The sequence below is a fragment of the Phodopus roborovskii genome, unplaced genomic scaffold (assembly GCF_943737965.1).
Source record: "Phodopus roborovskii unplaced genomic scaffold, PHOROB, whole genome shotgun sequence".
Lineage (NCBI taxonomy): Eukaryota > Metazoa > Chordata > Mammalia > Rodentia > Cricetidae > Phodopus > Phodopus roborovskii.
In genome coordinates, this window is record NW_026125277.1 from 7618 (window position 1) to 151796 (window position 144179).

Below are 144179 nucleotides of genomic sequence, written 5' to 3' on the forward strand. Positions count from 1 at the left end.
GGCATGGTGGTGTACCCTTTAATCTGATGGCAGCACTTGGGAGGCAGACACAGGCAGATCTGTGCTTTGAGGCTAGTCTGGTTGCTGTGAATTTCATGACAGCCAGAGCTACACTTTAGAGAGACTTTATACAAAACAAAAAATGAAAACAAATCCCCCTGGGACTACAAACATATTTTCTCATTTGGAGTCTGAGGAGGAAGACAAACTAAAATGGGAGAGACAATGGAGCATGGATGAAAATGGTACTGTGAAGGCTGGAGAGACGGCTTAGCAGTTAAGAGCACTTGATGCTCCTACAAGGACCTAGGTTTAGATCTCCAATACCCACATGGTTGCTCACCGGATTACATTCTCCAGTTCTAGGGAATCTGACATCCCCTTCTCTGACCTCTGGGTACAGGCAAAACACTCATACACATAAAAATTAAATGTTAAAATTTAAGAGGGTCTTGGGGGGGTGTAAAATCATTGTACAAATACATGTATATTTGTTACAGTAAACCCTCCATCTTTGTTAATTATAAACAGTTGTATTACCCAGCTTTATGTCAGACTACATTCTAGCAAATGGTAGAGAAAAGGAAAACAGAAATATTAAAAGTAACAGGATAATTATAACATGAAGTGTAATTCATGGCACATAGAACTGTATCATAGAACAAAGCTAAAAAAAAAAAAAAATCAGTGTTGCTTCTGGCCTAGTTATACACGCCTGTAATCTCAACACTTAGAGGAAGAGGCAGGTGGATCTCTGTGAGTTCCAGGATAGGCTCCAAGCAATACAGAGAAACCCTGTCTTGGAAAAAAAAAAAAAAAAAAAAAAAAAAGGACTAGGCAGCACACTGACTAAAACAAACACATCTCAGATTACCATGTGATCAGTGGAAAAGTGCCTGCCTCTCACACTTGAGGACCAGAGTTCGCTCCCATTGTCCTTCCAGAAGCTGAGTAGTGGTGTTCGTCTGTAAGTCTGGACGGGTGGGTGGGTGGGAAGGAGATGGGTCCGGGAGGTTACTGACTTGCCAGTATGAGCCCTAGGTGAGCTCTGGGTTCATTGAGAGACCCTACCTCAAGAGAAGATGTAAGGGGGACCAGTTGGGAAAACCCATCACCAACTCTGGTTCCAGCATGCATCACATGTGTGTGCAGACACCTACATTTGTGTAAATAATGTACTAGTCACATGCATAGAGTTCTAGGGTCCTAAGACAACAGAGCAGTGTCTTAAAAAATCTGAGGGCAGTGCTTGGTGGTGTTTGCCTTTTGGGGGTTTTACTCATTTTATTTTTAATTTTTTTCTTGTTAATCTTTTTAGTTTGTGAAATTAAATATAATTACTTTGTTTTTACCCTCTGGTCCTTCCCATGTTCTACCTGTCTTCTCAAATTTATGGCCTCAATTTGTTTTTTAGTCTCTCTTTCTCTCTGTGTTACATATTCCCAAATATATCAGTACAACCTGCTCAGTCATCTGTATAGTTACCTTATCATATGATTTTAGGGTTTACCTCTTTGTAGTTAGTGCCCAGCCTCCACTGCTAGAACACAACTCTTGTGCCTAAGGCTCAGGATCATAGTGGAAGAGAGCAAAAATTATTGTAAAGCCAGAGGAACAGGGAATTTGGTGTTGAATTTCATTTCCTAGCAATGTCACAGTAGCTGCACCTATGAAGTCTCTTAGCATGGCTGCCCTAAAGATCTCAACGAGAATGATACCAGTAGATGAAAGAGGGAAATCTTCGGGGCCTTAGCCTTAAATGTAGAACTACAGGCAGCTCATAGAGTCTTAGGACATCCCTGAAACTGACCAGAGTCAAATGGTCTGTGTCTATCCCTTTCCCTCAAGGATACAAACAGTAAGAACAGCTGAGAACAGACTATCCTGCTGTTCTCTGCAAGCAGTGCAATGATCTCAAGGGTTCCTCTTTTTTGGTGATGAAGCTGCCTTTGAGTTGTCCCTACCCCTGCCTCCTCATCCTTATTCCTGTAAGTAATCCTAATGAACTCACTGGTTCACCCCGTTGGATTTCGGTGATATTTGATTCTGTGGTGAGTTCCTGATTGAGGTGAATAGAAGTTTGTTTCGTCTCAGGAAAAGTCTCACATGACAATAGTTTACTCCTCCTTGATCATTCACTCTAAGCAGTGTTTTTCAGCCTTCCTAATGCTGTAGCCCTTTAGTACAGTTCCTTATGTTGTAATGACCCCAATCATTGCTACTTTGTAACTAATCACTATTGTTAATTGTAAATGTGGATATATGTGTTTTCTGATGGTTTTATGTGATCCCTGTGAAAGGGTTGTTCAGCTGCTGAGGGGTTGTGATCCACAGGTTGAGAACCATTGACCTAAGTATGATTCAGTGGCCTTTAGCATGTTTGGAAATACATGCAACTATTGTGCCAATTTAAAAAAAGTTCTTTTTACCTCATTGAGACACCACTCTAATCTTTGGGTGTTGCTGCTTGTCTCCTGCTCCTATCCCCTCTCCCTCAACAGTCTGCTTTCTATGGATTGTTTGTTCTGGACAGTTCATGTTGTTTGTTTACTCTTCCCCCTCTTTACCACCAGCACCCAAATAAATACATATGGAGCCCATTCATGCCTGGCCTTAGCTTGGCTTGTTTCTTTCAGCTTCCTTAGTTTAAATTACTCTACTACTTGGGGCCTTTTTTTTTTTAAATTTCTGTTGTATCTTACTTTCCACTATTACTCCATGGCTGGGTGGTTGGCTGGCCCCTGATGTCCTCCCTTCTTCTATCTTTTTCTCCCAGATTTTCCTATTTATTCTCTCTGTCTACCATTCCCAAACTCCATCCTTTTTTCCTGCCTCAATATTAGCTATTCAGCTCTTTATTAGGCCATTGTTGTCTAAAGCAAAGACATTGATCGAATCACAGTTAAACAAATGGCAGCATAAATACCACACCCATTAAAATAATAATCTGGAGCAGTTTCATGCAAATGGAGTCATACTATGCAGTTCTTGATTCAACTGTTTCATTATACTATACTGATTTTAGGATAATTCATGTTCTAGAACGTATTTGTGTTTCATTCTTTTAATGGATGTGAATTAATTTTCCACTTTTAATCAAGAATTAATTATTCTGGTCAGTGGTGGTGGATGCCTTTAGTTCCAGCACTTGGGAGGCAGAGGCAGGTGGATCTGTGTGTGTGTGTGTGTGTGTGTGTGTGTGTGTGTAGGCCATTCAAGCAGAGGAGTTTTTTTTTTTTATTAGGAAAAGGGATCATAAAAAGGGAAAAGGGAAAAGGGAGGGGAGGGAGACAAGCATCAGCAGGAGAGAGGAAAGGGGGGAAAGGGGGGGTGAGAGACACAGAGAGAGGGGAGGGAGGATGGGAGGGGAGGGACAGGGGCCCCTTCAAAGGGGAACATATTGAATAGGCACAGATCCTGTCAGAACCTCAAGGACGGGCCAGTACAGACACCTGAATACTAACACCTATACTTAAAATAAAAAACATTTAAAACTTCATTGTGTTGGTAGGACTTTTAACTCAGTAAAATAGTTGGAAAAAACTCTTGTTCAGAAGGGGAGCCCATCCTTTTATATACAAAGTTGTATTTCTTCTTTTTTCCTTTTTTAATTATTTTTCTTTTTATTTTTTGGTTTCTTGCTAACATAGGGTTTCTTTGTGTAGCCTTGACTGTCCTGGTACTGCAGTTTAGGTTGGTCTTGAACTCACTCTTGTCTCTGCGGATTTTTTTTTTCTTTTGAGGTGCTGAGATCTCATTATATAACTGGCCTTCAATTTGGGATCCACCTCGCCTCCAACTTCCAGAGTGCTGGCATTACAAATAAGCCCCACCAAGCTTTACATAATTCTTTGCCTTTTGGACTTTTGTTGAATAATCAAAAGAAAATTGAAGTAGCTATCTTAATTTTAGATAAAGCAGAGTTGATGAAGATACTAGGAAGAAAGACAGTCCTTGCACTAACAAAATATAGCCATTTCTTCAAAAAGACATTACAGTCATTGTCAAAAAAGACACTACACTCATCGGGCAAAGCAAGCTAGTGAACCCACATATGACCCTGCCTTAGCACAGAGCTAACCAACAAGCAAAACCTGGAACTTGAGTGTGAAAGCGGATCCACTCTAGGAATTGTAGAGTTCAGTCCCCTTTCAGTGTGCCCATCACTGAGCAGTTAGCACTGGGTTAACTTGATGAGTGCAGAACATACTGTTCTGAGCTTGTGGGGGTAAACCCAAGACCAGACCACCTGAAATGGTCTTTAACTTGTGCTGTCAGGCCACAATAGAGTTAAGTTAGAAACCATGCCCGTCAGAAAGGAAGGGTGAAGTCGCTGGTTTTAGGGGCTTCTAGCTCAGAGAATGAGAATGGAGGGAAAGCTCCAGTGAAGCCTAGAGCAGGTGAAAGAAAAGGGTTAGGCACATTGTGAATTTGAGTTACAAAGATGTAAAAGATCAGAACTAAAAGCCATTTTAGAATTTTATTTATTTATTTTTGAGACAGCGTTTCATGTTGCTGAGGTTGGAATCTTGGGCTTGAACTCAGGTCCTCAGGTTTGTGTGGTGGGCAGGCCTGGAGCAACTGTCAGATGACGCCTGGAGGGCAGGGCTTGAGCAACTCTGTGCACGTGAGCCAGTACAGGAAGATGCTTCTAGTTCCTGTCCACCTTTATTTCTCTGTCCTGCTGCCCACATGTGTGGTGTCTTCACAGCAAAGTCTGTGGTTTAGGGATCTCTGGAGCTTCTCCGACCATATGTTAAGTTTTCTGATTTTAGGTATTATTCTGTGTGTCCAGAATGCAAATTAATGTCATTTGCACACTTAAACTTGTAGATTTTTCTTTGTAGATGGAGTCAATAGTGTAAAGTCACTATCTTGTCTTCATTAGGTTTCTATACTTGGCTTTAGATTTTTGTTTGTTTCTTTTTTCAAGACTGGCTTTCTCTGTGTAGCCCTGGCTGTTCTGGATCTCACTCTGTGGACCAGGCTGGCCTCAAACTGGGATTAAAGGTGTGTGCCACCACCGCCTGGCTGGCTTATAGTATTCTTGATTCCTCTAAGTGAACGTTTGGCAGCAGTTGTTTGGAGGTGAGGGTGAGATATCTGGAAGGAAGCAAGCTGAATAAATTATCTGCCCCATACTTCTTTGCTTTGGGTTCCATTCTTTATCCTGCTTGTTTTTCTTGTGGTCTTTCTCCTCAGTATCTGTGGCCAGATAGCCCTCTTCTGTAATACCTATTTCAGAAGGAAAGAAATTCTAGTAGGGAGGGGGTACTGAAAGCTAAGCAAAAGTAAGAGGTAGATTCCTGCCCCATCAGTACTTGAAACTGAGTCTGTATTAGGATGCTTCACTGCTATGTTGAATGGCTTAATATGGCTTAGAATTTCTTTTCCATATTACCCTTTCCCTGCACAGAGTTTTAATACTAGGTTGAAGTATAGGTTGTGGGGAGAGACTACCATTTCATAGCTTTGGACAATCTGTAATAAAGAGTACTATCTACTGTCATTAAGTCAAGCATGGTTTTGTGCATGCATTTGTGTTTTAGTATCTGTGAATGAATTAATGGAATTAATAGACTTTAAGGTGGTTGATATTATATTAATTCAGAAGATGGTTTACAGTGCTTTTGCTTTTCCCTGTCATATAAGATGAGGTTTTCTCAAAGATCAGACAAGTACTGCTTGGCTTGTAATCTTTATGGCTACCTATGTCACAATCAAGACTTTAAAAAAAATTACTGTGTATGTGTATTTCACACATAGTCATGTGTGGAGGACAAAAGGACAACTGTGGGAGTTTGTTCTGCTCACTTTCACCTTTTATGTGAATTCTGAAGCTCAAACTCAGGTGCTAGGCTTACATGGCAAGTGCATTGTGTTTACTTGCTGAGCTATTTTTGCCAGCCCAGAAGCTCTTCGTAAGAAGCGTTGTAGCAGGCTGTGGTGCCACACACCTTTAATCCCAGCATTTGGGGAGTCGGAGGCAGGCTGATGTCTGTCAGCTTGAGGGTAGCCTGGTATACAAAGCAGTTACTGTTCTTGTGGAGAACCCGAGTTTGGTTCCCAGTACTTGCATGGCAGCTCACAGCCATGGATGGGAAGTCCAGTTTCAGGGGAGCTGACACATTCTTGGCTTCTGTGGGTATCAGGGGTGTATATGTGGTGTATATACACATATGCAGGTAAACACATGAAAATGAAATGAATGGATCCTTAAAAAGAAAGGAGAAAGGTAAAGAAAGGAAGTTTCAAAGTCTGGGTGGTAGAATAATGGTAGCAAAAACAGGTTTAACCCTTACCACCTCAATGAGTTTTTGAGTAAAATTTTGTAGAATCACTGAGTTTCTGGCAATGATTGTAATACAACTAAAATACACTTTTTATTCTGTTGTTAGGTGGCTACAGACAAGGTTGCAGAAAAGCTGAGTTCTACTCTCTCATGGATGAAGAGCACAGTCTCGCATACAGTCAGTCAGATGGCCAGTCAGGTGGCAAGCCCCGTCTGCTTCCCTACAACACTACATCCTCATCTACCACACTGTCAACACCGGCACTGTCACCTTCTTCCCCATCAAAGTTGAGTCCAGACGACTTAGAACTCCTGGCTAAGCTGGAGGAACAAATCGGTGAGTGAAATTGCTGGACTTTTCTCTTGTTGGTTATCATATAAATCAAACCACCATCAATTTTAAATATTCATTTCTACTGAGCATATTTGACTCCTTGTTTATCAGAATTACTGAACAGACACTTTCCAACATTTCTTTGAGGAGGTTAGTCTAAGACTAAGATTTACCTTTAGCTAATAACACTCTTAGTATGGCAGTCTCTACGTCCTTGAATTTTATGAATTATTAAGGGCAAACTAGCATTTTTTATTTATTGGGGGATTCAACCCTCAGGCCTTGCTAAGTTAGACACTCCCCCAGTGACCTATGCTCCCATCCCTACTTTTTTATTTCAGACTTTCTAAGTACTTACCTTTGGTTAAAATATAAAAGAATTCAGTCTAGTATGAATGTCCGATTTGTATTTTTAGAGTGGGAAATCCTGTAGAAAGCAAGGTATCCAATTCTCATTAGGAGTATGAGATACAGTAATTGTTTCTTCTTCTAGGACTCTGGATCTTTTTGTGCCTGTTTACTCTGTTGTTAAACTTTGAACTCTCTGGACCTAGGTGTGGGTACATGGTTGTAATTCCAGCACTCAAGAAGGCAGAGACAGAGGTCTCTCAGTGTGAGGCCAGCTTGGTCTACAGAATGAACTCTAGGACTCTTTGAACCATCATCCACAAAAGGATGTAAGGGACAATAGTCTTTAGTGCCTGGCAAAGCAGGTAAATACTACAGCTTTAAGGGTGACAAGGATAATTTTGAATAGCTTTGTTTTGATGTGTAACTCATGTGATACACATATATTTAAAATGTACAGTTTAATGGTTTTTTTTTTTTTTTTTTTTTTTTTTTTTTTTTTTTTTTTTTTGAGACAGGGTTTCCTTTGTGTAGCTCTGTGGCTGTTAAGGAACTCCCTATGTGGATCAAGGTGGCCTCCAAGTCCCAGAACCCCCCTGCCTGTCTCCCCCAGTGCTGAGACTAAATCCTAGATCCTTTCTTTGCCTGATCATAATTACCCAGATACTTTAGTTAAATATTAGTTGTTTATAGATGTTTGAGTCTGTATCTGCACTCAATTTCATTCTGTTCATATGTTACTTTTTGGTCTTAAGATTATACTGTATTGCCTTATTTATTACAGCTTTGTAATAGGTTTGGAAACCAGATATTAGTCTCCTGTGATAGTTTGAACAAGAATGTCCTACAGGCTCTTATATTTCAATGCTTGATCCCTAATTGGTGGAATGGTCTTGGAAAAGATTAGATGTGCACTGAGGGTGGTTTTTGAGTTATCAAAGCCCATGCCAGGCCCAGCAAAAGATATATTTAATTTTTTAAAAACAACAACAGCCGAAATAAAATGTCATACCTGAAGGTTTAGCTTTCTTCCTCCGATTTTGCCTTTCTACCCTATCTATCATTTGTCTGATCTGGTAAGGAAGTGTATTTTACAAGTCTAAAAGTAGAAGGTACTTGACAGAATTGCTGCCTGTGATATACCACAGTAGATATTCTTATTTAGCTTGTATGATTCCTTCCCCACATGGAGATGCTACTCTGTGTCTTTAACTGATTTATGAGATGGAAAATAGGGACAGTGTTTTTGGAAAATGAAAATGTAAGGAGCATGACAATAGAAAATTATTTTCCTTTATATGGTTTTATTACAACTATTTCTTTAAAAAAAGCAAGTGTACATGGCAATCCCTCCAAAATGTGAAGAAATGGCTCAGTGTAATATCAAAGATTTGTTTGAAGAAAGTTAATAATTGATAGGCTTAAGTTAAAATAGGACAGCTTTTTTAGTTTGTGTTAAAATGTTTTTCTTTTTCATAATAAAAATACAAAGACATTGCAGAGATGAATTTAAGGAGGTAAGTTTCAAGTGTGATGATGCATTTTAGTTCAAAGGGGAAATATTACTGTTTTAAAGTTTGAACTATCTATTTGTAATGTTTAAAATTTTGGTATAGCAACCATGTTTATTTCCTTTTACTTGGTTTACTTTTTTAGTATTTCCTTCAAGGAACAATATTACAGTGATAAAACAGAAGCATTTTTATACTAAATATAGTTTATGTTTTTAAAATAAAATTACTGTGAATCTTTGATACCTTAGTTTAAGTGTCTACACTTGATCTGTACTATTGAATGTTTTAGCCACTAACCCCATGGCTACTGGGCACTTGAGATATGCCTTAGTCATGCTGGTAAGTGTAAACTATACCAGGTTTTTGAAAAAAGTAATGTGACATTAATTTTAAGATAATGACTATATGTTAAAATGACATTTTTTCTTTTGAAATGACTTTCTTTATATTGGATAAAGTAGTTCTGTGTGGTAGTTCATGCTTGTAAACCTAGCACTTGGAAGGCAGAAGGATTACTACAAGTACCAGGCCAATTAAGGCTATAGAGTGGGACCCTATCTCAAAATAAAAAAAGAAACCCAAATAAATAAAATAATAAATTATAAAAATTAGTAACTTTTTAAATTTTCAAAACATAGCTACTGCCTGGAACATTTTAAAGTTGTATAAGTGGCTTCATTATATTTCCGTTGGTTGTACAGTCTGGTCTAGATGGTCTAATGTTCATTAAATACTTAAGAAAATGTGTAAAAACAGCATTACCTCAGTTTCCCCAAGGATATCCTCTATAAAATATCCAGCAAAATTCACTAACAAATGAAAAGCTTTCAAGCAAAATAGATACTTTCAAGTCTATGTCAAAAATTTATCTTTAAAAAAAAGGTTTCTTTTATGTGTGAGTGCCTGACTAATGTGTGTGCAATCGGTGTGGAGGTTAAAAGGGTGTTGGAATTCCTGGACTGGAGTTAATTGTGGCTGTAAGCCAACATGTGTGCTGGACCTGAACCTGTCCTCTGTAAGAGCAGCAAGTGCTTTTAACCACTTGAGCCGTGTGTGTGTGTGTGTGTGTGTGTGTGTGTGTGTGTGTGTTTGTGTGTACACACATATACACCTATATAAATTACAAACAATGCGCGCACACACACACACACACACACACACATATATATATATTATAGGGAAATGGCATTTCATTTGAATTGGTTTTGTTTTTTCTGAGTTTTTCTACTTTTCTTTTTCTTTCTGTGAAAGCAGTATTTAGAGTCTCACACTGTAGCTCAGAATTTCCTAGAACATGCTGCATAGTCTAGGCTGGTTTCAAACTCATGGTAATAATTTATGCCTCAGCCTCCCCAGTGCTGGGTTACAGATGTCAGTCCTCCTGTCTGACTAAGGGGGTGGTTACTTTATTTTCAGTTCTTTGTATAAAGGAATCTTGAACTTGAGATGTCGTTCTAAAGAAACAAAGCAAAGAAAGAAATGGGTTTTCAGAGCTGTCATTTTGACACGTCATGTTTTCTATGCTAAACTCTTGTGCTTTCTGTTTTTTTTTTTTTTACTGATCAGAGAGAAATTTGTATGTGTTGACAGGAAAGCATGAGTCAGGCATATTGTCTGAATGTTTGTGACTACAGAATTCCTTTGTTGGACTCTATAATCTGAAATATAATACGTCGAGCCTTTGGGAAGCTCTGTTCTCATGGATGGAATTAATATCTTTTATAAAAGAGACTTTAGGAAGCCTTTGGCAGTGTCTGTCACATGTGACATGGTTATATAAGGCACTGTTAGTGGGAAACAGCCCTTGTCAGACTTGAATTTTAGTGTGTGGACTTCCCAACTTCAGAATTGTGAAGAATAAATATCTGTTGTTTATAAAATACCTAATGCAATTATTTTGTTATAGCAGGCCCAGAGAGACTTAAAGAACCAGATCTTACTGATTTGCTAACCGTTTAATTGACAAATTATTTTCTTTCTCCAAACATGTTTCATATCCTGTTTTAGTGTGATATTATTAGAGACCTTGGAATCTTATGCTGGAAACACTGTTCACTTTGCGATAAGACTCTCTGCTTTTAAGTGCCAGAATAGTTAGTTTCCCATCTGTTTTCCTAGCACAGCATTTTTCTGCCTTAGTTCTTTGCAAACTATCTTAGCAATTTGCAGATTACTAGTTTGTATGCTGACTGGTTGCTGCTGTGTTTTGCTCTGATAACCACGGGAAAACAGTTAGCCAAATCTCATCTGGTATTCATAGTGTTTAATGTCATCTGTTCATAGTTGCCAAATTTCTGTATTCTTTACCTTTTTTCCCCTCTGAACTTTAGGCTGTGTTTCAAACTGTTGGTACTGCCCACAAGGATGTTTGAAAGTAACTGAGTAAGTTTTAGAGGAACTTCTCAGTGCCCACAGACTGTATCAGTGATGTTGCATCCTATTTTTCCCAGTTCCCAGACTCTGGTCTGGAAATTGTTGACTTTCAAGCATTAAGTTTGTCTTCTACCATTATTGTAATTTCTTAATTATGTTGAAATTAACATGGTCATCTGTTTTGGGGTCTTCCCAAGTTATGTAACCACATTCAAAGATACTTTATTTTAATTATATATTTTTTTATAAGTCTACTTATTAAGGCATTTGTAAATGCTTTTCTTGAATGCCATGTCTATTTAATGACATAGATCTAGGAGAGGCACTGTTAAATGGTTTTCTAAAATGTGAGCATTAGAGTGTGCTTGCCAGTTAGAAGCAACTTACCCGTTGCTTCTTGGCTCTAAACCTGTATATTGTATAAATAATGTAGTCAGTTATAAGACAGTGGTATTTGTGTATCTAAACAAAAAAGGCATATAGAACAATAGTATGCTTGTGTATGACATTTACCACAATAGATCCTGTAAACTTTTGTATTACAATGAGAGCTAAATGAGTTTGCAGGCCCAGGATACTACACTGCTGTAGGCTTTACGGTGTGTGTGTGTGTGTGTGTGTGTGTGTGTGTGTGTATTTTCTGTATATTTAAAGTATATGATTTAGTTAGGGGTTTTTTGTTTTGTGTGTGTTTTTGTTTTTTGGAAACAGTCTCACACATAGACCTGACTGTGCAGCTTACTATACAGCCCAGGCTGGCTGTGAACGTCTAGTGATCTTTCTGTTCCTGCCTCCGATGTTTTAGCATTACAAATATATACCACATTAGATCTATAATTTTTTTCTTCACACTTTCTTTGTGGAAGGGCATTGAGACAGTCTAATTACATAGTTCAAGCTGGGTCTTGATCTTGTCATCCTCCCATGTTAGCTTTCCAAGTGCTGGAATTATAGGTGTGTTTTGCAAAACTGGAATCTTGATATATTTGTGACTCTTATGCATGTAAAAATAACTGGTTTAAAACAATGTGGGGGTGTACAAAATACTTTTTTATTTATAAATTTTATTTAAAATTAAACTTACTTGAAAAACTTTGGTTAAAAAGATACTTGTGCATGTATACATGCATTTGTATGTCTGTTAGTAAGTGAGGATTATTGTTGTTTCTTTTAGTTGTCCTTCCTGTCCCACTGGAAGGTCTGTAGAGGCAGTTAAAGCATGTGGAGCTGTCCTCCCTACACTCTCACACACCAAACAAAAACAAAAAACAAAAACCCCAAACCAAGCAATGCTTTTCTTTTGGAGGCTGTCCTAAGGCTGTTAGATCAATGCTAACAAGCTTCCTGCCCAAACCTTTTATTGGTCACATTAAGAGAAAACAAATTATTTAACTATGAAACAGTATGTTGGATCTATTTAATTATATGGTTAAATTATGGACTAATTTACAGCTGTTCAGAGTATCCAATAAATATGTAAGCTGTCTAATCAGGTACTTAATGAACGTGCATCAAATTATGCTTCATGAGTAAAGATTCATTTTAAAGAATCTGTTGTCTAGAGAACATCTACATGGCTGAAGACTGGTTTCAGACAAACACAGTTGACATGTTTCAAATATTGTTTTACTAGAGTATGGATGAGGGAAAATACACACACACACACACACACACACACACGCTGTATACACACACAATTTGAAATTGGATTAACATCCTGTAAAAAGTGCATTATGTAAATGACTTGCTGTATGATGGTGTTTTCTAAGTTTGGTTAAAGGTACTCTTTAACTCAGTAATAGTAATGTTTTTTTGTTTTATATGTGTACCAAAGAGTTTCACAAGGTTTTGGTATAATACAGCTTAGTTTCATAAAGAAAGTTTCTTATTTAAGTTTTATTCCTGGGAGGTTGTATATTATTTCATAGCCCTTTAAGTTTATTTCTCTATCATATTTAATAACCTCCCCCCCTCTTTTTTTGGAGACAGGGTATATCTCTGTGTCCTGGGATACACTCTGTAGACCACCAGGCTGGCCTTGAACTCAAAGAGATATACTTGTTTCTGTCTTCAGAGTGCTGTGATTAAAGGTGTGTGCTACAATGCCTGGCTAAAATTGCTTTTAAAGGTATCTTTTAAACTATAAACTGAAATCCTTTCATATTTGAAAAATGTGACAAATTTAAATGAATAAGGCTGAGTGAAAAATCTACTAATTTCAGCCAAACAAGGTTCTTCAAGCAATAAAACCTGTTCACACAAAAATAATGGCTGGAACAGTTGGTTTATTACACAGATTAATCATTATTGAATGTACAAGCCCCAGAGGAATCATTGGGTCTTTTATACATGTTATTTTTCATCAAATGGAGTTTTTACTCTTATATCCAAATGGGTTAAACAGTTAACATAAGAAAAATAAGAGCTATTAGTGAAGTATGTGCTGAGAAATCACAAATAAACTAAAGAATGTGGAGAGAAAGGCGGTTGAAGAGTCAGGGAGGTATAAAGGATTTGGGAACAAAGCCAGTCACACTTTATGGACTAATAGCATCAATCTATTTTTCTTAACCAGTTAGACCTTAAAGTACAGGTGGGTTGGGTTTAATCTGGTTGGCTCTAATGCTCATCTAAGTTCTAGGTGTTATGGAATAAAATGAGTACAGACACTTTCATGGTCACCCTAACTTTTCATAACTTTAAAAATTTAAATGGCTTCCACTTAAAAGCAATCTCACAAACTCCAGCAGATTTGTGGGGCTTTCTCCCTTCTAAGCAGTGTAGGGGCACCCACCACCCCCTTCACACTGGTTACATTTAAGTCAGTTAGGAAAACTTTTAATCTCACATCTTGGTTATGCCTCGAGAGCACTCCTGTGCTAGGACAGTACAGTATTTCTGGTGCGGACAACTTGCAGCTGTACCGGATCAGGTGAACAAAGGTGCGCCAGGAAGGGATGAAACGGGTGCGGTGTGGGCTCACAGCAGTCAGATGGGAGTCAGAAGGACTTTCAGAGTTCCCCTAGCTTTATTTGTAGAGGATAGCCAATAATCTCTTTGGTCACATGGCATACTTCTGCGTCCATTCCCGAGCTGTTCTGTTGTACTTGTCCCTGTCTGTTTTGTAGATCTGAGCGATCTCAGGCACTAGGGGGTCATCTGGATTGGGGTCACACAGCAGAGAACTGATGGACAGAAGCACTTTGGAGATGGTTAGTGCTGGAGACCACTGTGAGCGAAGAATATCAAGACAAATGCTGCCGTTACTGTTAACATTTGGATGATAAATTCTTGTTGTAAATTCAACCTTGGGCGGTTTGAAGGGATACTCTGTTGGGAAGTCAATTGTCAAGAAAAAGGCCCCGCCCTGGTAGGGACTGTCATTGGGCCCCATGATTGTAGCTTGCCAGTGGAACATGTCTTCCCCGACGGGGCCCGCTGAACACTGGGCTGGGGGGATCCTGCGCCAGGTCGTTCAGTTCCTTGTGGATTCTCTTAAGAGCCATGCTGGGAGGCTGTCGTGGTAGGCCCTGGCGGACGAGGCAGGGGCTGAGGCAGCCTCGTTGGTTGTGGATCAGCTGCAGAAGAGGAGGTGGGCGCCTCTGGCCTGGCCCTGGCAGGATGCACAGGGGGCCGAGGCCCACTCAGCTCCCTCCCCGGGCCAGCCACCGTGGACACAGTGTCCGTCTTCACATCGGTTGGCACATCACCCTGCAGCCGCCCTTCTTGTGCTGCCGCAGAAGCGCCTCTCTTCCTCCGCAGATCCCTCCGCCGGACCCCGTGCCCGGGCTCGTGGGCTCGTGCCACGGTCTGTGCCTGCTACTACAGACCCACGCGGAAGGGACAGCCAGGGAAGGTGACAGTGCATCAGGGACGATATGATTGTTTGTTTTGTAACATACCATCATCACAGATTCGTAATATGTTGTACTATGCTGTCATGATGCAGCTGTCACCAGGATACCACGTAATACCTCTGGTTCACTTTGAACAACTACTGATGACTGAAAAGACAAATGTTTCAAATCTCAGATAGAAGGACTTCTTTCACTTTTTAATTTTTGATTTTAGAGTTTTAAAGATTATTCCAAAAATTTCTAGAATATACCAGAAACTTGAGAAAGCAGATAAATGCTTACATCTCTTCTCTTTATAAAGGGTACCAAAATAATCTTTCACTAAGTAGTTCACATTTTAAACACATTTTGGAAAGCTTACAGTGACAAAAGACAGGTCTCTATTTACATTCCGAATGTTTTCCCTCTTAGTTTAAGGAACAAAAAGGCAAGTAAAAAGAAGAAACAAACCAGAATAAATAACAGCAAAAACTAAAAAGCACAAGAAACACAGATACAGAAATAAAACCTACAATAACACAAAATTGGAAACCATAATACCCAAGTAAAAGACCAGTTTAAAAACAAAAATCCGTAAAAACACCATAAGTTAGTTCTGAATTGGCTGTCTACTGCTGATTGTGGGCCCTGCCCTTAAGTGTGGTTTATGTACCCAGTGACTCCATCGTAGAAAACTCATTTTTCCTTTGCAAGTGGTTGTCAGTTGGAGATAGCTTCTATGTTAGGGATTGTAGATGTGTTCACCCTGCCCTCTCAGCACTGGGACCTTATCTGACTTGGACAATTGTAGACTCTGTGCTGCCACGGTCTCTGAGTTGACATGTGCACCACACCTTTTGAGTCTAGAAGACCTTGTTTCCTCGGTGTCTTCCTCCCCTGTGTTCTTACAGTCTTTCTGCCTCCTCTTCCTCAGTCTCTGAGCCCTGAGCAGAGGGGTTCGATGCAGATGTCCCATTTAGGACTGAGTGTTCCAGTGTCTCTCAGTCTTTGCACACTGTCCAGTTGTAGGACTCTGTATTAGTTCCCACCTACTGCAAGAGAAAGAAAGCCTCTCTAATAATGGCTGAGTGTGGCACTGACCACGCCCATTGGGGGTGGGGACAGGGACAGTCGTGACCCTAAGGGAACTAGGTCTAGGGAAGGGGCCTGTAGTGCTCTCTTGCTTGTAGGACGGGCAGAGAGCATCTGGAGGCATCCCTGGGACCAGAACCTGTTGGTGTTCATCTGTCTCTGTTGTAAGTTATTTCTCCCTGAATAAACATCTATTCAGCCTGTTTTTCCTAATTCTTATTAAACCACGATATGAGTGAGACACTTATCTGTGTGTATAGCAGAATGTTGTTAGGAATCATTTTGCTATGCTACTTTAGCAGAACAATAGTGTTTGGCTTTCCTATAGGCTCATGGCTTATCTAGTAATAGGTTCTTGGCCACCCAAACAGTGTCGGGCATGGGTTCCATCTCAGGGAGTGGGTCTTTAATCCAATCCAATAGTGGTTATGTCCACAATGTTTGTGCTACTACTGCACTAGCATTTTATGCAGGCAGGCCACTAGTCTCATGGAGTAGTGACTCAACTAAATGTAACCCGTTCCTGGCACTGGTAGTTTGATTTGGTGTCAGAGGATATTTAGTTGGGACACTTCATTTAGATTTCCATACTAACCAATAAATAAATAGATAAGTAAATTTCTTTTGAGTAGCATCTAAAGGTTTCTATATGACTCTTCAAATGGCCCTTAATGTTAGTGTCCTTCCTTAACATTTCCTCCTTTATTCCACTAATTGATCCACATGTAATTCTTTGTTTACATTCCCCCTCAACTGTCTCTCTATAACTATATATCCTGGTTCTATTTGGAGTAGATTTTTGTGTAGGTAACTAACTATACAGCCATCTAGTTTGACCAGCACCATTTGATGAAGATGCTATGTCTTCAGTGTGAATTTCTTGCTTCTTTGTCAAGAATTGGGTGTCCATAGGTGTGCGGACTTATGTCTGGGTCTTCAGTTTGATTCTGTTGATCAGTTGTGAAAATTGTGTTTTCAATTTCTGTGAAGAATTGTGTTGGGGTTTTGATGGGGATTGCATTCAATCTGTAGATTGTTTTTGGGAGGGTGGCCATTTTCACTATATTAATTTTGCTGGTCAATGAATGTTGGAGATCTGGCCATCATATGATATCTTCTTTGACTTCTCTAATGTCTTAAATGTTTTCATTATAAAAGGCTTCCACATGCATAGTTAGAGTTATTGCAAGGATATTTATGTATTTATTTTTTGAGGTTGTTGTGAGGGTACTGTTTTCCTGATTTCTTTCTTAGTCTGTTATTTGTATATGGGAATGCTTCTGATTTTTTGTGTGTTCATTTTGTATTCTGCTAGTTTGCTGAAACTGGTAGTTTTTAGGATCACTTGCATATCAAATCATATCATTGTCCAATAAAGATGCTTTGACTTTTTCTTTTCCTATTTATGCTCTTCAGTTGACTAATTGCTCTAGCTAAGACTTCCAAGTACTTTCTTGCAGAGGCATGGAGAGAACGGACAGCCTTATCTTGTTCCTGATTTTAGTGCAAATACTTTGAGTTTCTCTTCATTTAAGTTGATTGCCTTTATTGTGTTATGTCATTTGTATCCACACTCTTTCCAGGGCTTTTGCCATGAAGGAATGTTGGATTTTTGTCGGAGGCCTTTTAGTCCGTTTATGTGGTGGATTTCATTTACTGATTTATATGTATTTAGTCATCTCTGCATGTCTGTGATGAAGCCTACTTGATAATCGTAAATGATCTTTTAAATATATATGTTCTTAGATTTAGTTTGCCAGTACTTTATTGAGAATTTTGCATCTATGTTCTTAAGGGAAATTGATCTGTAATTTTCTTTATGTGATTTAGGTATCATAAAAGAATTGGGCAACATTTCTTCTGTTTCCCTTTATGCAATAATTTGAGGAATATTGGGGTTAATTCTTCTTTGAAAGTTTGGTAAAATTCTGCACTGAAACCATCTGGGCTTTTTTTTTTTGGTTGATAGAATTTAAATGACTGCTTCTATCTCACTAGGGGTTATAAATTTGTTTAAATTGGATATCTGTTCTTGATTTAATGTTGGTAGGTTGTCTATATGGAGAAAATTATCCATTTCTTGTAGATTTTGCAATTTGGTGGAGTTCAGAGTTTTAAAGTCAGTTTATTTGTTTTTAATTGGACGATTTCAGCTCTGAGTTTGACTATTCTTTGCTGTCTATTCTTTGGGTGTTATTTCTTCTTTCTGTTGTAGAGTTTTCTAAGTTGCTACTAGATTGCTAATGTTAGATCTTTCCTTTTTTTTTTTTTTTTTTTTTTTTTTTTTAAGGAAGGCAGTTCGTGTTATGAAGCTTGTCTCTTAGGACTGTCTTGATTACATCCCTACATAGTATTGTGTATGTTGTGTTTTCATTTTTATTCAGTTTTTGAACATTTTAAATTTCGTTTTTGATCTCTGCCTTGATCCATTTTTCAGTAGTGAGTAGGGCAGTTTCCATGAGTTTGTATACTTTTTTTTTTTTTTTTAAAGATTTATTTATTATGTATAGTGTTCTGCCTGCACGTATGGCTTCAGGCTAGAAGAGGGCCACAGATCTCATTGTGAGCTACCATGTGGTTGCCTGGACTTGAACTCAGGACCTCTGGAAGAACAGCCAGTGCTCTTAATCACTGAGCCATCTCTCCAGCCCCATACTTTCTGTTCTTGCTATCCATTTTTAGTCTGCAGTAGTCCAGTAGGATATAGGGTGTTATTTCAGTTTTCTTTTTTCTGTTGAGACTTGCTTTGTATCTAAGTGTGTGTTCAGTTTTGGAGAATGTCCCATGGGCTGCTGAGAAGAAAGCATATTCGTTGGTATTGGGGTGAAATGTTTTGTAACAATCTGCTAAGTATATTTAATTTATGATGTTATTAAACTCCATCATCTCTGTTTAGTTTATGTCTGGATGACCTATTGGTGAGAATTGGATATTGAAGTTTACTCAATGTTAATATGTGATTTTAGCTGTAGTAGTATTTCTTTTATGAACTTGAATGCCCTTGTATTTGGTGTATATATATTTAGAATTACAATATTCTCTTGGTGTAGTTTTCTTTTGAGAATGTAGTGCCCTTCCCTATCACTTCTGATTGGTTTAGTTTTGAAGTCTTATTTTGTCAGATATTAAAATCGCTATACCTGCTGACTTCTTGTTCCCATTTGTGTAATTTGTGAAAATTGTGTTTTGAATTTCTGTGAAGAATTGTGTGTTGGAATTTTGATGGGGATTGCTTTGAATCTGGGGATTGCTTTTGGTAGGATGTTGTTTCTCTTCAGCCTTTAATGTTACAGCCATCCTATTCAGAGCAGCTGCAGCTCCACCACAAGACAAGGCCACAAGAGCTGAAGCCTGAGTGAATTCTGTTCCCTCAGGCACCAACTCTTTCAAAGCTACTAATGATACTTACTTAAATTTCTTTTTTCACTAAGGAACTCAAGATTCAAAGGTTGAGGTAGAATCCTGCTTCCCCTAGAGGCTGAATAACAAGCAGCTCTCCTCCTAGAGTTTCTCAAAAAGTCCTCCTGTTTTTTCTTGCCCTCTTTATAAACTTTCTTTGCCTGCTTCCTCCCTATAACTTCCTGTCAGCTAGTTGCTGACCCAGCCTCCTGACCACAGATGAATTTTATTTAATCAAACACATCTTTGCATCATTAAAAAATGTTTCAGATCATAAACAAAAGTAACATACCTTATATTAATATCCTACAACTTACTTATATCTCTATATATAAATACTTTGTTTACATGTGTAGAACAGGAAAAAAGAAGGGTTTGATTAATCATTAGCTTTTAGGTCTGGTCACAGTGTAAACTTGATAGGATTTAAGGATTAGTAAATCTATAGATTCTGTTGAATTTTTTACAGATGTATATTTTTTTTCCTTTGGAGCCCCACCCCCATTTTCCTCATTTGAATTTAAAGCACTTTACATTTTTATTTTTTTTATTTATTGGAGGAGGGGGAATATGTGTGGAGACCAGAAAACAACTTGTGGGAATTAATTCTCTCTTTCTACCATGTGAGTCCCAGGAATTAAACTCAGGACATCAGCAAGTACCTTTACCTTTTGAGCCATTTCATTGGTCCTTGATTGGTTTTCAAGATGAGGTTTTTTTCATTTGTGTTGCCCACACTTGTTTTGAGTAGCTTTTTCCTGCTGGTCTGGTCCCACTACTGCACCAGCCCCAAATAACACACAGAGACACTGTATAAGATATAAAGCTATTGGCCTGTTACTAGTGTTTCTTATCGGCTAGCCCTGTCTTAAAAATCAACACATTTCTATTAATCTAAGTATTTCCACGTGGTATCATCTTACCGGAGGAGAGAGTTGCTGGCGTTCTGCTCTATGGAATCTCCTCCCTACTCCTTCCTCTTTCCTCCTAGTCTCCTAGTCCCGCCTATCTTGCTTTCCTATTGGCCAACAGTGCTTTATTCATTAACCAATAAGACAAACATATTTGCAGAATGACATCTCCCATCACACGCTGGTCTTAAAACTCTTGGTTAAGAGAGTTTTAAGTTTCCTAGCCTCCTGAGCAGCTGGGTCCTTTCTGAAATGCTACATTGTGCTGGGCTCCATTAGATTCTTTTTTTTTTTTTTTTTTTCTAATTTATTATTTTACATGTTGATCCCAGTTCCCTCTTCCTCCCTCCTCCCTTTTACCCTCTCTTCTCCCTCACATGCATCCTGACCACCCTCCCATCCCCCACCCTAATTCCACATGTAGGGCAATGCCATCCAGGTGGGGTCATGTAGATCTGTCAGGTCATTTGAAGTAGGGACTAGGACTTATCTCCCCTCCATGGGGAATGTGTTCTCAGGGTCCTTTTGTGCACCAGGGATATATCCTGGTTCCACTGTCTGAGGTTCCTTAGACTGCTCAGTCCTTCTGGCTGAGACCCATGTTCAGGGGGTCTGAGTTAGTCCCATGCTGGATTCCCAGCTATCAGTCTGGGGGCCCGTTAGCTCCTCCTTGTTCATTTAGGTCAGCTGTCTCTATGTGTTTCTGCAACCTGGTCTTGTCCTCTCCGTCTGCATCTGGATTCTAGTTCAACTCAGTGTTTAGGTATGGGTGTTTGCTTCTGTTTCCAACAGGTATTAGATAAGGGCTCCATGGACAAGTTAGTTGTTGATCTCACTATCCAGGAAGGGCATTTACGGTAGCCTTTCCACGGATGCTCAAATTGTTAGTTGGCAGCAGTCTTGTAGGTCTCTAGACCTTTCTTTAGGTTCACTTTTCTCTTCAAACCAATATTGGATCCCTCTTTTATGTTCTCTCTCCCTCTCCCTCTCTCTCCCTCTTCCCTCCCTTTTTCCTGTCTTCTATTCCTACCCTGACTCAATCTCTCAATCTTCCTAGTCACACATGTTTTCCTCTCCTCCCCCTCTCTTTCTCCTACTTCTCTCTCCATTCACCGCCCCTCCACTTCCTCTGTACTCTGGGGGACTTGTCCCTTCCCCCTTCTGTGAGAGACTTTATATGAATCTCTTAGAATGTACCTTGTATCCTAGTTCCTCTGGTGGTATGAATTATAGGCTGGTGATCCTTTGCTCTAGGTCTAAAATCCATATATGAATGAGTACATACTATGTTCCTCTTTTTGTGACTGGGTTATCTCATTCAGGATGGTTTCTTCAAGTGCCATCCACTTGCCTGCGAATTTCAAGATTCCATTATTTTTTTCTGCAGAGTAGTATTCCATTGTGTAGATGTGCCACATCTTCTTTATCCATTCTTCAATTGAGGGGCATCTAGGTTGCTTCCAGGTTCTTGGTATTACAAATAATGCTGCTATGAACATAGGTGAACAGATGTCTTTATTGCATGGATGTGGATCATTTGGGTATATGCCTAAGAGGGGGATTGCCGGGTCCTGTGGTAAACTAATTCCCATTTTCCTGAGGAACCGCCATACCGATCTCCAAAATGGCTGCATGAGTTTGCACTCCCACCAGCAGTGGAGGAGTGTTCCCCTTTCTCCACATTCTCTCCAGTATGAGTTGTCATTGGTGTTTCTAATTTTAGCCATTCTGGCAGGAGTAAGTTGTTTTGATTTTCATTTCCCTGATAGCTTAGGATGTTGAGCACTTTATTAAGTGTCTTTCAGCCTTTTTGATTTCCCCCTATTGAGAATTCTTTCTTCAGTTCTGTATCCCAGTTTTTAATAGGGTTATTTGGTGTTTTGTTGACTAGTTTTTGAGTTCTTTATATATTTTAGAGATCAGTTCTTTGTCGGATATAGGATTGGTGAAAATCTTTTCCCAGTCTGTGGGCTGCCATTTGGTCTTGTCGACTGTGTCCTTTGCCTTACAGAAGCTTCTAAGTTTGAGGAGGTCCCATTTATTAATTGTTGCTATCAGTGTCTGTGCTCCTGGGGTTATGTTCAGGAAGCGGTCTCTTATACCAGTTTGTTCAAGGGTACCTCCTACTTTCTCTTCTAAGAAGTTCAGTGTGGCTGGATTTATGTTGAGGTCTTTGATACATTTGGACTTGAGTTTTTTGTATGGCAATAGACATGGGTCTATCTGTAGTCTTCTACACACCATCATCAAATTGTGCCAGCACCATTTGTTGAAGTTGCTTTCCTCGCCCCACTGTATTTTAGCTGTTTTGTCGAAAATCAGGTGTTCATAGGTGTGTGGGTTAATATCAGGATTTTCAATTCCATTGGTTTACCTGTCTATTTTTGTGCCAATACCAGGCTGTTTTCAGAACTATAGCTCTGTAGTAGAGCTTGAAGTCAGGAATGGTGATGCCTCCTGAAGTTCTTTTATTGTATAGGGTTGTTTTGGCTATCCTGGGTCTTTTGTTTTTCCATATAAAGTTGATTATTATCCTTTCAAGGTCAGTGAAGGATTGTGGTGGGATTTTAATGGGGATTGCATTGAATCTGTAGATTGCTTTTGGCAAGATTGCCATTTTTACTATGTTTATCCTACCTATCCAAGAGCATGGGAGATCTTCCATTTTCTGGTATCTTCTTTGATTTCTTTCTCTAGAGCCACAAAGTTATTATATAGGTCTTTCACTTGTTTGGTAAGTGTTACCCCAAGATACTTTATGTCGCTTGTGGCTATTATAAAGGGTGATGTTTCTCTGATTTTTTTCTCCGCCTCTTTGTCATCTGAATAAAGTAGGGCTACTGATTTTTTTTTAGTTTATCTTGTATCCTGCTAGTTTGCTGAAGGTGTTTATCAGCTGTAGGAGTTCCCTGGTAGAGTTTATTGGGTCGCTTATGTAAACTATCAAATAGAGACAGTTTGACTTCTTCCTTTCCTCCTTGATCTCCTTTTGTTGTCTTATAGCTTTAGCTAGAACTACTAGTATGATATTGAAGAGATATGGAGAGAGAGGGCAGCCTTGTCTTGTTCCTGATTTTAGAGGAATTGCCTTAAGCTTCTCTCCACTCAGTTTGATGTTGGCAGTTGGTTTGCAGTATATTGCTGTTACTATGTTTAGGTATGTTCCTGTTATTCCTGACCTCTCCAAGACCTCATGAAAGGGCGTTGAATTTTGTTGAAGGCTTTTTCAGCATCTAGGGAGATGATCATATGGTTTTTCTTTTTCAGTTTGTTTATATGGTGGATCACGTTGATAGATTTTCATATGTTAAACCATCCCTGCAATCCAGGGATGAAGCCTACTTGGTCATGGTAGATGATTTCTCTGATGTATTCTTGAATTCAGTTTGCCAGTATTTTATTGAGTATTTTTGCATCGATGTTCATCAGGGATATTGGTCTGTAGTTTTGTCTTTGTGAGGCTTGGGTACCAAGGTTATTGTGGCCTCGTAAAAAGAGTTTTGCAATGAACCTTCTGTTTCTATTTTGTGGAACAATTTGAGGAGTATTGGTATTAGTTCTTCCTTGAATGTCTGGTAGAATTCTGCATTAAAGCCATCTGGCCCTGGGCTTTTTTTGTTTGGAAGGCTTTCGATGACTGCTTCTATTTTATTGCATGTTATAGGTGTATTTAAGTTGTATGTCTGTTCTTTTAATTTTGGTAAGTGATAGTTATCCAGAAATTTGTCTATTTCCTTTGAATTTTCAAATTTTGTGGAATACAGGTTTTCAAAGTATGACCTGAAAATTGTCTGGATTTCCTCTGTGTCCGTTGTTATGTTCCCCTTTTCGTTTTTGATTTTGTTAATTTGCATGTTCTCTCTCTGCTTTTTCGTTAGTTTGGATAAAGGTTTGCCTATTTTGTTGATTATCTCAAAAACCCAACTCTTTGTTGCATTGATTTTTTTTTTTTTTTTTTTTTTTTTTTTTTGGTATTGTTTTCCTGGTTTCTATTTTGTTGATTTCAGCCCTCAAGTTGATTATTTCCTGGCATCTACTCCTCCGGGGTGAGTTTGCTTCTTTTTGTTCTAAGGCTGTCAGTTGTGCTGTTAATTCTCTTATGTGACTATCCTCTGTTTTTCTTCATATGGGCACTTAGTGCAATGAACTTCCCTCGTAGCACTGCTTTCAAGGTGTCCCATAAGTTCGGGTATGTTGTGTTCTCATTCTCGTTGAATATTAGAAAGTCCTTAATTTCTTTATTTCTTCTTTGACTATGGTGTGGTGCAATTTCACACTGTTCAGTTTCCATGAGTTTGCAGGTTTTCTGCGATTTGTTTTGTTGAATTCCAATTTTAAAACATGGTGGTCTGATATGATACTGGAGACTATTCCAATTATCTTGTATCTGTTGAGGTTTGTTATGCCACCTAGTATGTGGTCGATATTAGGGAAGGTTCCATGTGGAGCAGAGAAGAAGGTATATTCTTTTGTGTTTGGATGGAATGTTCTATAGATGTCTGTTAAACCCAGTTGAGACATAACTTGTTAGTTCTTTTGTTTCTTTGTTGAGTTTCTGATTGGTGGTTCTGTCTAGTGTTGAGAGTGGTGTGTTGAAGTCTCCCACTATAAGTGTGTGAGGTTTTATGTGAGCTTTGAGTTTTAGTAGCGTTTCTTTTATGAATGTGGGTGCCTTTGTATTTGGGGCATAGATGTTCAGAACTGAGACTTTGTGTTGATGGATTTCTCCTGTGATGAATATGAAATGACCGTCTTCATCTCTTGATTAATTTTGGTTTGAAGTCTAACTTGTTAGATATTAGCATAGCCATACCTGCTTGCTTCTTGGTTCTATTTGATTGGAATAAATTTTCCCAACCCTTTACCCTGAGGTAATGTCTATCTTTGAAGCTTAGATGTGTGTCTTGTATGTAGCAGAAGGATGGATTCTGTCTTCGTATCCATTCTGTTAGCCTGAGTCTTTTTATAGGTGAGTTAAGACCATTAATGTTGAGGGTGAGTAAGGACCATTGATTGTTAATGCTTGTTTGTTTTAGGTTTGTTGTTGGCAGTGGTATTATGAATATATTTGTCTTGCTTTACTCTTGGTTTCTGGTGTAGTTAGATTATCTGTTGCTTTGTCTTTGTGGGCGTAGTTAACTTCCTTGGGTTGGAGTTTTCCTTCCAATACTTTCTGTAGGCCTGGATTTGTAGATACGTATTGGGAAAATCTGGTTTTGTCATTAAATATCTTGTTTTCTCCATCTATAGTGATTGAGAGTTTTGCTGGGTTGCATCCGTGTTCTCTTAGTACTTGTAGAACATCTATCCAGGACCTTCTGGCCTTGAGGGTTCTGGCCTTGAGAAGTCAGGTGTAATTTTGATAGGTCTGCCTTTATATGTTACCTGTCCTTTTTCCTTTGCTGCTCTTAATATTCTTTCTTTATTCTGTATGCTAGGTGTTTTGATTATTATATGTCGAGGGGTCTTTTTCTTTGGTCCAGCCTATTTGGTGTTCTGTATGTTTCTTGTACTTTCATGGGCATGTCCTTCTTCAGATTGGGAGTTTTCCTCGATGATTTTGTTGAATATGTTTTCGGCACCTTTGAGCCGGGCTTCCTCACCTTCGTCTATGCCTATTATTCTTAGGTTTTGCCTTTTCACAGTGTCCCACATTTTCTGGATGTTTTGTATTTACGATTTGTTGGATTTATGATTTTCTTTGGTCGATGAATCTATTTCTTCTAGTTTATCTTCCGTGCCTGAGATTCTCTCTTCCATCTCTTGAATTCTATTGGTTATGCTTGCATCTGTAGTTCCCGATTTTTTTGCCCAGTTTTTCTATTTCCAGCATTCCTTCGGTTTGTGTTGCCTTTATTTTCTCTATTTCAGTTTTCAAGTCTTGAACCGTTTCCTTCACCTGCTTAATTGTTTTTTCTTGGCTTTCTGTACTTTCTTTACTTTCCTCAAGAAATTTTTTATGTCTTCAACTTTTTTGTTTTTTCTTCCATTTCTTTAAGGGATTTTCTCACATCTTCTTTGAGGGCCTCTATCATTTTTATGATGATAACTTTTAAGTCATTCCCTTCTGCTTCCTCTGCTTTGTTGTTGTGTTCCGGTCTAGTTGGTGTAGATTCCCTAGATTCTGGTGGTGTCATGGTTGTCTTTCTGTTGTGAGGTTTTTTCTTGTATTGCCATCTTTCCATAGCTTCTTCCAGTAGGTGTTGGTGGGGGGTCTCTCCCTCTCTCTATGGTAGTTCCCCGGTGGTCTTATGTGGGTCAGAGGTTGATATCTGTACCTCTGGGTGGTCCAAACTCTCTAGGAGGTCTCTCCACAGGCAGGGGTCCGGGGATGGGGGTCAGCGATCAGGCTCCAGTAGAAGACTGGCGATGGGGGGGGGTCAAAGATAATGCAGGCCAGGACTCTGGATGTTCCTTGTGCCTATAGGCAGATCTATCCTGGGCCTGGCACTCTCCAGCTGAGGCTTCTTTAGCAGAGGCCCTGTGATGGGGGTCAAGGATCCTGCCAGCAGGATCTCAGCTGGAACTCAGAGTGGTCCCTCAGAGATAGGCGGATCTCTGGGAGGGGCCCCGGACTGGCGCTGGGGGTCAGAGAGGGTCTCCTGTGTTCAGAGCTGCTCCCAGAAGTCCCCTGAAGTTGTATGTACTGTTGGCTCCACCCTCTGTCCCGGTGCTCAACCAGAGCAGTGGGACAGTGGGCTGGGTAGGGCTCAGGGTAGGGGGAGGGCAGGCTCATGGTGGAGGTGGGTGGGGGTGTATCAGAGCTCCAAGAGTGCTCTCGATGGGGACAGGACACAGGAGCAGGGGGATCCAGGGCCAACCCAGGGAGTTCCCGGGGGAGGGTGTAAGGGGCCCGGATTGGGCCCAGACTCACCTCTTGCCAAGGACTGGTGGTAGAGGACAAAAATGTAGATTTTGTTTTTAAAAAAGTATTTTGTGTGTGTGTGTACATGTACATATATACATATGTATGTATATATGTATAAGTGTGTATGCTCTGAGTGTGTATATATGTGTGTGTATATGTGTATATATATGTGTCTCTCTCTATATGTGTGTGTGTGTGTGTATTTATATATGTGTGTGTGTCTGTGTGGTTATGTGTGTGTATATGTATGTGTATGTCTGTTTTGTGTGTGTATATGTGTGTATCTATATACATGTGTGTTTATGTATGTGTGTGTGTATCTATATACGTGTGTGTGTGTGTGTGTGTGTGTGTGTGTGTGTGTGTGTGTGTGAAAGCAGCAGGTGTGGAATCAGGAGAACACATGGAGTCAGTTTTCTCCTTCCATTTGTGCACTGGGGATTGAGCTCAGGTTGTCAGGCTTGGCAGCAAGCACCTTTATCCTCTTAGCCTTCTTACTGGATTCTTTTTATTTTCAGTGGAATTGAATACAAATTATAATGGGGCTGATAGAACTAAAATGCACCTTCCTAATTCAGGTTTTGAAACTGCTATGAATAGTGAAAAAGTACAACAGTTGATGATTTCAGCCAACAAAAATTGTTAAAACTGTATCTGAAAGCCAGCATGGTGGCGTCTGCCTTTAATGTAATCAAGAGTGAGATGCCTGGTCTACAGAGTGATTTCCAGGATAGCCATAGCTAAACAGAGAAACCCTATTTAGAAAAACCAACCAACCAACCAACCAACCAACCAACCAACCAACCAACCAACCAACCAACCCATGTCTTGAAGACTAGTTATTGTAGTGAAGCTTTAAGTGCAATCCCCACTTCATCTAGTACCATGTGAGATGGTGCCTTAAACAATTTTAATTCTGTTTTAGACTGATAGAGACTGATAGCAAGTCTTTAAGATCTGTAAATGGGTCAAGAAGAAACAGTGGCTCCTCTCTTGTGTCAAGTTCCTCAGCCTCCAGCAACCTCAGTCACCTGGAAGAAGACTCTTGGATTCTTTGGGGAAGAATTGTAAATGAATGGGATGATGTGCGCAAGAAGAAAGAAAAGCAAGTGAAGGTATTTGTACTGTTTGCCACGTTCTTTTTGTCAACCCCAGAGTATCAGGCATGGATTAGTAGAGCGTTAGGAAAACACAGGATTCTTGTAATTTCTGAGTTATGTTATGAACAGGTTGGCTTTTTATGTCTTCATCATCTATGCCTGATTGAAGTTTTAGTTTGTGGGTTGTCCTGAAAACTTAGAAATTCTCAGTTAAAAATTATTTTTAGAAATTAAACTCCCATTTTGTTAATGAAATCTTGACATTCTGTATTAGTATTTTGCCTTTTCCCTTTAGCAGTCCTTTGAATATTGTGGGTATAGTGATGTGGTATGTCAGGCCTTTAAGACCTTAAAGGCCACATTCTCAGTGAAATGACAGTTTATCCAGGGCCATCTCTTAGACTTCTTTAAAGCCTTCCTTCTTTCCTTCCTTCCTTCCTTCCTCCCTCCCTCCCTTCCTTCCTTCCTTCTTTTTTTTTGTCATGGAAAAAATGTTTATTTTGAAATTATTTTAATTTAGAAATAGAAAACCTCTTAGGGAAAGGAAGGGAAAAAAAAAAAAAAAAACCAAAACCAAAAACAAAACCCACAAAGTATCCAAGCTACTTTTTACTTCATGAGCTTCTCACATCCTCATTTGCTCACTAGTTCCCATGAAGAGAGAGCAATCAGCCACCCACAGTTATGTTATTAATAGGAATATGAATCAATTTCATAAAGAAGCCAATGAATCCCATGATAGCAAATCCTATGGCTGTGGCCATGGCAGTCTTCTGGAATTCTTCTCTATTGAGTTTGGTGCATCTTTTAACCAGTGGAATTAAGTCCTTAACGAACTGCGGACTTGGCTCAACAAACTGCATTACCTGGTCCATGATTGGCTTTTGAGGGATGTCGGTTTGAGAAGATAAGAGACATGTGGCGGCTTAGAACTTTCTTTCTTCCTTTCTTTCTTTCTTTCTTTCTTTCTTTCTTTCTTTCTTTCTTTCTTTTTTTTAAGATTTATTTATTTATAGTTTGAGGATAGCCTGGTCTACAAAGTGAGTTTCAGGACAGCCAGGGCTGTAACAACACAGAGAAACCCTGTCTTGAAACAAACAAACAAACAAACAAACAAAATGTTTATTTATTATGTAATTCATTGTTCTGCCTGTAGGCCAGAAGAGGCCTGTTGTTGTGAGCTGCCATGTAGGTGTTGGGAATTAAACTCAGGTCCTCTGGAAGAACAGCCAGTGCTCTTAACCGCTAAGCCATCTCTCCAGCTACTTCTTTAAAGAATTTCACAGTTTATTAATAAACAAGCTTTATAAATTATAAATTTGATACATTTTTCCATTTTTTTAAACACTCCCCTCCCCAGAATGCTTGGATAGTAAGGTATGCAACATTTGAAAGTTTTGTTCTCCTTTTACTTTTAGGGAGCTGGTTCGTAAAGGGATACCCCACCACTTCAGAGCAATAGTTTGGCAACTTTTATGTGATGCACAGAGTATGCCAATTAAGGACCAGTATTCAGAACTTCTGAAGATGACTTCACCTTGTGAAAAATTGATTCGAAGAGACATTGCTAGAACTTACCCAGAACACAATTTTTTTAAGGAAAAAGATAGTCTTGGACAGGAGGTCTTATTTAATGTAATGAAGGTAAGCTCATTCATTTTTTTGAAGTGAAATTAATTTGTCAGAGGTTGAAATCACATGATTCCATAGTGAAGTATAAATTCCCGTCATAATAATCAGGTTCATGGTTCTCATGCTTCATTGTCAGTAGTTTGGAGAACTAATTAGAAAATTCATCACATTATTTAGCATTACTTGACAATAATCTACTCTCAGTGACCACTGCAGGGTTCTTTATGAGAGTGGATCATTCATTCTATAGCAGCTTCATGATCTTTGGTAATGCCCCCATTTGTTAAGTGTGCTCAGCCCTTTAACATTTATTGTTGCATTTTTAATATTGCGTTTTCATAGTTTCTTTTTCTCCCATCTACCTCTGCAAGATACCAATTTCTAAAGTTATTTGAATTTTGTTGTTTATCCTACCTGCACTATGTTTGTCTCTATCAGTTACCTGTCAGTAAATTTTCTTTGTCCTTAGGAGCTGCCACTTTGTTCTTGGAAAATTGTCAAGTTTTATGTAATAAACCTTTTGCTTTTTAAACATTTATAGAATAACATCTACAACAAGTAAGCAAGAGCTTTTCTAAACAAATAAATGGACTTTTAACTGTCTCACCAATTTTAGGTTTTGGAGAAGGAAGGTACAATGTACATATTGAAGTATTTTGAACACCATGGTTTACTTTTTAGGCATACTCCTTGGTGGATCGTGAGGTTGGTTACTGTCAAGGCAGTGCATTTATAGTTGGATTGTTGCTTATGCAGGTGAGTTAATGCATGTAAGTAGTAACTGTCTATGCTTCTTAAACTCAGTTAGAGAATTGAAAAAATCTTTGGTTTCTTCAAGTTAAGCAGATTTGTATTCTCTCCCTAAACATAATGTACATAGTAATTTACTTTTGCACTTTGAAAGTAAAATGACATGGTAATACTGTCTTGCCACCAAATGAAATTTTAGCTCTTGTAACCCTCCTTCATTCTCCCTGTGTTCGTCTCCTTCCTTCTGTTTTGGAGATTATATGCTATATCTCTGAGCTGCAGGCCCAGCTCCCTAACTTGAAAAAAAGAGTTACAAATACTTTTTACATAGACTGTGTGTGGCCATGTGCATGTAGGTCAGTCACAGCTTGTAGGAGTTGATTCTCATTTACCATATGGACTCCAGGAATGAAATTCTGGCCATTGGTCTTGGCAAGTACCTTTACCTGCTGCGCCATCTTGCCAGCTCCCCCAACTTCTACCTCTTATGTTTTTGAAGATTGTATTTTTATTTTTAATTATGTGTGTGTGTGTGTGGGGGGTTGTGCACATGACTGTAGTGCCTGTAGAGGCTGGAAGTGGGTATTGATCTTCCTGGAGCTGGAGTTACATGCAATCGTGAGTTGCTGGAGACCAAACTAGTATGGGATCTTAACAACTGCTGAACCATCTTTCCAACCTCATCTTTAATTTTTAATATATACAGTTGTACCAAGATATTCTATAAAAACTTTTTACCTGTTTTTAAATTTCATTTGTTAGCATTTAACGGGGAGTAATCTTTTCCCAACCAAGTATGGTAAGAATAAAGTTTTCATATAATATCTTATTTATGTTATGTGCATGTTTGGAGGTGTGTGTGTGTGTGTGTGTGTGTGTATTATCATTTAGCTACAGGCTTGTTATACTAAAGTTATATTACTCAGCTACCTTTACTGTCTAGTGATACGACATTAGCATTGACTGATTTCTCACAATTTAGGGGCAGGACAAACTGAAGTTGGAAAGGGTAATGGGATATGGGATATACAACCATTTCTTTAGCCTTGCTGAAAATTTCCTTATTCTATTTTACTTTTTATATAGTCTCAGAATTTTAGTCCTGAAAAATGGTTTGATTTGAGTTGTGCTGGCTGTAGTTTTTCATCTCAGTTCTACACTCAGCCTGTGCGCTTTTATTGCTAGCTTTATGCAGGTGTAAGCCTGGAATGGTGTTTGGCGAGTGTGAGGCCATACAGTAAAACTAGAGTGGCTTTTGTCCATTCTGAGTAGACGAAAGCAGAGCAGCATCAAACTCTGTTCCCTGGCATTTTTCTTCAGTTTCCTCACTATCTGACTTTTAAAGCCCTGTGTCAGGGATTCCCCTTTTACCCCATCCTCCTCATTTTTGTCTTTCACTCAGTGCCAGGGATGAGCCCAGGGTCTCATGCATGCTGAGCACCCGGCCTCCTCTCATTTTAGCCCTGGCTTCCATTCCTCCTTTCAGAGCATACTGGTCCATAAACTGACTGACTACCACTCACCGTGCTTGGAGTGGTTATTGCGGGTGGTTTTCCATGTTAGATAAGTTTGGGCTGTGATGTATGTAGAGCGTCCACAAAGTTCTGATCATTCTGATTTATAAATGGTTGTCACTAGCAGATCTTTTTACTGTTAAGTCAGATATAATAATCAATCTAGTGATTTTTGCTGCAAATCTGTTTCTTTTCTTTCATATTAACTTCAAAATAACAGTATTCATTTTTGCTAAGAATCTAGACTCTAGGTTCTAGAGAACAGCCTCCCCCCCAACAGCTCTTGCAGAGCTTGTACAGCTGCTATACCCAAGTCTCCTGCGAAGCAACTGCACCACCAAAGTCATCTTTTGCTCCCATTGTACTACACAACCTCAGTATAAGTGGCCTCGAGCCTGCTGAGTTTCTTGTTTCATGAGACTCCTGCTTCTCTACAAGAGGATATTTTAGTCCTGGAGAAATAGCCACACAAGAAGTAGAAAACAGGTTTCAGCCTTTGGCATGGTTGTAGAGCCTGAGATAGTAACTGTCTGCCAGGCTCACTGGAGAAAAGGGAGTCAAAAGCTAGAAAGTTATCTCAATGAAAGTGACCCAGAAGTTTGTGGAAGCTTCATTGAAGTTTGTGGAGGAGCAGATGGGTAGCATTGGTTGGTGGGGTTTTAAGGTAGCAAGGTTCATTCTGTGAGTGACCCTGAAGTGATGCTTTGCTCAGTCCTGCTCCTTGAAGTGGTGAGATGGAAAACAGTTACCCTAAGGTATAGTGTAGTTCAGCTTAAAGAATGAGATTGAGCATAGAATGGGGAGTTTGGAAGTAGAGGCAGAGGAGGGGATTAAGAGAACTGTATAGGATGGAGAATTCTGAGGTCTTGGGCTTCTTACAGTGACTGAGAAGTCAGTGGGATTTTAGGTCTTGAGTTAATAGATTGGTCTCCACAGTACACCTGTGGCTGTGTTAGCACAGAGAAAGAACATGCACGTTTACCTGCTGTCCATGGCCATGTTGAGCATGGGGAAAATGTATTTTGTCATTTTCCAACTGTTTTCAATAAGAGATACTGAGAGATCTTTTTTGAAATGCATTCACAGACTAAATGAAGATTAGAAAACTATTATTTTTGGGAAAGTTATCTAGCCATGTAGGTGCTATTGCCTAAATATTTTGAATGCCTTTTAAATTATTTTCTCACTGGATATTTTCTAGTGATTTATACTTTTAAAACCCAATTACAGATAATTTTAAAAGGTAGAAGTTCTTTTGGTATTTACATCGTGTACCATTTCTGTTCAGAATTGCCAGAGCTTTGTAGCTACTTTAAGGTAAAAGTAAAAAAAATAATAGAATGGCTTCCAAAACTTATGTGTTTGGTTTAATTTTTTTCTTCTTTATAACTCCTTTACTCATGACCCTTTAAAAAGGGATACATTTAATCTGATTAATTTTTTATTATTTGCCATTGATGTTTAATAAGGATCAGGAGAAACAAATAGGCTGAATAGATGTTTATTCAGGGAGAAATAACTCACAACATAGACAGATGAACACCAGCAGGTTCCTGGTCCCAAGGATGCCTCCAGATGTACTCCTGTCTTGCAAGCAAGAGAGCTTTGGGAGCCCCTCCTCAGCCTTAGTTCCCCCAGGTCACGTCAGGCCCTGTCTCCACCTCCAATGGGCATGGTCTATGCCACAGGTGCGGACAAGGTGAATATCTCACTACAATCTGCTAATTATTTCTTGTGTAGGTTTTACTTTATTCATGGGGATAACTTGACTTGTATCTTAGTGGTCTCCTGCTTGCTGACCAAGCATGCCAGCATCTTAAGGTCTGTCTTAGTTACTTTTCTATTGTTGTGAAGAGGCACCATGACCAATGTGGCTTATAGAGAAAGCATTTAAATGAGGGCTTGCAGTTTCAGAGAGTGAGTCCATAACTATCATGGTGGGGAGTGTGCCAACAGGCAGGCAGATAGGCATGGTTCTGGAGCAGTAGCTGAGAGCTTATTCTGATTCACAAGTGGGGATGAGGGTGAAGAGGGAGGAGGAGGAAGGGGGGGGAGAGATGGAGTGGATGAAATTGGACAGGGGGAGGAAAAAGAGACAGAGATAGAGACAGAAACACACACACACACACACACACACACAGAGAGAGAGAGAGAGAGAGAGAGAGAGAGAGAGAGAGAGAGAGAGAGAGAGAGAGACAGACAGACAGACAGACAGACAGACTGGATCTGGTGTGAGCTTTTGAATCCTAAAAGCCCATCATCAGTGAATTCATCCAACAAAGCTGTACCTCCTCCCAGCAGGCCCACATCTCCAAGTCCTTTACAGATAGTCTGCTAACTGGGACCAAGCATTCAAATCTGTGACCCTATGGGGGCTGTTCTCATTAGACACCACAGGGATCTTGTTCCATTTTAGGGCCTTTGTACACTCTGTCTTCCAGGATTGTTTTTTCCTCAGTGTTCCCTAATTTCATTCTCTTGTTTGTTTAAAATTTACTTCATTGAAGTTCCATTCCTGACTTATATAAATAGCAGTTTGTCTCCCCAGAGTTCCCTTATTCTAATTGATTCCTTAGCATTCATCACCACTGATGTAAATATGATTTGTCTGTATATTACCTATTTATCTCTAGAAAGTTTAAGTTCCTTGAGAGTAAAGTTTATATGTTTTTTGTTGCTGTTGTTTTTGTATTTAGAAAGAGAACAGTATCTAGCTGTAAATGTTGGTTAGATGATACAGGTTCAATTCAGGGGGGTATGGTCACATATATGTGGTCACATATATGGTCACATATATGGTCATATATATGTGTATATGTATATGTATACACACACATATATGTTGATTAAGTTAATAAATCAGACAGATTGAGGCAGTTGGTCTCAGAGTTTGCAAGAGTCATTGTCTGATTCTCAGAATGGAAGTCTAGAACATCCTGGTTCTAATTCCAGTGCACTTTATACATTACTCTGTAGCCAGTGAAAACACTATTCATAGGGCTGACAGGTTCAGTGTCCAGAATCCATGTACAAGAGCTAAGTGTGCTGGTGTGTGTGTGTGCAATCCCAACGCTAGTCAGAGCCCATGGCTCTGAGAGACCCTGTCTCAAGAAAATAGGATGTATGGAGCTCAAGAAATAGCACCGGGGTTGATCTCTGGCCTCTATGAATACTTGTACACACAAACACATAAACATTAAAGAAAAAAGAAAAACAGTATTTGTTATTGAGTGGTACTTGTTCATAGTATGATTTGGCTTATTTGTGTATCATGAAATGCTGAACTGTGTTACTATTTTCTTCTTCTTAAAACAGATGCCAGAAGAGGAGGCTTTTTGTGTCTTTGTTAAATTAATGCAAGACTACAGACTTCGGGAACTCTTTAAACCAAGCATGGCAGAATTGGGCCTTTGCATGTACCAGTTTGAATGCATGATACAGGTAAAAGTTCACTTTAACTTTTCTGCCCCCCTTTCTGAATGTCAGCAAATTTTGTGTCAGAATCCTAGAAGTTCGGTGGTTAAAAGCACCTTTGCTGCTCTTGTAGAGAACCTAGGTCAGTTCCCAGCACCTACGTGGTGGCTTACAAACATTTGTAACTCCTAGGGGATACGGTGGCTTCTTCTGATCTGTATGGGCACCAGGCACACACAGTGCACATAGATACTTGCAGGCAAAAAACTTAAACACATAAAATAAAAGGCATAGCAGCAGTTGAAAAAGTAGTGTTTTAAATCCATGATGACTTGTTCGTCATAGTCTGGACTTTGTTATCCAAATATTAAACATTGGCCTCACATGTGCTGTAACTTAGGTGCTGCTGCTTCCATCCACTTTTTGCTGTTCCTATTAAAAGCTCAGAGCTTGTGTAGGAAGCCAGTTCACTTACTGTTGAGACTGTCATACCCTTCCTTCCTTCCTTCCTTCCTTCCTTCCTTCCTTCCTTCCTTCCTTCCTTCCTTTCTCTTTTTATCTTGTTCCCACCCCCATCTGATAATTTTTTTTTTTTTTTAACATGTATCCATAAATTTTATGTGACCAGCCTCAGGTTCAGAAGCTTACACATAAAGGTGTAAAGGTGGAGAGAAGAGGAAGACTACAATCAGAGTCAAGTACAAATCATTTAGTGTTTTGTTAGGAGTATGTTTTCCCTGCTGGTATGAGTATGTTTTTCCGCCCACCTGGTCCCAGAGTGCGCCAGCCCCAAATAACACACAGAGACGCTGTATTAGATATAATGCTGTTAGCCTGTTACTGTCATTTCTTATTGGCTAGCTCTGTCTTAAATATTAACCCATTTCTATTAATTTAAATATTTCCACGTGGTCTTATCTTACCAGGGAGAGGGTCTGGCGTTCTACTCTCTCCATTCTTCATGTTGACTCTCTTCCCTACTTCTTCCTCTCTCCTCCTCGTCTCCTAGACTCACCTATCTTGCTTTCCTATTGGCCAACAGTGCTTTATTCATTAACCAATACGAGAAACATATTTACAGAGTGACATCTCCCATCAGTTTTTGTTTTTTTAAGACAGGGTTTCACTATGTAGCCTTGGCTGGCTTAGAATATAAGCTCACAGAGATCTATCTGCCTGCTTTTACCTCTTGAGTGCTGGGACTAAAGGTGTGTGGCATCATGCTTGTTGAAGACATTTTTGAAAAATTTTACTTTTTTGGATTTAATTTTTTTAAAATTTAATTTAAAAATAAATAGCCTTACTGTACTATCTATCCTTAAGTAGGAAGGAAGGAGTATTCATCTTTATTTACATTCCAGTTATTAGGGAAGCGTATGGATCAATATTTTAGCTGGCATGAGAAGCAGTTATCAGAGTCACCCTTCTCTGGAACATGAAATACCATGTTGTATAAAGAATAGGATATGAAAATGTTTTTACATTTTAAGAAAATCAAAATATATCATGTGATAATTTTTTCCCCCCTAAATAGTGGTTTTGTTTGTTGATATAAACCTTAAATTCTTGGTGCTGTTAGTTAAGACATTGTTAAAGACCTTGTATTTTTCCTACTTTGTAGGAGGTAAAGATGGGTGACTGATGGTATATGGTACTTGAAAGTTTTTGGCATGGCATTTCTTCTGTTTAGAAAAGAAATACTATAGTTAATTAAAAATATAGATGATATTGGACAACTATACCCATCAACAAAGTAAAAAGAAATAAACTCTTTATTACTTTGCTGTTCAACACTGGTTGGATGATATTTGATTTAAGTTTAATTTAGCTATGATTTAGTTTTTATTAGTAAATCAAATGTTAAGATGTACCTCAAGTTCCAACTCCAGGTCACTTCTTTGTCCTTTGCTGTTAATGACAAAGTTTCAATTTCTGTATTTGAGTCTTTCTGTTACTCTAGTTCTTCTTTGTGTTTGCTATAGGCTTACCTACCAAGAATCTAGCTTGAAATATTCAATTTTATTGTATTTTAGATATTTTTTTTCTCTTTTCTAGGAGCACCTTCCAGAGCTCTTTGTACATTTTCAATCTCAGAGTTTCCACACATCAATGTATGCATCATCCTGGTTTCTGACTATCTTCCTTACAACCTTCCCACTACCCATTGCAACAAGGGTATTTGATATCTTTATGTCTGAGGTAAGCTAATGAGCAGATGAGGAATAAAAACAGAATAAAGGAGTCATTGTGTTAATAAGAGCAGGGCAATGTAAGGAGAAACTCGGGAGCTGCCTTTGTCCCCACTGCTCTGCTTCCATGAATTAACCTCACTTAAACCCTTACAACAACTGTAATGGGTAGGTTCTTGTAATATCCCCATTTGTTGGATGATAGATGAGGAAGCTGAGGTTGCCATGGGTTTTGAGTAGCCTGACTGTAGATATTACAAGTACTTGGGCCTGTATCCAGCATTCAAATATATACAGTTAAGTGTAGCACGAATTCTAATTGGTCTTAATAGTAAAAACTTGGGAGTCAGCTATCGGGGTGAAAGCTGAAAGCTGAAGGATCAGAGAAGTAGAGTGGCCAGCCATTAGAGTTCTTACCTCTACTGATGCTCAGACTAAAGGGGTGATCCTGTCCATATTTCTTCCTGTCTACACTTCCTTAGTGCTGAGATTAAAGGTATGTGACTCCCAGATACTGGGATTAAAGATCTGAGCCACTGCTGCTTGGCTTTATTTCTCTTTTAGATTGGATCAATTTTGTGTAGCCCAGGGTGGCCTTGAACTAACAGATTTGTCTGCCTCTGCCTCCCAAGTGCTGTGATTAAAGGTGTGAGCTACTACTACCTGGCCTCTATGGCTAATTTATCTGGCTAGCTTTGCAACTTGGACCTTAAGGCAAGTGTCATTTGTTAGGTTATAAACAAAATAGCACCACAGTTACGTTTTGGATCTTCTCACCAAATTTATCCTCTTTATCACCTTTGAATGATGCAGTGAGAGTAAATGAGAAGTAAATTATCCCACACAGTTAATACTGTTGCAGCACATCTGTTTCCCAAATAATAAGGCTTATAATCCCTATAATAAAGCTGTATGTATTTTGTGTAAGCTTTCCTATTGTACTTTAGTTATAAATGGCTAACAGAGGATCCTTCTCCTCTGTTGTCTGAACATAATAATGTTAGTTACTTCTTGGAAGGATCAGTTTATATGATTTATCTAATTTAGTTTGGACTGAAGTTAGAAAACAGCAATTCACTTACTTAGCTCTGTGGTTTCCATATCAAAGCTGTCTTCTCATTTGTTTCCTTGGAACACTGTCCTGCCTATTAGTGCATGTGTTTGTGTCTACTATAGGGCACAACTATAGTTGTGAAGGGGCAGGTGGGCTGTTAAGTCTAAAATGTTTGTTCTCTGACTCTTTACAGAAAATGTTTGCCAGTTCTTAGTTTAGATCCTCAAATGCTTACCTTGGTATTATTTTGAATGATTAGTTTTTGCTGATGGAAGTGTAAATAAATGTGGCTTTATTTTATTTGTTTCATCAGGGTTTAGAAATTGTGTTTCGAGTAGGATTAGCACTTCTTCAAATGAATCAGGCAGATTTAATGCAACTTGACATGGAAGGAATGTTACAGGTAAATCAGTTCATGATTTCTTGTATGTTTCTAGATTTGCTATAAATTTAGCTATAAATCATTTATAGTAATAATTTTGCTTTTCATTTGTTATTTCTTAGCATTTTCAGAAGGTCATTCCACATCAGTTTGATGGTGGCCCAGACAAATTAATTCAGTCAGCTTACCAAGTCAAGTACAACTCAAAAAAAATGAAAAAGTAAGTATGTTGAATGGTATCTTGTACTATGGAGCTTATTGAAGCATGTAGTAAGTCAGTGGACATGTGTTGGTAGGGGTCTCTTGTCCCACCAGGTCCCGCTGCCCTTTTCAGCCCCAAATGAACACACAGAGACTATATTAATTATAAACCTGTTGGCCAATGGCAAGGTCTTCTTATTGTTTATCTCTGTCTTAATTATTAATCCATTTCTATTAATCTAAGTCTTATCTCACTGGAGAAGGGTCTGGACCTGTTACTCCTTCCTCTTCTACACGGTGTCTCCTTTTGGCAGGCTCTCTCTGACTACCTTTCCCAGAATTCTCCTAGTCCTGCCTATCTTCCTGCCTCTATTGGCCAAACCGTGTTTTATTCATCAACCAATAAGAGAAACATATATACAGAAGGACATCCCCCATCAGACATGGGAAGCATTTTTGTGAAAAACACCATATTTTTCCTCCTTATGCTATTAGATTTTACCTTACTTAATAGTATTAGCTTCAGTACAACAAAGGTAATGTTAGACAATCATCCTTCTTTCAGTAGTGATATATAGAACCACTGTACACTACTTTTAAAATCCCTCCTTCCTTCCCATTCTGATGGGAGTTAGGATTTTGGCATGCATATGTGTGTAAGTGTTCTGTTCTTTTTAATATTTACTAGGCAATGAACAGAGGGATTGAGCATGCTGAGTACATACTCTCCAAGCCTAACATGCTGTTTACTAAAGAAACATAGTTAGTGGTTCTGGCCACTGACACGGTTTTCCTCTCAGCTCCTTCCCAGTGCTACTTAAGCACTGTACAGCCAGTAGTGCTGATCAGAGGTTGAGATTCTCATCTTTTTATTGTTATTTCCTGGAAAAGCTTTGTGTGGTATAATTTTACTAAAAAAAAGAAAGTTCAAGATAGTCAATGTCAGTTCCTGGCTTAATATTTTTTTCTCTTAAAAATAAAGTTAGTATGTTAATTAAGAATTACAGCTATTATTCTTCTTTTCTAGCTTCTAATTAATACTTAAATGATTCTAGCCTAAAGACATAGTTAAAATTCAGGTCACTGGAGCTTCTATGGTTCTGAACTGCAGCAATGCTTGTAGTAGCAGAATGCTTGTTCTTTTGAGACAGTGTCTCCATTTTGTAGCTCAGGCTGGCCTAGAACTCTGGCAGTCCTTCTTAACCTCCCACATAATAGGATTAAAGGTGTGTATCACCTTTTCTGGCTTCCTCTCCTTTTCTAAATGAATTTTTTTGTTCCTTTATAATACTAATTCTCAGCACAGAGATATTTCCATTTCCTCCAAGTCCTTGATCTATTAGTTATTCTTCTGTATTTTGTCTTTAACGTCTGTATAATGTTTTATTACATTTATTTATTCTGTGTGTTTGCACTCACAAATAGGTCATCAGGTTTGGCTGGTGCCTTTGCCCACAAAGCCATCTTACCAGCCCCCTCTTTGTCTTATTTGTGACATGGCCTTACTGAGTAGCCTGCTGTTCTGCTTGTTCCTCTTGGGTGTGTGCCACCATACCTGGCCTTAAGCTTTATTTTACTTTCTTTGCTCTAAGAAAGTCAATTTTCACTAAGTTTTGACTTAAAAGTCTCTCCATCCTGCTTTTTATGAAGTTTAACTCTAAATGAATAGTTTGTAGTCATTAGCTTAGCTTCATGTCATATTTTAACTATCTTTTTTCAACTAGGAACAGAAAAATAGATTAGAATGATAAATATCCACATTTGTATCTAATTTTTAGCAATTGTTAATACTTTGCTATATTTATTTTCCTTAGAAATTATAAAGCAAGTACAGAAACTGTGATGCCATATTCACTTATATCTCATGTCCATTGTTATAAAATAAAGTTGTCTGTTTCCCTCGCTGTAGGACTTTGACCGCTTAACAATGATGTCATATGTGCAGTGTGTATGTCAGGATGTTTTTGCTGTGGATTGCATCACATGCAATGGTCCTACATTTCCCCTTGTCCTGACATTTCCTCAATTGCCCTGTGTCTACTCTGTTATTTTTTTTCTCATATAAGTTATTTCAACTTATACCTTGAGGAAAAGTAAAGAAATTGTGTTTTATGTTAATATGTCCTTTTACGTTAAATAATTTAATTACTTTTGAATGAAAATACACCTTTAACTTTCTCTTTTTAGACTTGAAAAAGAATACACTACAATAAAGACAAAAGAAATGGAGGAGCAAGTTGAAATTAAAGTAAGCATTTCAGTGTTTTTGAGATACAATTCTTTAAGTCAGGAATTTGATAGTAGATGTTAGAATGAAATTTGTGTTTTCTGGCTCCTCCTGTAGTTGCAAGCAGAACAGTGTGACTGCTTGCACTCTGTGTTCCTCGGGTGTGAGAAAAAACAGCTCTCTGTCCTTGTTCCTCTTTAAGAGAAAACCAGCCCACAGAAATTGCATTCTGCTTAAACATTTTTGTAGAACTTGCAGAGAAGGTAATTAATTGTGTACTGAAGTCTAGAGAAAGAGCCATCTGAGCCAGACCACATAGGACAAGTCATTTATGAACTAATTGTCCTGGTGTGGCATAGCAGTTTCCCTTGGCCAGTGCAAATTTTTCTTCTTTAAATGAAGTTTACATTTTTGAATTACCCTCAGGAAAACAGATTTTCAATTTGGAGGACGAATAAATATATTCTTTGTACTCTGAAATTCTTATTTGTACCTCTTGTAAGCCAAGAAATTCCTTTGTAATTTAGAAAATACTAGATTCTATAATAATGTGGGTAAGGTTGTACATATCTTGTACAGTGAGTTAACCTGTACCAGTAGAAAAAAAAAGTTTGGCATCTTTAGATCAGTGTAACTGTTAATATCAGTACAATGCCAGCTCAGTACAGTAAACTCATATACATTTCCCCAAAGTTTCAAAACAGCCTAGAACTTCTGTTTATTTGAGAGAGGATGGCCTTGATGACCGCTAGCCCTGCTGCCTCCACCTCCCAGGTGTTGAGACTATAGGCATTTGCCCCCAGGCCTGGCAAAGCCAGACAGTGCTCCTTCTTACTGCACTTGTGTACTGTTTTTGTTTGACTGTGTGCACGAGCACATACATATCACAGTGTACTAGTGAGTGACTTGTAGTTGGTTCTCTTCCTTTCACCATGTCTGCCCCAGGGCTTAAACTCAGACCATCAGGCATAGTGGCAAGTGCCTTTACTGACAAAGAATTCTTGAGAACTGCTGGTGCTCTCACAGTTGGAGTTTAGAAGTTGGATGTTCTGATGCTGCAGGGTGGGAATAGTAAATTATGCATTCTGATTGGCTGATCCAGTATCTAATCTCTTTACATGCAATCTCTGGAAGGCCAAAAATCAAGCAACTCAAAGAAATGTTATTGTGTGCCTGGCAGAGGTTGGCACACGCCTTTAATCCTAGCACGCAGGAGGCAGAGGCCAGTCTGGTCTAGAGAGTGAGTTCCGGGACAGCCAGGGCTAAACAGAGAAACTCTGTCTCAAAAAAAAAAAACACACAAAAAAAAAAAAAAACCCAACAAAAACCAAAATGCTACTTATTTACTGGCCAGAGAGACAGCTTCATGGGATTGGATTCTTTCCCTCTTCTCTGTGGGTCCCAGGGATTAAATTTGCATTATCAGACCTGGCAGCAAGTTCCTTGCTATTTCTCCACCCCACAAAATAACTTTTTAAAAAGGATTTATTTAGGCTGGGTGGTGGTGGTGGTGATGGTGGTGGTGGTGGTGGTGGTGGTGGTGGTGGTGGTGGTGGTGGTGGTGGTGGTGGTGGTGGATGCCTTTATTCCCAGCACTCAGGAGGCAGAGGCAGGCGGATCTCTGTGAGTTGGAGACCGGTCTACAAGAGCTAGTTCCAGGACAGGCTCCAAAGCCACAGAGAAACCCTGTTTTGAAACAAACAAACAAAAAATATTTATGTGTGTGAATGTTTTGTTTGCACGTGTTTGTGCACCTACTGCATACCTGATGGCCTTGGATCAGAGAAGGGTGTTGGAGGCCCTGGTGCTGGATTTAATGATTGTTGTGAGCTGCTATGTGGGTGCAAAAAGAGGAACAAATGCTGCTAGCTGCTGACTTACAACAGCATTTAATTAATCTCTTTACCCCCTTTAAAACCCTTTGGGTGTGTTTGGATTTGACATCAGATGGTAACCATTAAGTGTTAACGAGCCTGGCTCTAACTCTACTTCACCCTCCTGGCTCTAAAGGGCTTCAGGGTTAGTTTTCCCTCAGAAGCCTCCTGAGTGATGATTCTCCTGCTCCCTGTGTGAACTACCTCATGTCTGCTTTCTCCCTTTTTCTAAATGCCTTATTTGCATTGCTGTCATCTAGCCCTTACTAATGGAAGTCTGCACACTTTCATAAAGAAAACCCTGTGGGTCTCCTCCTCCACCTTGATTGTCACTAAATTGCTGTTCCATAGTTTGCTTTGCTTTTGGGGCCACGAGTAATGTTATGCCCTACACTGGAGCCCACTGAAAGGGGAAGTCTTTGGTCCTGACCAATGGGTGTACAATGTGGGTTGTTATGTGTGTAACACACTGGAAACTGCAAATTCAGGTTCGGAGGATGGGGGCCATCTTGTATTTCACCATGTTAATTTATTCATAATTTTATGAACAATTCTTGTTCTCAAAGAGGTTTCACACAAATTAAGTTATGTAAATATAGAATCAAAGTGGCATCCACAGAAAGATCATTAGCCAGTGACTTAATCTCTATGTTTTCAGAATTAAAGAATAGCTTTGGTGTGTGTGTGTGTGTGTGTGTGTGTGTGTGTGTGTGTGTGTGTGTGTATGCATACCACATGTGTGCCTGGTGCCCATGGAGTTCAGAAGAGTACATGGGTTTTGAGAAAGATAACCCAAGAATTGAAGAAATTACCTTCTTTTTAAATTAGATTAAAAATCCAACATGTATTTATTATTTGTGTTTATGTGTGTTCCTGTGCATGCATGTGTCTCATAACACACACATTGAGGTCAAAGGATAACCCATGGGAGTCAGTTTCTTTCTTCCACACTATGGGTACAGGGTATCAAACTCAGGTCTTTGGCTTACTGTTAAGCACCTTTCCAGTGAGCTATCCACTGATCCACCTTTATCAGATAATAAAGTAGGGTGCATAGTAGTCTAAAAGAAAAGAAAAAATTGAAGCTTAAAACAGTAACTTTAACCAAGTGGTAGTGTCAGTGGCTCAGACATTTAATCCCAGCACTTGGGAGGCAGAGGCATGCAGATCTCCGAGTTCAAGGCCAGTCTGGTCTACATACAGAGCAAATTTCAGACCAGGTTCAAAAGCTACAGAGAAATCCTGTCTCAAAAAACAAAACAAACAAAACAGTAACCTTGAGGGGGCTGGGGGAGATAGCTCAGCAGTTAAGTAGCACTTGCTCTTCCAGAAGTCCTGAATTCAATTCCCAACACCCACATTGTGGCTCACAACTGTCTATAACTGCAGTCTGATGCCCTCTTTTGGCGCACAGATGTACATGCAGACAGAACATCTATATACATAAAGTAACACTGAAGTGGATACTATGTATTAGCCTTACCTGTCAGCTAATTATGAAGCCTTATCACACAAATTACTTAAAGACAGTATTGAGACATTTGGTTAGGTGTTTCTTTTTTGTTTTTTTGTTTAGAGGGAATATAAATTTGTAGTAAAATAAAACATTTACAGTGGGGGGGGAGATGGAAATTCAGGTGACTATTCTAAATTTCACTTTAGTATAATGTCTGTTGTAATTTTATACTGTTGTCTGGTTAGAATTTAACAGTCTAAATTTTTTAAAGATAAACAGCATATTACCTTTTATTAATATGTGATTGGGAAAACTTTGAGAACACTGTGTGGGTGGGTGGGTGGGTGGGTGGGTGGGGGAGGTTCTCTTTCTAGACTTTCAACAGTTTTGTAATTTCTGGCAGCTGCTATACTGCACATAGTTGGAGTTGCCAAGAAATAAGTAAGAAACATTTCTCTTCACACTGTTATTTGTTTTCTCAGCTCTTAACTGTGTTTTAGAGAACAGAACAAGAAAACCCCACTCTCTTAATAAGATGTGAAAATTGAGTTTATTTCTCCAAACTGCAGCTTTTGTGTATAGTATAAACTGTATACTTAAGTCTCATTGGAGAAATAGCAGATTGGACTGGTGGAAGAATTCCCTGAGAAAGACATTTCTAGAAGAGAGTCACAGGAAGTTAGAATTGAAAGGTGGGCTGAAAAGACATTTCTAGAAGAGAGTCACAGGAAGTTAGAATTGAAAGGTGGGCTGAGCTCTGGAAGAAATTAATACAGAATAGTAAAGGGTTTGAAGTGTGAGAGCTGACCAATTGGAAAGAACATGGATGAGACAGTTCAGAAATGGTGTGGTAAGGCAGTTCAGTGGGTAACAGCACTTGCTGCATAAGGCATGGGGATCTGAGTTTGAATTTCCAGCAACCACCCTTGTAAAAATTGGACAACGTCGTGTGCACCTACAACCCAACCCCAGGGATGTGGAGGGAAAAGTCAGGAGGAGCCCTGGGTCCTGCTGACTGTCAGCTTCACCCTAGATTCAGTAAAAAGGTCTTGTCTCAAGGGAATAAGGCAGAGAGAGGGAGAGCAGGGCACCATGCATCCTGCATGTGGATATATACCACACACACACACACACACACACACACACACACATACACACACACACACAAATTCAGGAATAATTTATGGGATTAATGAATTATATTGATGGAATATATAAAGAGATTAGCTGTCAAAGTGGAATTATTTAGATTTAACACTTATAGTAACTTGATAAGTATTAGAGAGTCTAGAATTTAACCAATTACATAAATGTACTTTTTGTATTTTGGTTTTTCAAGACAGGGTTTCTCTGTGTAACAGTCCTAGCTGTCCTGTCCTGGAACTCACTGTGTAGACCAGGCTAGCCTTGAACTCACAGAGATCTGTTTGTCTCTGTCTCTGTCTCTGGGATTAAAAATGTGTACCACCACTGCCTGGCCAAATGTACATTTTTTTAAAAATAAGATTTTTTTATATAAGAAAATACTAGTAATTCGAGTTTTTAATTTTCTCAATTAGAAACAACTCACGGTAGATGCTTTTGAATGTTTGGATTGTAAGGCTTTTTGTACAGTGGTATTTGTAATATGAATGGAAACTGGTATAGTTTAACAATAATTTGACATTTAATCTACGAACATGCATATTTGAAGTTTGTTCTTTGTTCAACTAATTTTTGAATACCAGTTATATCATTAGGCTCTGTAGGAGACAAAGGTTGTTAAAATAAGATTATTAGGGAGGCTGTATAGTGGCTCACAGCTGTCTGTAACTTCATTTCCAAGAGGATCTAGCACTCTCCTTGGGCACTGCACATAGGTGGTGCACAGATATTCAGACAAGACCCTCATACACATAAAATTAAGATAAATAGTATAAGCCATTATAAATGGAGAAAACAAAGGCTACTTATGTATTACACTTAATGTTTAGTCATAGCTGCCATGACAAATGGGATTGTTTCCTTTGCCATTTATCTGTGCTAAGCCTTTGATAGTTCAACATGTGATAATGTAACAGTTCGTCACAATCATTCCTTAATTATTCCTTAGTGTTTTGCTTGCCTGTATGTCTGTGTGAGGGTGTCGGATCTCCTGGAACTGGAGTTATAGACAGTTGTGGGCTGCCATGTGGATGCTGGGAACTGACCCAGGGTCCTCCAGAAGAGCAGCTAGTGCTCTTAACCTCAGAACCACCTCTCCAGCCCATAAGGTAGTGCATTATCAACACTTTGACTTAGGGATCTGTTTTTTTTTTTTTTTCTCTCTCTCAAATGCTTGCAAACAAACATTTTTTTCTTTTTCTTGGCAGAGGTTACGCACAGAAAATAGGCTTTTAAAACAGCGCATTGAAACATTAGAAAAAGTAAGTAAAATATTTATTGCAAGTTTCTGTTGAATGCTTGTTTGTCTCAAAAACAAAAACAGCCAACCAACAATCTACTTAATTGAAAAGAGCTGAATTCAGAAACTCTTTTAAAGCTAAAGATTGAAAGGAAGTTGGTGTGAATCTGCCCCCAAGATATTACCAAGTATACTTAAAATTTTCTGAAACTTTATAGGTTAATATCCAAGAAAGAAATAACTAGAAGGGGGGGGCAGTTGGGTTATTTGTCCTTTATTCTAGAAACCTCCATGATTTTATATTAAATAGTGGTGCACCAAGGACAAAATATTTAGCACAGGTCTATTGATGTGATGATTGCAGACACTGTATACCAAGTCATGCACAAGGACAAGATATTTATCACAGGTCTAATTGATGGTGCAGTAGCAGATCCTGTATCCCAGATGAAATATAGTTCCTATTGTGAGATTGGATTGCAGTGACTTGTAAGGCAGTTTTACTTTTTGGTGATTATTTTTTATGCACATAATGAGCTTATTAAGTCTTTTTAATTTGTATTATCCCTGCTTCCACCAAATACCCAGCTTGTAGTAAAATATGCAACTTAAATGATTTTCATTATTAGAGTTATATATTTTCACAGGGAAAGTATTATTTCATGGGAGGCTTCAGAGTCATAAAGAAGATCTAGGAAGATATAGTTTGGTTTTGTGTCTAGACCGAAAAATAACCTGTTTTTCACTGGCATAGGGCCCTCTTCTTCTCCTCCTCCTCCTCCTCCTCTTCCTCCTCCTCCTCCTCCTCTTCTTCTTCTTTCTTCTTCTTCTTCTTTTTTTTTTTGCATTTAGAATTATCTAAGTACTGAAGTCTTAGTTGAATTCTTGAACCAAAAGTGTACATCCTGAAATATGTTAAGAATTTAAGTTGAACTTAGGAGTTTCTGTTATTATCTTTCTTGCCTTTTCTCTTGGATGCTCATGTTGTATCCAGTTACTGCTGCGTTTTATGAGTGGTATATTGCTGACTCAGATCTCTTCCTCCCTTTATGGAAGTGGTTTGATGATATGACTTGACTGAAATAAAGATTTAAAGGTATATTTTCAAGAAGAAAATACTTGTTTGTCCCAAGTAATGAAAGATATATCTCTAAGAGACATGATTATCTGTAATTTGCCCCTATTTTGATATTTGTTTTTTAAAAGTTAGAAATAAAAAACACTTATTAAAAGAGTTTTAAGTTAAATGTCCATTTTCAATAGCGATGAAATGTAGATGGAATTTGGGTGTGGATGCTTCCTCTTATTCCTAATTTTATCACTTTGATTTTCTGTCTTTTATATTTCTATCTAAATTTTTCCTTTTGTAGGAAAGTGCTTCCTTGGCAGATAGATTGATACAGGTATAGTTTATCTTTTTTTTTTTTTTTTTTTTTTTTTGTGTTTTCACTAACCACTAAAGGAAATCCTAAACTTAGAAATTCATACTTAATGCATGCAATTTTACATGCATTTTCTTAGAAATAATTCTTTGGGCTGGCATATGGATGTATACTTAATGTTTTGATAAATGTATTACCATTAATTGGATGCCTATCCCTGCACGTTTTAAAGCTAACCTTATTTTTAAAGTATTTATTTCAAATGGCAAACAGTGGATTCTGTGACATTAACCACTGTTCATTGAACATTTTAGCCCTGCATGTACAACTCAGTAATATTGCATGAATCACATTTTTTTTTATCGACTAAAAGAATTGTTCTTAAGACTGTCACATGAAAATTTCATTTAGTTTCCTCAGATTTGCTAGAGCAAAATAACAAGCTCCTAGTTAATAATTACTTAGGCTATTCTGTTCTCTGAGGTGTTTTTTGTTTTTAAACATGTCAAGAAGTAACCAAACTTCACAAAGGCAGTCTTTCTTAAATCTATTCTAAATTGCTTTATACACACACAAAAAATTATGTCCTAAGGGACAAGTGACAAGAGCCCAGGAGGCTGAGGAAAACTACCTCATAAGACGGGAGTTGGCCACCATCAGACAGCAGAGTGATGAGGCCAGCGCTAAGCTGGAGCAGGCTGAAAGCACCATCAGGGAGCTCCGGCACCGGCATCACGGGGTAAGGAGTCGGAGCCCTCTTCACCTCCCTTAGGCCACATGTGTGAGACACAGCTTTAGGAGAACTGTTAAAACCTCCCCGTGTACTCTGAAACTCAAGAGTTCTTTTGTGGCCACAGAGATTCATGTTCTTTCTTTTTTGTTTGTGGCTTTGTTAGAAATAGATAATATTTTCTTTTATGTTATATCCTAAGTCATAGAAAACAAGCCATATGCAGCTGCTGTTTAGATTTTTAGATACCTCTTTCATAGGTAATCCTGACAGCAAGTAATTCTTGATCACTATAAAGTGGCTATTACTCAGCATTTAGAATGTGTGTTTAAAACGCTCATGGTGTTGACAGCTTATATTTTGTGAAATATTCTAGCTTAGACATAGAAATATCACAACATTGAATTATGAGTTAAAGTACATGCTTTCGTTTACTTGAAGAGGAGGAAAGTTGTCAAATAGGGGGAGTAAATTTTTTTTTTTTTTTTTTTTTTTTTTGGTTTTTCGAGACACCATTTCTCTGTGTAGTTTTGGAACCTGTCCTGGAACTTGATCTGTAGATCAGACTGGTCTCAAACACACAGAGATCTGCCTGCCTCTGCTTCGCTAGTGCTGGGATTAAAGGCGTGAGTTACCAGTCCCCAGCAGGGGAGTAATTCTTAATTCTTCAATAATATAAATTACTGCTGGGCAATGGTGGTGTATGAATGGGCATTACTGTTATTCAACAAAATTAAGAAACATCATTATCTGTATTCAAGAGTGAGAAGACTAGAAAGGAAAAGAGCAATGAAACCGGAAATAATGTATTTTTTTCTATTAGTTAAGAAAAATGAATATGTTAAAGTATTACTGAAATGACCGCAATAGTTTGTTAAGAATAGTTGTTAAGAAAAATAGTTCTTAATAGTGAAAAGGGCATGATTTGTCAGTGCAGTGTCTCTGTTTGGAAGGAAAGTACGTTACCTTGCTTGCATTAGCATCAGCTGCAGCTTTGACACAGTTAAGCTACAAGACATAGAAGACAGTTAATAGCTGAAACCTGTGAGGGTGTAGTAAATTGTAGGTCATGGATGTGAAACTAGGAGGGTGTGCAAAATGAGTGAAATGTAGTAGCTTAGCCTTGAGTGAACATCCAAGTTCAAGTCGTATTATCTCAGATATTAAAATGCCTTACAGAATGGTTGTGGAAATAGTAGAAAATGCATTTTCAGAAAATGAGAAATACAGCAGCTTTAATGTAGAAACATGCATTTCTCACAGAAAGCAGTAAGTGAATGTTAGGTTTGATAATGTGGCCTTGCTTATGCTTCACTAAGAATTCTAAGAAATCCATTTTATGGCTTAGTAAAAGCTAATTGTGTCAAGACAGAAAAATGTTATTTCTGTAGATATTGGTGAATATATTCTGTAGTTATAGTGCATTTCCATAAGTTATTTGATAAGTTATTAATGGACCTTTTTCCAGTCAAGACAGAAATTAAGATGAAAATAGTAAAGTAAATGATTAAATATATCAAGAGACTACTAATTTTCCTGCATGAAGGTATTGAAGAACTTTGTCGCTGATACTGTGCTCAGTGCTTCATATTAGGCTGTCCATATGTATAGTATGTTCAAGAACTTTGTACTTGAATTATTTAAAAAATGGAGCCAGTGTTTTAGATGATAAACCAATATTAATTCTATGTTAAATATTACGAACATTTAATTTCTATTTACAAGAAAGTGAAAGATTATTTCAAAAAATTGATAGCCCTACCCTTCGAATTAAATCAGATATTTATGTATGTTATCAATGCCATGTATGACAAAAGTGTAAGATTTGAATTGACAGAATCAGAGTCTTACTGGTTTCAATTTCAACAAAAGTGAATTACAGAGTAGTAGACATGTTAGTGACGGAGGTGAGTACAGTGTTTTGCTACATATTTTGGTTATAGTGTTCCCTTAAATACAACTTTTTGAGTGTTTGAACTCTCACAGTTAGTGTTTAAAATCCATATTCCAGCTGGAGATAGTGAATTTTTAATGCAGCTTTTTACTACCACTTTCTACTCCTGCCATTCTTGCATTTTATGTGATATAAAGACCTTTAGGTTTTATATACGGAACTAGGCTTTAGTCCTATTTTGCTAATAGTGACCTCTGATAGTCAATGTACTTTTGTTTGGTTTCAGAAATAATTTAAGTAGAGCTGGACCATTTAAAGTCATTCCCCCCCCCACATAATTTGTGAAATTTAAGTATGTAATTGGATGTGTTTTAAATGTAGAGGGATTGTGTAACTACCACAATAAAAATGGCAATTTCTATCACTTTCATAATGTCCTTGTGGTACAGTTAATTCTCTATCCTCAACCTAGCAACCTGTGCCTGAATACTTGGGACTTTCCTAGGATTTTCTGTAAGTGGAATTGTAAGATAGACATGTCTAGTTTTTTTTTAGTTAGCATATCCATTTACTTTTATTTATATTTTTATGATTTTTTTATTGTGATAAAATATAACATGAAATTTACCATTTAAGTAAGTGTGGTTCAGTGGTATCGAGTGTATTTTCATTGTTAGTAATAGTACCGTTGTTTATAAAAATTTCTCAGGGTTTTAAACTGTACTCCTTAAATAAGAAACAAATGAGCTTACTGTTGTGAAAAAACTTACAAAAAACGTGTGTGGCTATGGTAAGTATGACTGACAAGCAGGACTTGAGAGGTGGCTTGGTGGTTAAAACACTTGTTGCTCTTTACAGAGGACCCAGGTTTGATTCCAGTGCTCACACAGCAGCTCACAACCATCTGATTCCAGTTCAACTGCAAACACTGGCTAATTAAAACAAAAAACAAGATGTGCTTACAGGAGCACACAGAGTTCTTGTGCTGGAGCAGCAGGGTGATCAGGGTTGATCAGAAGGAAGTAGGTGGAAACTCTCTTGAGGCTGGCCTTGGATGTATCTTAATAAGGAGTGTGTGTGTCCCTTTAGATTAGATGAGGGGTCTGGAGCTGAGGAGGGAGCAGCAACAGGTCACCAGTCCAAGGGCTGTGGGATTATAGCCCCCAAGGCATTTGAGAAATAGAGAAGGTAAGAATTTGAGTGTCTGGATTTTCACTGATTGGTGGTTATTGGGACTATTACACTGTCAAGCTTTTATGTGATTTCAGGATGATATTCGAATAGGGCAATTCTGTTTGTTGTGCAGGAGGACAGATTTTATGTTCACAGACTAGGAATACAGTGTATCTATATAACTTTCAGGTTGTGTGACAGATCAGGTGGACCAAATGAGCTCTCAGGGAGGAAGTTTATTTAGGTCATGGTTTCACCTCTTAGTTAATTGGACCTGTTTCTTTGGACCAGGACGAGAACTCAAGATATAGGAAGCCAAGAAGCAGAGAGTGTCTCTTTCAAGGACATACCCCTAGTGTACCCCCCTCTCCCACCCCATTTCCTAAAGGTTTCATAACCTCCATGTCCTTTTCTTTGAGGGACACTTGGGGTCTGACCTCCAGCAGTTGGCCCTTGAAGATGAGTGTGGTGGGCTCAGTTGCAGAAATCTGGAAAGAGCAGGCTTAATAGACTGCTCTGTGGCCACTAGAAGTTTGTGTAACTTGACAGCTGAGAGTGACTCTTGCCCACTGAATTTTCAGGCGTTAAAGACGGAGCAAGTTTAGGCACAGTGTGCTAATTGAAATGCTGGTGTGGTGTTCGAATGAGAATGACCTCATACATTTGAATGGTGGATTCTTTAAAGTATTTAGGAGGTGTGGCCTTATGGGAGGAAGATTGGCAAGGGTTGTGGGCTTTGAGATTTTAAACCTAAGCCAGGCCCAGTCTCTTTATCTCTATCTTGCTGACTGATGGTAAGCTCTCAGCTGCTGCTCCAGAGCTGTGCCCGCCCTACCCACCCCCATGCTTCCCTCCAAGATGACCATGGAGTCACACTTTTCATCTGTAGGTACCCCCAATTAAATGCTTCCTTCTATATGTTACAACTGTAGGCAACCCTCAATTAAATGCATTCTTCTGTATGTTAGCAACCCCTAATTAAATGCTTTCTTCTATACATTGCCTTGGTCATGGTGTCTCTTTACAGCAACAGAACAGTAACTAAGTTAAGGATGGAAAGTTAAAGCATCTGTATCAGAGTAGATTTAAGAATCAAATGGTATCAGGACTGTCCACAATAGCAACTGTAATGATCTCACTTAAGAGTGAGTATATGTAGGAATATATAGCATTCAGTGTTCCTACCAGTAGAGGGTTTTGATTCTTAACTGATGAAACAGTTGATATGAACAAACTCACAGTTGTAGTCCTTACAATTTTGTTTTTAATTATATGTACTGTCTGTGACTGTGAGTAGGTTTGAATACATGTGCAGTGTTCACAGAGGCCAGAAGAGGGCTTCTGGAGCTGCTGTTAGAGGCAGATGTGAACTTCCAGATGTGGTTACTGGGAATTGAACTCAGGTCCTCTTAACCAGTGAGCCATCTCATAAGCCCCAAAACAGGTATAGTCTTTAAATACTCCATCTCAGTAATTGGTAAAGGCCAGTAGGTGATACATCATTATAGAATAGGAACTCTGAACAGTACTGTTGCCATATTGAATCAATGGGCATTTATAAAACAGTATCAGACAACAGCAAAATACACTAAAGTAATGACACCTGGAGACACCTGAAAAATTCTCAAATTGTTGGAAATTAATATATTTTTTCCATAGGAGTCGAGAGGGGATCTGAAAGGAAACTAGAATATACTCTGTCTACTATAGTGCCTAATAGGGAAATTTAAAACAATGCTTGGGTTATGAGAGGTACTAAGTTTAATCACTAATTTATTTTTCCCTTAAGAATATAGGTATATGAGAGCAAATTGAACTTAAACCAAACAGAGAGGGGGATGAGAGAGTGAGAAGGAGACAGAGAGAGAGAGAGAGAGAGAGAGAGAGAGAGAGAGAGAACGAACTATACCAATCCAAGTCCAGAGCATCTGAGTCAGCATTGATCAGTGAAGCTAATAGGCCTCTGTCTGTCTATAATGACTAAAGAGGGGAGAAACAGTAACCAGTATCAAGAGTAACAGTGACTTTTTGCAAATAGAGCTCAATTGTTTTATTTCATATTCTGAATTTTTCTGATTCTTCTCCAGAGTGTCATTGTACTTTTTATTTTGGTTTTTCAAGACAGGGTTTCTCTGTGTAACAGCCCTAGCTGTTCCAGTGTAGACCAGGCTGGCCTTGAACTCACAGAGATCCGACCGCCTCTGCCTCCCGAGTACTGAGATTAAAGGTGTGAGCCATCAACACCCGGCTGTCATTGTACTTTTTATAAACTATATTGACTTAGATATTTAGATGAAAGAAATCGTTGTAGAATTTGTCCTCTTTTTAATCAGAAAGTGAGTTATGCCCTAGCCCAGTAACAGATTTGGTTAACAGGCTTAGGTTGGTTACTGTAGCTTCCCTTGTAAAGATGTGGCTTCAGCTTTGCAATTGTTAAGCAGTCTATTGGAAATACATTTGTACCAAATAACTACAGCTAACTACAGCCGTTTCTTGGTATCTTTAGGCTGATTGATTCTAGGAAGTACACTTAAATCTGTGGCTGCTCAAAATCCTCACATAGTAACATATACCCTCCACATATCCTTCTGTGTACGTCACATTTAAATTTATGGGTTACTTAATGCCTAATTCAGTGTAACTAATATGTAAATAATAGTTTTAACTTAGAAAATAATATCAAGAAAAAATTGCTTAATACATTTACATATTTGTAAAACTTTCCATCTTTGTGTTGTTGATGGGGGGATATCATTCTGTAAATAGGTTTCTCTTATTGGTTAATGAATAAAGTCCTGTTGGCCAATAGGAAAGCAAGATAGGCAGGACTAGGAGACAAGGAGGATTCGGGAAGAGGTTGGAAGAGAATCAAAATGTAGGATATAGAGAGCAGAACTCGGACCCTCTCTCAGGTAAGATAAGACCACATGGAAATACTTAGATTGCCAATTAAAAAAAAAAAAAACACTAGTAACAGGACAACAGCTTTATATCTAATACAGCCTCTCTGTGTGTTATTTGGGACTGACACGGCTGTGAAGCCCACTGTTGTGTGTGTGTGTGGGGTCCATCTGTCAGTGTTCATTGTCTTTTATTGAAATGTTTGGACATCCATGGATCTGTGTAAAGTTAGTTATTTCATTGTCTTGCCTCTTTTAACCTCTTTTGTCCCTCCCACCCTCTTACTAAAGCTCTTTTATATCACTCTAGGTTCATAGACTTTTGTTTATTCAATATTTCATATACTCTTTAATAGTTAATGCAACTGGTATAATGATGTTATACTTACTTAAATTTTAAAGTGTAAGGGTTGTCTTTTGCTTGTTTATTATTGGAAGTTGTGAATTTCTTAAATAATTTATTTGAGAGAATATATTCAGTAGTATGATGGTATATTGTTTGTGATTTATTAAAGCTTGCCTGAGGATTCAGAGAGCAAAGCCAGCCGTGTCAGGCAGTGGTGATACACAACTTTAATCCCAGCAGCCATACTAGCTATTTGGGCAGTGGTGGTGCACACCTTTAGTCTCAGGGCTCAGTATTAAGAGGGAGATGGATCTCTGTTAGTTCAAGGCCACACTGACTACATGAAATTGATCCAGTCCTAAAAGAAGCAGCTCACACAAAGGTGATCTCAGCACCTGGGATCGCATGCCTTTAATCCTAGCACTAGGGAGGTGGAGACAGGATTGATGTGGGTGGGTGGAGAAAGGAATAAAAGGTAGGAAGGGACAAGAACTGAGAGCTTTTACCTCTGAGGATTTGTGGAGACAGGATCAGCTATTTAGGCTGATCTACTGGCTTGGCTGCTTTGCTTCTCTGATTTTCAGCTTGAAACTTGAACCCCAGTATCTGTTTCTGAGTCCTGTATTAATGGTGCTACACAATAGCACATAGAAATTTCTCATACTTGACTATCTAGTGGATTTTTTTTTTTAAATAAAATGATGTCCTCTTCTGGTCTGTGAGGGCATGCATGCATGTCATATATTCTTAGACATACATACATACATACATACATACATACATGTAAACTTAAAATGTAATCTTTCTAAAAATAATTTTCACTTCAATCTAAAGGTTAAATGTTTATATTTATATATATTTGTCTTTCATTTTAACTAACAAATAAGAGGTCGCTACAGTGTGATATTTGTTTTCTTAACATTTCTTTGTCATACTAATAATTAAAAATAAGATAAATTTTAATTTTAAAGAATTTATGTAATTTTTTAGGTATTAGAAGGAAATCATTGAAACGATAGGTAGTTTTTGATAGAACTGTGATTTGAATGTAAGACTCATTCATGCTGGACATGTGGTTTATCCAGCTAGCGTATCTCCTTTTGTCTTTTCACTTTTTGTCTTGATATATAGTCTTACTAAGTTGCACATAGTGACCCGAATTCACTGTAGCCCAAACTAGCTTTGAGTTTCTAATTCTCTCTCAGTTTCCCAACTGCTTCAGTTATAGGCGTGTGCTGCTATGCTCCATAGATTTGAACTGAAATCAGTTATAGATGCGTGCCACTATGCCCGACAGATTTAAACTGAAATCAATTATAGGCATGTATACTGTGTCCCATAGGTTTAAACTGAAATCAGTTATAGATGTGTTGTGGCTGTGCCCAATGGATTTAAACTGAAATCAGCAAAAAACCTGCAGCCATTTTGGACACATGGGTAGGGATGGTTGGTTGTAAGCATTTTTGGGGGCCGTGTACTGGATATCAGAATATGCATTTTTGTTACAGAAACCTATTTTGAACTACTCTGCATTTTGTAATTGTTTATTTCTTCCAGATGCTTACAAATGTCACATTTGTAAGACTGTCTTACTATTTAATTTTGTATTTACATGCACTATTATATACTTTGTCTTGGGAATAAGTAAAAACATCATTTTAGAAGTAGCTCTAAATTGCTAGGTGGACATTTGAGTAAAATGGGAGCATAAAAATTAGGGTATGCATCAACACCCTCAGCGATTACTGTCTGTCTGTTTGTGTTGCAGCTTTTATATGGAATGGGCTTTGAGAAATTGCAAATGGCCTCATTGGCATGTGAATGCCAGGGGAGTAAAGAGGGAAAGGGAAGAAGCCCTACCTTGGTGATTTTGTCTTTGTGTAGCATCTGCTTTTTTTCTCTTCTTATGCTAATCCATGCAGATATTTTTAAGAAATTGACATTTCTAAAGCAAATACAATTTGGTTACTTGTGTTTAAGATATTTCACCTTATTTGGTGTGCCATTTTTTCACTTTGAATGCATTAAAACGTATTTTGCTTCAGTAGCCTGTTAGCTGAGCTACATAAACAGTCTTAAGATACTGTACTGTGCATACTGCAAAGGGTAAAGAGGAAGTTAATGTTTTTTGTTTACCTCAATTTTAAATAATATTTCAACATGCCATCACTGTAAAAAACATCAAGTTATTTTATTTGCTTATTTCATTTTATTCTTTTGGCCTTGGTGCTGGGTATTTAACGCAAGGGACTTGCCCTGAAAACCAGTTTGTGTCTTTTGTTTATAACCAGACTTGGCAAAGATTAGGCACACATCAGTACTCAGTGACCATGTGAGGCTAATGGTTACTGTATAGTCTGTAGAATGAGAACAAATCCTTAGTATCTTGAGAGATGGACAGAAAAAAGACAGGTGCTTTGTATGAACCAGATTGAGGTGTGGAATAGCTTGTTACCAAAACCCATTACACGGTCATCCCTAGAGATACCAGGACTAGGCTTTTCCTTCCTTCCTTCCTTCCTTCCTTCCTTCCTTCCTTCCTTCCTTCCTTCCTTCCTTCCTTCCCTCCCTCCCTCCCTCCCTCCTTCCTCCCTCCCTTCCTCCCTTCCTCTCTTCCTCCCTTCCTCCCCCCCTTCCTTCTTCTTCCCTCCCTCTCTCTCTTCCATCCCTCCCTCATTTCTAAACTCATTTGTTTGGGGAAAAGGAAATAATTTGGCATACTGAGTAGATGGAATTTTACTTTTTAGTTGCCCATAATACCCACATTCTATGATTTCATTATTTTTCCTGTATTTACGTGTTTGTGTTTCCATAAAATTTCAGTATGTGTCTCTAACCTTTAGCATAAATGCAGCTCCACCTACAGTGAAGAGTTTGTGCTGCAGCTGGAAAAGGAATTGGTCCAAGCCAGACTGAGCGAGGCTGAGTCTCAGTGTGCACTGAAGGAGATGCAGGATAAGGTGTTGGATATAGAGAAGGTAAGCAAGACTGCACAGATACTATCTACGTCTTTCCATTCCTAATGGGAGCCATGCTAGACACTTGTTAAGTTCCTGCTGAAGAACTGAATTAGACCTCATGATTTTTACATGTAGGAACTGTATGTTAGTTACTGATCAGCAGATAAGGAAATGTCACTAGTTGGTCATTGGTGAGTGGTTGCCTAGGAGGCATGAGGTCCTGGTTTCAGGTCCCAGCTCCCAGCACTCGGGGTGTAGAGGCAGCAGTTCAAGCACAGCCTGGTATACAGGAGACCCTGTCTAAAGGCAGAAAGTAACAGTGGCTTTAGGGCTGCTGATTGAAAGAATCCCTTCCTGTGTCAGTGAGTTAGGCTGTTTTCCTCTTCTTCAGTCAGAGTGTTACCACAGCTCTGCGGTATAACTTAAAAATGGGGTGTTGATACATCTAGCACTACTTTATTAGTCAGTATTGCTTTTAGCTATTCTGGGATTTTTGTGTTTCCATATAAACTTGAAGATTGGTTTTTCAATTTCTTTGAAAAATTGTGTTGGAATTTTTATGTGTATTGCATTGAATCTGGGCTGTTTTTGGTAGGATGCTATTTTTGCTGTTAATCCTACCAGTCCATGAACATGGGAGATCTTTTCATCTTCTGATGTCTTCTTCAATTAAGAATGCCAGTTCTTCCTGGTTACTTTCATACAAATTTCCTTATTTAAGGATATAAATAAAGAGCTGAGCGGTAGTGGCGTACAACTTTAATCCCAGCACTTGGGAGGCAGAGACAGGTGGATGTCTGTGAGTTCCAGGCCAGCCTGGTGTACAGAGTGGATTTCAGGACAGGCTCCAAAGCTCCACAGAGAAACCCTGTCTCAAAAACCAAAATAAAACAAAACAAAAAAAGGACACAAATAGAGATGAATTTGGTCCCCAGAGCCCATATGGTGGAAGGGAGAACTAACCCTGTAGGTTATCTTCCAATCTCCACAGATGTGTGCATGCACACACAGGCATACAAAACTAGCTTTTTAAAACGTGTGGTAAGTTTTAAAAGAAAGCTGAACTTTTCCCTGACTTTAGAAGAACAACTCATTCCCTGATGAGAATAACATCGCAAGGCTTCAGGAGGAGCTCATCGCTGTGAAACTGAGAGAAGCTGAAGCCATTGTGGGTTTGAAGGAACTCCGACAGCAAGTCAGAGATCTAGAAGAACACTGGCAAGTACGTCACACTTGTGCTTTTCCAAGAGGAACTAAAACCAAAGTACTTAGTTTGTGTGGATTTGAAATACCTGGTGATCAACAGTAGGTAATGAAAAAAAAAAATCTTGCTTAGTGTCACAATTGAGAACATTTACAATTTGTAAGTACATTTAAGGTTTGCTTTATATAATTCTCAAAGTAAAGCAAAAGATGAAATGGAAACCAGATCATGTTTTTTTTTTTTTTTTTGTTTGTTTGTTTTAAATTTAATTTTTTTAGAGACAAGGTTTCTCTGTAGTTTTGGAGCCTGTCCTGGAATTCACTCACTCTGTAGACCAAGGTAGCCTTGAACTCAAGGAGATCTGCTTGCCTCTGCCTTCCGAGTGCTGGGATTAAAGGTGTGTGCTACCACCACCCATTGAAACCAGATCATATTTTTTTTATTGCTTTGAACTTCTGCAGTGTTCACCTTTTCCTAGTGAGCTGTAAAGACCTATTCCTCTTCTATAGTACAAAACTTTTCATTTTTATTAAATATATTTTTATCCTTTGAGAATGTCATAACTCATACAATGTATTTTGATTATATTGACCCTCATGCCTCCCATAAATCATCCCAGATATACAGTTTACCTTCCCTCCCAACTTTAGATCCTCATTTTTTTCTTTTAAACTCACTACTCTAGTCAGTGCTGCCCATATACTCATGGGTATGGAGTCAACCATTTGAGCATGATTTATTTACCAGAGGCTTAATTCCTGTGTCCAGCTCTTTAGTTATGGGTGGGAGCCCAAAAGCCTGTCCTCTTCTTGCTGGAATGTTGACTGGCTTGATCTTGTTCAGGCAACCACAGCTGCTGAGAGTTTATGAGTCCGAAGGTTACGTCATGTCCAGAAGACACTGTTTTGTCCTGGACTTCCTTCCCCATTGGCTCTTAGAGCCTTTCCATCCCCTCTCCCACAATGGTCCCTGAGCCTTGAGGTGGGGACTGTGTGTGACACAGGCGGCTTGTTTATGACTGAACATTCTATCACTTTGATCAGTTGTCAGTCTGTGCTAGCTGTTGCCACTGCATGAAAACTGACCTATGTTATACAGGTGGATCTTACAGAACAGCTAGGAACTCTGTTCATGTAGCAAACAAAGATGTGCTTTGCTATTAGGTGCATTGCTGGAAAGTGTGAAACAGCTGAAGGGGGACACCAGTGTATATTTGTAATTTCTGACTTCTTTTGAAAATGCTTCTCACAAAATAAATGACCCTTTAGAGATATTCCCGCAAATTTGTCTACTTGTAAGGGAAATTTGATAAAGAACAAAATGTAGCAACACATAAGAAGAGATTGGAGTTTTGAAAACTGCTGTTTCAGAGTGGTGATCTTGGCTTGAACTGAGGATAGGAAGAGACATCTAGTAAAAACTGAAATTAGTCTTTGAGGGGCCTGTGACATCAGTAAATGGAAGGGGACACTTGCTACAAGGCCTCATGACCAAGGCTGAGAATTTGAATTGGGTCCCTTGGACTCACAAGGTGGAAGAGAACAGACTCTGGGAGGTTGTCCTCCAACCTCCATGTGTGCTATGCAGCCCTCCTAACAGCTACAACAAAGAATGAGTTAAGCTGGGCCTGGAGATGTGTATCTGGAATCCTAGCACTTAATGAGGCTGAGTGAGGCAGGATGATCATAAGCCCAAAGCCTGCTAGGAATACAAAGCCAAAGCTTCTCTCAAACAAATAAAATGATCTTGGACAGTGCTTAAATACATGCTCTATAAAAGTTAACTCCTATTTTGTTAAAGTATTTGTTGCAATACAATGTTTTATGCTTTAGCGTCATTTAGCTCGAACTTCTGGAAGATGGAAAGATCCACTCAAGAAAAATACTGTGAATGAGTTACAGGATGAGCTGATGAGCATTCGCCTTAGGGAAGCAGAAACACAGGCAGAAATAAGGGAAATGAAGCAACGGATGATGGAGATGGAGACACAGGTATGATGGGCCAGCCAGATTGGACCGAAAGTAGCACTAGGTCAGAGACTTACACAGCGGTTTTCTCAACATTGAAGAGATGCTATAAAATTACGAAGAGTGAAAATCTACGCTTTAAATGGAAATTGAAATTGCATGCTATTGTGTTTAGGGGTGGTAAGTGAGTCAAAAATTTCATGTGGTGTCATCCTTAGAATTAAGGTGAAAGGTAAAGTCAAGAAAGCAGTTTTCTAGTCCTCATGAAGAAAGCTAAAGTCCCCTGCTCTTACTCTCTTGATGGGGTCTGTCATCGACCCTGCAATGCTAGCAACTTACCATTTTTTACAATTAAGCTAGCTGGCCAGCAAGCTCCAATAATCTTTCTGCCTGTGTCTGCAACACCCCAGCTCTAGGTTCAAATGTGAGCCCACCTTTACATGAGTGCTGATGATCCAACCTCAGGCCTTCATGCTTGTTCACCAGGCACTCTTGCTCATAGCCATTGTCCCAGCCTTATTTTGTTTTAGCTTTGTTTTGTGTTTTTCTCCCCTCCTCTTCTTTTCTTACCCCCCCTTCTCCCCCTTCTCCTTCTCTCCCCTTCCCCTTCTTCCTCCCCTTCCCCTTCTTCCTCCCCTTCCCCCTTCTTCCTCCCCTTCCCCCTTCTTCCTCCCCTTCCCCCTTCTTTTCTTCTTTTTCTTTTTTTCTTCTCAAGGAGTGCAATGTCCCTGGCTGGCTTGTTACTCACTCTGTAGCCTGGATTAGTCTCAAAGTAGTGACAAACCTGTCCCAACCTTCCCAGTGCTGGGATTATAGGCATACACATTTTCCCCCCAGAGGTTTAATCTCTGCTTTGACCATTCAATAACATAAAGCAAGACAGACTCCATTTGGGTTTATTAGTATTGCCTTATTGCACAAATTAAGAAGGGAAATTTATGTAGAGCAATGTTCCTCTACCTGAATAAGTAACATTTGGGCTAGAAGTTCTTTGTTTTATGTAGCTAGTCTGTGCATCATAAGGTGCTTAGTAGCACCTGTCCTCCACCCCTCAGATGCTCTTCTCTGTCTTTATACATTTCTGTAAAACTGTCCCCATACGTTTCCAGTGGAGCATCACAAGTATCAACTGTAATGTGCATTTTCCCTTTCAAGTTGTGTAGTGTAACTCTGAATAATAAGTTTAAAATGTAAGTCTGGAATAATCTCCTGGGGTCCCTTCTCTGTGTTACATCCAGTCTTAAATGTATGTGCACTAAGATGTGCAGATTGTTTTACTGACAAAATTTGTTTGCATTGTAAAGGTAAATTTGGCTTTTATGAATTACGTTTGTGTGAGTTGTAGTTCACATAAAGTTGTCCTGTAGGATCCATGGTTCAGACTTTAGACTCTTCAGATGCCCAAGTTCCTTAAATAAAATGGTTTATTATTATTTGTGTGTGTAGCCTACATTGTCTAGTATACTTCAAACCATCCCTAGATACAATGCATAACATAGCAAGGAAGCAATAGAAATAATTGTTACACTTGGTTATTTAGGGAATAATTACAAGAGAAGTCTGCACATGTACAGTACAGATACAATCAAAGAAATTTCATTTCTTAGCAGTTTGAATTCATGGATATATAGGGAAGGACAACAGTGCATATTACTGATTTTCAGAGTATTTTATTCAGTCTGTAGGGGGCATAGTTTACTCATGTCTCATTCTGAATTCTAGTGAACAAATATGGTGATTCCATGGTATGCTAATTCCAGGTATGCTAATATGAATATGCATTGTTTTTAGGATAAACATATCTGGTCTCATATCATCCAGTTACTTTCTAAAAAAGTTTTATTGAAATTCAATAAAGTTTTATTGAAAGTAAATTTAAAAATATGGGAGATGCTAAAATTTTGAGAAGCAGAAATAAGATTTTATAGTATAAAGGTTGCTTTATTTATTTATTTATTTATTTATTTATTTGGTTTTCTGAGATAGTTATACTAAGTGTAGCCTTGGCTGTCCTGGAACTCGCTCTGTAGAACAGGCTGGCCTCTAACTCATAGAGATCCACCTGCCTCTGCCTCCCAAATTCTGGGATTAAAGACATGCTCCACTACCACCCTGCGGGAAGTTTTACTTTTATGAACAAAATTTATACACATATACATGTATATTTGTATATATACCTGAGGGGTGGTGAGTCAAGTTCCAGAAGAGGTTGGGAGGACCTTTGAAATCTGAAGCCATGTGCAGCCATTAAAGAATGGATAGCTAATCAGTCAGGCATCACACATGTATTAAATATGACTCAGAAACTGAATCTAAGTTTAGAGTGAGAGAGAAGTTGCTACCCCACACAAGAGAGGGCATTTACCTATAGCTAAGTAATTTGGGGAATGGCTTGCTAGAGGATTTATGTTTCAAAGTGTGCTGGACTAGTAGCTGTGACTTGTGCTAGATTTTCCTATGAGTCACTGGATTGTGAATGCTAGACCTTGAACTAGTAGTAATCATGAAGTTTTATGTAAAACAATTTTGGAAAAGTCAAAAAAATAAAGCTGTGGTACAATGGTAGTGGCATATAATTGGCTGCAATATTCTCTTGAGTACACATGTGGTCACTGTCCAGAGATTTGTTCATGTTGGTGCGTGTAATTTCAATTCCTCCATTGAATACACTCTCCGAACTTTGACTGTGGAGTATACTCCAGTTTACTGACAGCTGTCCTCTTGTTACATGTACATTTTATGTCACAAATAGTTCTGTTCTGAACATTCATGGGTATGTTTGTGTTTTATCCAAGACTTTATTGAGTGTGGTCTTCTCTCTTCCTCTGTGCTGTGGACACTGTTGCAGTCTGGATCACATTTGGAACTCTTGTCAGAATAGTGATTTTTGAATGAGTAGAACAAAATACATGACTGTAAAAGCAAAGCAGTTACACTGAGGTAGAATTTTCAAAGCACTAAAAGAGCTATGTGACATAGAGCATATGCACAGAAACACTCAAAATGCATTCCTGTTTTTGGAAAAAGTTTGGGGTACTTATAATTTAAACTACACTATAATTGCCTTACTTTTTGTCTTTCTACTTTACTTGTGCACACATTTCTGATAAACATAGGTACATTGAGTTTGACAAGTGGCTTATTTATTTATTCATTTATTTATTTTAATTTTTTATTTTTTGGTTTTCTCTGTGGTTTTGGAGCCTGTCCTGGAACTAGCTCTTGTAGACCAGGCTGTGACTAAAGGCGTGCGTCACCACCACCTGGCTAATTTTGTTTGTTCGTTTGTTTTTTAAATGCAGAATATGCTAAAAACAACTACATTCAATGTATACTTGAGGTGGTTTTAGAAATGAGCTTTATCTTAATAAAACTACAAAAATATGACTTCACAGTTTCTTATAATTACCCTGCTAAGTCTATATTGTGTGGTTCTGTTTTATTTAATTCCTGTCTGTTGAGTCTTTTATTTCTTACTTTTCTTTATGTCTTGGATTTATTTGGTTTGACTTTATCTTCACAGGTGACTTGTTTATTGTCTCTTTAAGCAGATCCTTAGTGGTTGCTTTGTGTTTTACAATAAGCATCTTTAATTAGCGTTGCCTTCAAAAAATAAATGTTGAGTTAGAGGCAACAGATTGTCTGCTTTGAATTCATACATATTAACTCTGGCATTGTTCTCTGACCTTCCTCACCTTTAAACAATTATTGTCATATCTATTATGTGAATAATTTTGTCTTAATTGGTTGCTTGCCCTAGTGAAATGCACTTTTTTTTTTTTTTTTTTTTTTTGGCCTTTTGAGACAGGGTCTCTTATGCATCCCTGGCTATCCTGGAACTTGATACTTGATATGGAGAACAGGCTGGCATTTAGCTCACAGACATCCTCCTGCCTCCCAGTTACTGAGATTCAGGGTTGGTATTGTCACACCTGGTTTTGAAGACTTTTTGTGCACCTCTGCACAAAATGATTTTCTTTGTCTTTTGTTATTTAAGGAAGAATTTATTTCTCCAAGTTTCAAGGTTTTCTTTAATCGTCTATATGTGTATGGGTATGTGCATGTGAGCACAGGTACTCTTGGAGGCCAGAGGCATGGGATCCCTTGGAGCTGTAGTTACAGGTGACTGTGAGCCACCCGGTGTGGGTCCACTGGAATAGTGACATGCACTCTGAACCTCTGAGCCACCTTGTTGACATCTACTTCTCCAATTTTAAAATTCAGACACGCTTTCCATTTGCAGGTGTTTTTCTGGGTTCTCCTTTTCCTGATTGCATTGGTGATATGGCTGTGCACACACCTCACTTTCCCTTACCTCTCATAACTATGCTGAGTTCCCTGTGAGATAATTCAATTTCTGTGTCCGATGCAAGACTGCTTCTGTGTATTGTTTTGTCTCTTGTTACATTTCTTATTTTTTCCTTGCATTTTTAAATGCTTTGCAAGTTTTTGCATCAATTTTCATTATCTGCCCCAACAAATAGACACCAAAAAAGACTGGCTGTCTTGAAAAAGATAGTCATTGCACAGGGCAGGGGATAGCAGCAATTAAGTATCTTGTATAGGGCAGTAACTAAGGTAAGTAGATTTGATGCCTAGAAATGGGTCCACATTTCCTCCTGGCGGGCCTTTCATGTGGCAGAGTTGAGTTAATACAGTCAGATGTGCTGAGCTGAGGTTTGCTCTGTGGTTGTGTACAGTGCACCACAGGGTTCAGATCCCTTTGGCAATACCTCATTTTCAGAATGAGGGCTGTGTAGCACAAATAATAAAAACCCAGAGACAAATATTGAGGTTCAAATTGAAGATCAGAAAAGCAAAGCAGCCAACCACTAGTTCTTACCTCTACCTTAGATGGAAAGGGCGATCCTGTCTCCACAAATCCTCATTGTGACTGGAGACTGAATGCCTCATGAGACCCTGCTCCTGTCTTATATACCTCTCTAGCACTGGGGTTAAAGACATACACTAATACTGCCCAGTTTCTATGGCTAACTAGTGTGGCTGCTGGGATTAAAGGTGTGTACCACCACTGCCTGGCTTCGCATTCTGATTTTCAGGCAAGTTTTATTAGATCATAAACAGAACATCACCACATGTCTGGTTTCCCAGAGGACTTTTCTCAGAAACTCCATGCCTGCACTCTGCATTACACCCCGGAATTGGGACTATTTCCAGCAGTATTCTATGTTACTTGTTGCTGGGAGTTGGAGGGGCAAGGTTATTTCTCATTTTCTGGTATAGCCTTCATTTCTTTTGTAGCAGAGGTGTTTGGCCTTGTAATGCTTCTGCCTACCAATGGTTGTAGTCCTCAGTCCAGAACATATTACCTCCTCTTCTTCCAAAGACAGTAGTATGCTAGTCCTGTGCCAGATAAAGCTTCCTTTCCTCGGAAGAGATAGGTAAAGTCAGTACTTTTTCCTCTATCAGCTGCTTCCCCTTACCTCCAGCCCATATATTTCTAAGACTCTGACCAACCTTTGTTGTGTATACCCCGAGTAGCCAGGATTACAGCCTTACACAGCCAGGCCTTACTCATGCAGTCATTTGATTGTAATTGGCCCCAAATAAGCTCATAGGGAGTGGCACAATTAAGAGGTATGGCTTTGTTGGAATGGGTGTGGCCTTGTTCTAGGAAGCGTGTCACTGTGGAGGTGGACTTTGAAGTCTTGTATATGCTCAAGCCATGCCCAGTGTCTCGGAGACCACTTCCTGTTGTGAGTCAAGATGTAGAACTCTCAGCTCCTTCTCCAGCACCATGTCTGCCTGCACTGCCTTGCTTTCCACTATGGTAATAACGTAATAAACCTCTGAACTATAAGTGAGCTCCAATTAAATGTTTTCTTTTATAAAAGTTGTCATAATCATGGTGTCTCTTCACAGAAATAGAAACCCTAATTGAGCTAATTGAGACTCATATTTTTTTTTGTTGGGGGAAGGGTAAAATTTTCTCAAATATTAACATATCTTACCACAGTTTTTAAAAAAAACATTTTGTTCTGAAATTTTGGATCATCTTTTTTTTTATTTACTGTGTCTTATGAACTCTTCCAGTATGCCTAATGTTGTATTTCATACTGTGTGTGTGTGTGTGTGTGTGTGTGTGTGTGAGACATGTTTGTACGTATTTGGGCATGCATGTGGGGGCTGGTGGTTGACTTTGGGTGACTTCTCTGTGTGTGTGTGAGTGAGAGAGAGGGGGGTACATGTTTATATATGTTTGGATGTGAATATGGAGGCTGGTGGTTGACTTTGAGTGTCTATATTATACTCCATGTTGGTGTAGGTCTGACTTTAGACCTAGGGCTCACCTGTTGGCTAGACCAGATGCCAACAAGCTCTAGAAGTTAGCTAATCTCTGTCCTCCCTTGCCATTAGCTCCCCAGTATTGGGGTTACATATATGTGCCACCATGCCCTGTCTTTACTTGGATACTAGAGATGTAAGCTCAAGTCTTCGTGGTCATACATGACAAGCATTTAACCTACTAAGCCATCTATCCAGTCCCTCATTGAATTATTAATTTCAGCAGTTATATTGATCTTTAGAAATTTTATTGGATTAGTTCTTAAAATTTGCAAAATTTAGTCAAGCATAATGACACATAGCTATAATTACAACACTCAGCAGGGAAAAGTGGGAAGGTTGTGAGTTTTCAGACTAACCCAGGCTACTAGCAAGGCACTAGCTCAAAAAATGGTAACAGGTATTTTGACCAAATTCACTCGTCCTCCTCTCCCTACTCTCGTTTTAAAATAGTTCTGTGTACTGCAGGCTCCTCCTCCTGACTGAGCCTATCAAGTGCTAAGATGATGGGTGTGCCCCGTTGTGGCACTTCTGGATGTTTCTCCTACTAATTTCTTTTTGCCTAATGCTGCTGCTGCTGCTGTTGCTTCTTTTTCTTCTCCTCCTCCTTCTCCTTCTTCCTTCTTCTTTTTTTTCCCTAAAAGACAGGTTTTCCCTAAAAGACAGGTTTTCTCTGTGTAACTCTGTAGACTAGACTGGCCTCAAACTCACAGAGATCCACCTGCCTCTACTACCCAAGTGTTGGGATTAAATTCATGTGCCACAATGCCCAGCACTTTTTAATAATTTTAAGCATTTATTTTATGTAAAGTCCTCATATAATTTCCTTATGAGGAATTCTTAAACTATACTCTTGTCTTTTTTTGGGGGGGGGTCACTGTTTTTAATCCACAGTTAAGTCTTGAAATGTGGTTTTATATTTAGTTTTGGGAAGCATTTTCATCTTGAGATTCTTTGCAGCTATATTGAAGGAATATCCATTTGAGGCATAGTTATTTGTTTCAGTTGTAGCACGTAAGGCAAAGGTTGAGGGACATTTTGAACTCAGTACTATAAAGTCCATTTAATTTGTAGTCAGAATTCATTAAGTGAACCGAGAAAGAATAGACTCATAGGTAATGGTAGGTGATAGTCTTGATAAATATTCTTCTGAGTGTGATCAGAAGATACGAAAAAGTGAAGAAATTTGGTAGTGGAAGAAAGTTTTGGAGCATATATGTGGAATTAACCACTTTATTCCCCATTAAAACTGGAGGCAGTGCCATTTTTCACAGAAAGAGATAGAGTGAATCAGATGATAGTGGCAACTGAGCATTTATTGTGCCTGTAGACATCTTTCTGCCATATGACTTCCTTGTATAATCTAATCTTTCTAACACAGCCAGGAGGCCAGCAATCATGTCTACCTATTTTCCAGTATGCTGAAATAAGATAGGATTAAATAACTTGCCCAAGATTGGAGAACACACGTTCTCAGAGATCTTGCCACATATATGCTGTTCATGTATCATCTCATTTGGTCCTGGAGACATCCAAGTAAAAAACAGTAAAGATTTTCATATGGGCAAGAAAACTAGAGACTTGGAGATGTTGCTTTCTTAATCATCAAGGGGCAAAGCCAGACTTGAAAGCAGTCTGTGGCCAAGCAAAGACCCTGAAGCAGGAGCACTAGCATGAGTTATGCAGTGAGACCCTATCTCAGAAAATAAAGCAGGGATCCCACTCTGCATTCTTGGGAAGAAGCCATACTAGGCTCTGGGGATATAGGACACAGTGGATGGTGTGTTCAGGTTTGTGTCATCTCCTCAACGTGTATCCCAGTGTTTCAGAAATACCTGCCTTGGTCATGTGTGAAGGTCTTCATAGCTTATATATTATTTTGCATAAATGGTGTATTTAGGTTTAAATTTTTGTTTCTTTAAGTATTTCTAGTGTTTTGAAGCAGGGTCTCATGAGTGTAGGCTAACCTCATGTTCTGTATTACAGAGACAAAGCTAGCCTAGAACTCTAGGTCCTCCTGCCTCCACCTTCCAAATACTGGGATTACAGATGTGTGCCACCATGTCTGACTGTTATGCTGATTAAGAATTTAATATTCTTTTAGAGAATTCAGTTTTTTTGTTTTAAATGTTTATATTTGAGACATTGTCTTGCTGTGTGTAGTGTGGGCTGTCCTGAGGTTCACAGTGTAGCCCAGGCTGTCCTTGAACTCTTACTGATCCTCCTTCCTCAACCTCCCTAGTACTGGAATTATATGTGCTGCATGCTAGACTGAGGATTTGTTTTTATATATTTTTTACATTTTTAATAAACATTTTAAATAATATTTTATAAGGCTGTTAAAGTGTAAGATTTACAGATAAAAATTTATTGAAAATGTTCAGTCTTTTATCTATAGTGAGTCTATTTGTATTTCCCATTAGAACCAGATCAATAGTAACCAACTTCGGAGAGCAGAACAAGAGGTGACCAGTCTGCAGGAGAAGGTACATTCTCTTTCTGTGAAGAACAAAGGATTGCTTACCCAGTTAAGTGAGGCAAAGCGCAGGCAGGCAGAGATTGAATGCAAGGTAAGTGTAATGATGCCTTTCATAGATTTATCATGATTTTGTCTTTTTGAGACAGGCCTTTAATGTATGACCTTGACTATCCTGGAGCTTGCTGTGTAGACTAAACTGACCTCAAAATCTCATTGATTCTATTCTGTTTGCCTCTCATTGCTGGGATCACAGGCTGTACCACATGTAGCTTAAATTTTCAGACAAGGTTAGGTTATCTTGTTCAGAAGGTGAATTGCAGGAAAGACACTTCATTTTTCACCTTAGACTTGATTAAGTTTGTGTCTTATTGTGGTGTTGACTAGTGTGGTTTTCTGATGTTTCTTTGTGATGATCCACCTGGAAATGCAGGTGATTGGAGAGGTTGAAGCAGTTAGTGCTAATATGCTTTCTAGGTGACAGAGAGATAAAGAGGAATGTGTATGTATAGGTAGATTAAGAAAAATGAGTACAATTTCCATTCTTTTAATCATTTGTGTTACATGAAGCTTTTTGTTCAAAGATCACTACAAGTATTTGAAATAAATTGAATTTTTTTTCATGAAAGGAACATGTAATAGCTTTAGCTAATAAGAGGGACAGATGGTGGGCATCAGGTAGAAGACAGGACTACATAAATATGTGTGAGAATAACTAAAGAGATGTGTGTAGTCCGAGTCTTAGAATAGATCACTGGTGGGAAGCTGGGGTGCTGTAAGAGCAGAGTTGCTTTAGTAGTTGCCATGCCCTTCATGTATGCAAGCCTTATTGGTTCTCTGAGAGCACATATAAAGCTGTAATTCCATCAGCTTCCTCTGGTGTCATTACAAACCAAGAGTGAAGCTTGAGTGGTTTATCAGTATCACTAAAATCCAGAGATGAAATTACATCCTAATAAATATTCATGTCTATTAGAATTTAGACTGAAGAAATCTGTAGGCAGTACTGACAATTGTATTAACTCAAGAATTGACCCTTTTAAAAGGTAGAACTGGACTAATTTAAAAACAAAGGGGTACACGATGAGGTTATACCCATATGATTTGCCATACTGTTGTCCTTGTCATCCTTGTGATTTGCTTGTAGTAGAGAACTAAATGTAATCTTTCTCATACGAATGTCAGTTTTCTTTAAACATTTTGATAGCAGTATTTCTGAATTTAATAGTCTTAGCACCTGTTAACAAAATAAAATGTTCTTTTGAAGTGTCTGTTTAACTTGGCCATGAAGATGCTTGTTTTGAATTTTTCTAAGTAATGAATAAAGACTCATACAGTAGAGGACTCGGCAGACTGATATGAGATTTCCACTTAGGTTTTATTTGTTCATTAGTACCTTGTAAAATGTTCCGAGGATACTAACTCTGATGCCCCCTTATGTGTGAGCTCTAAATTGCTTCAGCCCTCTTGGCCACTTTTTGTAGATCCTGGTAGTTAATATTAGTGTACTAATTGTTATTCTAGCACCTAGTAGTTGTCACATATCTCTGTTAGAGTGCAATAATTCAGTAATAACTGTAACTTTTTCAAAGAAGCCGGTCCTTTATATACATAAATTAGATTTGTTTTCTCTAAGTTTTATATGATTAAAGCTTAGGATTTGTTGATGAGTAACCAATAAAGTTCATTTTATTTTTCATTTTTATAAAGTGTCTGAATATTATCTGTATTAACATTATTTTTACTCTATAAATGAGTTTGAATGTTTTCACTTAAAATATTACAAGCCCATAATTCCCAGTTTCATCCAAACACTCTGAATCCCAAAGATTTTTTTTTTTTCATAAATTTCACACAGGTTCATTTGGAGGCAACACCTGATTTGAACTGATAGAAGACCATGTGTAAATTGTTTTTTGTCCTTTTGGGTATGGATGTTTATAGCTGACTGCTTCCTTATAGGTGCTGTCTCAGACACAGCTGAGTAATATTAGTGCAGTTTATGCACCTTAATATTTCATACAATCTGAAAAATCTCAGTTCCAAACTCTGCCGGTTTATCACTATGTTTTATTGGTGCTGTAGAACAAGGAGGAAGTCATGGCTGTGAGACTCCGGGAAGCTGATAGCATAGCCGCTGTGGCTGAACTGCAGCAGCACATTGCTGAGCTTGAAATCCAGGTATGGTGTGGTTCCCTCCCTGTGTACCAGACCTGCTTGCTGTGTGTTGGTATCTGCCTCCTGGTGACTGTGGAGGACAGGGGTTGATGTTGAATGTCTTGCTAGCGAGCCTGCTCCAGGGACACCTTGTCTCCTGCCTCTCTGCCTGCCTGCCACGCTCAGCTGACACTTAACATGGGTGCTGAGGACTTGAACTTGGGACTTCTCACTTGGGTGGTAAATGTTCTACCTACGGAGAAATCTCAGCCCTCAGGTGTGTTTTTATTTATACATAGCATAAAAATGTTTAATAGTTACAACTCTATGATATTAGAGTACTTATGCTGTTGTATGGCCACCAGCACCATACGCTTCCAGACATATTCATGGCACTCACCATTTAGCATCTTACCTCTGTGAATTTGACCCCTCCAGGTACATTCTATTGGGAACCGTGAAACATACGTCCTTTTTGTGACAGGCTGATTTCACTTAGCATGAAGTTTTTAAGGTTCATTCATGTAGTATATGTTGTAATTTCTTTCCCTTTTAAAGTTACCATGTGTCCTTCATTGCATGTGTGTAGGCTATTATTATCCACTCATCATTTAGCTGCCTGGGCTGTTGTGAACAATGCTTCTGTGATCGGAGATGTGTAAATAACTACAAGAATCCCTATGCATCATGTAGAAATACTGCGTCGAACAATAATTCTGGGTAACTTTTTGTGGAAGTACAATGTTATTTCCTGTAAAATGTACCATTTTATATTCCTTCCTTCAGAGCACAAGAATTCTACTTTTTCCATACCTTCACCACTACTAACTGATTTTCAGGAGCTTGGAAGCTTGTTTTAGGTGCTATCACCTCCTTCTTCTGATTGGTGGTTTCCCAGTGGGTAGTAGTACTAGGCATCCCTTTACCTGATACTTAGCATTTATGTATTATCTTTAGAGAAAAGTCCATTCAGGCTTTGTCCACCTTTGAATCTGTTTATTTTCTCAGTGATGAAATGTACAAGGTACTTGTGTGTTCTCAGTAGCAATCCCATGTCAAATGATGTGGTTTATAAATATTTTCTCCTGTGGGTTCTTTCTAAGATTTATTTTTTATTTTATGTATATGGGTATGTGACCTACCTTATATGCACGATGTGTATGTAATGCACACAGAAGCCACAAGAGGGTGTCAGATCGCTACAGGTGGTTGCTAGCCACCACATAGGTTCTGGAAACAGAACTTGGGTCCCTCTGCCAGAGCAACCCTTGCTCCTAACTGCTGAGTTGTCTTTCTGTTACCAAGGTGTAACAGGTCTTTTTGTGCTCCCAAATAATGACATGGAGACTTTTTTATTAATTATGAAAGCTTGGCCTTAGCTAAGGCTTGTTAACTAGCTCTTACAAATTTAATTAACCTATTTATATTAATCTGCAGTTTGTCATGTGGCTTATTACCTCTCCTCAGTAACATACACCCAACTGCTTTTGCATCTGACTGGCAAGTCTCCTGTTGCAGATTCTTTCTCAGAGTGCCTCTCTCTCCAGAAAGCTCACCTATCCTTTCCTGCCTAGCTATTGGCTGTTCAGTTCTTTATTAAACCAATCAGAAGGTGCCTTAGGCAGGTGAGGTAAACAGACTATCTTCACATAGTGTACAAAAAGATTATCTCAGCACCAAAGATAACCCTTTTTCTTTGTTGATAATGTTTTTTGTTGTATAAAAGCTTATTTTTCTGAAGTCCAAAGTCTTAGCACAGAACTTGGTTTTTGCTTTTGTTAACAGTATAATAAGTTCACTTTGAGTAGCACTTCATCATATTTCTGCACTTGTGCTTGTACTTTAAAAACAAAATTTAGATTTTTAAAAGTGAATGTGTGTCAGACATGGTGGCAAATAGTACTCCAATCTCTTGAGGAGGCTAAAGCAGGAGATTGTAGTCAGGCTTTGGCACTATGTATTCTTAAACTTTTCTCTAACTTGCTGTGCCAAATCCTTGGTAATCATTGTACTGTTACTTTGCTATAAGGTTGGATTTCTTAGATTTTAGTATAAGTGAGCACATTGGTTTCTCCATGTCACAAATGACAAGATTTCTTTTTGTTATTTGTTTTTGGTTTTCTAGGCAGCATGTTACTGTGTTGCTTAGACTAGCCTAGAAGTTTATATGGCTCAGGCTGTCCTGTAACCCATGATCCTCTTGCTTCTGATTTCTGAGTACTAGGATTGCAGACTTCAATCACAGCTAGCACAACTCCCATCCTTTTAAAGGCTAAGTAGCATTCCATTGTATACATTGACATCTTTATCCACTCATCTACGTCTGATTTCGACGAAATTAGATGTTTTCCTATTCTATTCTACCCCAAAGCTTTTGTGTGGGTAGAGCTTTCCTTTGCCAGCAGGTGCTCCCAAATCATCAATTAGAAACTTAATATTGATTGTGAACACTCAGCCAGTAACTCAGGCTTGATACTAGCTAGCTCTTACATTTTAAATTAACCATGTTTGTTATCTGTGCTCTGCCACATGGCTCATGGCTTATTACTTCTACACATCCTGCTTCCTCTGTGCCTGTTGGTGTCTCCTCTGACTCCTCCCTTCTTCATCTCAGCATCCTTAATTTGGTTGTCCCATCTATACTTCCTGCCTTGCAACCTGCCAGTCAGTTCTTTATTAACCAATGAGAGTAATATATATTCACAGTTTATGGAGGATTATTCCACAGCACTTCTGTTTCTTTGTATCTTGAGTCTTGATGACTAGACCATTTGTTAGCACATTTTCAGCCTGGAATAACTTCAGGTGTTTCTTTCTTACCATCTATAATGCTTGCCAAACATGCATGTGTAAAGGTGTTCAAGTAACATTGTTTTACACCCTAAGTTACTTCCCTGCCACTGTCTTTACCTGCTGGGTGGACTAGTGCTACAGAAAGCAGAACAAACAAACCTCCTTTTGGCCCTTTTCTAGCATTTCTTTTTCCCCCTACCCATCCTTAGTTCATCTACTGACTGTCTTGTCTGAAGTAGTCAGAATTCTCCCAGCCAGTCTTTTTCCATCCTCCACTGTAGATAACTCTCTAGCAGTTACCAGCACAGCCTTTCTAAAATCTTTTTTTTTTTTTTTTTTTTTTTTTTTTTTTTTGGCGGTGTTTAACTGCCAATCATATCAGAACTCTTTGGCATGAGATCCTTGTCATTTTACTATTCCTCAAACTCAGTTTCCACCTTTATCTCTCACCTATATGCCAAAGTGCTGTTCTGGGGCTTTTGAGTTCTTCCCGGTTGCTGTGCCCTGCTGTATACTGTTGTCTTCCAGGACTGAGGCCTGTGTGCCCTTGATCTGATTTGCTGTTAATTCACTCAGGAAGAATATTTTGAGTAAATTGTTTATTTAATGTAGATTAAGATCCACAGATACTAATTTAATGTATTTATTTATTTACTGTAGATTAAGATTCACAGATAGGCGGCAATTCTAGCACTTTCTAGAGAGTCATGAAGATTAAAAGTTCAAGGCCAGCATGAGCTGCTATATAGAGATATATCTTAAAGGGGTAAAAACCTCCTAAAAAAGATTATTTTTATTTACATATGAAACTCCTTTTTCAGTTATATAATATATTTTAGAACATTCACAGTTGTGGAAATATGTCAAATCAGTTTTAAGTTCCATTGTGGGGGGACTAAGACTCTCTATTTTGTATTTTTCCATCAATTAATGTTTCCAGTTGATGTTATGTAGTCTTGGCTAACCTGAAACTCACAGAGATCTCTTGCCTCTGGTTCTAGAGTGCTGGGATTAAAGGTGTGTATCACCAGGGTTGGCATTTGTTAATTTCTCACAAACTAAATTCTCTCAAATTCTCCATGTAATAAACCTTATTATTATATAACATGCAGTTAAGTTTTGGATTATATAATACATAATCAGTTATTCTTATAATTAAAACCTGCTTTTTAATATAATTATTAAAACTATAATTTTTGTAAACATAGGTAGAGGAAATAGAGGAAGAAATACTTATGTTAATAAATTCTCTGACATTTTATAAAGAGTTTAAAATATATACATATGTGTGTGTATACGCACACACACATACCTATGAGGCTAACATTTATTGAATTTATTTTCAAAGATTCTTAGCCACTGTGGAGCCCTTGAGCCCACCTGAATCTTATTATTTGACATCATGGCATATATAATTGTTTATAATACTGCTCCTACTTTTGAAGGAGCTGTTTTGGTTTAGTTGAATTTGAACTTTCCTGGAACTGTTTTATTGTTGATTGTTTTTCTTTTTTTCTTTCTTTTTCTGCTTTTTTTGAGACAGGGTTTCTCTGTATTGCTTTGGAGCCTGTCCTGGAACTAGCTCTGTAGACCAGGCTGGCCTCTAATTCAGAGATTGGTCTGGCTCTGCCTACCAAGTGCTGGGATTAAAGGCATGTGCTGCCAACTCCCTCCCACCCACCCCCCAGCTCATGGAACTGTTTTTAAAATGTATTACTACCTACATTTCTGAATGATGATTGTTTATTGGTAGCCTAGTCACTATTCTGCCACAGTGTTAATTTGAGAGCAATATATTTTCTGTCTATAAAAATCAAATGTTAAGCTGGGCGTTGGTTGTGCATGACTTTAATCCCAGGATTTGGAAGGCAGAGATAGGAAGAGGATCTCTGTGAGTTCAAGGCCAGCCTGGTCTACAGAACAAGTTCTAGGACAGGCTCCAAAGCCTGTCTGGAAACCCTCCCCTCCCCCCAAAAAAATCCGATGTTGAATTCTAAAATGGCATCTGGTTTAAGAAATCAGTGTATCATGTATGTCATTTTAATCTTTGGGCAGTCATTATGTAGTTATGTCACTTCATTCAAGTCTCTTGTTACTTCCTCAGATAAAGCTCTTTTATGTATTTGGTTTTTTAGTGCTAAGGGTTCACCCCAGGGCCATGTGCATTCTATACAGTCAGTCTGTCATGAAGTTACAGTGGTCTAAGCTCTGAGTTTTCCATTATGCCCCTCCCGCTTGTGTTTCTCCCACCTTAGCCTCCCAAGCAGGTGGGCTGACATGTGTGCAGCAGCAAGTCTGGGCCTAACCTTTTCTCTAAATAACAGGTTTTGTGCATGAGTATTTTGGTTCTGTGTGTAGACATACACTGCATGTCTGATGATGCCCTGGGACTAGAGTTAAGGGAGGCTGAGACCCATCTGATTGAGTTCTAGGCACTGAGTGCAACCAGTTCTGCAAAATATTAAGTGCTTTGAACTGCTGAGCCCTCTCTTCAGCCCTCAGCACTCTTATGGATTACTGTGTTTTAAGTTGCTTTGTCTTTTAAACCATTAATTATTATAGGTTTAAGTTATATTTATTCTTATTAGATACATACAACCACAGCTGAATTATGTTTATGGAGTACTGTGTAAAGTTTCCATATGTGTATGCTTTGTATATTGTTAAATCAGGTTAAACACATCTATTTTTCTGAGACGTTTATTTGTTCATTTTGAGATAGGCTCTCAAAAACCCCATGTCAGGCAGCCCAATCCTTGGTGGGTTTTTTTGTTTTTGTTTTTGTTTTTTTTTTCCCTGTTTAAGTGTTTGTGTGTCTATGTGTGCATGCCAGTGCCAGCAGAACAGAGGGAGGTGTTTGATTCCTTGAGCTAAACAAGTTAATTTCTGTAAAGTGTAATGCCCAGTTTCAGTGTTTTGTGTCTGGATTTATTGTACTTGGAAGTAGAATTCATACTGGCAGCTTTAACTATTCTAGCACACCAATAACAAAAGTACTAGTAGCTCATACTGCTGGGCACAGTACATGTTCACCAGTGTTCTTGACTCCTTAGTATATTCTGTAGTTTAATCTTCATAGCAACCATATAAGACAGGAATTGCTAATATCTTTATAGTTGAAGAATCTCAATATATAAAAGATTTTAAAGTGAATTGATATTTATAAGGGAACCCACACTTAGTTCTTGTAAGTTAAAAAATTATTATTATTTTTTTTTAGTATTAGAACATACTTTTAGGGCAGTTAAAATTTTTTTCATAGTAGATTGACTGTTTCCTGTAATAACTCCTTCAATTATGATTGCTTACTACTTAAAGTTTTCCTGTTTCTTCCCCCTATCAGGACAGTTGTTGTAGCTCTTGTCTTTTTCCTCTGGCATACATTGTGCTTAAGCTGCAGTGCCCCACAGTCTTCCTGCTTCACTCAGGGTTTCTCTAATCTCTGGCCATCTCGGTCATCAGTGTATTAAACTTGCTGTGAGCGTAACAGTTTATTTTTGAAATACCAGGTTTGATCTTAAATGTTGATTCCATTTAAAAGTGGTACATGTGAAAACAGGTTAAGTTATGAATTTAAGTGGGGTATTGGCTTCAGTTCAGCCAAGATTATGGAGTGTTTATGATGTGCCTGTCAGTATTCAAATCACTATCTGGATTAGCAAACAGGATACAAAAATTTCTCTTCCTTTAGCTTAATGTAGACAAAAAACTTAGATGAATAGAAAGAGTGAATCACACAGTATGAAGTTTAGAAGATAAATGCCATATGAAAAAGAAGATATTGAGAATATGACTAGGGTAGGTTCACTAGAAAGGACATTAAATACGGAAGGATTTAAAGTAATGTATGCAGGACTCAAGAGCTTAGTGTTAAACACTTGCTGCTTTTCCAGAGGACCCAAGTTCAGTCTCTTGACACCTCTGACCTTCATGGGCACCTGCACTTACCTGCAGACACACACACACACACACACACACACACATACACACACACACACACACACTTAAATATAATAAGAAACAAAGTAAGATGTGTAGATTTGGTCAGAGCATTCACAGGGTAAGGATGAGGGCCTATCCTGAGTAAGGAGGCTGTGTGAGTAGTCTCTAGGGGAGTAGGGTGGGGAGAAAGAGGAAGTCTGAGAAACAAATAGGACCTGTTACATGGAACCTAAGAACTTTGGCTTTTCTCTGAGTAATGTGGAAAGTCAATAAAGGATTTGAGTGTATGAGGGATCAACCAGATAACATTTAGCCTAATAAGATGCTTAACCCAAACCTCATTCAGAATTAGCTTGTGAGTGTGCACAGTCATTAAATTGGTGGGAAATGGTCAGAAACCAACATTCCTCTTGTTACTGGTCTCTTTACTACACTCTGTTGATCCAAATGTTGCCTGAACTCTGTTTCTACATTAACACTATACAGAACTATCTTTACTTTTCAAGTAGTGGGACAAATCATAGAAAAGTTCATTTTAGCTCAGTTAGTTGAGGAATAGGTCATTAAAAAAGAAGCATGTTGGTTTATCAAAAAACAAAACAAAAGAAAACACCCCCTTAAAAACAGTATACTAAGTGAGCCTTTAAGTTTGTATTGCTTTGTTACAGATAATGGAAACTATTCATTTAAAACAAGATGGTTCTACTCAGATCCAGCCTAGGTCCTTTTCCTGGTATTTTGTAGCATTTACCCACTTTTGCTAGTTTGCCCAACAGATAACCTCTAGGGATGCCTCAGATGGGCAATACCCCAACCACTGAGGGCTTAGAAAACGCCCACTCAGAATTCTGTTCTGACAGTGAATGTGGGATCTGGGTTTAAATCAGTGTGCCTAGAGCAGTGTGCACTTTTGACAGAGATGGAAAGGAAGTGATAAGGTCTTTACTATCACCTTTAAAATATTAATGCTTTTAATTGTGTGTGATTACAATGATGATACTGAACAATGGAATTTACCATAAAGCTTTGTAATTGATATTTCCAACTTCCTAAATTAATAGCTGCACTGCAAGTGATAAATGCTGTGTCTTAGCTTTGTTTGCTAAGATTCCATCTGACCCTCAAAGTATATTTACTTATTGTTTCCATTTTGAACAACTTAATTAAACAATAAAATATTTGTCTTTCAGAACTTTTTTATTTTGGGCATTTTAAAACTTGGAAATAGCTTGTTTGTAACTATGTCACAACAAAGAAAGCCGGGTTTAGGGACTATTCATCTTTGTTTGCTATTTAGTTATTAGGGTTTGCATATGACACAGGATCCTCTTCCTGCAGACAGATTCCATTGTGTACATTCTGCAGACACTTGGCTAATATAGCTCAAAGCCATGAAAAAAAACACTCAAAGTCTGAGGAACTGTCACAGCCAAAGGAGACTAGGGACATAACTAAATATATCACAGTGACAGGTAGACTGTTCAAAGACTGTTCAAAATTTGTGTCTATGACTTTAAATTACAGGAAACTGTTTTGAAGATTCATCAGTTGTACATGAGATTAGTGTGATTTGTTTTTAGATGTTTCAAATGAGTCACCTTGAAGTCATGGAGAGGCTACCGCTTACCACATTTACTGTTCTGATTAATTTTTTCTTGAGGCTGAGTTATAAATCAGTAATAACTTATTAAAGTTTAGTGGTTATTCATGACGTTTCAGTATTACTCGGTTCATTTGACGGGGTGCTACTTGTCAACTGTCTTATAGTCAGTTCATGTGCAGCTACAGTGCATAAAACCGTTTACTTTAATAGATGAATTGAAAATAACATATTAGAACTTCAAACTTCCATCCATGTTGTAAGCAGAGCTGGGGCCTCTCCTGACTGTTGAACCTAGTTTCATAATGTAGCCATTAAAGTGTTATTTAAAATAGTAAAGCGACAGCTTTTGAAAGTGCTCTGTGGCTGAGTTTGGTTTTCACCGGAGAGAGAGCGTGGCTGCACCCTCCTCTTTTGCTGAGCTTTTTATCTGCAGCTGTAATATAAAATACCTTTAAAATGGAAGCTCTACACTTGCATTTGAGACTAAGTAACCTGCATTGTGTCATGACCCTGCTAATACCACAGACCTTCTGTAGTACTACTCCCAGAGAAAACCCACATCCTATGTATAACCTTAGATTTATTTTGAAATCTTTATGAAAAGAACATGGGGAGATTACTAATTGTTTCTGTTACTTCCTTTAGGGCTATGATGTTTACTTGTAAGGAGTGTTTTTCATTTTAATTAATATAACTAAAATGTCAAGGTATATTATGCAATTATTTCAAATTCTAAAAGTAATGCATGATATTTTAATAACTATGTTCCAGGTGAATAATTTGATTGTATGTCAGACATTTGATGAAAGCTCAGAAAGCAGAAAGCCAGTGGGGTGACCAGTGCATACATGTAATCTAGAAACCATTGGCTGGTATGCTAGTAAACCACTGCAAGTTTACACTCTGATGCTTCTGTTGTTTTGTTTTTTGTTTTGTTTTGAGACATGCTTTCTTTGTGTAACTGTCCTGACTGTCCTGGAACTCACTCTGTAGACCAGGCTGGCCTTGAACTCACTCTGAAACACCTGCCTCTGCCTCCCAAGTGCTGGGATTAAAGGAATGTGTGCCACCACCACTAGGCTTTTTTTTTTTTTTTTTTTTTTTTTTTTTTTTTTCCTTTTCAAATGTGCATTGGTGTTTTGGATAACCTGGAACTGGAATTACAGGCAGCTATGAGTCTGGTAATTGAACCTGAGTCATCTGGAAGAGCAGACAGTGCCCTTGATTGCTGAGTCATCTCTCCAGCCTTCTTTTTTCCTTTTGAGACTTGATTTTTGCGTGCCCAGGCTGGTTTTGGACTCAAGATCCTTCTGCCTCATCCTGATTGCTGAATTCAGGCTTGTGCTACCGTGATAGTCTCCAAACATTGTTTTGTTTGTTTGTTTGTTTTGTTTGTTTTTTAAGACAGGATTTCTCTGGGTAGCTTTTGAGCCTCTCCTAGCACTCACTATGTAGTTCATGCTGGCCTTGAACTCACAGAGATCTGTGCCACTGCCTCCTGAGTGCTGGGATTAAAGGCATGAGGCACCACCACCTGGCTTGTTTATACTTTTTTGGTTTAGATTTCTTTTGTTCTTTTTAAAAACTTATTTACTTATTTATTGTGCATGGGTGTGTGTTAATGTGGGTGTGTGCATACCACAACATGCATGTGGAGAACATGTAACAACTTTGTAGAGTCAATCTTTCCTGCTACCACGCTCAAACCCAGGCTTTCACTGCAAACACTTTCACTCGCTGAGCATTTTGCAAGCCTTTTGCTTTCTTTATGTGAATTCTTTTTTTAAAAAGAGTTACTTATCTATTATGTATGCAGTGTTCTGCCTGTACATAAGAAGAGGGTACCAGAGCTTATTACAGATGCTTGTGAACCACCCTGTGTTTGCTGGGAATTGAACCTGGTTCCTCTGGAAGAGCAGCCAGTGCTCTTAACCTGTGAGCCGTCTCTCCAGCCCTTTTTGTGAATTCTTAATGTAGATGCATAGATACAAAATTAGTTTTAACACAATGTTTTTATTTTTATTTTTTGGTGTGTGTGATGCCTAGATATTAAATTACTTTTAACACCATAATTTTGTTTTATTTTTATAGTTTGTATTTGTATGTACATGTGTTAGAAATTGAATCAAGTTACTATGTTTTTAACAATTGGTAATCTTACCCTTCAGGAGAATGGTTAGAGTTCAGAATTTTCTGGAGGTTTTTTTTTTTTTTTTAAATCTTTTAGGTAGAAAAAATAGTATAAGACATATTAAATTGAGACAGTATGTTACCATTTAATGTGTTAAATGTACTGCAAATGTTTCATGAGCATGTATGTTAAATATATGCATACATACTTGATACATTTAAAAGTGAGCGCACTTGGGGGCCTATGGAAATGGCTCACTAGTAAAAGCATCTCCCACTCTTCCAAAGTACTGGGGTTTGATTCCCAGCACCTTCATTGGGCATCTCTCTACCTGAACTAAAGCTCCAGGAGGTCTAGCACCTTTTTCTGGCTTTTGTGGCTAATAGCACACATGAACATATTTAAAATATATATATAAATATGTACATTTGTATATATAATATATATACTAATATATATGCTTAAATAAATTCACATGTGATATTCATTTTATAAATACAGTGAGTTTGCCCTAAAATTAATTTGAAATGTTTACAGTCAACTCCATTAAAAATGTTGCAATATTGCCTCTTAGGGAAATAGAAAGCTTGTTGTTAAAGAATAGAGCCTAGGATGTCTCTTTTACTGTGTATGAGTGATCTGATTGCTGTAACTTTTAAATACTTATGTATTTAAGTTACTTTAAGATAATCATTGTTAGAAAGAATTATGATCTCCAAATAAAAGGAAAAGCAACAAAGGAAACTGTTAACAGCAAAACTGCCATACTCCATCTCTTATCTGAAAGTCCTTGGGTTGTTTGGTTTCTGCCTATTTCTCTGGTACTTCCTTACCACATTCACTGTCACAAGTTAGGTCCATCAATGTCTGCCTTCTTTTTCCTCTGTTTGTACTTATTTATTGAGACATGAAAGCACTATGTAGCTCTGGCTGTCCTGGAACTAGGCTGGCCCCAGACTCTCAGAGATCACCTGCCTCTGGGATTAAAGGTGTGTGCCATTATGCCCAGCTGTTTCCATTTTTTTATATGAAGGCTGTTGCTCTTGCTACTTTTTATATTTTTGATTCTTTGCTTCACAATTTATTCTATGGCTGGCTCCTTTTAATTATTTAAATTTCAGCCTAGAGTCTCCCATTGGTTCATAGATTTCCCCATCATCTTTGTAGCCTGCTCCCTCCCCCCAGCTACTTTTATCTCATCATTATATTTTAGGTATGTTTAAGTGTGTACTCATATATGCTGTGTCTTTATGAGTAGGTCAGAGGACAGCTTGCAACGAGTCTGTTCTCTTAATTAACCACATGGGTTCCTGGGGTTGAAATCACCCTGCAGCTTGGCAGCAAATGCCTGTACCCATTGCTGTCTTGGGACTCTGAATTATCTTCTTTTTAAAAAATTAGTTGTGCAGCATGGTAATCACACTTTTAGCCCCAGCACTCAGGAAGCAAAGACAGGCAGTAGATCTTTGTGATTTTGAGACCACTCTGCTCTTCATAGCAAGTTCTCGAATATCCAGGGCTGTATAGTAAGACCTGTCTCAAAAACAAAATAAAAAGCCCTCAGGTACATAAATAAGAATTTTGTACATGGCAGGTACTCAACAACAACAACAACAACAACAACAAAAAGATTGGTATTTGGGCATGGAAGCAAATGGATATAATCTCAACATTCAGAAGACTGGGGTAGGAAAATCTCTGGTCTAGATCAGTCTGCTCTACATAGCAATCATTTCTCTCCAGAAACATACTTAGTAGCCCAGGCTAGTCTGGAATTTGTAATCCTGCCTCAGCCTCCTGTGTGCTGGGATTATAGACATACACTACATGTCTAGCCTCCAAACCAGCCTTTTGATACGCATGATATTTGGTTTACTCTGGTTTCTCTTTGTTTTGAAAGATGATTTTAAACAGCATTTTATTTGGAGTTTTTTTTAGTGTTCAGAGTGCCATTTCAACTGAATATTGCATGGGTTTCTATTTAGACTCTTTTGAAAATTAGCAACTAAGAATTAAAAATGTAGAGGGACTGTTGTAGATAAAACAAGGCTAAAAAATACTAAAGCATTAGTTGTTATCACGAACTTTGGTTCAATTCTAGACAGTAATGAGGTGTTTTTTAGTCCTTTCAGGGAAATTGAAATAGGAACAGGTTTAATGGTATTATGGAATTACTGTTAATTTAGAGATTTGTAATGTATGAAGGCCAGGTTATATAGAACAATTCATTATCCTCAGACAATATATAAAAAAGTATGTAGTAGTAAATGTCTTAATATCTTCTATTATGTCCAGTGGGTCACAAAAGTCTGTGTGCATATATATACATATATATATATATATGAAAAACGACCGAGACAAATGTTCATTGCATATTGCCAAAGGACACACAGATGTTGTGTCTCAGTGCTCCTATTGGTTTGAAATTTTTGAAAACTAAGGTAGGGGAAATTCAGGCAGATGTTCTTTGCCTCCTGGTCTTGGAGCTTTTTGTTACCTGGGCAAACACTATCTGGTGCATCATTTAGTAAGTAATGGGTCAAAATCCCAAAAACCAAACTTGTTGATCTGATTGTGTGGAGTTTTAAAACTGTAGATTGAAATACAGCTTTTTAAAATCAGCTCTCTTCCTGTCTAAGGAAGTGCCCTTCCTGTGGCAAGATAGGGTAAGTTCTAACCAGCATTGGAGCAGATAAAGAAACAAACAAGAGTGGCCTTTGAGGCCATTGAAATTTATCTTAAAAATCAGTCTGGCTAAATTCCTAGGCTCAAACAAGTTTGAGGTGCCTGTCTTTTCTTTCTCTTAGCTCTCCAGTATTTTTAGTTATGTCAAAAACTACTGCACTCGCTTTTCCCCAACCACTTGTCAAAGCAGCTTGGTGCTGTCTCTTAGTTTTGCTGCACTGTGATGTACAAACTCTTGTCACCTTAAAACATTCTTATCATCATTGATTGATGCACCACATTTAGTTTTCAATTGTGAATGGTATGTTGGTGTGCAACAGATACAGGTGAAGGTACTTGTGACTAAAACATTTACTCTCTGCCTGACCTTACATATAACTGTATGGGCTTGTCTTCTCACTTCTGGTGAACTGGCATGTGTTAATTTTTTCCAGTAAGCTGTCAGAATGCGATGGATCCTGTCACCTTGTCTTTTCCTCATGCTTCCTCTGACTAGAGCTTCCTGTGCTTACGGGATAAAATCAGTGAATGTGTGGCTGAGGCCACCAGCAAGCAGTCAGGGCTTGACCATCAGATATCACATTTTAGAAAAGTAACCATCCAAATACATCAGTGTGTTGTACTGTTAACTGCAGAAATCCATTATGTAATAAGTTAGACAGACAGTCCCCTTCATTTACTGTCATATATACAGACACTGAAGCTTTTGTGTGTGCAGAGAATTGTTTTGTTTGTTAAGTCTTTGATTTTAATCCCAGCACTCAGGAGACAGAGCCAGAAGGATTTCTGAGTTCAAGGGCAGCCTGGTGTACAGAGTGAGTTCCAGACCAGCCAGGGTTACACACACACACACACACACAAAAGCTGAGTTAACTAAGAGAGATTTTGAGTTCAAGATTGAGCTAACCTCTGTAGAGAAGGAACTGTAACAGAAACAATGTGAAATGAAACTGGTAACAGGATTGAAAGAGAATATTCTGTTACTAACAATAACTTTAGAATACTTACTCAGAGAGTGTATTTCTTATTGCAGCTAAAAGGAACTCCAACCTACATTGGCTTAAGTAATAAAGATTTATTTCCCCTTATACCTGAGAAGTCTAGAAGCAGAGTGCAGTCCAAGAATCTTTGATTTGGGATCCCAGTTGCTGTTAACCAGGGTTCTGTAGGCTCTGCTTTCTTTGCTATTTTAGATGAGCTTTGTATCTGTGTACAAATAGAGTTCCGCCATCCACAGTTACATATGTTTATAAGTGGACTGTCCCTCTTGTAGCATCATGTCCATGTTTAAAGAGGTCAGTTTTGGAGTATTTTGGGTTTCAGATTTTTTAAAATCAGGGATACTTAACCTGTATGACGACTGAACTATATAAATTAAGAAATTAAAACCTCTTTAGTGTGTGGAGTTGGTTGCTTTTCTTAAAACACAGTTCTGAAGCTTGAGCTCAGGCCTTGTGTATTCTAGACATGCACCTAGCTCCTAAGCTGCACCCCAGCCCTCAGAACCTATTATTGCAGTAGGCTGTCATACTCCTTCTCTGTATCTTCTTACTCTGGGCATTTTTGATACAGGTTGAACATCTCTAATCTGAAAATCTAAAATAAGAAACTTTTTTGAAGATGACACAATGGAAAATCCCACATGTGACCTCATGACAGGTCTCAATTAGTATTAAATCTAATTAAAAGTATTTCCAGCACATGTGAATAGTGAGTTTATAAGGTGTATATGAGTGAGGTGTGATGAGGAGACTGAGGCAGAAGATCACAAGCTCCAGGCCTAGGCCATAGATTAAGCCAGGTCCAGTCTGCATCATTTAGAAAATCCTGTCTGAAAATGAAAACAAAAGTGTCTGGGGACTAACCCAATGTTAGGGCAGCTCTCTGACATGTAAGACAAGAGGCTCAGTTGCCGGTCCCATAGAAACAAACCAAGGTACAGAGATTTTAAAAATACATAAATAACATTCATGTTGTGGCTTGGGTTTTGTCTCAAAGATTTCTCATTATGCATATGCAAATATTTCAAAAACTGAAAATAAATGTTTACAAGCATTTTAGAAAAGGGATAACTTAGTCTTTGTAGCTTTTCATTTTAACTTCCCAGGAAAATACAATGAAAGTAGTAGTCATTTCTGGAATAAGATGTAGATTTTTATTTATTTTGTTGTATGTTCCCAGGATCCATCTCTAGTGTTCTTCCTGAATGCTAGCCATTTGCTGTGTCACTGAGCTGTTTTAAACTCCCAGCTCTCACCCCCACCCTGTGACAGTCTGTTTAGACCCGGCTGGACTTACACTAATGATCCTCTTGCTTCCAGGTGCCAAGTGCTAGGATTATAGACTTGGGCCACCATGCTTAGCACAAAAGGTAGTTTTTAAGTGCAAAGTCAACAAACCTTTGGAGGGTAAGTATTTTTCTCCACTGTAAAGGGAATACAGTGTAAACCATGTATTCTTTTTTAGCAAGTGGTATGAGGAAAGGGGGACAAATTGTTTTGTATTAGATGGATTTCTTTCTTCTAAGAAATCCACCTATTTTGTACACTTTTATAATAAAGTATACAAAATAGACAATGAAGACATTGTGTAATTAGCACACATAAGTCACTATCTCCATCCTGTTAATATTTTGTTTACTTAATTTCTCTGTTGCTTTATCAGGTATTCATCTATCCATCATTCTAGTGTTCTTATTTTCTAATGCATTTCAAAGTAAGCTTTATTCCTTGCTCCTGCATACTTAAGCACTCATTATTAATGAAATGATTGTTTACCTTTTTGTTAAAAGCTTCATCTGCAGACTCTTTGGCTTAAGGCTTAGTTCAAATCCTGATGTAGATGTTCTCATGGTAGAGCTAATGGGATGTGCATCCATGCCTCTTGCCAAATACTACTTTGGAGCTTCACTTATGATCTGACAAAAAGTGTGGGTACAAGGTCTCCTTGGTGAATGCATGAGTGTTGATACACTGAGCCTCTTTCTTTATCAATTAGTTTTGCTTAGTAAACCAATGAACTGCCAATCTGTTGTTATCAGCTAGACCAAAAGAAAACCTCAAGCGTGCAAGTCTCTGGCAAATTTATTGGTGTAGCTGACATTTTCCACTTGCTTATCAGAAACAAACATATGGCACTACTTGAAAGTAGGAAGCCATAAAAATACTTGGAAGAAAACTTAAACACTAGATAATTAAATGAACTGTTTTTAGCAGTGATATTAAATTAATATATACTTTTTAGATTATGTAGTTCTTTAATATATTTTATATTGTGAATATATATTCTGCTTTTATACTGAAAGAGGGTATTTACTAAAAATGCTTTAAACTAATATTTAAATAAAAGCCTGTTTGTAAAACATTAAAAACAAAAACTTTGTAGGTCATTTATACATTTGTCATTAAGTAGCATTTTAGATATTTCTGACTTTTTGTTTCCACTTTTAAAATATCAATGATATCTCCTTAAGTCGAATATTAAATCCAAATATCCAGGCATAGCTCTTTGACAAGTTTGTTTGCAATACTGGTATTCTGCTGATATGTGAGAAGTATCTGAAGGTAATATCAGAGCTACTTAATCATCCCTCCACCCCCCAGTTCACCCTGCATGCGTTAACAGTTGTTACTCTTTTTCCAAGTCACACTCAGTTACCCACTGTGTACATTAGAATTAATTGAATATTACGTTTGTTTTGCTTTGTTTTTTTCCCTTGGAAATTCCTTTTGTCCAGTAAGTACAAGTTCAGGGGACATGTGTGTTTAGTTCGGTTATTGTTTGTTTGGTATTTATTTGGTTTTGTGGTACTGAGAATTGAACCTAGGTCCTCACATGTGCTATGCAGATGCACTGAGGTTCATCTTCAGCCTTTGTGTTTTTGTTCATTTGTTTGGGAGTTTTGTTGGTTTGGGAGGGGGGAGTTCATGTATATAATTTGGATGGCTCCTTTCATCCTTTTCATTTGAATTTTTACATATATTTTGGATGGCTCTTGTTTTTCATGAAAATCCTTCCATCTTTTTGTTTTAGATTTATTTTTATTTTATGAGTATTTTGTCTCCTTGTATGTATCTATTGTAAACAAGTGTGAGTGTTACAGCTCTGGGGCTACAAAGGTGTCCTGACTTATCAGGAAGCCAGGCTACCTAGAGCTGCAATAGGATAGCTCAGCCCTGAAGAGAAAGTTGTCCTGACTCGTTGGGGAGCCAGGCCACCTAGGACAACTCTGAAGGCTGGAGCCGCAACAGGACAGCTCAGCCCCGGAGAGAAGCTATCTTCCCTCCAGAAAACTCAACTGTTCTAGCACATTTATTTTTAGGTAAACCCTGATACCCACCTGCCTTGGGTGAAATCTCTTTGGACTCAGTTGTTTTAAACAGACTGACTGACCCACGTCTTGTCAGAATAGTTTCTGCATTGCAAGTGTCCCTCTAGGCAAGAGTGGATATAAATGACTGTTAATGCTGATTCTGAAGCCTTTCAAACCTGAGGTCCTTCTGTGTTCTTCAACTTCTTCCTCACACTGTAGGAGCTTAGAGCTTATCTTTGGTTAATCATCTTATTTGTGTTAATTTTACGTCGACTCACATCTTCTTAGTAAGGAAGTTCACCTCTTATTTAATCAAGATTGTAAATATGATAGGTTGTGAAAATTAGACGCATACACCAAGGGATTGCTGAAGTCACCTGATGAGCAATTGCTAGCTACCGAGTTGGTCTCCTGAGGGTGACAGTGGCTTCTTCTAGTGTTGCTGCCATTTGGGATGCTGGGATTGGGGGGGCTACTTCTGTAAGAGCTGTGCTGTCACTGGCTTCATCTCAGCGAGCACCATCCCCTTGCCACAGCCTCTTCTCCAGTGTACTCTTCCTTCCCTGCTCTCTCACTCGCTCGCTCTCCTCCTCGCCCCTCTCGCTTGCTCACTCCCCTTGGCTCCCCTTTTTCCTACTTTGAGAAGATAGCAATTTAAGGTAGAGTTAGTGTAGAGCCAAGGATGACCTTAGGATAAGGAAGCCAGGTAACACACTGAAGTTTAGTGGTGCATGCTCCAGTCACTTTTCTTTTCCTATGTTGTTTTTGTTCTGTGCTTTTGAAATATTTAAAAAATAGAGTGAATAAAAAAGTAATTAACTTAAACATTTATAATATCAAATGCCATGTTTTCAAAATATTGAATAGCACAATCTATATGAAATATTAAATAAGTAAGCATAGAGTATGACCTATGTTTTAAATTTATATTTTAAGCATGAATTTGTAGTTATAAATGTGAAAATATTCTTATGTGTCTGTACATATAAGGATATATTTTGAAGGCTGAAAACAAAATGTGTAACTGTATTCTTGGGAATTTTGAATTATGTATAAGTTGTTCATTTCAATTTGTTTTAATTTTGAGCAATGAGAAATGTGTAAGACCATAACAAGTTTTAAAACACGCACAACTCTTGCAGGGGACCTGAGTTCTGTTGCCAGCATCCACATGGGGTTAAGTCCACCTTCAGGGGGTCCATCACCCTCTTCTGGACTTGGTGGGCACATGTACTTATGAGTATATACTCATACACAGACTTGTTCATATAAACATAAATTGTAAATAATAAATTGTGTTATGTATAAAATGTGGGATGATCAAAATCAGATGCAGCTCTAAATTATAAGACTGAGGAACAGAATCATTGGCTTGGATGGTAAATACAAAGGGATGTAGCATTTTCTTGAGTTCCTTATATTGCATCCCCAGTACAGTTAGCAACAACTGAAATAAACATGTTAAGTAAAGATGGAAACCTGTGAACAAATCCAGAACACATTCTGCTTGGAGCTTTGCATAAATCTCCTACCCATTTGTATCATCATCTCTCATGTAAAATCACAACCAAAAGAGCATCAGCTGTCTCTAACTCCCGTGAAACCACTTTACTTTCTTTAAAATGTTGTAGAAATCAGTTGGGCCTAGTGGCAGCCACCTTCAATTTCGGTGTTTGGGAGGCAGAGGCAGGCTGATCTCTGTGAGTTTGAGACCAGCCTGGTCTATAGAGAGAGAGTTCCAGAACAGCAAGAGCTCTACATAGAGAGACCCTGCATCAATCAATCAATCAATCAATCAGTCAGTCAGTCAGTCAGTCAGTCAGTCAGTCAGTAAGTAAAAGTAACAAACAAGGTTGTTGTATTGATTACTTAATTGCAAAGAATGAACAATCTTTTGCATAAGTGCTATCTTTCTCCACCTGAGCGCCACAGGAGAATTAAGCCATTCAGAAAATTATCTGAGCTGGCCTTGTGGTGCAACGGTAGTGTGTCTGACTCTAGAAAACTATCTGAATAAGTTCATGACTGGGTGATACAGGGTTAGTACCAGCCCAGGTGTCATAAGCGTTATTAAACTTTACATATGATGATGCTGTAGGTGTTGGAGCTTAATTCCCCTGAAGAACCTCAAATAAGAAGGGCTAATGTATTAGCTACTATTTTAACCAAAAAGTGTCAGAAATGAAGAGGCCTATTGTTTCACTTAAATGGAAAAAGACAGAAGACTTCAGAAATGATTTTGCTGTAGTGTTTCTGCTGTTCTGATTTTGTCTCTTCTCTAGCCATCAGCTCAAACTGAGGTTTCTAAGTTGTGAGTGTGAGTTACATTTGAGTCAGTCCAGTGAAGGGTCCTCTTTTCTTTTTTTCTGTTTGGTTTTTCAAGACAGGGTTTCTCTGTATATAGCTTTGGAGACTTTCCTGTGATGCTCTGTAGACCAGGCTGGTCAATGTATAGGAATAATTTGGTAAAAGGATTTGAGGAAAAGACCAAGTTCAGTTAAAGTGATCATAGCAACAAAGTTTCCACTGAGAAAGCAGGATGGGGGACTGGGTTCCTAACTATAAGATAGCTACCCATTTTTTTTTTTTTTTTTTTTTTTTTTTGGTACAGTTAACAGTTATTTCTACTTTCTGCCAAGGATATTTGAGGAAAGTATATAGGCATAAAGTGAAGGTGGGCTTGTATACACTTTTGAGGTCTGAAGGAGGGGTCTGAGGTCTCATCATTTTGTGGTTTTGAAAGATTGCAGAAGGGATTGCTACACTGGAAAGTGTTCTTCCATGTGACTCTATTCTGAAGGGGCAATACTTAAGACAGTTTTAAAACTGACTTTAAAAGCCTGTAAATACCCAGTTAACACTAAGGCATCTCTCAGGGGCTTGTAGAAATCTCTAAAAACATAGTATGGGCCTTGATGCTCTGTTGAGTGTTATTCAGCATGCTACTGTCTGTAGTATGGCAAAAATAACTGTGTGTCCATGCATTTGGATCATATATTTGTACAGCCTGTTATAGGAAGATTACACTAAAAACTGTTAAAATGGCCACCGTTAAAGTAAGCCAGTCCTCTTTTGGTCTCAGGTGTGACTTAGTTTCAGCAGTTACCTCTAGTTAACAGCTTCTAAATACTTAAAGCTTCCACACATGGTTTCCTAATTTTAGGTTTTGTGGGGATATTTTTAAAAACTGTTTTTTACTCTTTAAGGACCCTATTTTCTAGAAAGTTCACTTTTTCTTTCATGGTATATGAAAACTGGCCAGGCATGCTGGCACACACCTTTAATCTCAGCTCTGGGGACACAAAGCAGGAGACCTCTGAGTTTGAGGCCAGCCTAGTCCCAATAGTAAATTTCAGGACAGCTGGGGGATGTGTACTGAGAAGAAAAAGAAAAGGCAGCTTTTCCCCTAATAGCGGTGGCTTTGGAAAATGGCCCCATCTCTACTCAGCAACTGCTAGGATCAGGAGACCATAAAGACTTACTCCACCCTTTTGTTTGTTTTGGTTATGTGTATATGTGCAGGTTTTTGGTGGTGGATGTGTGTGTGTGTGTGTGTGTGTGTGTGTGTGTGTGTGTGTGTGTGTCAGAGAGAAAGAGAGAGAAGTGAGTGGAAACCAGGCAGTGATGGGGGTGTGTGTGTTCAGTTGCCTGGAGAGACCAGAGAGAGTGCTTGGTATGTCAGAGCCCCTGGAGTAGGAGTTGCAGGCTGTTGTAAACCACCTGACATGGATGCTGGGAACTGAACTCAGGTCCTCTTTAAGAGCAGTACATACTCAGAACTGCTGAGCTATCTCTTCAGTCCTAAGAGCATTTTTTTAAAAGCAGTGCATATTCCAGTGCATATTCCTGATGTCTCACAGCTAATTATCCCTTTCTAGAGTTGGAGGATTTTTTTTCTGTTTCTTCAAAAGATTTCAAGTGTAACTGGTAATCTCATCAGCTTTTGACTTGACACTGGCTTTTATGGTTTGGGTAGAGAAACAACTGCATAAGAAAATAATTATATAAATGGTCTTGAAACCCAAGGGTAATTTTGTCATCAGAGGACCTGTTCAATCATTAACTTCTAATTATTTTAGGGGTATGTCTTATGAAGTGTCTGCTTTGTCAGCATTCATTAGCATTTTTTTTCTTAGAAATGTTCTGTTTAATTCATTAAGAGTTACTTTTCAGAGAAATAGAATGGATTTGATCAGAATTTAGCTGACTAAACTGTTGCACTGTGTTCACAATGTAACAATTGTCTGGTGACTTTCCCTGTCTGTTGTCACAAAACAGAAAGAAGAGGGCAAGCTGCAAGGACAGCTGAACAGGTCCGACTGTAACCAGTATGTTAGGGGACTGAAGGACCAGATAGCAGAGCTGACTCATGAGGTGAGTGGTAGATGTTGGTCTTCACATCTTCCTCCTTTCCTTCCTCTCTTGGTGTGGTACTTTATTACCAACCCTTTCGTGCTGACTGTTGTCTAAAACTCATGGTTATACTTGAGAGCAGCTTAGAAGATTGCCTTCTTAAGCAAAGATTTGTGTGTTCAAATATTAATGATTTGTCTTTCTTAAACTTTTAGTAACTTAAAATGATCAATTCCTGGCATCTTTTCTTTTCTTTTTTTTTTTTTTTTTTTTTAATTGTGATCTGAAAACGCCCACGTCCTCAATAGACTGCAGTTATATTAAAATTTCCTTACACCTAACTGACTGGTGTTTGCCGTTGAGTGGTGGGGGAAGTCTTCTCCCCCTTCACGGTGTTCTTACTGAGATTGCAAAAAAGGATACTTGCCTAACATCAGTTAAACAGATTTCTTAGTATGTGAATGCTTTTTAAACTGGCACCTAGAATCTTTGACATTCAGCCATTGAAATTTCTCATAATTAGACTCTAAATTAGCTCTTAGGCTAATTTAAATAATTTAAACTGATCTATTGTGACTGGAGAGAGTCTTTTTGTCAGTGCAGCTTAGGTCAATTTTCTGGTCTTTACTATTTTAAATTGATAAATATTTGAATATTTGTAAAGTAATATTCACAGTAATGAGATTTGAGAGGATAGCATAAACTTGATTTGATTTTTAAAATGAAGAAAGGAAACCCCTTGACTACTAGATGAAGCTAAACCTCAAAGGAACAAGTGTGGGCATTGCCCTTTCCTGGCCTCACATCCTTCAGTTGAAGTCTGAGTGTTTGGTGAAATAACTTCCTGCAGGTAGTTAGTTTAGAGTGAATTCCTACTGAAGAGGAAAGAAGTTCAGTTTCCTTTGACCTGTCAGGGCTGCTCCTGTCAATATTACTATTATGCATAGTGGTATTTGAGAAGGTCAGGATCTTATGTATGCCTTTAACTAAGCTTTCAACAAATGACTTGTGTTTTATTTCCATCAAAATTCTGCAAATCCTTCCTCTGGGAACTTCGTGCCCAGAGTGTGTTCTTAAGAAATTCTGACTTGGGCTGGAGAGATGGCTTAGCCATTAAAGGCTAGGTTCACAACCAAAAATATAAGAAATTCTGACTGAAATAAAACAGTTTCCCATAAAGTATAAGAAAACTAATAATTGTTGGATTAAGAAAATTATATATAAATCAATTATATTTCTAAAGCTAGCCTAAAAGAACCAGTCAGTAGGAATCAATTTTGCTTGTCGAATGTGACTAAAAATGAAAATGTTTTTCTCACCAAGACAGAAAATTGTTCATGTGAGATTTAACTTGGATATATTGATTGAGCTGTGGAGGCAGGGTCTTGCATTGTCATCTCATTTCAGAGTTTCATCTTCCTTCAGGCTTTGGAATACTGGAATTATTGGTGTGCTTCATTGACTATGTATGCGTGCACAAGGGGGAGTGCGTGCGTGCGTGCGTGCGTGTGTGTGTGTGTGTGTGTGTGTGCGCATGTGTGCACACGCGCATACTATTGATGTTGAAAGCAGTTTCTTGTATAAATTTGAAGAGAAAACTTATTTTCAGGTACAATGTTTTGTTAAAGAGCTAGAGCCAAGTTAAATAACTACTGTAAAGTCTGGAGAGATGACTCTGTGGTTAAGAGTACTTACCGGTCTTGTGGAGGATTGGGTTCAGTTTTTGCATGCACCCTTGCATACAGCTTGCAACAGGCTATAACTCCCACTTCCAGGTAATCCCATACCCTCTGGCCTCCTTGGGCACTCATACATACATGACATACATATTGTCCAGATCTGTTATCTTTTCTAAGGGGATTAAATACTGTGCCACTTTTACATTTTACTTATGTTCTTTAATACAGCCCTTCATAGTTTAAAAAAACATAACCAAAATCAATCTGACCTTGGTAACACTTGTATGCTAGAATTGGCTAAATCTTAGAGTTTCAATATAGAAATTTTCATTTGAATATTAATATCATAGTTGATTATGTGATGGTTAACAGTCACTTTGTTGACTGATGTTTGTTCTTATTGAAAGACATCTCAAGAGAAACTTGGCACAGTCGTTTTCCTCTGCAGATATGGCACTATCCGTGTTATAATTGTGACCCTTTCCCATAGTGAGCTTGATGAAGCAGCCTGTTTTTAATAAATGTCTGGAGACATTGGTGGTTAGCACACGATGGTTTGTACTTACTGAGTACTCACTGTGTCAGATGATTCCTTTTTATTATCACTGATCTTGGACAATGCCTTCTCAATGTGGTACCATTCTCAGCTTCGTGGATTGGGCACTTAATTTTTTCCCAAGCAGAATACAAGAAACACGTGTTTGAACCAGCTTGCTTTCTCTTTACAAAGACATTAGCTCTAATATCTGAATTCTTAGGAGTGGTCATTAGCACATGAGCTGTGATTGTCCTGGATCATGATTGCAGATGTCCAAAAGAGACAGATTTTTCTTTTTTTATGGTACATCATCACACGTCACAGGAATCTTTTGTTGTTACAAACTAAGTCGGCAGTTAGAAATTTGAATGAATAAAGGAAATCCATAAACAAAGCCTTTGCTGACATTTGCTTACAAAATAGGTGTTAAATACTCGTTTTAAGATTCTTTTTATGTACACAAGCCAAAGATACTATTAAAAATCTATCAAAAAGTATTTTAATGTTCTAAAAGTGCTTAATATAATGTAAATAGGTACACTCACTTTGTTATTAAAGTAGAATTTTTAAAGCAAAAAACTTAAGATTCAAAAACCATGTACGTCTTTGTACTTTTACAGTTTTTCATTTTCTGATAGTTCCATTCTCTTGTATTATTATTATTATTATTATTATTATTATTATTATTATTATCATTATCATTATTTACTAGTAAGGAGCTGTAGAAATGATTCAGTTAAGAGCACTTGCTGTTCTTTAGAGAGTAAGAGTTCCCAGCACCCACACTGGTCAGCTCGCCACCTCCTATGATGCCAGCTCCAGGGAATATGACACACTTTCTTGGCTTCCAAGGACATTTGTACTGTGTGCACATGAGTAGATACACACAAGGACATGTGAATAAGTAAATTTTTAAAATGTATTTTGTAAATGAATGATAAAACCATTTGCATGTGAATATTTTCAGTATCAGGCATTTTAAAGACGATGGCTGGGCATGGTGACATTTGCCTGTTATCCCAACCATATGAGTCCAGGGCATGAGGGTCACTAGGCTATAAAGTAAGTTTAAGACCATTCAGAGCTACATAAAAGACCCTGACACAAAGAATGGACTCATGTGGACAGTGATCTTAGAACCAGAATATTCAGCCTGGGATGGTTGTGCACACCTTTAATCCCAGCACTTGGGACATGGAGGTAAGAGGACCAAATAATCTGAGCTGAATGAGGTAATGCCTCAAAAAGCAGAAAAACAAACAACAAACAAAACCAGCAGCAGGAATACTTAAGAGTAGTCTGTGCTTGTTTGATTCTCTCCATTGACCTTTTTACATGGGTTCCAGGGGTCATTCAGGTGGTCAGGCTTATGTGGAAAGCACCTTCACCTACTGAACCTTCTTATTGGCTTCCCTCTTTTGTTCCTTCTGTTGCAAGTCTTCATTTCCTTTTAGATACAGCGGGACTCAAAGAATGTTCCCTTGTTTATAAAGTAGTAGCCAAGAATAGCCTTACCCACAAACTGCATGGGTGGTATCAGTGCATTTCTAGAAACAAAAATAAGGATTTAAAAAAAAAAAAAGTTTTTCTGTTTGTTTTGATGGCTGCTAATGCTTGAATTTTGATTTCTAAGAAAATTTTAATGTTTAAAATTAACGTGTATCCCCCCCCCCAAAAAAAATAAAGGCCATGTGGTGCTGACTCCCACCTCTCTGTGAGTTCAAGGCCAGCCTGGTCTACAAAGCTAGTTCCAGGACAGGCTCCAAAGCAATACAGAGAAACTCTGCCTCAAAAATAATTGATAGATAAATAAATAAATAAGCAAACAAATATGTAAAATTCATATGTAAGGTATAAGTTGTCATTTGTTTTTTTACCATAGAAAAAGATTAGTTTTCCCAGAGTAGCAGCTTCTAATTGCAAAGAAGTGTACCCTTAAAATTAGCCTTTCTTTCGTTGGATCAGTGTAGGAGCTCATGCCAGCCTCAGGGCAAGTAAGTAGTTTTTCTTAGCAGACTAAACAGTTCCAGGAACAGAGCAAACAATCATGGTTGTACCTGTGAAAATTACCTTAAGATCCTTAAATGTTTTGTGTGGTTTATAAACCTTAGAACTTGTATTATAGTTTTAAAACTAAGTTTAATTATTACTACTATGTATAAAATTTTATTTAGAATAATATCACTATATAAAATGCTTGTTTTTGCATTCTTATTTGTTTGGACCTGGGAATCAAACCCAGGCCTTGTGTAAGCATCCTACCAATGCACTCTGTCTTAGAATTTATTTAGGTTAGTCAACTTTCCATCACTAACAAAATGCCTAAGGATAGTGAGCTTGTAAAGACAGAACAATTATTTTAGCTCAGCAGATCTATAGGTACAAGTCAGTGATTGGTTGGTTCTGTTCTTGTTCTTTGGTGCCTTGTTGAGGCAGCACATCATCCAGCAATGTGTGATGGAACAGAATCCTTCTTTTTGTGGCCAGGAATGTCAAGGTACCACATTTAGGATGTCTTTAGGGATACTTTCACAATTACTTTCTTAGGCACTTGCTGGCTTTTGGATATGCTCTTTCTATCTCTTACTATTCTGATTCTCTTCCCATTATCCTCTTAGTATATGTGTTTGGCATTATGGGTGCTAAGCAAGTTACATCCTCAGTCTATCACCATCTCATAAAAGTTTTATAGAACCCCCCATTAGTGCCATCCCTGGAGACCAAGCCGTAAATACATGGACCTCTGAGAAACATGTAAAACTCAAACTATAGCCATACTTAAAGCCAAGATTTAAGATTCCTGTATTTTTAGGCCTGAAGTGTTTTTTAAAATGTATGTAGGGTTTCACTAGATACCTAGTGTGAAGAAGTGAGGGAACTTACTCATAATTACATAGTTGTTGATATGTAAGACCAAATTAAATGTCCCTTGAAAAGGCTTGATCTACAGCACCCCACTCCTTCTATAACCCTGAGGATATATGTGACTTACATGTTATTGACATACAGAAAGTTCCCTATTTGAATTAAATAGAACCACTTCTCATGTCCAGTGAGTAGAAACCTAGCTTCACTTCTTTCCCTCCCTTCTACAGACTTTGGATTTTCATTTCATCCAAAACAAGGAAAATTACTGAACTTGCACATTTCTCATTTTTTAGTGGAATATCCTAAAATCTTAAAGATAAGGTGAATTTCTAGACAAAGGCAACTGTTGTTTTCTAGCCAAATCTGTTACTTAACAAGTAAAAGCATAACCGCAGATGAGTTAGATAAATCAGTTTAACTGTTGAATATATTCTGTATAAAGAGTTCATAATTTACCTAGTGGCCAAACTTCTGCTAGATAGTTCTATTTTCTCCCATATTCAGGGCTATATATCTTTCTGCTCATTCCCTGCCTCAGAAAATAGTATAATTTACTACATTCTAGGAAAAACTGTAATTCTACACAGGCTGCCTTATCGTAACCATTTTCAGGTTTGTATTCTCTTGTATGAAAAGAAGATATGCCCAGTTATGTGTGTTTGTGCATTTCATTCCTGCTGTAAGTTACAAGTACTTTAACTTGTTAATGAAGTGTATGCATCTGTGGTATTATCTTATTAGAAACTGGGGTTAATTCATAAGAATTTTAAAAAATTGGGTCTGATGGGAGGGGCTAAGACCATTTAAAAATTTAAAATCAAAAAACAAGAGGAAAGGTGCCAGAACTTAGGGGAAAACAAGGAAATCTCGTGGGAATATACAGATTTTCTTAAGATTTCTAGGATAGGTCTGCAGAGGTAGCTCAGGGTTAAGAGCACTAACTGGTCTTTCAGAGGACCTGGGTTCAGTTCCTACTACCCATATGGCAGCTTACAACTATCTGTAACTTCAGCCTCAGGGGATCCAAACATTCTTCTGACTTTTGAGGGAATTAGGCATGCACATACATACATACATACATACATACATACATACATACATACATACATGGAAAAACCTCATAAAATAATAAGATAAATGTAAAAAAAATAAGGAACTCAGTCAGTAGGATAAAATCTGAGCTAGTGGCCAATTTAGAGACTATGGAGTTTGGATCTAATACATTTAAAGGGTGAAATAAAACTCTTCAAAAGATTTAGCATCCTGTTGACAGAGCAGGGCAAGGGGAGTTGTACATGAACGTATGCTCCAGTGTATAGTACCAAAGCAGGGTTTATTAGTGTTTTGTTTTTTTTTTTTTAAGAGATGGCACTAAAATTATCTGACAGTTGGAGTGGCAGTGTAAGGGTTAAGAAACATGGGACAGGCATAATTTATAATCCCATTGCTCAGGAAGCTGAGGCAACAGGGTTACTTTGAGTCTGAAGCCAGCCTGAACTACAGAATCGGTCTCCAAAAGAATAACCAAACAAGAAAGGGGGAAAAAAAGAAACTTAGGAACTTGGGTTTAGTGGCTGATATCTGTGACTCTATTCTAGCACTTGAGATTGAATCAGGATTGCCAAAAGTACCAGGCCAGCATGAACTACAGAGTGAAACCTACCTCCAAAAAACAAAACAAAACAAAAACAAACAAACAAAAAAAAAACCTAGGTTATAAAAAATTTGATGCTGTAGTTTTATAATAGTTCTTAGCAGATGGAATGAGGGCGAGAGAGCCCTTCAGCGACCCTGAGACCATGCTACTGCCTGCTCTTAGCTATTCCCTGTGATACAGTGAAATACAAACATCTGAAAACACCTTGGTACACTCCCCACGATTATAGCGCCAGCATTGAGTGACTTTACTGTTGCTTGTTGGCCAATAGTCAACCTCCAGGTTCAGTAAGAAATCCTTTCTCAAAGGAGTAATGTATAGGTTGGTAAAGCAAGATGGCTAACATCCTCTTCTGGTCTTTCTGTGCATACCTGCGTGCACACGCACACACACACATGGTATATGTTCTCTTGGTCTCTCTCTCCCTCCCCCTCCCTCTGCCTCTGTCACACACACAGTTCTCTTTACATACATAGTGTATGTTCTCTCGGTCTCTCTCTGTCTCTCTCTCTCTCTCTCTCTGCCTTCCTCCCTCCCTCCCCTCTGTCTCACACACACACACACACACACACACACACACAGAGTCCTCTTTACATACATGGTGTGTGTTCTCTCTGTCTCTCACACACACACACACACACTGACCTCTTTGCACACAGGGTATGTCCTTTCTGTCTTTCTGTTTCTCTCTGTCTCTCTGCCTCCCTCCAATCTGGGGCTGCTTATGCTGTATATTAAAGAATAGAAAATCAGGGAAAGGGGAGGAGAGGACATTTCAAATAGAGAGGCATGTATTTGAAAATATTTTAAGGCAAAAAGCTTACAAAAGAGACCAGCAAGGAGTAGAAGGAGTACAAAAGTGGGGGATAAATCATAGTGAGAGCCTCTGCATCTCAGAGAGGAACGTCACTGCTTACTGTTTTTGACACAGAACTGAAAAGATTCTTCATAGAAAGTACTTGGATAAGGGCACCCCCCCCTTCGTGTTAGTAGGCCCTGTCCACCCTGAGCTACATCCCCAACCCAAGCAAAGCCTCTGTAAGCAAGACGAAATCCACAGATGCAGCTACGTCCTTGTCCTTGCTTGTACTTGGAGACAATTTTGAATTCCATTCTTTTTGAAATCTTGGTCCATAAAGTGAGTTTCAGAGTCTTAGAGCCAGTTTGAATCTTTTAAATTTGAGGTGTTTTGTTAATATTATCCACTTAACACCTTTAATACATGACATTTGGTTTTTCGTGTTTAAAAGTTTTCAACGTTTATTTATTTTTATCTTATATACATTAGTGTTTTGCCTGCATATATTTCTCTGTGTTGGATCCCCTGGAACTGGAGTTACAGACAGTTGTGAGCCACCATGTGGGTGCTGGGGATTGAACCCAGGACCTCTGGAAGAGCAGCCAGTGCTCTTAACCACTGAGTCATCTCTTCAGCCCCCATCTTAAAATTTTTTCAATGTTTATATATTTTTATTTTGGCACTTATTTTTTCATGATGCCTAATCTTAGATTAAGAGGGCTGGTTTCTTGAACTTTGATTTTAGAATATGACTAGTCATTTTTTAAATTTTATTTTCTAAAATTTTAGATCTTAAATTTATGGATATCTGCTGCCTTTGCCCCTCTAGCACTGGAATTTAAGGCATGAACTTTCATGTCTAGCAAGTAACTTAATTTTTATATGTTACTTTTTAAAAATAAGTAAACTAGTGCTTGGGGTTTGTTTTGTTTTGTTTTGTTTTTCAAATTAGTAACAAGTGTCAGGTAAACCTTTAGTAGAAGCAGAACTTCTGGTTCCAGATTTACTAAAGCTCAAAATTTCCAGCTGTGGCTAATGGCCTTTAAAGCAGTAAATCATGTGATTTTCATGAACAGTATCTCACAGATGCAGTTGGACATGAGATAATCAAATTTTCTCTCCCCACAAACAGAACAGCTGGAAATGTCTTCCCATGTATGTATTACAGACTTTCTGCTGCTCTGCTGCCTGTCTGATTTAAGTTGTGGTCAGTGTGAGGAACCTGTGATATGATAAGATAGCATTCATGAGGTCATGTGGTTATAAGTACCCAATCTTCACCGAGCAGCCTGCAGGTCTCAGGATGGAGAGGAGTCGGATGCTGACCTCGTCGAAGGAGGAGGTTTTGTGCTCCCTGTAAGATAGCCACCGCACCTGGCTGTCATACAGCTTTTTATATTTTTTTAAAATTTATTTTATATAACCAAGTCCATTTAAATGAAAACAAACATTTATAGACAATATTTTGTATCATATAGCTTTTTAAAGAAGCTGATAATTAAGAAAAAACTAGAGCCTGGTGGTAGATAAACTTGTAATTCCTGTGCTTGGAGGGCAGAGTTGGGAAGATCAGCTTGGCAATGCTGAAGGAAAAAAAAGAAAGAAAATTCAACAAGTCATTTCCCATTTTCATTTGTTTTCAATTCTGAAATCTGGGAAAACTATTAAAAGTATTTTATAAAGAATTCAGGCCCAGTAGTGGTGGTGATGCATGACTTTAATCCTAGCACTCAGAAGGCAGAGACAGACCAATTTCAGTTTCTGAGTTCAAGGCCAGCCTGGTTTACATCGTAAGCTCAGGACAGCCAGAGCTGTTACACAGAGAAACCCTGTCTCAAAAGACAAAACACAAAACTATCTAAACTTAGGCAGAGGAAGTAAAGTGTTTATAACTTAGCAATTTCTGTGACTTTTGAGCTTCATCTCTACTTTCCTGTATGAAGTGTAACGTATAGTTAATTCTTGGTTTTGTGTATCACCTACAGAAATGTATTTCAACTTACAAAGACTGGTGCTTTACAGACATTGACATACAAACACATATGTACAGAAAAGACTGTGCTTTACAGACATTGACTTACACACACATGCACAGAACAGGTGGGTGCTTTACAGACGTTGACATACACACACACATGCACAGATGGAGCTTCCAATCTGATGTGACTCACTCAGTCTTGGAAACTTACTGCAACTGTTTTGCAGTTCACTCTGTCACATGACTCACTTCAATAGTTCAGACCTTCTCTAGTAGTGATCAAAGTTCATTTGGTTAGGGGTTTTTTTTGGTGTGTGGATAGCTTTTTCCACTTTGTTGTGGATTGATTGTCTTTCAAAATACCCAATATTCTTTCCTCTTTTTTGAATCTCAGAACATGGTACTTGTCTGTACAATGCAATCTCTGTTCACACACAGGAGAGATATTTTAACTTGAAGTAATATGCATCATTATCTATAAAATGCTCTGTAAATATGTTTTATTAATATCTTACTAATTTTATGAATTCTTTGTTCAGACTCAAAATTGAGAAAACATCACTTGTGTCTCTTTAAAATCAAGTGCAAAAATGAACCCTAATATTTGACAAGTTAATGATATCCTATAATGTGCCTAGAAGAAAGCAAACACATAGAGAACAAGTTATCTCTTTTGACCCTGTGGGCACTTACCCAGGTGATCAAATTTTCTCAGCACAGATTTCTCTGCTGTTTAGTCATGGTCTATATTTAGAGGCTTCAAGACTAAAATAAGGACACTTATTTGTTTCACAAAAGAAATTTATCCTAACATAGTGGTTTGATTTTTAGAGTAACTGGAGGCAAGTTTCCACACACTTAAACACACTTCATGATTATACAGTCCCATGGAGCTTTAGACTGTCCATCTCTGAGCCCCTTCCTACTCTGAAATCTCCATGGTGATTTTAATGTGAAATAGCTATAGTGATTGCAATAGTTTTTAGGTTTGAATTTTTACTATCATGCTGTTAGAAACTTGCTGTTTCCTGTCATAGCCTGCATTCATCAGACTATGAACATAACAGTTTCCTGTTTTCTTATTAACTATAAGTGTTTTATGCCATATTCTTTGCTGGTTATTTATCTTACCACTCTCCTTTGCCCATTGCCAAGTGGTTGGGGTTTCCATGCTTTAAAAAAATCCTGAATTCTGATCTCTTTATTGTTAATGCAAGGCTAAAGTTTTGCTGATTTTTAAAGTGGTAAGTATATTCATTGTTATAGTGTGATTTACATACATTCTACATGGCCTTACTTTCTTTTACTGTTTCTTAATGCATAACACGGTGAAGATATCCACACCAGGTAAGAACCAGTGTCCTTGGTCCCCGATAGTGCTCACCTGACTGCTTTCTGGTAATTGCATCTAACATGTGAAAGGTGAATGAGTGGATACAGTTAGGGCCAGTTCAGAGTCCTACCAGCTTCTTAGTGTAGATTGTGAACATTGTGAACTTTCTCTTACTAAATTGGAATGTGAATTGCTCAAAACAGAGTTTAAAATCTTCACTGTAGCCTAAGGAACAAAAACAGATAAAATAAATGTTTAACTACCATCACTCCATGTTTTTTTGGAGTTGCTCCAATATCAGACCTATCCATAAATATGTTCTCAATCATGCACAAGGTCCTAGGCTCAGTCCTCAGTAGCTGAATGATTAATGTAATGAGCTTTTTATTTTTTGGGTGAGATAGGGTCTCACTATTGTTCAGGCTGGGATTACAGGCCTGTGTCACTGCCCTTGTCTAGCAATCAGGTTATATTTGTTGTTTCGTTGGTTGGGTTGCATGTGAGCAGTAATTTTCCTGGGTAGTCTGTTTTAGCACTGTCAAAGATCAAGTTGCAAGTCAGCTTTGAAGCATACTTAATATTTAGGGTTTTTATATTTCTATTTTACATGTATGAGTGTTTTGCCTGCATATATGTATGTATATTATGTGCATCCTCATGCCCATGGAGGCCAGAAGAGGGTGTTGGGACCCCTGAAACTAAAGTTACAAATGGTTGTAAGCCACCATGTGCATGCTGGGAGCCAATCCAGGTTCTCTATAAGAGCAGCACCTCTTAACCACTGAGCTGTCCTTCCAGGCTCCCTACTTTATTTCTTAAGACAGGGCCTCTAATGGAGCCTGGAGCGCTGTGATTCTCCAAAAACCCTCCTGTCTCTAACACCCCCCCCCCATTTTGTTTGTGCTGTTGATGCACTTCACCACATCCAGCTTTTCCATGAGTACTAGGGGTGTAAACTCAGAGCCCCACTCTTGGGCAACATACTTTATGTACTGAACTGTCTCCTTAGGCCCTCAGTGCTGTGTTCTTAAAGGCACGAGCTATGCCTTGTGTTGTCCTGCGCTTCTGATTCTCGACAGCTGTGAAGGCAAAGGTTAAGATCCTCTTCAGCTACAGTCAGTAGTCAGGTGAAGACTGTAAATCTACTTGGACCACCAGCCTGGCAAACATTAAGGCAAACCAGAAACGAAATTTCCAAGTGGTCCCGAGGGTATGAACCCTTAGCACCTTTCTAGCATGTGGCTTAAACATGGAAGTCAGAGTTCTTCAGAATGATAGAACCTTTGTGCTGGATTTTGTGCTTTTCGATATAGGTCCTGGAGAACTAACCAGGCAGCTCCAAGAGCTGTGTGCTGGGAAGGACTTGTGGCTCCTTAGGGGCAGGGCTCAAATTTCCCCCTAGGATGCTTTCCTATGTGAGGTACCACTCAACCACAGAGAGATGGCAAGACTAGGAGATGAGTCTTCCTCAAAAGATATGATAAAATGTTAAAATTTATCACAGGATATGGACTGTGGAATTGCTTTCTTTTCTAACTTGTCTTTTGTTATTATGTTATTTATATAATAAATTTATAATAAAACTGAAGGCATAATGCGGACCATTTTGGCAGTCACCTGGCAGCGTCTCATGTAGATCATGTCCTCACAAGAATGAAATGGTTGTAAGTGTGCATGTCTGTAGGTATGTAGCTTTCTTTTTTCACCGGTGTCCTTTGTTGCTCTAGATGCCGACTTTACATCTCTGGGAATATTTGACTGTCCAGTTTTAAGACTGACGAACAAGCACAGTTTCAAGCCAGACAGGGTCTCATTGAGGGTGAAGTGGACATAAGCTCCCACCCCAACCGAGCTGCAGTCTGCAGTTGACACCTACTTGCAAAGGAGAAATTAGTATTAACCATACTTAAGTATAATGTCCAGCAATAGGTGGCCAACATAAAATGAACTCAATGGCATTGTGTTGACTTTTTGTCTCATTTTCTTTATCCCACCTTTTTTTTTTTTTTTTTTTAATCTAGTGGTGTATTGCTTGTTTATTATGGTTTCTGTTTTTATGTTAGTGTATGTGTGTTCTTCTTAAGCTTTCTATTTTTTTTTTTTAAATCTGTTTTGCCTGCTTTTTTACCTGTTTCTTTTCTAAAAAGAAGGAAGGACTAGAACTGGGTGGGTGAGGAGCATCTGGGAGAAGTTGGGGGAAGGGAAACCATGATCAGAAAATACTGTATGAGGGCCAGGCTGTGGCGATGCATATCATCAGGCAGGGGTCTCTGAGTTCAAGGCCAGCCTGGTCCATAGAGCCAGTTCCAGGACAGGAACAATGGGAGAGAGGAAAGGGAGGGAGAGAGAGAGAGAGAGGTGAGGCAGGGAAGGAAAAGGAGAGACAGGCAGAGCAGAGAGAGAGAGAAAGATGGGAGGTGGGCAGGGTTCTTTTAAAAGGGAACACAGTGAATAGACATAGGTGATGCTCTTAGTGACTACAGTTGAGGGCATAACCTGTGAGAGCCCCAATGACAGACAGTACAGATAGATAAATACTAACAGCCAGGGCTATTACACAGAGAAACTCTATCTCAAAAAACAAGAAAAGAAAATATTGTATGAAAAAACTTACTTTCAATTAAAAACAAAAAGACTGAGAAGTGACAGAACCAATAGTTGAGTCAGGCACCTTGATCATGATCTCCTTTGTAGTATAATCTATCTGAGACTTGTCTTTTGGGGTCTTGAGACTCTTCTGGAAGGACTCCTTTACTTAGAAATTGAGTCATGGTGCCTCTATTTCCACTCTACTTCTTAGTGAAGTTCAGAAGTTCTGTAAAGCAGATCAGGGACTATAAAACTTATGTCTCATTTCACCTAGGAATTTCACTATTAAGGCATTTCTGTTGGTATCATAAGGATATTTGTTATTTTTATCCAAGAATTAATAGACAGCGAGCCTCCAAATAGTTTGCTTAAACTATTTGTACTTTTCAAGACACATAGAGCCAGACATCATGATTCAGCCTGTGACTCTCAGCACTTGGTTGGCAAAGGCAGGAATGTCATGAGTTCAGGACTATCTGAGCAACATAGTTTCGTCAGTTGTTTTTATTTCCTGATTGCCCCAAAAGACCATCTGATAAGACCAGAAACACAAAGGGAACACATAGCCTGGAGCAGCAGTGTTTAACTTAAGATGTGCATCAGGGGTTATTCACTTTTACATTCATTCCCAAGCCTGGCCTGTGTCCCCATAAGAGACAACTATAGGAAACAGCTGGTTTAATGCTCCTGGTCCCACCCACCTCCAGGGTATGATTTGGCTCACAACAACCTACCTGTGCATTGTAAGATGGCATCCACTGAGATGTCAGCCAAGACAAGGAGGTTCTTGTTGTTTGGAAGAATGCAAGTCCTGACATTGAGTTTCTTCTCAGCCAGAGTAGCTTCTAGTTGGCCCAGCCCCATTTGGTTTGAACAGAGGGTCTGCTGCAGTGGCATTCATTTTCCTTTATTCTCCTGTCACTCAAGAGTAAACCCAAAGCTTGTATAGTAGACAAGCATCCTGTCTCTGAACTGCACTTCCAGAACTCCACAGCCATTCTTACACTTTGAACATATCAGGCTCTCCTGAGACATTTACAAGGAAAACCCAGATTCCATAATTTTGGTTCCTTAGATAGGGGTGGGTCACTGAAAATCAGTTTCTTGGGAAGAGTGATGGTCTGTTAACTTTAGTTAGCTTCTGAGAGCCTGGTAAAGAGGTTCACAAATACTGTGTTTTCAACAGAAGGCCAGGGCCTCCATGCTGCAGAAGGCCTATCGTTGGCCTTCTACCAAAGCTCCTGGGCATGATTAAGCCTTCCAGTGGATTTGTGCATATACAGCCCTTTCGAAATCATACTCAGTACCCCAAAATTCCCTGTCCAAGTGCCCACTTACAGTCCCTGTGTAGGCCTTCCTCATCATAACCCAGTGCCCATTTCTTAGTGCAAGAGATAGGTAAGGAGCAGCTTCAATCTTACAACATTGTCTCTTACCTTTGTTTCTTTATGGTTTGGTATGTCAGCAGTTCTCAAAGAGGCATTAGGCATCAGCTTTGATGTTAAGAAACTGAATACTCAGCCCATTGTTAATTTTCTGTAGTTACATCATCTGATACAGAGCTCTACAACATACGTTTTGTTAGGGCAAAGGAAAACCACAGCTTTCCAAACAACTGAGAAGTTGTGGTTCTTCTGCCACGCCCCTCCTCTGTAACAGCCAGGAAAGACGGAAGACACGTGTTCCATAATATTTCCTCAGAGGGATCTGGGGAAAAAAAGAGAAAGGAAGAGATTAACTGACTGAACCCAAAACTCAGAGCTATAAATCATGTGTTGCAATATAGAGATGGGATGTTGCATCAGAGCATGGCGGTTGTAATGGAGCTCTGGGCAGCACACCCTGAGAAGTTGTGGTGTTCTGTGCCTTTTTGCTGAAGATTTGGTGCTGAGTTTAAGTTCCCTCTGTTGTGCCAAGGGGCAACATGTTACTTCAGTTTCCTGGTCCCTCTGTATACTTTTTCTTCTCTTGCTGTAAGATGGGGGTGTTTCTTTATAGCTGAAAGAATAGCTGGGCCAGATAATTCCTGTACCCAGCCCAGTGTCCCTTCTTCTGTTGTTACATGCAAACAGGGAATTTCTTCCTGGAAGTCTCATCAGGAGAGCCAGGAGGCAGCATGGCAAGGCTGCGATGGCTTTTTTTCTAAGAGCCGTTAGTTTTGAAAGTGTTTTAACACTTCCTGCCTATTTCACATTGCCTTTCTCAAGATTTGAAAGATAGTGACTAGGAGTTTGTTGAGAACAAGGATAAATGTTGGTAGAAGTGATGAAGGTAGGAACGTGAAGTGTATCTTAGCATGCCCTTTAATCCTCAAGATATTTGGTGGCTATTTCATTGTTTTTGTTCTTCTGCTTTGTTTGTTTGTTTGTTTGTTTTTCAAGACAGAGTTTCTCTGTGTAGCTTTGTAGACCAGGCTGGCCTTGAATTCACAGAGAACCACCACCTGGCTTTGCTTTTTTTTATTTTTTTGTTAAAAAAAATTTTTTTTTTAAATAGGGAAAAAAAGACAGTATGCAGGACAGATGAAAGAATGTCAAAATTAACATTATATTTGCAGCATAAATTCTCAAGGGCAAGATTAGTATCCAAATATATAGTAAGGGTGTTTGTGCCCATGGTTGTGCTAAGTGTGGGCTTTGATGGAATTTAAGCAAAGAAGCAGCTAACCTCTGCTTTGGGGGAATGTAGTGTAGAGTTAGAAGAGCTAACAGTTTCCCAACACTGAACTCAAGATGGCTTTTTACCTTTTCTTTTTTACCTGAAAATCTCTATGGAGAGAACAGAAGTCTGGTTGCTAAAGAAGAAAGGGGAAAAAACTACATCCTTGAGAGTCCAGTCCCGCCCTGCTTCCTGAAGTGCAGCAGAGAGAAGCAGAAATGATACACACAGTGGCCATTTGTGCCCCAGATTTGACTTGAGTGTCAGTGTGTGTCAGCCTTTGTAATTAGAGACAGTCTCATATATTGCAGGCGGGCCTCAAATTTATTATGTAGTTGAGAATAACATTAAAACTCCAGATCCTCCTGCCTCCACTGCCCAGTGCTACGATTACCAGGTGCATGCACCACCAAGCCTGGCTTATGTGGTATGGGGGTAGAACACACAGCTTTGTGTGTGCTGGGGAAGCTCTCAGCCAACTGAGCTATATCACCCAAATCACCCACGATCCCAAAATTTAATGATTTCTGAATCATTTTTATAATTTCGGAATTATGGTAAAATGCTTTCAAGAGAGTGTGTGTAATAGTGATGGGTGTTATCTTTGAGTTTGTACCTTCTAGAAATACAGCCGATAGGCTGGCAAACTGATACGCCACCTGTGATTCACCTCAGAGTAAACCAGGGACGGAACAGTATGTTTTATAATGCAGCCAGACCGTCTGTGCTGTGTGTGGAAATCAGGTGATATATAAATGGAGTTCATATTATCTTTAGTACAGTAAAGTTTTAGTTGAAATTGAAACTCTGCTATACCTGTGAAACCTTAGCAGGTTCCTCTCAAGTTTCCATTTCTTAATCTGTAGGGTGAGAACAATAAAAATCTAGTACATAGATTTTTTTTTTCTAGTACAGTTAGTTAAAATGAGTTATGTTCCATTGGAATGGATTCAAAATCATTATGTCGGTAAGTAAAAAGATCAAGACATCATCTTCCTTGAATACAAATTATACTCTTTTTTATATCTAATAATCTGGATTTTGTTTTCAATAGCTCAGGTGCCTAAAAGGCCAGAGGAACTTCTCCAGCCAGCCACCTTTTGATGGAATCCACATCGTCAGCCATTTGATAGGAGATGATGACTCGTTCCACTCATCAGATGAAGATTTTATAGATAGTTCCTTACAGGAAAGTGGCCTTGCTTTTCCTTTGCACAGAAAACCTGGCTCTACATCTCTGAATCCTGCGTTGGCAGATGGTAGTGAGAGTGAAACAGAAGATGGCTTACTAGTAACTCAAAGGAGTGGGGCTCCAAAGGAACAGCCCCCACAAAGAGAGCCCTATTCAACTACTGTCTGACCAACTGCCAGTCACTGTGACAGCCTGGAGGGCCTTAGGGCAGCAGTCACATGAAGAGAGTTTGGGGGCCATCCCTCTGTCCTGTGTACATATATGTCTGATTTTTATAGCCTCATATGACTGTCTTTGCCAAATGTTTGTTGAATTTCCATTGCCATGGTAGACTGGAATATGCTAATTGGTAAATGGGGTTCTAACAGTATTACAAAATATTAATTTTTCTTATTTAGAAAATACTACTATGTCTAAATGTAAGAACCATTTTAAAATTCAGGACTATGGGAAATTGGATTTTCTTTAAACAAAACTGCTCTTGTGCAATATTTTATCCTCATTGAACAAACTGTACATTTGTGTTTATCAATTTGTTTCCAAGGTGGCTGCTGTCTCTAGACATTTGACCAAAACATAGAGGTGATTTAACTTGTGTTTTGAGGATAATTTTTTCTTCCCTAAAATTTCAGCAGGTCATTGAAGATTGTCAAACACAAACAACTTTTTTTTCTGTATAATTTCTAAATTATTGTCTGCTCTGAAAGGTTTTTTGTTTCAGTTTTTAAATTTTATGTGTATCATACTTGTGTGTGTTAGTCAGAATAGTAGCAGGTTAACTGCAGATGTATTTTCTGTACATACTTATAAATCTCTGTCACCCAGCATTGACATCCTCTTACATGAGGAACATTGACAGTGACTGCTTTCAGCATTCCAACAGGACTTCTGTAAATAGCAGGTTAAAAGAAAACTAAACTCAGACCAGACACTACTGTTGTAGCTGCTGTAGTAACCTTTACTCAGCACTCCACACTTGCAGTCTCATGACCGATCTCTGTTCAGACACTACTGGCAAAGCCCTTTATTCCATCTGTGACCAATGAGCTTATGAGCTTCACGATTAAAGAGAGGACAACACATGTTATTTCATGCTAATCTATTTAATACGATTTAGCACTAGGTAAGTTCCGAGATGCATAGCAAATATATATGGGGGGGGGGGGAATCTGAGAATTGTGTTTAAATTCTCTAGTTTCTAACTGACAGATAAAGCCATAAGAGCCCTTTCTTCTTAGTTGTTGCTTTGTATTTATACTTTTTCTCTAGAAAACTGAATGCTTGTTATTTGTAAGTTGAGAAACAATGCTTGCCCGTGGAAAGGTTGCCAGCCTGTGATGACTGGATGTTTTCCATGTCATTTTTTGTTAGTAGCCTGAGCCATAGAGGAAGATAAAATGTAGTATGTGTGGAAATACATTTTTGTACAGAATATTGCATAAAGAAAAATATTTAACAAAATGGAGAAGAAACAAAAGTAGTTTTCTTTCTAAAATTATGTAACACCTTATGCTGCATTGTGAGCTAGGCTTTCCCAGCAAGGGTGGCCTAGCTTGGAAACATGCCTTCTGCATCCGGAGCACCCACTAAGTTTATCTATAATTACAAGCTAGTTACTTAGCAGGTTATTAATTCAGATCTCTCTCTAGACTTCTAAAGGTCTATCTGAGTTTTTCAGCTCCCTGCTCTCTGGCAATGTTACTTAAATAATTTTCATTTAAATCAGTTTTCTAAGTATCTCCTTTAGATGAGTGTTCTTTAGCATTTGCAGTCAAGTCTCAATAAGAGTCGATGACAGCACTGCCAGAGACTAGTCCAAAGGTTCTCCATTGTGGTCCAGTACTGTTGTCCAAGAGGCTGTCAGTAGCCCAGTGAAGGAAGAGGGCTTGTAGCCCTGTTTTGTTCTTTGTGTGTGTGTGTGTGTGTGTGTGTGTGTGTGTGTGTGTGGTTTTTGTGTGTGTGGGTGGGTGGGTGGGTGTGTGTGTTTAACCTAGACCCTCTTCATCAAGAAACCTCAGTGGGGCTAGAAGGATAGCAAGACCCTGTGTTCAGTCCCAAGCACCACCAAAAGACAGGCAAGCCCAGAGAATTTCCTAGGATGTCTTCTGGTTTGGAACTAGGTGTAAAAGAACCCTGGTCATTAAATCTCAATTCATTGATGCTCTTCTGATTTGTATAGTAGAAAATTAGAAGCAACATCCATTCAAGGTCTGTGAGTCAAGCCAGATGCAGTGGTGCATACCTACAGTTCCAGCTACTTGGGAAGCTTGAGGCAGGAAGGTCACTTGAAAAGGGCACCAGCTTGGGTAACATAGTAACATTTTGTCTTAAATTTTTTATTTTTTTAATTCATGTACACCTTAGACATAAATCTTTGTATGTGCTAGGGTTCAGTAGGATACTGTGCCCTGAACTGGCTCCATTTCATTAAAATTGATATAAACATACTGTTGAAGACCTTGAAGCGTTGGATGTGTCCTACTGATGAATTTTATTTCATTGAGGAGTTGAAGGATGTTTTGTGGGAGTAAACATGAGATGACATTACAGAAAACGTTGCAGTCTTGGGATAGCAACCTTTCTGGTACCCTTGCCACTCCAGGTGACATAGAAAGACTAGTCTGCAAGCCTAGACAATAGGATCAAGAAGCACTTCAACAGAATCCCCCCCCCCCTTACTGGGGATAGAACCCAGGGTTTTACATACGGTGGGCAAGCTCTCTACCCCTGAGCCACCCCTAAGTCTGACTTATCAAAATCAAAATCAGTGCATACATTTTTTTATGGAAAAATGAGGCCAAAGAGAATGTTTTGTACGACTTCTACTTTGATTCTTGTTGTTTGGATTTTTTTGTTTTGGTTTGTTTTTATATTGTTTGGCCAATTGGCTGATACTCAGCATTTGCCCATTGATTGAAACATCATATCCCAGCTATCTGGCCGTTTATGTTGGAAAAAAGCCTTTCCCAGCCATTAGCACAGTGCAGCTTGTTCATTTCCAGCCAGTGCCTTTGATTGAAAATAACGTCTGCTGCTATTGAAGTATGTTACTCCTGGCATCATAAGAAGTCATTTGGTTCCTCATCTACCATTTGCATAATGCACTATAATATTAAAGTTTTTAAAAATTAAGGATATCAATTATGTTTTTGTAAGCTTTTCATGGCTAGCGTGGTTATTGGACATTGGTGGCCAACATTTGTAGAATCAATAATTTCCTTACTAAAGCAATGAGTTTTTAGCCTGAAAGTTTATTAATTAATTTAAAAGTTTATAAATTAATTTAAAATTAATTTCTTTTTAATTCTAAGGTTAGTCAAAATTTGTGATTGAAAGTAGGGTAGATGCTATTTAAAATCCAAATTTTTACATTACTTCCATGGATCTGTATACCTCTTCACTTCAGAGAAGAGAAAACACAGAGATACATTGGACATGCAAAGTTATAAATTTCATTGTATTTCATTGTACCGTTGTTTTTTTTATTGTAACACTGTATGATAACCTAAAATGTTTACTTGTGCCTTTGCTTTAAATAATTAAAGTTTCTTGTTTTACAAGACTTTAATTCCTTAAATTATTCATTTTAAGAGGGGAAGGGAGGGTCAAAGAACTATTGAAGAACATTTGGCCACAGAGAAGATTGGTGCTGCTGAGGTCTCTGTCCCACAGTGGGGTTGTCATATCCATCTGCTCTACATACAGAGTGCCAAGAAGTCTGGGTGAGTTTGACGTCTAGTAGATATTTTCAGTTTCATAGACAGCCAGATGTCTAGACTTGTTTCCTTCCTGAACATGGTGTTTGTTTTAATTATTAGTGGCAGTTATTTTCATCACAAATGTAATTTAGGTTATTGAAAACATCACCAATGGATTTAGTAATACATTCAAATATGTGGTTTTAAATATCACACAGAATGTGTTTCGTGACCACTGCAGTGTTAATGTGTGTCAGTTTCATTAATTCAGAAGCAGCAATGTGCTATTGTGGCACTTTAATGAAGATACGTGAAGTTTACAAGAGTTACAATCCATGGTTCTCTACCTAGGAACTGTTAGCATTTAGATTGTGATCCTTGTTGCAGGACACCCTGCATACTGTAAGATGTTTGCAGTATCCGCAGCCTCAACCCACTAGATGCCAGTATCACCCACACCTGCAGTTGAGGCAGGTCATCCCCAGGTGTGTGGAGTGGAGGGCACCCTGAGTGAAGTCCCCAGTGAAAAGGAGCTGTTGGCAAGACACAACCTTGTCAAGGACCCCAACTTCAGACCACAAGAGAAAGGTCAAGCTCCTTCCTGCGTGGTATGAGGTTCAGGGAAGAGGCAAAAATCTTCCTCCAGACCCAAGTGTGGGTGCAGATACTGTATACGGAAAATGCCCACCCTAGTCCCCCTCTCCTACCCTAGTTGTTTGTGGCCTCAATGGCTTCTCCACAGAGACTGTTCTAAAGCTTTTCTCTTGATTCATTTGTATGTCCTTCATCTGTATGTAACAGCCCGCCTCTCTGTTCAACTGTATGTGATAAACATGCTGAGCTGCCAGGCCCCTGAGGGTTGTCCATCAAAGAGCCCAGTCCACTTGGCCCCAGCTTTTCTGTGTTGTCTTTTTCTTCATTTCCTCAGCACCTAGTCAGGGCTGTCCCTAAAGCCATATAAAGGATGTGGCTTTCCGACATTGTCACAAAGGACAGAGAATGAAAGTCACTATGGTCAAGAAATACTTAGAGATTTAGATGCCTATGAAGAAACTCAACAAGAGTCCCTCATAAGAGCATGTATACCCCTTTGAAGACACAGGGAGAAATGGAATCTGTTTCTAGTAGTGAAAAAGAAAATGTGAACCACAGTAGTACAATTTCACATCTGTTAGGATGGCTATCCAAAAAGAAAAAGAGCTAGGCATGGAGGCATGTACCAATCCCTGTTCTCAGGGTTCTGAAGCAAGGTGCAGCCCAGAAATTTGAGGCAAATCCCATCTTGAAAAAAGAAAAGGAAAATAACTAAAAGGTTAGCAGTGGTGTGGAAAAATTGGAGTCTGAGTCTATACTGGAACCACTATGAAGAACAGTTAAGTACTTTTGGAAAGAGTTAAACAATGTTACTATGCAACCCAGCAGTTGTAGATAAATTCTTGGAGCAGGGACTCAGATGCTCAAGTCCACAGTGTCCACAGCAGAGCATTCACAATGGCTAAAAGGTGACAGCAACTGCTGTCCATCAACAGCTGAATGGAGCTTGGGTATGCATGATAAGCCTACTTTAGGCCATAGGACGGTGGGTTGAGGGCTCTCCCTAAGCTCTTAGGACCCATGTGATGCCACCAAATCCAAGATGGTAGACACAGAGGTAGAGGTTTGATATTTGCCTTGCAAAGTCTTGGTCTTGCTTTGACACATCTCTCCTTGCTATGACCTTATCCCCCTGTCTTAGATTGAGAATATACACCATGCTATTGTATGTTGGAAATATGTAATTTGTTTTAACAGTGGCTCACACTAAGGAAAAAAAGACAGACTTTGGATCTTGAACCGTGTTGGAGTTAGTATTCCAGGGACTTTTGCCAATGAGTAGTGGCACACACCTGTAATTTCTGTAAAGGCAGGAGAACCGCTGCACATTCAAGGCCAGCCTAGTTTACATATTAAGTCTCAGGTCAGTCAAGGCTATGTAGGGAAACCCTGTCTTGGGGGATGGGGGAAAAGTTGAGTTGGATGTGTTTTTCTTTAAGAAATGACCATGAGCCTTTGGAGGCCAGAGGCAGAATGTTACAGTTTGGAGACAAAAATGTGCACCGTGGCCTCACTTGTTTGAACACTTGGTCCCCAGCTGGTGGTGTTGACCTTAGCCACCTGCACACATGACCAGGGGTTGTACCTTCTCACACTGAGCCAAAATGACTCAAATGCTGGGTGTGTTTAGAATGTAAAGTCAGCTTATAAATGAATAACGTATAGAAGGAAAAATAAAACCTGAAGTCACAGAATTTATATAGCATTCATGAAACTTTAAACGTGTTTAGAAAAGCTAGGCGTAAAAGCATTCTGGAAGTGCAGACAAAGTTCAAGGACTCACTCAGCTACATGATGAGTTAATGCTTCAACAGCGGTAATAATTCAGAAACTGGTGCTTAAGTTTTGTGTTGGTTGAACCTGGACAAATCTCAGAATGCATGTGTACATTTGTGTGTGTGCGCATGTGCATGCATGTACCTGCATTTGTGTGTGTGTGTGTATCTGATGTGCATATGGAGGATGGATGTTCTGACTGTGTCTACCTTATTCTCCTACAACCTGGAGCTCTCCAGTGACCCTCCTGTCTCTAGCCTCCAGACCACAGAAGAAAAATTAGTGGCCCCTCCAGGGCCTTCCATTCCAACATGTCTCCCTCCAGGTCCCACAGGGCCTGGCTCACACGTCCTTCACCTCCCGGAAGCCCTTTCTGGACCTGTCCTCAGCTTTTGCTTTTTATATTTGTTGGCGGGATGGTGCCTGCATTCCACGGTACCCATGTGGAGTTCAGATGACAACCTGCAGAAATCACTTCCATTTTCTGGGTCCTGGGGAATTGAACTCAGGTCCTCAGGTTTAGCATCAACCATCTTAACCCACTGACCAGCCTCACTGGCCCTCAACTTTAGCTTCTCTGCAATACTGCCTAACCAGTGCCTTTAACCCTTTGTTTGCATATTAACTCTTTATCTACTCGAATGGGAAGAATGTCCCATCTGCCTCTGAGATTCACAGTGCGGTGCCCTTCAATCAGCACTTTGGGACTAAAGAAATACTTGAATAGTTAATTTTAACCTCAGTTTCTAGGAAGATGAAATAACATCACTGAAATGGAAAACCCAAAATTCCAGTACAACTGGCCTGCCTCTGGGCTGTGTGATCACTGGATGCGGCCCAAGCCACTGCTGAGCAGATGAAGGTAGGCCAGATCCCTGTCACTCACATGGCATGGTAGATACAGAGGTATGTTGTAAGATTAACTCCACAGAATTTCAGAGGTTGAATCTGGTTTGCCAGCAGGCTGCGGGTACAGCTCAGTTGGTATAGTTCTTGCCTAGTATGTGTGAAGTTCTGGGCCCCATCTTGTGGTGGTCTGAATGAAAATGATCCCCTTGGGGTCATATATTTGAATGCATGGTTTGAAATTGGTGGAAGGACTAGGAGGTGTGGCCTTGTTGGAGGAGGTGTGTTGCTGGCAGCAGGCCTTGAGGTTTCAAAAGCCACAGCATTCCCAGTTGGCTCCCTTCCTCTGCTTTGCAGATCAGATGTGAGCTCTTAGTTGCTGCACCAGCACAGTGCCTGCCTGCTGCCATGCTTCCCACCACGGAGGTCATGGATTCACCCTCTGGAACTGTGAGCCCTCAAATTAAATGCTGTCTTTATAAGTTGCCTTGATCTTGGTGTTTTGTCAAGGCAATAGAAAAGTAACTAGGCCACGTTCCCAGCACCTCATAAACTAATGTGGTAGTCAAATCTAGACTCTGAGCACTTGGGAAGAAGAGGCTCACAGGTTCAAAGTCATCCTCTACGACATAGCAAGAGACCAGTCTAGGTTACAGGAGACTGCCCTAAAAAGCAACTGAGTACCAGACAACTTAAGGTGGTGACCTCTTCTGAAGTTTGTCCCAGCTGCAACTACACAGTGTGTCTCATTCACTGTGTAGATGCTAATATCACCTAATTGGGTCTGTTACTGTATTTCCAATGTGTTGGAAATGTATCTAAGTCTGCTGTGTGCTGAGGGAGGTATAAGGCTCCAAGAACCTTTCTTAGATGTCCCTCAGAGAAGCTGCTGCTGTGGCTACAACTGCCCTTGCTCCCACATTGCCAAGGATAGCCACTGTTTCAGACCATCCTTACTAAGCAGAGAGTGGACAGATGCTGGCTGATTTCAGAGATGTTTCTGATTTGTTTTACAGGAAGTGCATTCTGTACACATGACAGGCTCGGAGTGGGAGGCATTGTGGCAGTTGAAATGCACCTGGAAGGTTCTAACTGCCCCCGCCTCTGCTGCTGTGCTTGGAACCCCGTGTCTTCCCTGACCATGGGGTTCTTCCTCCGCAGAAGAGGCTGAGCTGTTGTCAGAACTGAAAATGTCAGGTGAAGTGATGGGAATTAGAGTCAGGCACTATGACATTAAACATACAGCGTATGACGAAAAAAAAGTTTATTCAGGCCCACAGTCAACATGTAGCCAGTTCAAAGGTTCAAGCCAGGTCCTGCTTTCTTCCCTTCTGCAGACTGCCTTCCCTTTTGTGTGGGAATGGGTTTTGTTTTGTTTTGTTTTAGGTGTGTCCTGGGGAGGTGGGGCTTCCAGCACCAGTAAGGGAATTTGGGGAATTGAGAGGTATTGCTGTTTCCCTGGTTCTCAGCCCCTAACCCTGATTTAACTGGGTCCTACAACCTTCTGTTTGGTTCACTAATTTCTCTAAAACCAGAGTTGTTTATTTGTTTGTCACAACTGGAGAAGTTTCCCATTCCTCTTCACGTGCTCTCTGGTGAGAATGGAGACAAAGTGCCCACCACAGTCCATAGCCCAAAGGCTCAGCAGGAAGGAAACCCTGGGTTGATGGCAGCTGCTGTTACTGGCTGAATTCCTTAAAAGGAGACAGCCAATGTCCATCCACGCCACACAGTAAATAGTTACCCATTGAATGTCCCATCTGACTTGACTTTCCACTGTATTTTGTTAAGTTTTGTTTTTGTTTTTGTTTTTCCTGAATATACAACCCAGGGCATTTTTCTTTGCTGATTAGTATTATTTTGTACAACAATGTGGGTACATTATAAAAATTATAGCTTTATTGTGATCACTTTTACACATCAGAAATTTTTTGAGGCGTGCAATCACTTAGTTTTTAGCTTATATGCAGATTTTATAACCATCACTACTATGTAGTTTCAAAGTATTTCATCACCTTGAGGAAAAAACAAACACACTAATTAGCAGTCACTCCTCCTCTGCTCCTCCCTCTCTCTCTAGCAATCATTAATCTGCTTTCTTTTTGAAGATTGCTTTTTAGTTTTTATTTTATGTGTATGTGGGTTTGCCTGCATGTATGTCTGTATGAAGCTTGCACCTGGTGCCCTCAGAAGCCAGAAGACAGGGTCACATCTACTGGGACTAGGTTAAAGACAGTTGTGATCCACCTTGTGGGAATCACACTGGGAATCAAACTAGGGGCCTCTCGATGCTTTCTGTGTCCATGGGTCTGGCCCTGCTGGTTGCTTCCTGTAAATGGAGTGACACGGTATTCAGCTTGTGTGTCTCAGCTGTTCTGTGTGTAGGTGTGTGTACCTGCTTGAGCCTATGTGTACCACATGCATGTAGGTGCCCACAGAAGATCATCGGATCCCCTGGACCTGGACTTACAGGGGACTGTGAACGGCCCTGTGTGGTGCTGGGAATTAACCCAGGTCCTTTTCAAGAACAGCAGAGTTCTTAACCACGGAGCTGTCTCACGAGCTACATCACCGTGTCTCTAAGGTTCATCTGTGCTTGTGTCCATTGTTCCTTTCCTTTTCCATTGTTATACTGTGTGGGCATACCGCATTCTGTTTAACAACTCATAAGTTAATGAGCATGCCATTTGTTATCATTTCTTTGCTACGGTAAGTGATGTTAGTGCAATTACCCATGCACAGTTTCTTTTTGTAATTTTTATTTCATGTGCATTGCTGTTTTTTTTTTTTTTTTTTTTTTTGCCTGCACGAGTGACTGTATTGAGGGGTTAGATCCCCTAGAAGTGGAGTTACATACAGTAGTGAGCAGCCATGTGGGTGGTGAGAATTGAACCCAGGTCCTCTGGAAGACCAGCCAGTGCTCTTAACCCCTGAGCTGTTTCTCCAGCCCCCCATGCACACTTTTTTAGTTTGGTTTTTGTTTGTCTCATTTTTGACTTTTGTCTTTCCTTGTTCTGGCCTCCAAGAAGAGGATGACCTTGAACTCTTTTTATTTGTTTATTTTTGGTTTTTGAGGCAGAGTTCTGGTTTCTCTGTGTAGCTTTGGAGCCTATCCTGGAACTCTGTAGATCAGGCTGGCCTTGAACTCACAGAGATCCGATTGCCTCTGCCTCCCAAGTGCTTTTTTTTTTTTTTTTTTTTTTTTTTTTTTTTGAGACAGGGTTTCTCTGTGGCTTTGGAGACTGTCCTGGAACTGGCTCTTGTAGAACAGGCTGGCCTCAAACTCATAAAGATCTGCCTGCCTGCCTCTGCCTCCCAAGTGCTGGGATTAAAGGCGTTCGCCACCACCACATGGCCCAACCTTGAATTCTTGATTCTCCTGCTTCCAACTCCCAAGTGCCAGCAGTACATATGTGTACTAATTTGCCTGCCTTGGTTGCCACTTGCTGTTGAATTGTAAGACTAATTTATGTATTCTGTATATGAGTTTCTTTGTCAGATACATGTCGTTCAAATTTAGCAAATATTCTTCCCATTCAATTAGTAGTTTTTCCCATTCTGTTAATTTGTTCTTTGAACTACCAAGTTTTCAGTCTGTTGAAATTCATGCTGGTCTGGTTTATTTGTTTTTAATTAGTATTTTTAAATATATGTGGAAAACAGAGGACACCTTGCAGGCATTGGCTCTTCTACTATGTGAGTCCTGGGGTTAGACTTAGGTTGCCAGGCTTGTTGGCAAGCACCCTTACCCATTGAGCTGTCTTTATTGAAATTGTTTTAGATTTACAAGACTTTGCCACCTTCACTAGCCACTTGTTGTCTAACACAACCACAGTCCATTAGTGATGTGTGCCAGTATTAACGAGCTTCAGGCTTTATTCGGGCTTGCATTTTCCACTAATGTCTGTTTATAAATTTTGTTTTCTATCCCAGGTTCTAATCTAGAATAACACATGGTATTTAGATAGGTGCTTCCCCTCCCGCCTTTGGCTTTTTGAGGTATGAGCTCACCATGTAGCCTAGACTATCCTCCAACTTGAACCTTCCCATCTGCCTCCCAAGTGTTATAGGTGTGTGCTATCATCCCATGTTCTGAATATGTTGAGTCATTTAATCCTCACAACAGTATCATTTTAACTTTATAGGTGAAGAAATTAGAGAACAGGGTTTAAAAAGTTTGCCAGAAGTTTAGAGCTAATAATCAAAGACCTTTTTTTTTTTTCTCCTCTTTATAATACATTCCAAATTCCGGGTCCTATATGTTCATTTCATTCCTTTTCTGAAAAGTTAGCAAGAAGTAGAAACCTATGACCAAAATCAGCAAGTCTGATTGCAGCTCCACTGACTGCAGCTGTAACTTGTTACAAAGTTCCCTTGGTGTTGTCAACCATGTTGGTTACCTTTTTTGATGGCTAAAAACACCTGCCAAAAGCAACTGAAGAAGGAGGATTTATTTAGGGTTGCAGTCTGAGGGGACAGTCCGTGGTGGGAGCATCATGGTGCAGGAGTGGGAGTTGTGTTTCAACCCTCAGCAGGAAACAGAGATGAATTTGGGTGATCTGCTGCTTTTTATTTAACTCAGGACACAGCCCATGGGGAATTTTCGTCCTCTGGAACACCCTCACAGGCACTATAAAATGTAACCAAGTTGGAAAGACTAACCATCAAAATCCTTTTCATGTTTCCTTTGGGTTTTTTTGTCACACTCTCTCTGCTGGTTCTAGGTACAGTATTCTACATTCATGTTGGAGATGGAACTCTGCTGGCAAAGTACTTACTTGCCTAGCATGCAACTCTTGAGTCCAGTCCCCAGCACTGCACAAACTGAAGATGCTGGCCCCAGCTTTTAATCCCACCACTTGTTTGAGACAAGCCTGGGACACACAAGAAGACAAGGCTTTCTCTAAACGTGATCTACTTCTTAAGGGATATATGCTGTTTCCTGTCTGGAAGGAGTTTTGTTTTGCTTGATTGGTGTTTTGGAAGTATAGACTAGACTTCATGCTCCTTGAGAACTCTGCATTCTAAGATTTCAGGCTGTTTCTGCATAGAAGACCCCCACACACACACACACACACACTAGATCCTTTCAGTCAGTAACTCTAGAGAGACACTGCCTTAGTTAGGGTCACTTTTGCTGTGATGAAACACCATGACCAAAGCAGCTTGGGGAAGGAAGGGTTCATTTGGCTGCTACTTTCACATCGTAGTCCATCAAGGGAGTAAAGTCAGGACAGGAACTCAGAGTAGGAACCTGGAGGCAGGAGGTGATGCAGAGGCCATGGAGGGTGCTGCTTCCTGGCTTGCTCTCCATGGCTTGTTCAGCCTGCTTTCTTATAGAATGCAGGACCACCAGCCCAGGGATGGCATCACTCACAGTGGGCTGGGCCCTCCACCATCAATCACTAATTAAGAAAATGTCCTGCAGGCTTGCCTACAGCCTGATCTTATGGAGACATCCTCTCAACTGAGGATCCCTCCTTTCAGTTAACTAATTTGTGTGTCAAGCTGACATCAGCCAGCCAGCACACCTTTTCCCCCTCTCCTCTCCTCTCCCCTCCTTCTCCTTGTCCTCCCATCCATCACCATAATTTTCTTAATGGGATTTCAAGACTTCTGAAGTACAACACTAATTTTCCCAGGATATTTTATCACAGCAACAGAAAAGTAACTAATACAGAACCAAGGTATATCCTTTCTTAGGCCAGAAATGGTGGCACATGCCTTTAATCCCAGCACTTGGGAGGCAGAGACAGGTGGATCTCTCTATGAGTTCAAAGCCAGCCTGGTCTACATAGCAAGTTCCAAGACAGCCAGGGCTACACAGAGACCCTGTCTAAAAAAACAAAACAAAACAAAACAAAAAATAAACAAACAAACAAAGGAAATCTCTCCTCTCAGATGTTTTGGTCCAAACAATGGATTAGTTATTTATTGAATTATTTTCTGTTAACTAATACAGAAGACTGATCATCAGAACTTTGGCCACTGCTGTGAATTCGTAGGACTTAAGAACTAATTTATGTGACAAAGGACAAACATGCAAGAGTCTGGACTAGGGAGTCCTAAAGTCCAATAAGCAGAGATGGATCAGAGTCTGTTGGAAGCTCAGAAGACCAAGATGCTGATAGAGCTGGCCTTCAAGCCATTTATTCTGGTTACATTCTGGAGAATCCACCTGTGTTCCTGCCCATGTCCTTGAGTCTTAAATTCAGTTTAAGATGCTGAATTCAACTTATTTTTTGTCAAAAGAGATTTCATGATAGCATTGTATCCAGAATGTGCAGTGGCTATTACGGCCTTTAGCCAGATTTATAGTGAAATTTGATGTCAATGAACAGAATAGAAAGATGTAGGAAATACACAGTTTACTAAGGAAAACTTTCATTGGCAGACTTCTATACAAAAGAAGCCCTGAACAAACAGGGATACATAGGGGAAGTGTCTTACCTGGTTTAGCCACACACAGGCTGTTGTAGCCATGGTCCTCGGTTGCCTGAGTATATCTCAAGCTGACAGCAAAAGCTGGCATCATCCAAGTGGTGCTGATTTTGTGGGCATACCAAGTGCATGAGTTTTAGGGTCATGGAGGCTTGTAACAAGGCCCCCGGGGGGACGGGGGGGACCAGGAAGGCCAGGCAGTAGAATGGGCAGCAGAACTGTGTCTTAGTTTGCTTCCTATCACTGTGAATAAACATCATGACCAAAAGTTTGCCTCCCCCCCCCCCATGACAGGCTTTACTCTAAAACAGTGAGCCTCCCCAGCCCCTTGCAAAAAGGAAAATTTTAATGGAGATCAGACTGTAAAATCTAACATACTTTGGAGTTTTGCTTAATAGAAACACAAAAATGCTAAGTTAGAGTCAGAGACCAATAGTATGTGGCTGCCAAAGTGCCCATATAGTCCCATATACTAATGTTTCAATTCACAATACTCCATTTCTCCACAGTATCACAGAGCTCTGCCCAGGCAGTGAAACGGAACCGATCTGGAAGCTTGAATGTGGCCTTTTTGAAGAAACCAGTGTATACCTGGGAGAGGTGCTACAACTCTTGTCATGCTTATAGATAAGGAAACCAAGGCACAGAGAAGCCAAGCCATAATTTCCAGCACCTACCAGTCCGGCTCAATGCCATACCTTTACCATACTCTGCTGCCTCTCGGTTAACCTGAGGTTAATCATCTTTCCTGGAAGAGATGCAACAAGTACATGCTTTCAGGAAAATGACTCAGCAGCATGTGTTCATAGACCCTAGGAGGGATCAGCCCTGATCCAGTAGTGCACTCACCTCTGGTGAGACATCTTTTAAAAATTATTTTAAATGTATTTTTGTGTATTTTTAGAGTGTGTATATGTGTGTGTGTATATATATAGAGAGAGAGAGAGGAGAGAAAGAGAGACAGAGAGAGAGAGACAGAGAGAGAGAGAGAGAGAGAAGATTTCTGTGTAGCCCTGGCTGCCCTGGAACTTGCTCTGTAGACCCAGGTTGTCCTGGAATCACAGAGATCCACTTGCCTCTGCCTCCTGAGTGCTGGAATCAAAGGCGTGCGCCACCACTGCCTTGTTGATAGATGTATATTTTGATCTACTCCTTATTCCTCCCTGCCCAGCCAACTTCCTCCCAGACCCTGCTTGACTGAATCCCCCTCCTAGCCCTCTTTACCCCCCAACAGGTAAGGTCATTCACTGGAGCATGAGAAGCCTGATGGGCCAGAGCCCTAGGAGCCAGCAATTGCCAGCAGCTCCTCAGCTGTGAGCCTCTCTCCAGCCAGTCTCGAATTATGATTGGCTTGATGCCTGCAGGCTTGAACGCAAGGCTAGTCGTGTATAGAAGATACTGTTTCCTGGTGTGCCTTAAACATTTATGAAATTCATTATGAACAAAAGAAGTAATGATGGAGGCATCTATCACAGGCCTTAATTTTGGATAATGCTGTGAGTTCAAAATATAGAAACCAGTTTGGTACTGCCATAGATGGACAGATATGAAGGTGATGAGTTAGAAATGAGGATGGGAAGTCAACTCTCATGGCTGCAGCATCTGACTTTCAACAGAGACGACCAAAGCATGTGTAAGAAAGATGGCCATGGCTTGAGAGAAAGCTTAGAGGTTAAAAGCTTTTGCTAGAGGACCCAGGTTTAGTTCCCAGCACCCGCATAGAGGATCACAACCATCTGCAGACACGTGTATATTTGGTACATAGACACATGCAGACAAAGCACTATGTACAAAAAAGGAAGGTAGGAGGACTAGAGAGAGGGAGGGAAAATGAGGGAGAAAGGAGAGAAAGATGGCCTCTTTAACACATTGTACTACATGTTTATCCAAACATGTAGATGACTGACATTAGATCCCTATTGTTCACTATGGGAGTGGGATAAAGACCTTAACAAACTTGGAGACAATAAAATAACAGGGGAAAGGATCTAAGATGCAGGTACTGGTAGCAACTTCCTGAAAATCCCAATACCTCAGGAAGTAATTGGAAAAACTGACAGGTGGGGCCATATCAAAAGCCTCTGCACAGAAAGGAAATACCAGAGTGAGGAGGCTGCCTATGTAATTTCTCAGAGTGAGAAATCCTGCCAACCTTTTATCTGACCGGGATTAACATCCAGAATACATAAAGGACTAACTAATTAAACAGCAAAGGAACAAATAAAACCAATAAATGATAAATGAATAGACAGTTTACAAAAGGAGTATAAATGACCAATAATTACTTGGGAAAATGTTCAGTCTTTTTAATAACAAATGCAAATCAGAACCACATTGAAAATCTTTCACTCTAGTCACAATGGCTGTCATTAAGAAAACAAAAAGGAAACAAAAATGCTAGCAAGGATACAGATGCACAGATTAAGATACACAGGATGAGGTTAATGTATGGGTAATTAAATTTTATTCGGGGAGAAGTCACTTACATAAGAAACCAATGACCAGCAAGTTCCTGCTCCAAGGATCCACACCCAGGCTGCTCTCTGTGACCTGACTGGAACCAAGAGAGAGCAAGCTGGGGTCCAGGACCTCAAACTTAGCCTTCCCCCCATCACATCCACACCTGTGACCAGACCCAAATGGGCATGGTCAGTGCTACAGTTGCCCTCAAGGTGGCTGTCTCACTAAACAAGAATACAAGGGGCTGGGAACATTTACAGACTATTGGTCAGAATGTAAATTAGTTTTGCCATTATGGAACTTATTATGGGGGTGTCTAAAAAAACCTAAAAATAGAACTACCAGAGATTCTGTCCCTGCATATATGTCAGAAGTAATAAAAGTCATCACACAGCAGAAACACCGGCACATTCGTGTTTTGATCCAACACTCATAGTAAAGTTATGGAATGAGCCCAGGTTTCCATCAGTTAGTTTAAAAAAATGTATAATTTTTTATCATGGACTATTACTCAGCCATGTGCAGAAAGATGGATGGGATGGGAGATAATTACATTAAGAGAAGCTGGACCCAGAAGGCAAACCTTGCATGTCGTCTTTCATATGTAGAATTAGGACCCAGGAGTAGAGGGGAAATTCTTTGGGAAGAGGGAAGGGGACCCATGGGACTAAGAGGGAACAATAGGTTCAGGAGTGTGATGATACACATGTGTGAAACTGTCATAGCGAGGCCTGTTAACATGAAAATGTTTAATATTTTAAAATTATACTTTCAGAAAAATCCAAGTGCACCTTTTTAAAGTCACAGTGTAATTTATAGTGGAAAGAGAAAGACTATAACTTCCCAATAACAATAATATCACAGCACATCATCTAGACGGACAACTATGTAACATAGCCACAGTGTGTGAGATACACATCTAGATGTTTATATATATATATGTGTGTGTGTATATATATATATTACTTCAAAATGTCCCTAGTGTTTGTACTAAGATAGGGAAAAATGTGTGTATATGGGTGATGTTTTAAGTTTTCTCTTTCCTCTACTTCAAAAATAAATGTTTTACTGATGTTCAGGATTAGATCAGTTGGTAGCTGCTTGCCTAGCACTCATGAAGCTCTGAGTTTAGTCCTCAGTAACGAATAAAACCAAGCATGGTGGTGCACACATTCAGCCCCAGCACTTGGAAGGCAGAGGCAGGAAAATCAGAAATCCATGGTCAGCCTCAGGGACACAGCTCATCTGAGGCCAGCCTGGGCTTCATAAGACCCTTTTTCTTCTCAAAGAAAGTAACAAGGTGAATGTACTATCGTCTAGCCATGCTGCTTAAGGAACTTCAATGCTATTTTCTGACCTGTTGAAAGTAGACATAATAAGCTTGAATGGCTGGGGTGATGGGTGGGCTCTTTGTAAGAGGGGAGGAAAGAATTAGTTTCCTCTCCACATCCTTCTCATGCTCTCTCAAGCCCTTGATGGTCACATGACTTTGAGCTCAAAGCTTTTCCATAGAGATGACATTTTGAATCAACATTTGTTGGACTTAAAAAGTCAACTTTGTAACTGAACAAGGAAAGCATAAGGATGAACATGTTTACAAGGCAGTCTCTCTCTCTCTCTCTTTGTGTGTGTGTGTGTGTGTGTGTGTGTGTGTGTGTGTGTGTGTGTGTGTGTGTGAATATACAAACCAGAACTTATTAGACCAGTTCTTGGATAAGGATTCATGAATCAGAAACCTGTAGATTCCTTGCTTGGGGAACAGCCAGGCATCCTCTTCATGAAGCAAAGGACAGTAGGAACAGGGAATAGGCTGCATCTATGGGCCACTGGACCCCAAAGTCCTTCTACTCCAATATTCCCTTCTCTTCTAAAGGCAATCCTGGTGCAAAGAATTCAACAGGGATGATCCCCAGCTGGAGCAGTGCCTTGAAGTTCCCAGAATCCCCTAGCTTCCTTCTACTTCCTCTCTAGATAGGGGGTCAGAGGAACTTGGTTTTGTGAGTAATTTTTTTTAAGTTATAATACATAAACTCTTCCATTTAGAATAAAATGTTTCCATGGATAAGTTAGTTGTTGATCTCACTCTCCGGGAAGGGCATTTTTTGATAGCCTTTCCACGGAAGCTCAAATTGTTAGTTGGGAGCAGTATTGTAGTTCTCTAGACCTTTCTTTGTGTTCAATTTTATCTTCAAACCAATATTGGCTCCCTCTTTTATGTTCTCTCTCTCTGTCTCTCTCTCTCTCTTTCCTGTCTTCTATTCCTAACCAGGCTCAATCTTCCTGGTCGTACATGTTTTCCTCTCCTCCCCCTCGTTTTCTCCTACTTCTCTCTCCATTCGCTGCCCCCCCACTTCCCCTGAGCTCTCCATGGAGCCCTCAACTAATGCCTGTTGGAAACAGGATCAAAGACCCAAACATAAACAATGAGTGGAACTAGAACCCAGATGCAGATGGAGAGGACAAGACCATGCGGCAGAAACACATATAGACAGCTGACCTGAACAAGGAGGAGCTAAAGGCCACTAGACTGATAGCTGGGAAGCCAGCATGGGACTAACTCTGGCCCCCCTAAATATGGGTCTCAGCCAGTAGGACTGAGCAGTCTAAGAGACCTCAGACAGTGGAGCCAGGATGTATCCCTGGTGCACAAAAGGACTTTGCGAACACAGGAGAGAAGCCCTAGTCCCTACTTCACATGACCTGTCAGATCTACATGACCCCAACTGGATGGCATTCCCCTACATATGGAATTGGGGTGGGGGGATGGGAGGGGAGGGTGGTTAGAGTGCCTGTGAGAGGGCGAGAGGGCAAAAGGGAGGGGAGGGACAGAGAGAAGGAAGGAGGGAGGGAGAGGGAACTGGGATCAACATGTAAAATAATAAAAATTAAAAAAAAAATGCTTTTACTCCAAAATTTAAGTTGAAGGACAAGTTACTGGGGAAAAGGATTTCTATTTTTGTTTCCACAGAAAATGAAAAGATGTGGATTCCTTCCAGACTAATGTGGTTTGATCACGCCAGACCGCCTGAAACAGAGTACAAGCTAATCCTACATTCAAAACAGCTGGACAAAACAGCCCTACAGACTACAGCTAGGATATCTGAATCTTCTTCGAATCCCCCAAGACAGCGCCCCTTACCAGCAGGAAGTAGTTTGGAAAGAACGACACCCAAATTCCCAAATATTGTGTATAAATGTTTGTTTTCATTTAATTGGACTTTGTTATATAAAATTAAATTAAAAAATTATATATAAAAGATGTGGATTCCTTCCAGACTAATGTGGTTTAATCAAGCCAGACCGCCAAAAAAAAAAAAGAATAAAATGTTTCACCAAACATCCTTGGAGGAAGTGATGAAAACTAAAAAGAAAAACAAATGCTTTTTCTCTCGTTACTTTTCCATTCACTAAATAAAATCGACTTTTTTTTTTCCATGTGAGTTCGCACTGGGTCTGCCTCTCTAAGAGTCACACTGTTCAGCCCACACAAACTGTGATATGTTATTTACTCAATCTCTCCTCAGGGGCCATTCTCACACATGAACCCTGAATACCAATGCTAGCAACTCCTTCCCTCTTCAGATGTGTGAAATCTGTCATGTAGAAATTTACATTTTAGTGATATCATATTTTATAAAGTAATGAGATTTAAACATACTAGTCAGAAAATGTTTATTAATGGAAGATAACATTTTTCTTCATATTTAAAAGATTCATAGCATGGATATATGATGGTTCTTGCCCAGCATTGTGGCTTATCCTGTAACACCAGCACTTGACTCTGGGGCTGAAGGGTATCACAGTTTTGAAGACAGTCTGGTCTACAGAAGTTCCAGCCCAACCAGGGCTTCATAGTAAAACTTTCCTAAAAAGAAAGAGAGAAAGGAAGGAAGGAAAAATGGGAGTGTGTGTGTGTAGGGGTCTGTTAGACCAACTAATTTTAAGGTTCATAAATGGAAAAAGCTAAGATTTATCATCAAATAAAAGTTAATTCTATGTTACAAGGGACAAGGGGAGAAGTGTATTAAGATGGCTCAGTTAGTAAACACATCTGTCTCTCACCCACACTCATGGGAGGAGATAACAGTAAAAATGTTTTAAGAGGGGGCAGGTTTTACTTGTAGTGGATGTGGGATATTAATTTGTTTATTGCTGAGTATCTCCTTAACTTACTTTCTGGCTTTTGTATTGCCTATTGACCATGAGTGATATCAAATCATACTCTGTCTGATGTCATTATTTGAATATTATTTTAATATGTTACTACTTCTAAAAAAAGGATTTTTATTTTAATTTTATATTTATCTATTGGGAGCCATGTGGAAGTCAGAGAACAATTTGTGGGGAGCCGGTTCTTTCCTTGCCCTATGAAAGTTTCAAGGATTAAACTCAGGTTGTGGGGCTTGGCAGCCAGCCCTTTCTCTTCTGATCCTTCTCATTTGCTGAGGAGTAATTACATATCTGATTCCTAAGTTCAGGCATCACACAGTTATCACTTTGATTTAATTTCTTTGAATTGAAATATTTTAGAAAAAAACATTTCTGACTGCATTCACTAAGACAGTTTATCCAAAGACAAAAATCAAATAGACTTCTTTTTAATGTCGGAGAACAACTATAGCAATATGACAGGGTGTGGCCACTGTTATAACAAACACTTGTACTAAAATACAGTGGTTTCTACAGTGGTCTTTCACAGTCTTTTAGTTATTTATTGATATGAATTATTTGGCTTACATATCACTCAAGATACTACCTAAAACACTTGTAGTATGTATCAAAGGCCACTCAGATATATTCACTGCTGGACTTAGAAATTCCACTCTGAAAAGTAGATCCTAGATTTTGAAGTTGGAGCATATGCAAAGCCTGGGTTCATCCCCAGCACCAGTACATACATGCATAAAGAAAAGCAGGAAACACTGTTAAGAAAATTTACATCATAGTTTTTAAAAATGAGAGGAGAAAGAGAGAAAGAGATCTTGAGGACCTATGAGGAATAGGATGGGCAACACAGATTGTATCAGAGAGAGGGAGTGAGAGGTAGAGAAAGCTAAATGTTTAGGCATGAGTGGCTAAGAAAGTTACAGTTAAAGCATTTACAACATTTAAAATGATAAAAGATTATTATAGACTAAAAATGTATTTTTGCTGACACATAAAACAATGACTATGCATTTTAATAATATACTATATGTTTTATTGTGGTGATTTTTTTATTTAAGTAAATTTTACTGTAAAGTTTGTTTTGTATAAAATAAATATGCTAGGATAACACACAATTTTAGCTATGACCTTTTGAAGTTATAGCTATGAGATTGCTTTCTTTTTTCAAGAATTGAGGAAAAAACACCCGGAAGGTTCTCTGGCTGGGTTTTATTCTTTTCCTTACCAGATTGCACGTAATACACTTTATAATGATGTTAAGCATCTTCTTAAGCCCCCTTCATTCTCACTCCTCACATGGACCTGTGAAGGGTAAACATGAGAGTCCCAGCACCATTCTGCAGTACTTGCTAGCTTCTGACTTCCTGGTGAGAAACAGTGGGCAAAGTCACGGGTTGGTTTTGGCAGAATAGAGACTGATAATCACATCTGCCTTTATAAGGCATGAAGTCCTTTTCCTTCCTCCTAACATTTCTGAGCTATTCAAGAGGAGGACACTATCAGAATGCATGCTGGGAGTTCGAGCAGCGCCCCCTCTAGGGTCTCTCTATTCCCACTCTCCCTAAGCCCTCCAGAGAGAGCTTTGTAGTGGTAAATCTTAGGGAAAAAATAAGCAGCGAAGAACAGTATCATCTCATTTTCTTTCTTTTTTTTTTTTTTATGCCTCACATCTTTTGTTTGAAACTAAGTCTGAATTTTTACATTTGGCCCTCTTGTCTTGGCCTCTTGAGATGATTTTGCGTGCCAGATCCTCACTGTTTTTATTATCAATAGATAATATGAGATGGTCCTTCAGACAAACATGACTGGCTAGACACCTGAAATGTTTGGAAGATTAAATCATTTGGCATTAGGCATCTACAGGCACATTATTGTTACTTTAAAAAAAATAGTAAATTGCTTGGAAAAAATAGTAAATTACTTTTTCAAGTACCTTTTCTCCATCAGATTGTCATTTCCAAAGGAAGATGAAGGGGAGGATTCCTTCTTGCTCTTTCTGTCTCTGTCTCTGTCTCTCTCTCTCTCTCTCTCTCTCTGTGTGTGTGTGTGTGTGTGTGGTGTGGTGTGAAGCTGGAGGCATGTCTGATACTCTCTTTACCTTCAGTTTAGTATTAAGTAAACAAAAGGTGATTTGAAATGCTAAGCAGGATACCAGTCATTGTCACATCACAGCCAGGTCTGGCTCCCTGCCCCTCTTTTTCAAGCTTCTTTATCTCTCTGGGCCCCTTCTCTCTGCCTTCCTCTGGTGTTCCCCAAGTGTGGGAATCACATCTCAACCCTTTCCCCTGTGTTAACTACTTTAGTGTGTATGTATTCAGCTTAATCATACAACTACATGGCTCAGCCTGTGAAGATATACAGGGGATTCAGTACCATTTACCTCCTACCTGCTCCAAAGGACCATGCCCCAGCTCCCAGTTTTATTTGCCAAGTCAGAAATCCCAAGAGACTACTGACAGCAAATGGAAAGCAAGATGAATCAGTTTAGCCAAAGGAAGGGCTTCAGGGTTGCTGGAGGTGCTGGTGTGCCTTCGTTGTGGACCCTCCAACAGTACTTAACTAAACTGCAGACTAGCCAGAGAGCCTGAATGGGAAACTTTGACTTTGAGCTTGCTTCTATGAAAAAACAGTTTCACCATTTTTTAAAATTTGGTTAATAACAAAATTTTGTCACATTTGTCATTTTCTTCTAAATTTTTGATTTTCCCTTGTCCAAAAAAAAAAAAAAAAAAAAAGAAAGAAAGAAAGAAAATAAAAAGAAGAAAAAAAGAAAAAGAAAAAAGGGAAAGAAAGAAAAGAGAAAGATTTGCTTTGGAACTACTCTTAGATATTCACAAAAGGACAAGATGAAGCACACAATTCCCTTTAGCTAATCCAGTGTGTGTGACCTAGGATTGCATACCTCTGCATTCAGCTATAAGAAAGGGTGTGTTGAGCACCCTGGACCCGAGGGCAGCTTAGCAGACAGGATCTGTGTCCTAACAGAAAGCAGAGATATAGGCCATAAGAGGTAGATGCCCAATTTGTTAAAACGTGTGAAATAATGCTATGCTAGCCAAATTTTTACATTTTTACAGTGGAAAAAAAAATCACTTTTTTCCCCTATGGAAAGGATTTTTTTCCTTATAACAAGTGCAAATTCCAGGGCTTCAATCTCAAAGAATCAACAAGATAAAGGCTTGAACGTGTGTGTGTGTGTGTGTGTGTGTGTGTGTGTGTGTGTGTGTGTGTGTGTGTGTGTGTGTGTGTGTGTTGCAAGATCTACAGGGCATCTGTGCCCTCCCGGTATCTTACTGCAGAATTATAGTGCACTAAATAGCACCCCAAACCCAGCCCAAGTCACTTGGAAGAGTATGGTGCTGATGGCATGGCGGCTTCACCCCTGCAAGTGAGGAGAGGGTGAAGGCAAATACTACTAAGCGACGTTAAGTCTCAAGTGGTTGTATTTTATGTTTGTTTATATGTTTTTTACATGCAGAAGATTGAAGTTTGAGCATTTCCCCCTTGCTATTGTGTTAATTCTCCATTGAGGACGAGCCCGCGGTGGGCATTATTCCGAAGCCCTTGCTTTGCAATTACCTTCGGGGTTGTCCTTTCAGGACAGTGTCCCCTAGGCTCACTACCTAGCTGCGACCCCTGGCGCTCCCCGCTACCCCCCCCCCCCGCCACCGCCACCCTAAGTCAGGCGAACCGCTGCCCCCGCGCCGCCTTTAATTTCGCAGCTCCGACCACCGGAAGCTAGAGCGAGGCGGGGGCCGGAGCGGGGAGGACGCGCCCACCGATGCCACCGGCGCCCGCGGGACGCGCCGCCAGCCGGCCCTTCTTCGCTGGGCTCGGCGCTCGCCCCACCTCTTCCAAATTTAACTGTTACCTAAATCCGAAGGGAAATGAGCAAACCTCTGGGATTGGGTGTCAAGGTATTTTCAGCTTCGTTGGGCGTATTTATCCTGAAGTGTTTCCATAACACAAGCTATTTCGGGGCCGCGGCGCAGGTTTCGCTCTGCGGACGCGGTGACCACCAGCCGGGCTCCAGGCCGGCGGCACCGGGGTCCGGTGATTCACGGCCGCGATCCGGGGGCGTCATGGCTCAAGCGGGCAACAGGGTTGGGGTGCTCACAGCCAGAGGAGACAGGGAGGCCTCGTGCGAGCTGAGTTCCCCCAGCACCCGCCGCTTCCATCGATCTGTGTCCTGAATCTGTGACTTCTAGCTGCGGAAATCTCCAGGAGCCAAGAATACTTCGATTTTCTTTCTAGCTATTTCTGGGTACTAAGACCTCCCTGGTCCTCCTTAGATAGCCCCTGGTTCCATAGACAAACAAATGGGGAGAACTGCTCAGGGGTGCCCAGGAAGTTCGCCCCAAGAACGCCCCATCTCCTCCCTGACCCCTTGCACAAAGGAGGCTTATGGCCCATCGCCTGGGGGATGGGATTGGTCTGAGAGGGCTAGTGAGCGCCTCTAACGCTCAGGAAGTGAAGTTTGCGGTTTTGGGGGCTGAGCTCCAAAGGAGATTAAAAAAAAAAATCAGAAAGACAGATCAGTCTCTCCCGAAAGCAAGGTTCAGTTTGCACACTCTCAGAGCTCGGTGCCCGCGCCCTGACCCCGCAGGTAGGTTTGCTGAGCTGCTGTGCCTCCCGCCCATGCGGGGGTGGACTGGTAGGAGGACACTGACACTATGGGGACGTCCCGAGAGCGCTGGCAGGTCCCCACCTGCTGCAGAGCTCCGGGGTTTGGGTTCTGAAGCCACCAAACTGGTGGAGCGAAAGATCTGGTAGGGGGCACACGGCCTGGAGACTAGATAGGGGAGTGGGATCCACGTAGGAAGTAGCCCTCTGGTGGGTATGTGGCGGCAGCTGGGCTCTGGATGCGGGCGCCTTGCCTTCGGGTCCCTAATTCCCGGCCTCTGATGACCAGGGGAAGCCTGGCGGGCCCTGGTGCCAGGAGCGTGCCGCCCCGCCCCCCTGCACGCCAGCTGCAGCACGAGGTTGCCTTCCCACGCGTTGGGCCTTGGGCCTTGCCATCCCCCTACCCCTCCTACCCGGAACCAGCAAAGCCCTCCAGGGTGCTCTAGAAGTGTAGGTTTGCGGCTGCAGGAGGACGTGTCTACCGTGTGTGTCCCGCGTGGTTGCTGACGCGCAGACTCAGCGCGGGATCATACAGCCCTTCTTCCCACGGGTCTAGTTCCTGGCCAACGCGGTCCCGAGTCTCACCGAGGCCTCCAGGACCCTTGCTCTGTTTTCCTTCTCTTCATGCTTGCTTTAAAAATTGTCTTTTGGTTGGAGCGTCTGGCTGTACAGTCAGTCGAGGAGTGCTGGAAAAATTTCAGCGGTAGAGCCCGGGTCCTGGAAGCCAAACCCGACTAAGTAGTGTGGCATGCTCGTCCAAGGCCTTCTGGAGCCTAGATCTCTGGCAGCAATTTCCAGCATTCCTTTTACCCCCACTCCACCGGGGAAGACCACACACTAGAGTTGGGGATCTGGAGCAGGTGTTGTAATTTTTAAAAAGTGGCTCGAGAGAGAAAGACGCCATGCTACAGAATTCAAGTTGAGGTGTTTTTATTAGGGAAAGGATGGTAAAAAGGGGAAAGGAGAACGGACTTCCAGGGACCGGAGCAGTGGGAGAGAGGAAAGGGGAGAGGGTCAGGGAAAGAGAGGGAGGGAGGAAGGTGGGAGGTGGGGAGGACCCTTTTAAAAGGGGACATGGTGAATAGGCTCAGGTGGTGCTCTTAGTGGCTGCACTAAGGCGTATCCTGTCAGAACCTCAAGGACAGACAGTACAGACGCCTGAATACTAACATCAGGGATCCCTAGACTCCTTTTGAGTGGGGCCTTAGGTGTGTTTGGTAGTAGACTGTGGAAGCAAAGCGGTTCCGATTCCGTAGTCTAAACCGTAGGAAATCCAAGGACCATAGGCGCACATCGGTCTGGACTTCCCTGCGCCCTGCTCTCTGAACCCGCCAGCCGTTCCCGCCGGCTTGCGGTCGACTCCCCTGCGCCTTGGACCTTGAAGGCAGGCGGAATCGTTCAGCGTTGGGCTCCTAAGGGGGCGGGGCGGGGGTGGGCAGAGCCGACCTGGAGTGGGGACGCAGTGGCAGCCCCGCCTCCCTCCGGGTTCAGGTTTCGATCCGAGATTAGTTGAACTGATTGGGGGTTAATGAGAGCGACACCGGCTCTCAGTCGTGCTGGCTCTGGGGACCCCAGCCTCCTGGCCACTGCTCACTCGTGCACGCTTCTGTTTCACCTTGCTGGCCCCCTAAAGCGTTGATGCTCCACGGATTTGGGCGCCGCGTGTTTGGCAGTCTGTGCACACGCAATTCAGACTCAACTTCCCTAGGACAAGATAATTGGTGAGCAGATCGGAAAATGCTTCTTCGAGGTACTTAGTTGCAGAGGCGAGGCTTGGGGGTCTGGATGCTTCACAGTGGTCTCTCCCCTGGCCAATGCCGGCACCATCGCTGGCTTGGAGGCTAACTTTTTCCAGTGGACGTTTCTCTTGGGGCAGACCCTTCTCTTTTGCCACCCCCTTCACTTTCCTGTCTCTCTGGCTTCCTGCCTTTCTGCTCCAGCTTCAGTTTCACATAGTCGCCAGACAAACCAATCCTTCAGTCCTGCCTAGCATGCCCCTCTTTAGCTTGCTTATCGTGGATCTTGGCTCTCCAGGGTCCTTCCGGGTCCCAACCACTGATTGCACCCTGACCGCTTAAACTAAAGTCATTCACGCGTCCCAGTCGGTCCCCTCAACCCAGAAGGGACCAGGAGAGCAATGCAGAGTTGGTTTGGGATAACGGACTACTCTGGAGAGTGATGAGAGAGCTTTGCTAGGGGAAAGGGAGGGGGCTGAGGCGTGGGCGAGGCAGAGCAAAGAGACCTGGGCCAGAGCCCGGGGACAGGTTTTACCACTGAGCTGTGGCAGTGGCAGGCAGCAGAGGCCTCGCGCCACCTGTCCGAGTGCCACCTGGTGAGCGAGGCGCTTGGGGGCCAAGCCCCTCCTCCCGAGGGCCTCCCTCTCTCCTCTCTCAGCCTGGGTGCGGTCTAGAGCCGCCATCAGTGCTGACCCGCATTTCCACCTGGATCTCCCCTCCTCTTAGACTTTGGAGTAACCTCAGGCTAACCGAGGGTCCAAACATTCATCCAGTGGCTGGCCACCATGCCGCGTTCCTTCCTGGTCAAGAGCAAGAAGGCGCACAGCTACCACCAGCCGCGTTCCCCGGGGCCAGACTACTCCCTCAGTCTGGAGACTGTGCCCGCGCCCGGCAGAGCAGGTGCGAGGCGCGGTGGGACCGGGCGGGCAGCTGTCAGGGACGCCGACTCTGCTCCAAGCCACCTCGCTTCCTAGATCCAGCGGAGGCTACCCCAACGCCCCTCGCGTGCTTTGTTTGTTTCCTAGTGCTTCGGTTCTGCCGAGGTTGCCAGAGATGTCCCTACCGCACATAGTCTGCCCTTGAATCTGGGAGGGCTCCCGGCTGGGTCCACAGTGGAACCATTTCAGCTCAGCCAGGCTCAGGTTTACTTCCCTCCTGACTCCTCTCCACAGATGACCCTGTGAGTGCAGGCGAGGAGAAGAATGAACCCCAAGACCGTTTGTCCCCCGACTCTCAGCTAACCGAAGCTCAAGACAAAGCCTCTACGTCCCCTGACAGCTGCGAAGGCAGCATTTGTGACCCGAGCTCCGAGTTCGAGGACTTCTGGAGGCCTCCTTCTCCCTCGGTTTCTCCAGGTAAGGACCATTTTTTCGAGGCCTTGTGGCAGAGGTCCGGGGACCTCCCCCCCCCCCCCCGCAGTTCATAAGGAGGTCCACACAAGAGAAGCAGAGAGCTGTTTCCTAAGGGAACTGGGTCCAGGGGGAGGCAGCCAGTCTTTCCCTAAAAGTGTACTCTGCCTCCTAAGACTGTTGGTCCAGAGTAGTCCTTAATTCGTTTGTAACTGATCAAGGCGACAAAACAGCCAGTCCTCTAATCTGGCTGGCATTTTTTTTTTTTTTTCCTGACCAGAATTCATTGTTTCTAAAGTGTCAGACACGACAGTTAGGGAACCTGCATGGGACCGAACTAGATCCTCAGAATGTGGGTGACAGTTATGTGACTTGATCTGTTGGGAGTGGTGGCTGGCAGTGGCGCCAGGACCTATCCTGAATGCATGAACTGGTTTTTGGAGCCCATTCCCTATAATGGGATACCCTGCTAGCCTTGGGAGAGAGGCTTGGTTCTCCTGCCTGAACTTGGTTTGCCAGACTTAGTTGACTCCCCAAGGAAGGCCTAACTCCCTATGGGAGTGGGAAGGGGGGGCAAGAAGAGGGGGGAAGGGGGCAAGAAAAGGGGGGAGGAAGGGGGAACTGGGGTTGGTATGTAAGATGAAAAATAATTTTTTTAAATAAAAAAGAAATGTCAGATTCCAGAATCCAGGATGCAGACACAAATACCTCAGACAAGAGACCTGGGCAGTCTGAGCAGGGCAGAGCTGGGTGCCACACTTGGAAAGCGAGGTTGCTGAGTTCCTTGGTTCTGTCTTCAAAAGTTTCATTTCCCTTCCTTCTGCTAGGAAGGTCAAATCTCAGACCCGAGTTCATTTCCAACTGAGCTCCCTGTGACTAGGGTTGAGTAGGAGCATCTGGGGTCTGGGCAAAAGTAAGGAAGGAGCAGCGGATGATCCAAATCCTGCCAAGAGTCGGTTATTTCCAGGTCATAGTACTAGTTTTAAAAGATAGCTCATCCATCCCAGCAATCAATAGGTTCTTCCTGGCTGTGTGTGACCAGCAGCTCCCCCCCCCGCCCCCCCCCCCCCCCCCCCGCAACCTCTCACGGAACAGAATGAAGTGTGAGGATGCATTTACTCATCCAGAATCCAGTTTTAGCAAAATTAACAAGAGTGTGGGGGGGAGGGGGGAGTTCTCCTGAAGATGGTCGCTAACCCTTAACTGTAAAATAATTTATCAGAAATTTATCAGGGATGGGCATACTTCCCGCGCTCTTGCCTGCTGTCCCTTGTTTAACCACATTAAACAAATTGACCACTTTGAGAAGTCTTAATGCCATTCAGTCCGATCCTTCTAGATAGCCTTGGACCAGAGTTTTTCTGCCCTTCTCCATAAATGTAGATAAAAAGGAAAAAGGTTGAGTGGGGACTTAAAGGGATTAGGAGAGGTCAGGATCTAGTAACAGGACTCTAGGCCTAAGCTCTAAGTGTTGGGGGTCTAGCCAGAGAAACATCAAATCGAACTTACCGTTCTCCTCGACTTATATATCATTTAAAACATCGCTTGCCTGCTCAGCTGCTGGCCAGAGAAGTTCCGTGGGCTTACCTGAGTTTTACCCAGGGTGTCTGGATGCGAAGCGTTCTAACTAGCTTGGGAGCCAAACAGTAGGGATCTCGCAGTGCGGGCTCTGCCCAGCAGCCTCGAACCTGACCCGACTGCCTCCTGTGCCCCCACAGGCTCCGAGAAGTCGTTAAGCCGCTCTCTGGACGAAGTTCAGCCCTACACCCTGCCTTTCAAGCCCTATGCGTGGAGCGGCTTCGCAGGGTCCGACCTGCGGCACCTGGTGCAGAGCTACCGGCAGTGCACCGCCTTGGAGCGCAGCGCAGGCCTGAGCCTCTTTTGCGAGCGTGGCGCCGAGCCGGGGCCACCCCGCCGCGATGTACGGCCCTGAGCCGGCGGCGGGTGGAGCCGGTGCGGGGCCACCTAGGAGCTGCGGAGCCCCAGGAGGAGGCAGCAGTGGCGCAGGCCTGGGGCTCTACGGAGACTTCGGTCCTGGGGCGGCCGGGCTGTATGAACGACCGAATGCAGCAGCCGGCCGGCTGTACCAAGACCGCGGCCACGAGATCCACGCAGACAAGAGCGTGGGCGTCAAGGTAGAGTCAGAGCTCCTGTGTACCCGCCTGCTGCTGGGCGGTGGCTCCTACAAATGCATCAAATGCAGCAAGGTGAGGCTCCTGCACACCTGGCCTCATCAGCCCTGTGCCTGCGTCCCCAGCCCGTGACCCTCCAACGTCCACACCCCCAGACCTCCCTCAGCAGCCTCTCCCTGGCCCCACTTGCCCCCAGGTGTTCTCCACACCGCACGGGCTGGAGGTGCACGTGCGCCCGGTCCCACAGCGGCACGAGACCATTTGCGTGCGAGATGTGCGGCAAAACTTTCGGGCACGCGGTGAGCCTAGAGCAGCACAAGGCCGTGCACTCTCAGGTAAGCTTGGCTTTGGGGACCTGCCTCTGCACTGGGGACCTTTCAACCCATAAGCGATAGATACAGCACCAGCCACTTTCCCATTGCCTCTAGACTCCTTTGGTGCCCCTGAAAAACGTGGGTGATAGAGGCCCGGGTTTGCAGCAATCTTAGATTGTGGTCGCACCTAGTGATGGAGTTGTGTTGGAAATGAGGAAGGTATGCTGCATTGTTGATGCATTGGCTTTACTGTTTATGCCCCCTTTATCCTTCCTGACTGGCAAGGAAGGGTCTCAGTTCACATACACAATGTTCAGTGTACATACTAGCCATCCATCCATCCATCCATCCATCCATCCATCCATCCATCCATCCATCCATTCATTCGTTTATAAGTAACTGTTGTCTAAGTCCAAGGCTTCAGGCACCCATGAACCATGTAGCACACCAGGTCTTTGTTGGATGCTTGTATGGTGATTAAAGAGAGGGAGATAAGCAAAATACTACACAAGTGGCTGTGACAACTGCCCATCTCCTCCCCCAAACACCTTAAGTGGCTGAGGTCCTATTGAGGAGGGTGGTGAAATCTGTCAATGGGTGTCAAAAATGCCCTGGGGTGTGGAGGGTTGTGGCTGGAAAGTGTTTTGGTAGAAAACCTGTTAATAAGTAGGTGTTGAAGGATGGGTGGAGGTTGAAACTAAATGGAGGGAGGGAGGGAAGAAGGGAAGGAGGAAAGAGGACTCCTGGCTTCCAGAAATCTGTCAGTGGTAATGACCTAGGACTGCAGAAGGAGTGATGCATTTCTCTCCCTCTCCCTTCCTGTCCCCTCTGCAGGAACGGAGCTTTGACTGTAAAATCTGTGGCAAGAGCTTCAAGAGGTCATCCACACTGTCTACACACCTGCTCATTCACTCAGACACCCGGCCTTACCCCTGTCAGTACTGTGGCAAGAGGTTCCACCAGAAGTCCGACATGAAGAAACATACCTTCATCCACACAGGTGACTTGAAGGGCCTGGGCATATAGGAGGTTCTTGGAGGCCAACATGACTCTCCTTGTGTACTCTGGTCCCAGTGGTGGTAGATGAGTTCTCCCCCAGAGGGAACTTTGGTTGGCATTGGGTCTGAAGGACTATCTTCCTCTGTGCTAACTTATCAGTGGTTTGACATCAAGCTCTCCCAGATACTGTTCTTTGGTCCCATTTTAGAGGTGGGGAATTGGAGGCACAGAGGGATTGTATAACTTATCCAGGGTCACATGGGGCTCAAGTTCAGGTCTGTTGGTCTGAGCTCTCCAATGTTTATAGTCATGACTTGTTTGTTGTATTGGACTTTACATTGTGGGAGCCAGGAACACTTCTGTTATTTGTTGTTCTTTTCAAAACATTAATTCCATTCCCTAACAGTGGCAATTCCTAACTTATTACAATGCTTTAAAAATACCCGAATGTTTCAGATTGTCCATTTCCTTTGGTCTTTTCCTGCTGCTTCACACAGTAAAATGGGGTCCTTTTATTACCCAGCCATCAAGTGATCTATCAAAGTCACTGTGAGTACATCTCAGTGCTCCAGCTTCCAGTCTGGGACTCCTTCAGGTGCAGTTGGGTTCTTGTGAACTAAAGTGAGTCTCTTGCCCTAAGAACATTTCCTGTAATACTCAATATGATAGTTACATGACACCACAACCTCTGACTTTACTGAAGGTCATGAGTATCTCTTTAAATCAAATCACACCTGGGCATGATGGCACATGGGAGGTAAAGAGACAGCCACATCCCTAGAGATGGAGACTAGCCTTGGCTACATAATTAATTGTAGGCCAGCTAAGGCTACATAGTAGTGTCCTGTATTTTTTTTAAACAGTAAACAAATACATAAAAAGTAAAATATCACAGTGTCTTCCAGGAACTCACAATTGATGTTTGTAAACATTCATCAGCAGTGTAGGCATTTGTATCAGAGAACTCAGGAAAACCTCCCTTTGATCATGCTCCCTTGCCCAAAATTTCCATTTATAAGTTGTTCAAAACATCTATCAAATGTCGGGCAGTGGTGGTGCCCACATGCTTTTAGTCCCAGCACTCCAGAGGCAGAGGCAGACCAATCTATAGAGAAACCCAGCCTCAAAAAAAAAAAAAAAAACAAAACCAAAACAAAAAAAAAACAAAAAGAGACTTACTAAAATGAAACTAGAATCTTGACTGAATGCTAAACATTTATATTATGGCTAAAATTCATTTCTCAAATATGTTTGATTCTAGAGGATCAGGGGAAGTTTTGTTGTGAGTCTTTATCA

At 40.0% G+C, this 144179-nt stretch overlaps 3 protein-coding genes across 3 annotated transcripts in view; 2 read left to right on the forward strand and 1 right to left on the reverse strand.

Moving 5' to 3' along the window:
• Positions 1-6402: 6402 nt before the first annotated feature.
• Positions 6403-112792, forward strand: LOC127229351 (EVI5-like protein). Its single transcript, XM_051194468.1, is given in 20 exon segments — positions 6403-6509; positions 6512-6633; positions 27893-28093; positions 29486-29711; positions 30381-30455; positions 35279-35404; positions 37433-37576; positions 38934-39023; positions 39125-39222; positions 41391-41451; positions 47112-47165; positions 48514-48546; positions 49118-49264; positions 58412-58546; positions 59610-59750; positions 61565-61723; positions 70429-70575; positions 72567-72662; positions 94383-94478; positions 111611-112792. Coding segments are annotated over 20 exon segments (2520 nt in total). The 5' UTR covers positions 6403-6446; the 3' UTR covers positions 111917-112792.
• On the reverse strand, positions 13684-14512 carry LOC127229346 (ubiquitin-conjugating enzyme E2 D2B-like). Its single transcript, XM_051194454.1, is given in 2 exon segments — positions 13684-14318; positions 14320-14512. Coding segments are annotated over 2 exon segments (444 nt in total). The 5' UTR covers positions 14368-14512; the 3' UTR covers positions 13684-13922.
• A 26041-nt stretch (positions 112793-138833) lies between the features above and the next one.
• LOC127229359 (zinc finger protein Gfi-1-like) overlaps positions 138834-144179 on the forward strand; it is a 6404-nt gene continuing 1058 nt past the window's right edge. The window contains 7 exon segments of the mRNA XM_051194480.1: positions 138834-138989; positions 139262-139444; positions 141157-141341; positions 141343-141645; positions 141767-141805; positions 141807-141905; positions 142719-142884. Of these exon segments, the coding sequence (XP_051050437.1) occupies positions 138875-138989; positions 139262-139444; positions 141157-141341; positions 141343-141645; positions 141767-141805; positions 141807-141905; positions 142719-142884 (1090 nt within the window). The 5' untranslated portion in view covers positions 138834-138874.